The sequence below is a fragment of the Heptranchias perlo genome, chromosome 34 (genome assembly GCF_035084215.1).
Source record: "Heptranchias perlo isolate sHepPer1 chromosome 34, sHepPer1.hap1, whole genome shotgun sequence".
NCBI classification, from domain to species: domain Eukaryota; kingdom Metazoa; phylum Chordata; class Chondrichthyes; order Hexanchiformes; family Hexanchidae; genus Heptranchias; species Heptranchias perlo.
In genome coordinates this window covers 6,770,688-6,886,003 of record NC_090358.1, presented here as the reverse complement: position 1 = coordinate 6,886,003, position 115,316 = coordinate 6,770,688, and the positions used below count along the sequence as shown (strand labels likewise).

Below are 115,316 nucleotides of genomic sequence, written 5' to 3'. Positions count from 1 at the left end.
CTCCGCCAGCGAGGGGCAAAATCAGCTGCATTTCCTGCACTTGGTCATATCCAGCGACTCCTACTGGGAAGTGCACACATCTGGATGTCAGGTGAGAACAGCGTTCGTCTCAGTTGTAACTCACCCCCTCCCATGGTGGAATAACCTCCCAGCGCTTACTTTCTAGGCTCACTCAAGAAGAAAACACCGTTTGCAGCAGCACTTTAAGGAGAGGAGAAGGGACATTTTTAAAAAAAAAATGGCCGTAGGGTATTATGGAGGAGGCACTTCATAATGAGGAGTTTTCATGAGTGTGAAAAACCCCATACCACAAATGCTATAGGTGTGAGATTTACGACAGTCTTTCACACAAGTGTATCAGCTCCTGTGATGTACCAACAGACATGTCTTGTTTATTAGATGGGTTTGTTTTTAAGTAGATTCTGATAATCATTAAGTCATGACTAAGCTGGTTTCGTTTCTTTAAAATATTTGTTTTTGTATGAATTTTTATGTGCTCATTTGGTGAGGGACATTAGACCTGGGCAAGTGGAACTTTTTGCATTGTGGACACCCAGTATCGAGCATTCCTGGGCCAGGTGCAGAGTGAAGCTCCCTCTCAGCCCTGGCTGCACCAGTCTGATTTTCCTTCCATTTCCTCCACCAGCCGTCTTGCGGCTTTTTGGTCAAATGAGCAATTTTTTTTTTTAAAAAAGCTAATTTTCATGCCTCCTTTGTCGTAAAGATCTTGACTCCCTCACTGAGATATCGGGGGTGATTTTAACCTAACTCGCCGGGCGGGAAACCCATGGGATCGGTTGGAACGCAGATTTTACACGCCGCCCAATATTATTCTCCACTGACTTCAATGGAGAGTAAAATCAGGCGAGGTGTGAAACCAGCTTTGCACCCGATCCTGCCAGTTTCCCAATGGGTTACGGTTAAAATTGCCCCCATGGTTCCATGGGTAGTGGTTGTCCATCAATACCTTGCCCACGTGTTCATCATTCATGAGCCTTGTCAATGAGTTTCAGTAGGCTATCCAGCCATGGAGACCATCGCCTGCAAACCCAATCCTGTCCTTGCCTGGCACCCACACACGAGCATTCCCAGCAGGAAAGGCCGTACGGTTATTATAAGCTAGACCTTACCCACGTTGAAACATATGAGATTATAAGGGGGCTTGACAGGGTAGATGCCGAGATATTGTTTCCCCTGGCTAGAGAGTCTGGAACTAAGGGGCATAATCGCAGGATACAGGGGTCGGCCATTCAAGACTGAGATGAGGAGGAATTTCCTCATGCAGAGGGTTGTGAATCTTTGGAATTTCTCCACCCCAGAGGGCTGTGGATGCTGAGTCATTGAATATATTCAAGGCTGAGATGGATAGATTTTTGGACTCTAGGGAAATCAAGGGATCGGGCGGGAAAGTGGAGTTGAGGTCGAAGGTCAGCCATGATCTGCTTGAATGGCGGAGCAGGCTCGAGGGGCCGTATGGCCGACTCCTGCTCCTATTTCTTTTCTTATGTTCTTCCGTTACAGGGAAGACACCTCCATCTCATCACTGTGGCCCGATTTAAACCCAGGCCTTAACCATATTAAAGTGTTGTTATCATATGAGAGCTTAATTTTACATAGTATGCACAGCACAGAAACAGGCCATTCTGTCCAACTGGTCTATGCCAGTGTTTATGCTCCACACGAGCCTCCTCCCACCCTCTTCATCAAACCCTACCAGTGTAATCTTCTGTTCCTTTCTCCCTCATGTACTTATCTAGCTTCCCCTTAAATGCATCTATGCTATTCACCTCAACTACTCCTTGTGATAGCGAGTTCCACATTCTAACCACTCTCTGGGTAAAGAAGTTTCTCCTGAATTCCCTATTGGATTTATTAGTGACTATCTTATATTTATGGCCCCTTGTTTTGGACTCCCCCACAAGTGGAAAGACCTTCGCTAAGTCTACCCTATCAAACCCTTTCATAATCTTAAAGACCTCTATCAGGTCACTCCTCAGCCTTCTCCCCAGCTTGCTTAATCTTTCCTGATAGGTATAACCTCTCAGTTATGGTACCATCCCTGTAAATTTACTGGCTACAACTGTTTGCAACAACCGTGTGCTCTCGAAGGGCTCACGATGTTGGCAGTAGGATTGACTCACAACTTGTTCTGACATGTTTGCTGCAGACGGATGATATTACAGACAGCGTATTATTATGTGCTCTACACTCAGCATATCCTGGGCTGATGCGGAGAATACTATCAGATCTCGCCCTGTGTGTGTGTGTGTGTGTGTGTGTGTGTGTTGGGGTTATTTTTTGATGTACATTTCCCCAGAACAATGAACAGCATGAAAGGAAAGTAGAAAATGAGTGCAGTTGGAAAGCTGGAAGGGATATTGCATTGGGTAATGTCTTACTTATCTGTAGCATGTGAGTAGCTTTCAGTCCAGCTGTTTGGAGAGACCGCCACATTAATTTTAAAAATAGCACTGTGGTTTGGTAGCCAGAGGACAAGGAATCCTTTTCCTTACATCTGTTCTGCTTTCAGAGTAACTGAGGCAGCCTGCTCGCTTGTCTGAGAACGTTTCTGCCAGAAGCTCTGTTTTTATATCACTCCACATCTCCTAAGCATGTTATCTGAGACATCTTCGCAGTAAAAAAAAACAGGGCTGTTTCACCTGCCCCTAAAACATTCTCTTATCTACAGGATTTCCTGTATTTTACAAGGGAAAACAGGGAGTTGGGCATGTGGGGGGAGAAACAACTACAAATCATGAAATGGTCCAGCACAGAAACAGGCCATTTGGCCCATCGAGTCTGTGCTGGTATTTTTGTCCACATGAGCCAACCAGTCTAATCCCACTTTCCTGCTCGCTCTCCATACTCTTTAATATTCCACTTTTTATTAAGCCACTATCCCAATTCCCTCTTAAAAGAATTTATTGACTCTGCTTCAGTGATGGTTTGTGGGAGAGAATTCTGCTTTCTGACCACCATTTGTTCAAAGAGATTTTCTTCTAATCTCCCCTATAATTTTTTTTTGCGATTATCTTAAATTAGTGCCCACTCATTATTATCTCCCAGCCCGTGGACACAATCTACCTCCACTCAACTAATCACAACACTTCATAATCTTGGAGGTCTATTAGACCCCCCCCACCATTAACCTTCTCAGCTCGAGTGAAAAAAGCTCGATCTTCTCAAGTCTCTCTTTGTAACTGTAACCTCTCATTCCTGGTGACATCCTAGGGAATCAATGCTGCACCTTTTCCATTGCTTTTATATCCTTCCTGTAATGAGATATCCAAAACTGCACGCAATACTCCAACTACGCTCTAACTAAGGCTTTGTACAAGTTGAACGTTACCTGATTGTTCTTGTAATCCATGACCCTTAGATACCTTCTCACCACCTTCTCACGGGCAATTAGGGATGGGCAATAAATGCTGGTCTCACCAGCGACGCCCACATCCCATGAACAAATTTTTAAAAATAGAAAACCAAAGATTTCATTTGCCATTTACATAACCTCATTTACTTGTGCTGTGACCCTTAATAGCCTGTGTATCTGCACATCAAGACCCACCTGCTCCTGCATTCCATTTAAAATCTTAATATTTAATCAACCAGGTTTTGGGTTCCTGTTGTGTTCTGCTCTAATCTGAACTCACTGTCTCCCATTTCTTGAATCCAAAAGGGTGATGCAAGACGTGTTCACCACTAAAATGACATCATGGGTTGATTTTATGTCTGGAATGTAATAACAGCAACAAACTATTTCTTTGCCACGAATCAGCAAAATATCACAGTAATTTCATATTCTGTGCATTGTATTAAATGTACAGAGCAATAGGACCAGGGATATGATTGAAGGACTTGAATTATTATTATTTATTTGCGAATGCATAAGTGGTATAATAAAAATTGGGGGAAAAAAATCAAAACACAAACTATAAAAATAGGGAGTTAAATTCCAAGTAAAAAATGTCAAATATACCCAGGGCCCTAGGTAGGCATCGTATATACTTTAGCCATTCAGTGTTGTAATACAAGTCGTCCGTTCAAAACTCAAAAGGACATCCCCCCCATCGCCTGTAGGTTACCGTTGGTTTTAATAGCTTCTGCCCCTGCCTCAGCTCATCTGCTGCTGAAACCCTCATCCATGCTTTTGTTACTTCTAGACTTGATTATTCCAATACTCTCCTGGCCGGCCTCTCATCTTCCAACCTCCATAAACTTGAGCTCTTTCAAGACTCTGCCGCCCGTATCCTAACTCACACCAAGTCCCGTTCACCCATCACCCCCTGTGCTCGCTGACCTACATTGGCTCCCAGTCCAGGAACGCCTAGATTTTAAAATTCTCATTCTTGTTCTCAAACCCCTCCATCGCCTTGCCCTTCTCTATCTCTGTAACCTCCTCCAGCCCTACAACCCTCCAAAATCTTTGCGTTGCTCCAATTCTGGCCTCTTGCGCATCCCCGATTTTCATCGCTCCACTATTGGCGGCTGTGCCTTCAGCTGCTTAGGCCCTAAGCTCTGGAATTCCCTCTCTCTACCTCTCTCTCCTCCTTAAAGACGCTCCTTAAAACCTACCTCTTTGACCAAGCTTTTGGTCACCTGTCCTAATATGTCCTTATGTGGCTTGGTGTCAAATTTTGTTTGAAAATCGCTCCTGTGAAGTGCTTTGGGACGTTTTACTATGTTAAAGGCGCTATATAAATGCAAGTTGTTGTTGAGATCACACTCAATTTTGGTGGACAGAAATCCCACTTGGCCAATTCCTCAAGAGGCTACAATAGAAAAAAAGAAAGCTGTCACTACTTCAGGATGGCTCACTTTACATCCAATTAAATACTTCTGAAGTGTAGTCACTGTTGTAATCTAGGAAACACAGCAGCCAAATTGCGCACAGCAAGATCCCATTAGATCATCTGCTTTAGTCATGTTGGTTGAGGGATAAATATTAGCCAGGACACAGTGCAGAATTCCTCTGCTCTTGTTTGAAATAATGCCATGGGATCTTTTGACCTCCACTTGAGAGGGCAGACAAGGCCTCGGCCTTTCATCTGAAAGACGGCACCTCCGACAGTGCAGCACTACCTCAGTACTGACCTTCTGACAGTGCAGCACTCCCTCACTACTGCAACGAAGTGTCAGCCTAGATTTTGTGCTCAAGTCTCTTGAGTGGGACCTGAACCCATGACCTTCTGACTCAGAGTTCTACCAACTGAACCATAGGTGACACCTAAATGAAGACTCAAGAACCACAGTAACATCCCAAGAAAAGCCTTCTTATGCTCTGGGTGCGTTGATTCACGCACTACAGGGGCTGCCAGTGCCTGTGGAACTGTACTCCAGCATGAGTTAGCACCTCCAGGAGAAGTGGGGAGAGAATGAGAAAGAAACAAGTCTGTGCATGAAGAACTATAAGAAGTTTAACACACAGCTGAAGTTCCGAAACTCAGAATTCAATTTTGATTAATTCCTCCCACACAAGACTTTCTCTTGATTGCTGTTAATGTGTGACATTTTGTTGGCTGATTTCCATTAACACATTTTGAACTTAGGACCAAGGCGCAGAGAGCACTAGGACTGGAAATATGTCACAACTTTTTAACCAGTCTTGCTCCCCTCATTACTTACGTAATGCGTTATTACCGGGGAGTTCTCCTCAGTGTCCTCGCCAATATTTATCCCTCAACCAACATCACTAAAAAAAGCTTATCTGGTCATTATCACATTGCTGTTTGTGGGACCTTGCTGTGCCCAAATTGGCTGACAAGTTTCCAACAATGTGTTACACTTCAAAAAGTACTTAAATGGCTGAAAAGCGCTTTGGGACATCCTGAGGTCGTGAAAGGCGCCATATAAATGCAGGCCTTTCTTTCTTGAACGTATACTGTTTTCAGTAATCTCCACACCAGAAGAAAATATGCTCCTCACCTGGTGCAGCCAGTGTGTAATCGAACTGTTCAGACCATAAGGAACCAAGTTAGATTTACGCATGGGGCCTGAATTTTGCTGGAAGCATGCGCCATAGTAATGACACATTGATGGCGTGTGCCATTATTGAAATGTAAACGTCCCAGGAAGTAACGGAGTAAGTGAGTTATGCCATTAGTTGTCCTGCGCCATGATTTGCTGGGACATTTGCGTTGCTGCGTCGATACCTTGGACTAAGCCAATAAAAGGTCGTTCTGGTCACTCAGCCCTCCATTGCAGCCAATGGCGATCATCAACTTCCTGGATTTCCACCCCTTTTTCGCCGTACCCCCTTGGACTGAAAAGTAATGGTGCAGGTGACTTGGCAGTGTCGTGATTTCTGGCCCTCACAGATCTTTCCACCTGGGAGGCCAACAAAGGGACAATTAGCTGTGCAGCCTCACCCCTGCAGTCTGGAAATTGTTGTCAGATTCTTTTTTTTTCTAATTCTCTGTTTTCACATAAAATTACATAGAATGTACAGCACAAAAAGTCGGTGTTTATGCTCCACACGAGCCTCCTCCTTCCTCACTTCATTTCACACTATCAGCATATCTTTCTATTCCTTTCTCCCTCATGTTCTGATCTAGCTTCCCCTTCAATGCATCTATGCTATTCGCCTCAACTTGTGGGAGCGAGTTCCACATTCTAACCACTCTCTGGGTAAAGAAGTTTCTGCTGAATTCCCTATTGGATTTATTAGTGACTATCTTATATTTATGGCCCCCAGTTCTTGTCTCCCCTGCAAATGGAAACACCTTCTCTACGTCTATCTTATCAAACCCTTTCGTAATCTTAAAGCCCTCTATCAGGTCACCCCTCAGTCTTTTTTCTGGAGAAAAGAGCCCCAGCCTGCTCAATCTTTCCTGATAAGTGTAACCTCTCAGTTCAGGTATCATCCCAATAAATCTTTTTTGCACTTTCTCCAGTGTCTCTATATCATTTATAATATGGAGACCAGAACTATTTACAGTTCTCCAAGTGTGGTCTAACCCAGGTTCTATACAACGTTCAATTCTATCCCTCTAGAAATGACCCCTAGTGCTTGGTTTGCTTTTTTATGGCTGTATTTAGTGATTTTTGTATCTGTATCCCCAGATCCCTCTGCTCCTCTATCCCATTTAGACTCATTATCCAAGCAGTATGTGGCTCCCTTTATTCTTCCTACCAAAATGTAATACCCCACACTTATCTATATTGAAATTCATTTGCCAATTACACAAGTTCATTAATGTCTTCCTGTATTTTATCGCAGTCCTCTTCGGTATTAACGATCCCCTCCAACTTGGTGTTGTCCGTAAATTGTACTTCCGTCCTCTTTTCTTACCCGTTTTGCGATCCGGTGTCCTGCTACTGCCCGAAGGCAACTAGTTTTAGGACCCTCATCTCTTTCACAACTCTTATCTTTCGCCACTCTGCCGTCCATGACTTATTCAGCAGTTTTTTTTCTAATCAGTGTTTTTACAAGAGGAGGAGAGAAAACTGGAAATATAAAGTAATAAACCTTTTAACTAACTCAGGTGTAAGGGCAATAATGCATGTTGGCATTGCCCTGTAATACACTCTGACCAATGTGCTATTTTATATGTATTAAGAGGATGCATGACAGGGTATGATGCTTATCTGATGGCTCGACCTGACTGAATAGCATGTAAGAGACAAGAAATGCTACAGAATTCCTCAAAGGTCTCACCAAAGGTTAGTTATTGCAATCAATATGTTTATATCATCAAAAAAACTGAGTGTGCATTTGAGTGTCCCTTTGTACTGAATTGATTGGTCCATGATCTAAGTGTTCATTTGTAGCAAGCCAGTTGGTCCATTGGAACCATGTGGCATTGGTCGTAGCTACTCTTTACTGATTAGTTGCTGTTAAAGCATGGACTTACCAGGGAGCAATCAGATCTCTGAATTATTCCACTCATTATACTTTCACACCAGAACCAAACGTTTATGTCACTAATTTGAAATAATAAAACCATTTCAAGTTATAACGAAAGTTTAGCCTCTAAGTTGAAATAACTTGTTACCATTTAAAATTTAAATCGTAGCAAATTTTTTAACCAAGTTGAAAGCCCAAGCTGGTCAAATCCCTAGGCCCCTGGATAATCCTGGGAGTGAATTTGTGAGCAGTTCGAGACAGAAGTGTCAGCTCCTGAGGCTACTCGGTTCCATTTAAGAAAATATTTTGTGTAAGAAGAATGACAAGTATTATTTATATGGAAACGATGTGATAAGATTTTAATGTAGAGAGCTAGCCCTCATGTTCATTGTTTTGCCTCCCACCATCTGTCGAACACTGATAATTCTGTTTTATTTTCAGATTATATTAAACACATTAGCACTGAAGAGTGTGAAGAAAATGTGCCCTTGGCTGCCAATTAATTGTATGAAAATATGTTGCCATTTCTTTTTAATGTCCACATCACTTGAGATGCCTTTTCTTAGTAAAGTTATCAGGAGACACTGGGTTGCCCCAGTGTCATCAAACAAAAGTACCCCCCCCACACCTTTTAGAGGGGCACAACTAATAAAGAACTTAAGCAAAAACAAAGGAAACTTATGAACTTAATTAATATTATTTGCCCGTGTCCACCACAACCTCCAGTCCCTGCGGTGCCGACCGGAGGGAGTCAAGCATTCGGGCAGACACCACGTGTTCCCTCTCCAGGGCCAACCGGGCACGGACAAAGTCGGGTAAGAGAGACAAGCGGCCAGAGCGACCAACCCCACGGGCCGCATCCGGCCTGGACCCGTGGATGGCCACCTTGGCCAGGCCCAGGAACAGACCCACGTGGAGGTCCTCCAACTTACCTCCCTAACCCCTCAACCCCCCCCCACACACTCCCTAACCCCTCAACCCCCCCACTCTGCACCAGGTGGCCAAAGATCAGGACCATGGGACTCAAGTGGAGCCAGGAGTTGAGGAGCAGACCCTGCAACCTCAATACAATATGTGTGTGTTTTTTTAGCCATGGTAACCTGTTGCTATGGTAGTCACAGCAACCTGTTACAATGTTAGTCACTGTAGCAACAAAACCATGTCATGAACATATGAATGGCTAGTCACATATTCTGGACTACCATTCTCTACAGATACCAGACCCATGTAATCCAGACGGGGTCTGGGATATCAAGGAGCTCGGTGATGTGGCACAGTTGGAGCAGAACAGCTGAAAATACCAGTAACGCTTTCACCCGTGATGCATAATTAAGTTGATTGCAGCCGATAAAGCAGATATCAAATATCAGGCAGTGAGGCATCCCTTCCTTTTCCACCACAAAAGACGTTATCTTTTCATATTTAAATAACTTTATTTACTTTCCCACAAACACTGTACATTTGGTGTTAGTTGTGAACCATGTAACAAAAATAGAAAATCTTACACAAACAAGTTACTGTCTCAAATTTAGAATTCTCATCGTTTAAAGGACATTTGAGCAGCCAAGGGAATCACAACAAGGTTGCAATTTTAGTGCAGTTATCTGATTACAGTAACTTGATTACAGCTCTATGCAAGAACAGAAACAGTTCTAACAACACAATGCACATTCCCATGTAAATCCTAAACTAGGTATTTCAGACGTGTCAAAAATACACTATAGCTAGACTGAAGTAGCTTTAAATCAAGTAGTGGCCGATTAAAAGGTAAGGCTGAAATACAGAGGTTACTTTCCCTACTTCTCTCCGTTATTTGCAAGCCAAAGACTGCACTTACCACAAAACAGTTTTGCACCCACACTAAATTTGTAATCTGAATCCAAAGACAAGGTCTGATCTGACTTTGAACTAAAGTGACACAAGACTCCCCAGTGGAGGGAATCTCAATCTGCTCCACCATGATTCTGGAATTACACGACAAATTCTTGGTGTTGGCGCAAAGCAAAAAACTGCTTCACACCAATGGTACAGCTGCTGCTCACTGCATCCTCTGTGACCCATGGTATTATATCAGAGTATGCGAGAGCTCACAGTACTATTTAAACTGATTTATTTATTTTCCAATTCACTTTGTGCTCATCGAGGTCTGGGCTGTTGGCGTTGCGCGATGGAAGACTTTCCATTTTGGATACATGGCGCCATTGCGTCAAGCAATCCCAAGTCATGTAACGCCCCGGGGAAAGATGTAAAGTAAAGCCCCTTTTCACTCTTCCCCAATCTCAGCAGGACACACCAAGCTGCACCGATGCGACATGTTTTCCATTCACAACATCAGTGGTCCCACGGCCTCTGAGTGAGATTGCCAAGGCCTCTCTGAGTGAGATTGCCAAGGCCTGTCGATTTAGGGGGCGGTTTTTTGTGATTTTGCCCCCATGCTCTCCAGGAACTGCAACAAATGGAGATATTTGTCGTATCTCACAGCTGACCATGATACATTCTCTTTGCTCCACACCATAAAGGTGTGATTTTTCGAAATAAAAGCACGGAGATATCAAAGTTATCTGCAACGCGGGGTAAATAATTTTTGTGCGTACGTTTTCAGATTATGTTGATTTAGAATTTATTACAAGTCAACAACTGCGAAAACATAAAAGTAAGTATGAACATTAAAATTTTTACAAATTCAGATTGAAAAAAAAGACATGATTCTTATTCTGAACTAAGGCATGGCTTTAAATTTGGACTGTGCATTTGGGGCTAAATTCTCAGAGACTGGAGTCACCTGTGGGGCCTGTGACGGTTTATCAGAAAATCACAGGTGCACTGCCATGGATTCTCGCAATTTTTAGCCCATAGTGTTTTTTTTTTGCCCAAATTGATTACATTGTCAGCCAATATACAATCTATTAATATATTAAAAATCTTACATCTCCACACACTTGTGTGTGCAACTATCAGCTTGGCTCAGTGGGTAACACTCTTGCCTGAGTGGGTAAGTCGTTGGTTCCAGAGACCTGAGCACCGCTACTTCAGTGCAGTACTGCCGGAGGTGCCGTCTTTCCGATGAGACGTTAAACCAAAGAGCAGGGGAGTTCTCCCCAGTGTCCTGGTAAATGTTTATCCCCTCATCCAACACCACCAAAACAGATTAACTAATATTGCTGTAAAGTGCTTTGGAGCATCCTGAAATATATAAATGCAAGGTTGTTTTTCCTTTTGTTTCCTGACAACTTGTTCCATTACAAATTCCTACACCTACATTTATAATGGAAACTGCCTATGTAAACTTGTCACACTTTAAGTACCACCCTCCTCCCACCGGGAGCACTGTAGCACCACCAGTAGCAGAAGGGTGTAATTACAGAGTGAAAAGTTTACATGCACACGGGATTTGCCTTCCCACTACATTACATGCGTTTGTAATGCATACTTATAGAAGAACATGGTTTGATTAATGTTATCAGAAAAAGGCAAATTAATTGAATTGGGCATGTGCTGAGAGGGGATGGGATGTTGAAAGTGGTGTTGGAAGGGCAGATGGAAGGAAAAAGACCAAGAGGAAAGAAAAGAAGGAAACTACTGGACGACCTGAAGAATGGGAGAATCATGTGGAGAGACGCAAAAGACAGAGTTGTCTGGAGAAGGGAGAATTCGGCCAGAATCTGCCTTAGGCCAACTGATGATGATGATGACTTACTAAACAACCCCCTTAAAAGGGAAAAGTGAATTTGTCTGAATGCCCATATAATCTGAAATATAATACAGGAGGGTATCTGTACACTTACTGCCGTCCTTCATTTGCCCATCTTCATTATATTTTAAAACTGCCCAAGGTCAGCATGGGACCAAAAATGTTGTGCAGAATCCCCTCTTCAGTGACACGAGAGCATAAGAAAAATTAATCGATGAGAAAGTGCCACTTGGTCCATCGAAACTTGCTCCACCCAGCTCTCCCAGCTCAACATTTAATAGATGCTCTGATCACCCCTAAAGCCTGTGTTTCTCTTGCCTCAACTGGTGGATGATTCCAGTCAGTTATCACCCGTTGTGTGAAGAAGCTCCTTCTGGTATCTGGGCCGTGGTTTGGGACTGGTGGAGCAGGAACTTCACATTGTCGCTCAAAAGGGATTCAACATAAACCATTTCCCCTGACTGTCTCTGGTCAGTAGTTCATAAAGCATAAAACACAAGAACAAGCAGCAACTGAGACTATTAGCCAGTGGCTGTATAGTTGGCACTCTTTTATAACATTAAATATTAGGGAGCATTTTACCTGTATATGTTTTCCCCTTTTAAAGGGTCAGTCACAAGCAAAGCAGGTTTGAGTTATAACCAAAAGTGCTACAGTTAACAGCGGCTTATAGTCATTGCATAGCCTAGAAATTGTGCTGCGTTGTCAGGCAATGTATTTGTACGATATTACTTTGTCCACCATTTTAATTATATAGAATTTACAGCACAGAAACAGGCCATTCAGCCCAACTGGTCTATGCTGGTGTTTATGCTCCACACGAGCCTCCTCCCTCCCCACTTCATCTAACCCTGTCAACATATCCTTCTATTCCTTTCTCCCTCATGTGTTTATCTAGCTTCCCCTTAAATGCATCTATGCTATTCACCTCAACTACTCCACATGGTAGCGAGTTCCACATCCTAAAAGGGTAAAGAAGTTTCCCCTGAATTCCCTATTGGATTTATTGGTGACTATCTTATATTTATGGCCCCTAGTTTTGGAGGCATAAAATAAATGCATTGAGCACCATAAGGTAATATCACGCTGCATATTTTCTAAGCTTATTTTATGTAACAACTGAAAATGTAGTAAAAAATTCATCTGCTTATTTTAAATTGTTGAACAGACATGTTCCAAGTAAATTACAAGGGAGTGTGTCCCTTCACAGTGCTAGTGCTTATAACCTGGATTTAAAAAAACCTTGAAAACAGCAGGAGAATACCAGCAACCTGTTTTACAACAAGCAGAAAAACTATTTCTGGACTTAGGCTTGTGTTCTGTATAAGTTTGGAGCACGTACAAAGAACTGTTCTTCAGTGTTACTGCGACTAAAAGTGCTACAATACCCAGATGGGTAGTCTCAGAGTGTGATGTGCAGCCAGTAGCTCTGGGTTATGTTGCTAGCTCTGTATCAAAGCCTCCACAGCGTGAGCAGAGCTTTGCGTCAGTGTGGCAGCTTGTCTCAGTTAGTAGTAGGGTTGCCAACCCTCCAGGATTGTCCTGGGGCCTCCAGGAATTAAAGATTAATCTCCTGGACACTGCTATGAGCAACTCAGGAGAAAAATCATAGGGGCATTAAAAAAGTGTGTTTTCTTTTTCATTCTCTTTGAACATTTTCTACATTATCGTTGGGGTAACAGTTCTGTTTCTGTTTGTTCAGCAGGGTAAAGGTTAATTGACTAAAAGCAAAGTTTCTAGACTCATGTAAATCTGGGATGTCTGCAGGCACTTCTCCGAATATTACTGAACTGAGGAAGCACTCAGGATATTTTTAATCCATATTCTGTATTTCTAATGGAAAAAAAATAATGGTTAATTTAGAAACCATCAATACCCGTTGGTAAATCAGTCACAGTGCTCATGATTAGTCAATAGTGCTTAAGCCACAATTACATTTAAACACCTCTTGTAGTTGTATCCTATCATTTCCACAAGACAGCAGCATGCGCTTTATAAAAGACAACATTGTGCAGCTCTAAGATATATTAAGCACTGCAACGTACTTTTTAGTTTTGTTTTAAAAGCAATTGTGTTTTTCTTTTACTACTTTTGTGTAGATTTTGTGCTCACACGAGGTGGGTGATGTCAGTGCTGGGGAATGGAACACTTTCCATTTAAGGCACCCAAGGGGTGGAAAATTGTTTCAGGCGCTAGCACAAAACGTTAGCGCTATCGTATCTGCCGCCCGTTGTACGTCCCACTCACTACAGAGTTCCATTTCAGGCGGGGCATATAAAGGGCGGTCAACGCGACACCGCATGTTTTGCGCTGCTGCCCAAAGACGAATTTCTACCCCTTAGTGTCAGTATCAGGCAGTCCCAGGTCAGGTATAGTGTTGGTGTAAAGGCTACACTGCCTCAGTCCCAAAATCAGAAAAGCACCAGTGTGACGTTTCTTCCCCCCCTTCCTCACAGTCACCTGATGGTTGACGAGCAGCGACCAGACGCCTCTCCGAGTCAGGTTGCCAATTTAGTGCTAAATTAGGAGCAACTTGCTCCATAGTATCTGGATTGAGACTGCCCAAACTCAGTTCATGTAGGATCCTTACAGTCAGATTTACCTTGTATCAGTCTGAACTGGATTTGAACCCAGGTCTAAGAAATTAAAGTCCAGCACCTAAGCACCTCTTAATAACCACACATTCTTTTCTTAGTTTAGAAGCAATTAGATATGATTTTACAATCACTATTCACGCATAAATATAATCGTTCAATGATCTGTTGAACCCTCATAAAGACTTAATTCTTAAAACAGAACTTTGGGAGGAGCTTGTATCTAATTTTCAATATAATTAATCATTGCATCAAAATATATATTTTTTTTATTCGTTCATGGGATGCGGCCGTCGCTGGCAAGGCCAGCATTTATTGCCCATCCCTAATTGCCCTTGAGAAGGTGGTGGTGAGCCGCCTTCTTGAACCGCTGCAGTCCATGTGGTGAAGGTTCTCCCATAGTGCTGTTAGGAAGGGAGTTCTAGGATTTTGACCCAGTGACGATGAAGGAACGGCAATATATTTCCAAGTCGGGATGGTGTGTGACTTGGAGGGCAATGTGCAGGTGGTGTTGTCCCCATGTGCCTGCTGCCCTTGTCCTAATAGGTGGTAGAGGTCGCGGGTTTGGGAGGTGCTGTTGAAGAAGCCTTGGCGAGTTGCTGCAGTACAGATGGTACACACTGCAGCCACAGTGCACCGGTGGTGAAGGGAGTGAATGTTTAGGGTGGTGGATGGGGTGCCAATCAAGCGGGCTGCTTTGTCCTGTCTGGTGTCAAGTTTCTTGAGTGTTGTTGGAGCTGCACTCATCCAGGGAAGTGGAGAGTATTCCATCACCCTCCTGACTTGTGCCTTGTAGGTGGTGGAAAGGCTTTGGGGAGTCAGGAGGTCAGTTACTCACCGCAGAATACCCAGCCTCTGACTTGTTTTGGAAGGCAGTATTTATATGGCTGGTCCAGTTAAGTTTCTGGTCAATGATGACCCCCAGGATGTTGATGGTGGGGGATTCGGTGATGGTAATGCCGTTGAATATAAAGGGGAGGTGGTTAGATTCTCTCTTGTTGGAGATGGTCATTGCCTGGCACTTGTCTGGCGCGAATGTTACTTACCACTTATCAGCCCAAGCCTGGATGTTGTCCAGGTCTTGCTGCATGTGGGCATGGACTGCTTCGTTATCTGATGATGTATGGTAACATAGTGGTTATATTACTGGACTAGTAATCCAGAGGCCTAGACTAATAATCCGGAGTTTATGAGTTCAAATCCTACTACGGCAGCTGGGGAATTAAATAAAAATCTGGAATTAAAAAAACTAGCACTAGTAATAGTGGCCATGAAACTACCGGATTGTTGTAAAACTCATCTGGTTCACAAATGCCCATTTAGAGAAGAAAACCTGCTGTCCTTACCCAGTCTGGCCTATATGTGACTCCAGACCCACAGCAATGTGGTTGATTCTTAATTGCCCTCTGAAATTACTTAGCAAGCCACTCAGTTGTACAATCTCGCTTTAAAAAAGTCATAAGAAGAATAAAACTGGACGGACCCTAGGCACCAGACACGACAAAGGCAAACCAAGCCCAGTCGACCCTGCAAAGTCCTCCTCACTAACCTCTGGGGCCTTGTGCCAAAATTGGGAGACCTGTCCCACAGACTAGTCAAGCAACTGCCTGACATAGCCATCCTCACAGAATCATACCTTTCAGCCAACATCCCAGACTCTTCCATTACCATCCCTGGGTATGTCCTGTCCCACCGGCAGGACAGACCGACCAGAGGTGGCGGTACAGTGACATACAGTCAGGAGGGAGCGGCCCTGGGAGTCCTCAACATTGACTCCGGACCCCATGAAATCTCATGGCATCAGGTCAAACATGGGCAAGGAAACCTCCTACTGATCACCACCTACCGCCCTCCCTCAGCTGAGCACCACTTGGAGGAAACAATGAGGGTAGCAAGGGCATAGAATGTACTCTGGGTGGGGGACTTCAATGTTCATCACCAAGAGTGTCTCGGTAGCACCACTACTGACCGAGCTGGCCGAGTCCTGAAGGACAGAGCTGCCAGACTGGGCCTGTGAGCAGGTGGTGAGCGAACCAACACGAGGTAAAAACCTACTTGACCTCATCCTCACCAATCTACCTGTCGCAGATGCATCTGTCCATGACAGTATTGGTAGGAGTGACCACTACATAGTCCTCGTGGAGATGAAGTGCTGTCTCGGCACTGAGGACACCATCCAATGTGTTGTGTGGCACTATCACTGTGCTAAATGGGATAGATTCAGAACAGATCTAGCAGCTCAAAACTGGGCATCCATGAGGCACTGTGGGCCATCAGCAGCAGCAGAATTGTAATCCAGCACAATCTGTAACCTCATGGCCCGGCATATTCCTCACTCTACCATTACCAACAAGCAAGAGGATCAACCCTGGTTCAATGAGAAGTGTAGAAGAGCATGCCAGGAGCAGCACCAGGCTTACCTCAAAATGAGGTGCCAACCTGGTGAAGGTACAACTCAGGACTACATGCATGCTAAACAGCGGAAACAGCATGCTATAGACAGAGCTAAGTGATTCCACAACCAACGGATCAGATCAAAGCTCTGCAGTCCTGCCACATCCAGTCATGAATGGTGGTGGACAATTAAACAACTAACAGGAGGAGGAGGAGGATCTGTAAACATCCCCATCCTCAATGATGGCGGAGTCCAGAACGTGAGTGCAAAAGACAAGGCTGAAGCATTTGCAACCATCTTCAGCCAGATATTGTCACTTAAATAATTGGCTGCTCCAAATTTAATATGTAATCAAACATAACATTCTATAAAGTTAAGGTACTATCCCTAGTTATTTTGAGGCTCTTCTCCCACCTGTAATTAAATCTGCATTAATATTTCCATTAGAGTAGTTGGGTTAGAGTAGTTAAGCTAGTTAAATGCTGGTCTATTTAATGAATAATTGGTTCACCATTCATAACCAAGGCACTGGAATATCCTCTGTACAATTACAGATTCTGCTTAAAAGCAACAACAAATTATTGGAACGAAATTCTAAGACTGTGTTTTCACAAATAACGTTTCAAACTCTTCTGAGATTTTTTAGCAGAAACTGTGGTTTTGTCAGGAATTGTAATCAGTTGGGGTTCCCATTTCCTCCACACGCGAACACGATTATAATGACTGTGCGGGACACACCGATTCGGTATTTGCATTCAGAGTTAAGGGCCAATTTGCTGAATGCACGCATCCTCCTGGCACAGAGAGAGTCCCAAGCACTGGGGGTGCACATCAGGAAATTACGGGCTGTTCCTCACAGCTCTCTGTCCATTCAAATTATTTAAAAAATAAATCTTGTTATTTACATCCTAAAATACCATTTGCATCCCAGACTTGAAGTAGCACCTTGGTAGGGAGACTTTGGGTTTGGTACATCTGCATCAAGATTCCCAGATGGCTTTCAGATACAATTTGAAAATTGGATTGAAATTTGCTATCACGGGTCCCCTTATCACCATCCCATAATATTACAATAACATGAACAGATGTGACTATCAGCAGTAATTATTCACATCATAAATATATTCACAATGTGCTTTCTTACATACGAGTTTTATGACTGAGAGATACATTTGTGCAGCAGTAAAGTCTGCCCAAAGCATATCTTATGTCCAGTTTTAGCTTTTGCCCCATGTACTGGTCATTAAAAGCTGGACATTGCCGAAAAGATCAGACAAAAATGTGCAGAAGATTGCTAAAAGAATACATTGGTGATACTTTTCAAATAATCTTAACTCCTTATCCTAATCATCAACAAATTGTTGAAATCAAGATTCATCACACCGTTTCCTAATCCGACTTTATTCTTTCCCGTGGCCTCATCCGTCGAACTCCTTACCTCCCTCAATCTACCCTTCCTCCGACAATTTACAGGCTTTTGAAATCCTATGTTTGGCGTTGCCTATTCAATACTTCCTGATTTATCCCATCTTCTTTCCTACTCTTTTCGACCTTGGTGATGTCCTGCGCTGTGGGGGCTTGGCCCGTCTCTCTGGGTCTCTGCCCATCTCAATTTCCAAGCTTCGCTCCCAGATGCCAGGATGAGCGAGAGAAATGCTCTGGGCAATTTCATCTCAATGTCTCGGAGGGACCACACCTGGTTTCCACTCATTGGCATGTTACATTTGATGGTCTGCCATCAATACATAGTTCAGTCAGCACGTCCGCCGGACAATGTGCAACATGAAACAACAGTCTCCATAAGAATATTTATTTGAGTAAATGATTAACGGGACCTGAAGAAATACTCCCCGAGAAGTCTTATTCTGCCAACTCATCAACCTCAGCACCTATCGTTCTGCCTCCCACCATGTTGCGATTAAGTTTCATTACATTCCTATTCTGATTCATCCCCTACTCATTCTTTCCCAGGGTCTCAAAACCGTGAAACTCCTTAACGTTCTCAAGTCTCCTCTTCCTTCTATAATCTACACAAATCCAATCTTACTGTCAACTGCCCTTTTGATTTTGATTTACCTTCTCTTTACAACCGTGGTGATGTCCTGCACTGTGGGCCTTCACCCAGGTTTCTCAATTAAAACAAATCCAGAACCTGTGTTACAGCAATAAGAATATTGTACCAAGCCACAGGACATAGTAAGCAAATACCATAGGTTAATGGCAGTGTTTAACAAGATCCATATGCAGATGAATGTGTCAGAGTTGCCCAGTTTGAAGGATGAAGAATCTCACTGAGTCATTTCCCTGCTTATGGGTTTCGGAAGGTAAAGACAATGTGCCCATTTCACTATTGTCTCGACAGCAGCCGAGAGGGATTCAGAACATCTCTCGTTTGTCACCTTTTTGTTTACGTGGATTAAGAGAACAGGAAGGCATGGTGATGTCGACAGGGTTGGTGTCTACAGTCAAGTCCCAGGGACAAGGGGAGGGAAAAGTTAGGGTTGAGGGAAGAGAGAGGCGGATCGGTTGCTGGGTGCAAAAAACACTCCTGGCTTAAGGTACATCCGTACCCTCCATCTTCACATAAATTGGGGTAGTGGGAACCCCTACCCCAAAGAGCCCACAGTCATGACAGAAAACATGGTTTAAACTTCAGAAACAGGCCAAACACATCAAGGTTACTTACAATTACATAGAAATTACAACATAGAAACAATACATTCTGTCCAAACCAGCTCATGTTGGGTGTTTATCCACCACACAAGCAGTAATCCTAACCCCATGTGCCTGTTCTGTTCCCATATCCCTTTATTCCCATTGCCTTCAACTTCCTATTCTTAAGTGTTGGCACCATCTCTGCTTCAATCAGTAGTGCATTTCACAACTCTGTGTAAAGAAGTTCCTCCTGCTCTCTGTCCTAAATCTCTTACATTGAATCTTATATCTATGTCACCTCAATCATTGGAAACAGTCTGTTTCCATCTACTCTGCCACCATCCCATCAAATGATCAATGTCTGCAAAATCGCGACGTGACTTTAAGTAACACGTAGCTACTGATGCCAAAACCATCCAGGAATCCCTTTCAAAACTGTACTAGGACTGACATTCCCTGTAACTATATTAACTAGAAAATCAATCATTGATGGATGGAAGCTTTGATCTTTAGCGACTGGACTTAACATTAAGGAATAGAAAATACAAACTTCAGAGCTTTTTTAAAAAAAAAGATATGTGGCCCGTCTCACATCCACACAAGACTGGCACCGATGTTGAGCCAATTTAACTTACACTAACATCCTCCAAATCGAGGGGCTTTGAAAAAGTTGGCATCCTTTGCACACCATTCGTCTCACTTTGAAATCTCTGACCTTTATCTTTAATAATATATTTAATTTCCCACTAGGACTGCTCACTGATTTGAGTTTGGAGCCGGGGACAGTCTAGTTTTCTGGTTAGTTCTAAAGTTCTAAAATATAAAGTGGACACCAGTGGGGTAGAGTTTTGCTGTGTGATATTAGCATCTGAAAGCTTAACATGTTTATGTCAGGTTCCTTTGTTTGTTATTTTAACAGAAGCACTAACCCATTCAAAATAAATGGATTAGGTTCTCTGTTAAAATAGTGGGCAGCAGGTGAGATGTCTGTATACTCTCACAATTCGAAGTCCAATTTTCCACTTTGCCCTCGTGTTGATTAAGGTTACTAAATTACTGTTTCCTACATTACAACAGTGACTACACTTCAAAAGTACTTAATTGGCTGTAAAGCACTTTGGGACGTCCTGTGGTCATGAAAGGCGCTATATAAATGCAAGTTCTTTCTTTCCTAACTAATTCTTTCCCATCAAAACATTTGGGAAGATTTTGGCTATTTCTGTTGGATTTTTTTCTCCTTATGTTGTTTGATGCTGTTTCTACAATTGCTCAAAGAGTTTCACACCATTACAGTCACTGGACTGAAAAAAGACTTAATTCATTGAGTTTTCTAATTCCAATTTCTCCCCACTGCCATTCCAGAAGGCACCATCTCTGCTTGCCGGGGTACGGTTCCGCAGATGTTGCTCTCCAGTACCTCACCCACGTGGCCATTCTTCATGAACCAGCCTAGACAAACCTGTGACAGGGAGTTTCAAGTAGTCACACATTGGGGTAGATCTTGACTTTGTGCAATAGTGTAAAATGGGTGAGAGTGAATCGGCAGCCGGTTTCACATCTCTCCCAATTATTATTTCAATTGACTTCAATGGGGAGAGATGTTAAACGGATAGCTGATTCGCTATCGCCCGTTTTACACGATCGCACAAAAGTCAAAATCTACCCCAGGAGTTCTCTATCTTAGCGAGAGAAGGAAAATGGCATCAAATGGAGGCCAGGATGAAATCACTGAATTTCTTTCGCTAATTTTATACTTTTGACACTTTGAAGTGTGTCAAAATGTGACTATGCACACTAGATACTAGGCTTACTGCAGAATCAGGGAACCTAAATCCCTATTTTCACTCATTTTAGTGAAAAACTGCATGTGAATAAAAAGATGCAACAACCAGCTCTACTTCTTCACTGAAATTAGCAGAGACAGGAAACTAGGCTCCTGGCTAACAGCGCCCAAACTAATTTCATACCTAGAAATTACGGTAAGGAAACAGGCCATTCGGCCCAACCTGTCCGCGTTGGTTGTTTCTCCTCCACATGAGCAGTAGCCCTAATCCCATACGTCCGCCTTGTTCCCATATCACTTTTCCTTCAGTTATCGATCTAACCTATACTTAAATGTTGACACGATCCCTGTTCCAATCACCAACTCTGGCAGAGCATTCTGCAGCGATGAGAGCACAATCCCTCTGGCACCACACAAGTGTGAGTCCCACCTCCTCACTGCTAAGTTCCACCCTCTTCCTTTTCTGGGACGCGCACCTGGACAAGACTGTCAACCACAGGTGCCAATGGTGACCTGTGCATCAGCAGTTCCCCATTGAAGTTTGTTTTGTGACAACCTGCAGTGATAATAGAGCCCTTACAGCCAGCAGAGAAATAAGACTTTAATCCCGTCAGTCTGGTCTAGATTTGAACCCAGGATCTCAGAGGTATATGGGCACTGCACTAACCCATTGTGCCCGTCCCCTCCAAATTAACCCCTCAGGTTCTTCATACGAAAGTACAGTCAGATACGAGGCTCAAATCTTAGCAAAGTGCTCCAGATTTTTGTTATTTTAGTATCACACACAGGGGAACCTCATACACACATGGTACCCATTTCATAGACTCTTACAGCACAGAACGAGGCCATTCAGCCCATTGTGCCTGTGCCGGCTCTTTGAAAGAGCTCTCCAATTAGTCCCACTTCCCTGCTCTTTCCCCAAAGCCCTGCAGATTTTTCCTTTTCAAGTATTTATCCAATTCCCCTTTGAAAGTTATTATTGAATCTGCTTCCATCACCCTCTCAGGTAGTGCATTCCAGATCATAACACCTCGCTGTGTACAAATAAATTCTCCTCATCTCCTCCCTGGTTCTCTTGCTAATTATCTTAAATCTGTGTCCCTCCTGCACTCCTGTTATCGACCCTTTTGTCAATGGAAACATTTCTCCCCATCTATCAAAACCCTTCATAATTTTGAGCACCTCTATTAATTCCCCTCCGCAAACTTCTCTGCTCTAAGGAGAGCAATCCCAGCTTCTTCAGTCTCTCCACATAACTGAAGTTCCTCATCCCTGCTACCATTCTAGTAAATCTCCTCTGCACCCTCTCTAAGATCTTGACATCCTTCCTAAAATGTGATGCCCATTTGGCGATGCACATCATATCTGAAGCTTGAACTTCGACCTGTGACGTTCAGGAAAGAGATGCTAATTTGCTGAAGTCAATGTATTTCAATCTAAGATCATGATATATAAATATAAAAAAGGTATTCTTAGAAAAAAAAACTGGGTACATTTTGACAGGTGGGAGGGGAGCTGTCCTCCGGTGACTGTTCTTAGAAAAATCATAATGCTCTTCTTTTAGAACCCCCTTTTTTTTCATTTCCCCTGATGTGACAAATATAGGAAATACTTACAATGTAACTAACACAGTGCAGCTAGCAATCAGAGGAAATCTCCTCCCATGGTTTTCAAAGAAGTTACGAACCAAACAAGCAGCTTTTCTGTGACTTTAAAATTTAAAAATCTGCTTGCAGGCAAGATCGGGTCATTCCAAGGAGGGCGACAAGGACTTCAACCAACTTCGAGAAGCCACATTTAGACATTAATGTACAGGGTTAGATGCAGAGTAGAATTTTTGAATTTGATTTTAAAATTCTCATCCTTGTTTTCAAATCCCTCCATGGCCTCACCCCTCCCTATCCCTGTAACCTCCTCCAGCCCTACAGCCCTCCGAGATCTCTGCGCTCCTCCAATACTGGCCTCTTGCGCATCCCCGATTTCCTTCGCTCCACCATTGGCGGCCTAAACTCTGGAATTCCCTCTCTAAACCTCTCTGCCTCTCTCTCCTTTAAGACGCTCCTTAAAACCTCTCTCTTTGACCAAGCTTTTGGTCACGTGTCCTAATATCTCCTTATGTGGCACGGTGTCAAATTATGTCTGAATACGCTCCTGTGAAGCGCCTTGGAACGTTTTTACTACATTAAGGATGCTATATAAAAGCAAGTTGTTGTTGTTGTAAAGCTCCCATTGCTCTGCCTTAATAGTGCATTTACTGTGGGTTACAGACCCGCGTCTGGTTACACTGACAATATAGATGACAACATATCTTCACAATTAGATTTAATTTTACAATTTAGTGATTGAGTGAAAACAGAAGATGCTACATCAGAGATATTCTGTGTATTTAAGAGCGTGATTTTACAATAAATCTCTGACTGTCAGCACCCTTCCTACAGATAAATATCTAAGACACTGTCACCTGAAATTTCCATGGGGGTTCTTCCTATCTCCTGCTGCAAGTTCAGGGGAAGATCGGTGGAAATCCCAGAGAAACGGCATCTCCGGGTTTCTGCCGAAGTTACGGTGGGAAAGTGGGAACCCCAGCGGAAATTTTACCTCAGTGATTGGTTGCAGTGCCTGACCTACAGCCTCAGGCAGGGACAATACTGAGACTACTGCAGCTTCCCTGAAGGATGGACCATTTTCTCAGGATTACAGCCCTAGATTGGTATGACATAGGTCAACAGAGATGACAGCTTCTTCTTACATCTAAGTTAATAATTAGCCCTTAACCACCCCAATGACAAGAACACTCACTGCTTCATGTACTTTAAAACATCTCTATTCCTCCTCCCCAAACTCTCAAACCCAGGCCACTCAGAACATAGCACAATCAAATCTGCTCCAAGGGAAAGGCACAGTGCTATTTTCCACTCAAAAGCTGGGTGGGAGTGAGAGAGCTTTTACCTCCTTTAATTGGAGGAAGTGCATACCTGAGTACCAGAGGTGAAACACAAGCAACTACAGCTGAAATGGCCTTCAACTTGCCCCAAGGGCAGTTTTATAATCACGTTAAATAAAAACCCGCACGGTGTAATCTAAATATTTACAGCACCAGGCACAAGCATATTAAAAGATTACCATACACCCATTAAAGGCACAGCCTATCATTTGGAAGACGCATTTGTTTTCAAAAAGGAATGTACTTCATTTTTCCGCATGTCACGGTATCTGATTGAAGTGGTACTCCAAGTGCTTAAACCCCTTCAGTAATCTCGGCCTCTTCAGCCGGCTCAAGGTGAGGTGCGTCCTAATCGATCTTGAACTTCTCATTCAAGGGTTCATATTTCAGTTCAGGTAACTTTGGTGTCCAGTACAGAGCCAGAGAGAACAGTGCTATGATGAGGAGGTTCAACATAAGGGCAAAGCCAACTGCACCAATGGTGTCCATGAAAGAGGGTAATGGTGCGTGAAGTGTGAGCCAAGTGTGGCGCAATGACATGTCCATGATTATGGCTTCCATCTGGAAATGTGTGCCTATGATTGCACAGATGTGAAACAGCTGGTGGCTATGACCTGAAACATAAGAACATATAAGAACATAAGAAATAGGAGCAGGAGTAGGCCATATGGCCCCTCGAGCCTGCTCCGCCAATCAATAAGATCATGGCTGATCTTTGACCTCAACTCTACTTTCCCGCCTGGTTCCCATATCCCTTGATTTCCCCTAGAGTCCAAAAATCTATCGATCTCAGCCTTGAACATATTCAACAACATATTCAAGGAATACATTTGGAAAGGACGTTGTCACAAAGCATGCAAACATTATAGAAAAGACCCGAAGACACATTAAAACAATCTTATCCATGAAAGGAAGATGCAAGTATTGGGTTTGTGCTCTTAATTTCTCACACGCCGAGTTCTCTACCTCAGGGGGAAGAGGGAAAATGACATCAAATGGAGACCAGCCAATTCCCACTTGTGAAGGAACATAGGAACGGGAGTAGGCCATTCAGCCCCTCGAGCCCGCTCCGCCATTTGATAAGATCTAACTCCATATATCTGCCTTTGGCCCATATCCCTTAATACCTTTGGTTGGCTAAAAGCTATCAATCTCAGATTTAAAATTAGCAATTGAGCTAGTATCAATTGCCGTTTGCGGAAGAGAGTTCCAAACTTCTACCACCCTTTGTGTGTAGAAATGTTTTCCAATCTCACTCCTGAAAGGTCTGGCTCTAATTTTTAGACTGTGCCCCCTACTCCTAGAATCCCCAACCAGCGGAAATAGTTTCTCTCTATCCACCCTATCGGTTCCCCTTAATATCTTATAAACTTCGATCAGATCACCCCTTAACCTTCTAAACTCTAGAGAAAGAAAATGACCTCTCAGTGACCAATTACAGACAGGTGGAGGGATTGCTATGGTCAATGTGGTCCAAACACAGGGAGGGAAGGAGAAATCCAAAATGAGGCATGCAACAGCTGCCCTCGTGCATTATCCAATGGGAGGGCCTCACACAGCCATGGTAGATCCCACCAGCCTTCCTTGGCAGTCAGGAGTACGATTGGCTCACATCTGTTTTTTTTTGAATGAGCTGTCTGGAAATTTCTAAATTGTAAACTGGGCTCCAAAGGTCAAGTTTTTAGAGCAAATTTTAACCCTGTTTACTTCTGTGTCGCATGATGCGGAGTCATTAATTACTGAGGTTATTAAGGTGTTCATCGTCAACACGCAGACTCCACGCTCGAGCCTTGATCCCACCCTGTGCCCCGCTCCCACCCTGCCCCCCCTGTCCTGCTTTAGACAGAGCACGGGAAGGAATCTGGTTCTTGTGATTTGGGGATGTAGCACAGGATGAGTGGGGTAACTTAAAGGGTCACAAAGCTAAGAATGACATTGAGCTTATAGTAGAGGGGTTCCAGTGCCTCTCAAGTCCTTACCGATGTAGTCAAACGTCCCTGGAGCAAGGCGCTCAGGTAAGTGTGTCGCAAACAGGAAACAGGTCAAGAAGGCAAGTGCCACATGCCTGTAGTGGATAGGAATCGTTTCATTGTGTGTGCAGCCTTCTGCTGAACAAAGGAACAACTGCAGAGAGAGAGAAAAAAAATCAGAAACTCATTCAGTTTCACCACAATTCATTTACCAAAAACAACAGAACATATTTCTAACATCACAAAAACAATCAAATATTTCAAAAGATGGCATTTTGATTGTAAAGCAGAGTCTGCAGCTTGTAAACCTTGTGGCTATCACTTTACATATATCTATTTTTGAAGTATTGTGCACAGTTCTGGTCTCCATATTATAAAAAGGATGTAGAGGCATTGGAGAGGGTGCAAAAAAGATTCACAAGGATGATACCAGAACTGAGAAGATATCCTTATCAGGAAAGGCTGAACGGACTGGGGCTCTTCTCTAGAGAGGGGTGACCTGATAGAGGTCTTTAAGATTTTGATAGGGTAGACGTGGAGAAAATGTTTCCACTTGCGGGGAAGTCCAAAACTAGAGGTCATAAATATAAAATAGTCGCTAATAAATCCAATAGCGAATACAGGAGAAACTTCTTTACCCAAAGAGTGGTGAGAACATGGAACTTGCTCCCACAAGGAGTAGTTAAGGCAAATAGCATAGATAGATTTAAGGGGAAACTAGATAAGCAAATGAGGGAGAAAGGAATAGAAGGCTATCCTGATAGGGTTAGATGAAGTAGGGAGGGAGGAGGCTCACATGGAGCATAAATGCTGGCATAGACCAGTTGGGCCGAATGGCCTGTTTCTGTGCTGTAGTTTCGATGTTATTTTTTAAAATACTGAAATATCTAAATCTTTGTAACACTTGGTCTTTCAGGCCAGTGTTTTGAGTTCCAGGCTAGGAGTTTTCCTCGTCTCTGGTTGTCATCCTGTGATTTCCACCCATTCACTTTAACAGACAGAAGATCATGGGCTGACCCCAAGATTTAAACATTTGTCCTTTCTCCAGTTTTCCTCTGCCTCTCCCAATGGCGTTGACTCCAACTTGGGGTTTGTTCCCACTTGCTGCCTCTCTGTACCTTATCTATGTACTTCATGTGTGAACCTAGAGAACAAGGGGGAGAAATTGGTGTCCACTTTTTGGGTGAAAAATTGGGGAGGGGAAGCGGATGGGGGGAGACCAATTTCAGGGAGCAATCTCTCGCTCCAGATCTCCCCCAGAAGCGTGTCGGCTGCCAAACTGAAATACAGCAACTTCCAAGCGTGCGGGGTGCCTGCCTGGAATATGTGAATCGGGGTCCGAATGCCTGTTTGAGGCCCCCACTCGAAATTAGTCATAAACTAGGCCAAGCTTGCACCAGGCACACGCTCAGCTTCTCCGAGTTTACACCGGTTCTCCTTAAAGGGACCGCTGGAGGCCACTGATGGATCATTGAATTCGCCTTTTTTATACTCACGCTTACGTGGAGTCAGGAGCAGCAGGAGTCTGCCGGTTTCTGAATTTCTCGGCCCTGACGTCAGCCGGTTATTCCCCCATGGAGGCCTTCACAGCCAAATCTAATCCTGTCCTCATGCAAGTCCACTAAGGCACAATTTCCAGCAGGAGACGCTAGATAGTTATCAGAGGCAGGAACGCTGGCTGATTTTGCCTTAACTCAGGGACAGTGAGAGCAGTTTTCGTGCCCCTAATACCTGAGATCAGTCGAGTCAATACAGACCAGGTATTGAACCTTGGCCTTTCCTGGTCTTATTGCTCAGATACTAACTGGCTAAGCCACCAGGAAGCCAATAATACTACTATTTAAACTTATTATCGTCAATAATTACCACCAGAGGCTACAGGAAGATTACTGGTCTTAAGAGATGAGAGATATAGAGACTTCCCAGGGCAGCCCAGCAGAGAAAGTTCCTTATGTCATTGATATCACTTGTTTGCAAACGTACCCTGTAAAACAGTGGGATATTATCGAAGAGGTACGGGTAAGCAAAGGCCACGATCCGTAACACTTTACTCAGATTTGGGCGTTCCTGTTCTGGAGATCTGAAACGAGAGCAGTCGTTAAGAAAAGTTGCACAACACAGATTGTTCCGTCTTTAACCTGAATAATGTTGGGCTAATAGGGGAGATGACGTGGGAAGTGTAATCAAACGTGAAATGGCTGCAGTACATCCTCTCTTTCTCTCCCCTGATTTTCTTCCTCCCCCCACCCCCCCGGTAGGTGCTGCCATGGTTCCATGACACCTGATGACTTCCTGTACATCCCAAGGACTCATCAGGGGGTGAAACTGGACATGGGGCGGGGAGGCAAAGCGGGCACCTGTTATCGGCCCGGCGAGATATTCGGGACCATTGTCTTCAGACTTGTCCTATATCGGGCGCCAAAAGCAATTCTGCCTGTTTTACCTTCCCTCCAAATCCAATTTCACCTCCCATCATGTCGAAGGCTGGACAGTGAGCGTCAGCAAGCTAATACATTGGGGGGATTGGGGGGATGGGGGGGGGGGGCGGGGCGGAGGGAAGCGGGTGGGGAACAGGGAAGGACCAGCAAGCAGAGCAGAGCTCGATCCTACCCTCATCCATTTTCCAGCAGAGCTCACTGGATAGCGGTCAGGAGTGGGAACTCCAGGAATATAGGAACTGGAGGAGGCCACTTAGCCCCTCAAGCCTCTTCCATCATTCAGTTAGATCATGGCTGATGTGTTAACTCCGGTTGATCTAGGTTTCTCCCCCTGCCGAGCTTGACGTCTATTTGGCCAGCTGTGGAGCCCCAATCACCACTCAAGTTGAGATCTGGTAACCCAGCACAATCCAGGCAGCTTCCTGGTCTGTACCACACTGTGTGATGAGCCAGGGAGGCGGCTCCAGTTTCAGTCACCTTTTTGCATCCTCTCTTTCTTAATTTATCGCAATTACTATCTTATTCTACCACAGTGTACAACACGAGAAAGTACAGATGTCAATACAAGCAGCTACACAGAGAAAATATATGGCCTGCTGCCTATGATTTCTTCAGTTTGAGCTGGCTGTGGTGTGGTACCTTGCAAAGTGTACCCTCCAGTACCATCATTTCAGCGCAAAGCCCTCTTTTGGCTCAAGTTCGATCCCAATCCGTGCTGAATTTATTCATCTCAGCTACAGTGGCAGAGATGGCTCTGGTTGTGGGGCCCATTCCACAGACACCTCATCCAAATGGCCACTCTTCGCATGCAAGTTTGGGCGGTGAATGCCAACCCTGGTTATTCAGCCCTGGGAGGCACTACGGCTAAGCCCGATGCTAATTTCTCCTCCCCATTCCCCCACCCCCCCCCCCAACATCCAGCAGGGTCGCAAGCTAGCGATTGGGAGTGGGAATCCTGGCTGTTGTTTTGACTATTCCCTCCCTTCCCTCGCTCAGGGATACTGAGGCCAATTGCACGGTCCTATTACCTGGGATCAGCTAACTCAGCACAGACTGGGGTCGAGACTGGGACCTACTGGTCTGTGTGGTTCAGTACCACACCACATGTACCTACTAAAGCAACAAAATATTTCAATTAAAAAAACACTAGGGTAAGGGTGGGCGGGGGGGGGGGGAGGTTAAATGGCAGTCAACGTAAACCAACACAGCAATGCAAGAGTATCGTCCCTCGAGCTTCACACATACTTGGTAGCCTCCCAAAGATCAAGCAGCTAACTCCATGCAAAGCAAACGTGATAAAGCAACTTCATCAAAACAGCAGACTCGTGCAGTCGGACACACACAAGATGTCCATGACCATCGTGACAGCACAGTGCAGTTCTCATCAAAGTAGGTAAAGATATCTTGACATGGGTCTCAGGAGCAGTCCACAGGATAGTAGACGGGTACAGTGAAGCAGATGGTATGTAACCTTTATCCTCCCATTCTGTTTTACACCAGTCATCTCCCCTCCCTCTTCTCTCCCAAAGGTGTTGACACCTTACTGGCGTATAGGCCCACGGGTCCGTGTACCCTTTAATACTTCCACTCATGGGCCAAAGCTTTATTTATTGGTCTCGAGGGTTAAGGGGAAAAAGCTGGGGAGTGAGACTAAATTGGACAGCTCTTTCAAAGAGCCAGCATAGGCATGACGGGCCAAATGGCCTCCTTCTGTGCTGTAAGATTCTATAATTCTAGACAATGGGTGTCAGAAGGCTATTCAACAATGGAGGACAAGCCTGATCCTGTCTTTGCTTGGTGTCCAGCAAAGGGTGGCCGAATGGCAGGTATCACGGCTGATTTTCCTTCCCTTACACAGAGGCAGTGAGGCAGACATTATCACCCCTATCATTGTTCTGGCTGAGGTCAGTTACTCAGTGCAGATGTAGAATCAAACATGGAACCTTCCTAGTCAGTAAGGTTCAATTATGGGCCGAATGGCCTCCTTCTGCACCTTGTCATTCTATGTTTCGAACTACTCAGATGGGCGTGCTCACAATGCAGTGATTGTAACTTGTGCGAGGGGGAGTCAAATTTACACACAACCAAGGTATTTTATTGCAAACCGTCACTATCATTGTGCTGTGACTCTGGATAAACAGGAAGAGAAGAAAAATCACCTCAGAATGAAAAGAATTGATGTAAAACTAAGCAAAAGAGTGAAACAAGGTGAAGATGCTGTAACCAAACGGAATAGTGTACAAAATAATGATCACTGCTGTTCTCATACAAAGACATAGTGTATTCGTTCTAAATTCCTCTTGGTGCTATTTTAATGCAGGGGTTAACATTAAAATAGTGCGAGGAGAATTTGGAACAGGCGCGTTGCACATCCACACGAGAATAGCGCCTATCATAATTCCGACTCTACTGTCATTTAGGTGTTATTTTATTTACCTGTCCATGATGTTGCAGTTATAATGGATGAAAGGCATGCCAAGCCTATGCAGGTGTTACCAGAGCAGGACAGTGAAAGGAAGGAAATGGGTTAGTAACCAGGAAAGTGGAAATAGCAGCATTTTATACAAATGTCACACAGTATCACAGCGGGGGAGAAAAACACTTAGAAGATCCAGCATCGTCATCAGGAACCGGGTTTACACAAGGAGATATTTGGCAAACCTTTCTTCATTTGCGCACAACACATGATGTCAATAAAGTGTCAACCGTGCCTCTTGCCTCTGAGTCAGAAGGTTGTAGGTTCAAGCCCCAATCCAGAGATTTAAGCATAAAATCTAGCCTGACACTCCAGCGCAGTAGAGAGGGAGTACTGCACTGTCGGAGGTACTGTCTTTTGGATGAGATGTTAAACTGAGGTTAAAAACAGAAAAATGCAGGAGAAGCTCAGCAAGTCAGGCAACATCTGTAGAGAAAGAAACAGAGTTAACGTTTCAGGTCGAGTGATTAAATGGCAAAAGGGATGATGGTGCAAGGCAAGGAAGGTGGTAATGGGACAGGTTAAGAAACAAAAGATTGATCAGGAGTAGCTGTAAATGGCAGCAGCAGAACCATTACCAGCACTAGCGGACCGAAAAAATGGGAGCAGTGGTTATGATCCGAAATTGTTGAAATCATTGTTGAGTCCGGAAGGTTGTAAAGTGCCTAAACGAAAGATGAGATGCTGTTCCTTGAGCTTAGGTTGAGCTTCATTGGAACAGCATAAGAGGCCGAGGACAGAGAGGTCAGAGTGGGAGTGGGAAGGGGGATTAAAATGGCAAGCGACCGGCAGGTCAGGGTCACACTTGCAGTCAGATCGGAGGTGATCTGCAAAGCGATCACCCAGTCTACGTTTGATCTCCTCAATGTAGAGGAGACCGCATTGTGAGCAGCGAACACAGTATATTAAACTGAAAGAAGTACAAGTAAACAGCTATTGCACCTGGAAGGAGGTGTTTGGGGCCCTGGACGGTGGGAAGGGAGGTGGTGAAGGGGCGTCGCCTGCGCTCGCACAGGAAGGTGCTGTGGGGAGGACAGCGGGTGTTGGGGGTGATGGAAGAGTGGACCAGGGTGTCGCAGACGGAGTGGTCCCTTCGGAATGCTGAAAGGGGAAGGGAGGAGTAGACGTGTTTGGTGATGGGATCACGCTGGAGGTGGCAGATATGGAAGGGGTGAGGGCTGAAGAGCGGGAAATAGGACGGACACGGTCGAGGGCCGTGTTAACTACAGTGGAGAGAAATCCTCGGTTGAGGAAAAAGGAAGACATATCGGAAGCACTGGTGTGGAAGGTGGTATCGTCAGAATGGATGCGACGGAGATGGAGAAACTGGGAGAAGGGAATAGAGTCCTCACAGGAAGCAGGGTGGGAGGAAGTGTAATCAAGGTAGCTGTGGGAGTCAGTGGGCTTTTAATAGATATTGGTTGGCAGCCTATCCCCAGAAATGGAGATAGAGAAGTCGAGGAAGGGAAGGGAAGAGACGGTGATGGACCATGTGAAGGCGAGGGAAGGGTGGAAATTGGAAGTATAGATGATGAAAGTTTCCAGTACGGGGCGAGAGCAGGAATCGGCACTGATACAGTCATCAATGTACAGGAAAAAGAGGTGAGGGAGGGGATCCGAGTAGAACTGGAACAAGGAATGTTCCACGTATCCCACAAAAAGGCAGGCATAGCTGGGACAGGTCTTCGACCCGAAAAGTCTTCGACCTGAAACGTTAACTCTGCCTCTTTCTCCACAGATGCTGCCTCACTTGCTGAGCTTCTCCAGCATTTTCTGGTTTTATTTCAGATTTCCAGCATCCGCAGTATTTTGCTTTTGATTTAGTGTTTAATTCTACGCGTGTTCAGATATCCAGTGAGGGCAGGATCGAGTTCAGTTCTGATGCCATCCAAAGGTGTAAATAACCTGCTGGTGCTCACTGCCCGGGCTCACCCATCGAACAACGGCCACCTGGACGATATTACAGGGTGGCTGGCTCCAGTGGAGCCATTAATCAGTGAAAAGTCAGCAAGTTCAGGAGAGGAGAAAGTCAGAGGAAAAAAGAAAATCTCTTGATATAACACTTTTCAGTTAATTACAAAAACAAATGACAGTAATATTCCTGAAAGTACAGTAGCTGCAGTGGTGGAGTTAGGGGAGGGACACATTAGGATGTGAATATTATTGTGGTGGTGCCTCTCACTCACTTCAGAAATACTTAAACAACAAAAGCCGAGCGCTGTGGCCACTGGAGTGCAGTAATCGGGATCACAAACCCGTCAGCAAATTTTAAACGATTCTGTTTTTTTCCAGTGTCATAACCATTAAGAATTTAATGGGTAAATAAGAGTTTGTATGTCTAATAGTTGTAGAGAACAGACTTCTTCCCAAAGAGTGCTGCATCTCGAGCACGATGCTTAAACAAGTACAAAGCATGGCACTGACTCTCTACTAAAGTTGCTGATTCATACCATAGGTGTGGTCCATGTTTGGGTGAGTTTGTGTTTGGGCTCACGTTTCGGGCAGGGCTCACGTTTCGGGCAGGGCTCACGTTTCGGGCAGGGCTCACGTTTCGGGCAGGGCTCACGTTTCGGGCAGGGCTCACGTTTCGGGCAGGGCTCACGTTTCGGGCAGGGCTCACGTTTCGGGCAGGGCTCACGTTTCGGGCAGGGCTCACGTTTCGGGCAGGGCTCACGTTTCGGGCAGGGCTCACGTTTCGGGCAGGGCTCACGTTTCGGGCAGGGCTCACGTTTCGGGCAGGGCTCACGTTTCGGGCAGGGCTCACGTTTCGGGCAGGGCTCACGTTTCGGGCAGGGCTCACGTTTCGGGCAGGGCTCATTTTTGGGTGTGGTTCATGTTTGAGTTCTTTTTGACCTAGACCACATCCTGGACACCCAGGAGGAACAGCTCGGGAATCATGAGCATTATTTACGCTGCATTAACCTCATAGCGCTACCCTAAGGTGACCTCAGCTTTCAATGTATTCTAAACGAGGTAACAGTTCACTGGTGTGGAGAAGTTCCTGAAGAGTTAGCTTTGCTCAGAAGAAGCACAGCTGGAGCAATGATGTAAATGGCTGCTATCTACAGCTATAAAAGGCCCACCACCATCCTCTCAGGGCAATCAGGTTTGAGCAATAAATGCGGCCTGGACAGTTTTGCCCACATAATGATAATTTAAAAAACAATTGTGTCTGGCAGGGGGGTCTCAGTCTGGCAGTAGAGGGTAGAATTGTGGTTCACTTGCCGACTGGTCTGTGCCGTCTTTCCCAAGCCGCCGGAGAGGTCCACGGTTGGACCTCTTTGCTCGAGCACACGACTGAGCCTGTGCGATTATTTTTCTGTTGCCGCCAGTCGCTGCCCATGGAATCTTGCCACGCCGTGCCAATGGGGCAGGTTCCAGCTCAGCCGGGAGCGCCAGCTGATTACAGTGGCGATTTACATAAAATTTGGCTTCACAAGTAGAAGAGAGAGAAAGACATTCGCGGTGTAATGGGTTGGGTGTGAGCGAATAATGAGGAATTGAATCTCGGCCTAATTTCATCATTGACCACAAAAAAACAGTTTGTAGAAATCAACTGAACTCAGGGATTGAATTACTGCCTGGTAATCAGCCGCAGGCCGGCCATCTGTTTTCTCTTTATTGCTTTCACAATATAGTCTAACAGAATTTAAAATTTTAAAAAAGTCACAGTAATGGCAGGGCTGCAGAGGCTGAGCTGCATATGTTCAGCGCCTAAGGAGATTAGAATAATGTAACTACGAGAGAGAAATCATCTCATCTGATGCATTTGAGGGGAAGCTAGATAAGTACATGAGGGAGAAAGGAACGGAAGGTTATGCTGACGGAGTGAGATGAAGTAGGGAGGGAGGAGGCTCGTGTGGAGCATAAACACCTGCCGAATGGCCTGATTCTGTGCTGTACATTCTGTGTAATGTCAAAGTGAGTCACTGGACGGTATAATCGGAGAGTGTCATGAAGTTGCAGTACAAAAATATAACAGGAGAATTAGGTTACATCCTGGTCCCTTCAACCATTTTTAGTACTGAGAAGCTGGGTGAAGGCTCACAGTGCAGGACAACAGCAACTTTCGAAAAGAGAAGACGAGATAAATCAAGAAGTCGTGGCCTGGTGACGTCGAGTTTGGGTTTTGAAAAGCTCGGAGTCTGCAGGAGTAAGGGAAGACTGAGCGAGGCAAGGAGCTCCACAGTGGGGTTGCCAACTCTAACAGGATGTAATCCTGGAGGTTTCATCACATGGCCTCCTCCCTCCAACTGCCCCGCCCCCATGCTCTCCCCATTGGTTGCCCTACATGTCCATTCTCACAGTGCCCCGCCTTCCCATACTTCATTACCTGATTGGATGATTCTTGACTGTCAAACAGCCTTCTCCCCAACTCCAATATTTTTATAACTAGTAAACAATAGTGTTCAAAGAAAATGTGTTTTTTTTTTAAAAACGCCCCTATGATTTTTCTCCAGGGTTTTTGCTCACAGCAGTGTCCTGGATTAATCTTGAATTCTTGGAGGACTCAAGGGCAACCCTAGTCTAGTAGCTCGCCATCACCCTGGGCTCACACGAGAAGAAGGGGTGAAATATCAGAGGGCTGTCAGGACCCCAGCCAGAGTCAGCACCATCAGCAAAGAAGTGGAAGAGAAGAAAAGGGAGGAAGACGACACTGAGACTCGAGTGTCAACTACAATTTTAGTCACCAATACATTTGGTAACAAGGGTCCGCTAATGCTGAGAGGTGCCTGACACATGAACTTTCTACCGTTGAGTGTACACTTGGAGCAGGGGAGGAGCAGTGAGCCATTCCACGGAACACAAGGTGACCAAATGTTACTATCTCAAGGACATTCGTGATGGCTATTGTCGTTTCCCATGACTGCTCAGAAAAAGGACACAACCGCAATGTCAATGTGTGGCAACTGACCCCGCGACTTTGTTACCTTAAAATCGGAACCAAGGCAGCTGAAAGCGAATTCAGGAAAAGAAAAATCTCTTCGCGCAGTGAGTTGCAAGAATGCGAAACACACTGGCCTCAGGGAGAGCCATCAACACAAAAACAGAAGTGTTTACAAGGGTGGTGGGTATTTAGTTAGGAAGTGAGGGTATTAGTGGTGATTAGGAGAAAGGATGAGGAATTAGGATTGAAAAGATGAAAACGCTGCCATAGTTGAAAAAATACTGGAGTAGATGAACAGAAAGGCTGACGCCTAGTCCTACAGACGCAGGAGGGTGGAATGTCTTTGGTTGTCCTCCAGATTTAGTGGATGATTGGCATAAAACTCGGAGAAATGGCCGATCTTCCGCTGAAGTTGAGTCAGGAAATCGGGAGACTGCCCCGTGGATATCCTACCATGGATAGACTGGGCTGACACCTCGCACAGTTAGGACGGAATAGACATCAAATCAGCAAAACGTATCAACGAGAGACCACCGGCCACGGTGTTATTAGGGTCACCTAAAGGAATTTCCGCAGGGATTCTCCCTATCTCCTGCTGTTGACACCATTTCTCCAGGATGTCGGTTGCCGTCATGGCAGGAGATTGGGAGAACCCCTAACGGAAATCTAACCCCTGTAATTAGGGCCACAGTGTAACTAGGGTGAAAGTGCAACTAAGGTCAAAGTGTAACTAGGGGCCACAGTGTATTTAGGACCACAGTGTAATGGTGCGAGGTGTGGGGGGGTCAGTGTAATTAGGGTCACAGGGTAATTAGGGTCACAGGGTAATTAGGGTCACAGGGTAATTAGGGTCACAGGGTAATTAGGGTCACAGGGTAATTAGGGTCACAGGGTAATTAGGGTCACAGGGTAATTAGGGTCACAGGGAGGCATTTTACCAGCAGCAATCATAAAATTCTGATATTTCTGAACAATTTTGATTCAGGTAATCAATACACATCTAATTCTGTTACCACCGTATCATTAGCACGAGGCTAATCTATCAAACCAAACATTGAAACGGCTTCCTGATATTGCACCATAACAACTGCAAACAAAGCGTGACGTGTGGTAACTGGCCTTACCTGGAGTAGCAGGATAGACCAGTGCAAACAACAGTGTTGAAGACGGCGGCAGGCACAAACCACTTGTGGAATGTGCTATTGACCCATTTGTCAGGCATGATGTAGGCTGCATAGGCAGTAGCGGAGCCTGAGGAGAAAACAATGCAAAACCCAAAGTCACACGCATTTCAGCCGCACAATTAATTGGGGGCGAATTTCCTCGGAGCGTCTCCCGCTGCACTGCTGTAACTTCAGCAGGAGTTCGGTGGTGGCCCTGTTTATGCGCGGAAGTGGGTTTTCTGCTGAAGTTCCTCCAAAGTTAGGACAAGGCAGCGGGAGAAGCCCCGAGGAGACTCACTACCACCACCTCCACCACCCCGCCCACTGACATGTTAGTTATACATTCAGTTGGTATCAATGCAGTAATTTGTACCTAGACTGTACAGACTGAGAGCACCATAGTCGAAAAAGAAGCAGATATGTCTGGCACGGGTGGACATTGAGCTAAACGTATGGGCGCAACTTGAGGTAAATGGGTAGATGCAGCTTGACAGTATGTAAACAAGGAGAGGCCATGTGTAAGCTTCATTCCAAAAGTCCAGGGTGTAGGAGAGGGCCAGAAGGTTCCAGAGGAAGTACCTGCAAGGCAGAAGACGACAATAGTTTAATACAGATGCAAAAGCAGATTTCACTCAACTTAGCTTTGGGCTCTCTCAACCCACTCGTGAAAGAGTTTTCAAATTGCCACTTTACGTTTGACCTCAGTTCATCTCAATCCATTAATTCAGATTATTTGTGTGATGTTGTTAGACGTCAGAAGGGTACATGCCAAGAACTTGAGTGTGAGTTTTTGTCCATTTAATGGATGCAAAGTTGGTGGAATGAGGAGGGCGGGGGCAGCGGGTGTGTGCACGCTGGAATTCCTGTTAGGTGCTCCCAGAAGGCAAGGCTGTGTACTGGGAGCCCCAACCCGTAAAATGACTCCTCGGTATAATTCCTGGATTATCAGTGTTTTCTTCCTGTGTGTGTGTATATATCGGAGTGTTTATTGACTATTGAAATGCTTACACTTTCTAGAATCCAATTGTTGCATTCCAACTGATGTCCCGGCTCGGTTTAGCTAACTTGGCAAGGATCGAACCTGGAACCTTCCTGATCCGTGAGTCTCAACTACTCACTCCATAAACTCACTGAGCCACTTAAAGGAACCCATGATGTAAATTCCTTAAAAAGATAAGAATACATAAACATGCCCTCTTGGCTCTGCTATTTGTGCCATGTTCCATCTATCAGTGCGCAATGTGGCATTAAGGAATTTTTTGCCCTGCACTGTTCCAGTTCCTTATTGGCACACCAAGATAACATCGTCTGGGTTTTCTGCAGTGAGTTCTCTGGCGGGAAAGCAGTGGAACCCCTGGGGAAGCACTGTAAACAGCTCAATGCCAATTTCCACTCTTTCTCCTGGGTTTCACTGATCTTCTACCTAAATACGGAGGGAGATTGAGACCTGTGTAAATTCAAGACCTGTGTAAACCCGCAACCCCAAACTAATGACTTTAGTGCATTATACTCAGAAATGGAAATTCTACCAGATGAAATGCAAAGTCCAATTTTCAGCAAAGATGTTTAAGACACTCCGAAGGTGTCGGAATGGCATTCATCCAAACCAATGGGTTCTAGTAGTGATCTCTTGTCAAACCTACAATGATGGATGGGTATTGGTGGCATTATCGTGGCCGTTCCACTCTTCCAGATGTTTGACACATTTTTTCCAGGGACATTTGATTCAACAAAGTAAATAGTTTGTGACCATCAGGAGGTAAAAGAGCTTTTGGAGTGTCCGACTCCCTTGAATTACACGGCTGCTGTGTACATACTGGTGCCAATTTGAGTCAGAGGAACCAGAACCATCGTTCCATCAGTAGTATCCTAAATCATTTCTGAACTTGCTAGGAGAACGCTTCACTTTATCGTTTTCACGACAGCAGCATCGCAACAACAACAACTTGCATTTATACAGTGCCTTTAACCTAGTAAAATGTCCCAAGGTGCTTCACAGGAGCGTAATCAGACCAAAAATTGACACTGAGCCAAAGGCAGGTGGCCAAAAGCTTGGTCAAAGAGGTGGGTTTTAAAGAGCGTCTTAAAGGAGGAGAGCTCGAGAGGTGGAGTGGTTTAGGGAGGGAATTCCACATTTTAGGGCCTGGGCAGCTGAAGGCACGGCCGCCAATAGTGGGGTGAAGGAAGTCAGGGATGCAAAAGTGGCCAGAGTCACAGAACCAAAGGGGCATCTTTCCCCAGCAACCCACATTCTACTAACTGTAAACTTAGTTTCCAGTAAAATTGTTTCTCTTGCCATCAGGAGCCATAGCATTTTATGTGTGTGAGCAGATTCCAGTTACATTGTACCAAGGTACCTACAGCCTTGAGTTTGTCTTTGAGGGAGTGCATGGCATTTAAATATGGGTATACTGGTAGATGCTCAGGTAATGACCCGGGCATGGTTTATAGCAGATGTGCTATAGTCTTGATTCAAAGTCACATCTTTCAAATTATCTGAGAATTCAAATTTTTAGCACTAAATTTCTACTTTCCTATGTTATTTATGCAGCTTAATTCAAATAAAAGAACTTGCATTTATATTGCATCCTCCACAACCCCAGGAGCATCCCAAAGCACTTTACCGCCAATGTAACATTCGTGCCAGACAAGTGCCAGGCAATGACGATCTTCAATAAGAGAGAGTCTAACCACCTCCCCTTGACATTCAACGGCATTACCATCGCCGAATCCCCCACCATCAACATCCTGGGGATCACCATTGACCAGAAACTTAACTGGACCAGCCATATAAATACTGTGGCGACAAGAGCAGGTCAGAGGCTGGGTATTCTGTGGCAAGTGACTCACCTCCCGACTCCCCAAAGCCTTTCCACCATCTACAAGGCACAAGTCAGGAGTGTGATGGAATACTCTCCACTTGCCTGGATGAGTGCAGCTCCAACAACACTCAAGAAGCTCGACACCATCCAGGACAAAACAGCCCGCTTGATTGGCACCCCATCCACCACCCTAAACATTCACTCCCTTCACCAACGGCGCACTGTGGCTGCAGTGTGCACCATCCACAGGATGCACTGCAGCAACTCGCCAAGGCTTCTTCGACAGCACCTCCCAAACCCGCGACCTCTACCACCTAGGACAAGAGCAGCAGGCACATGGGAACAACACCACCTGCGCGATCCCCTCCAAATCACACACCACCCCGACTTGAAAATATATCGCCGTTCCTCCATTGTCGCTGGGTCAAAATCCTGGAACTCCCTTCCTAACAGCACTGTGGGAGAACCTTCACCACATGGTCTGCAGCGGTTCAAGAAGGCGGCTCACCACCACCTTCTCAAGGGCAATTAGGGATGGGCAATAAATGCCGGCCTCGCCAGTGGCGCCCACATCCCATGAACGAATAAAAAAAAAAGTACTACAATGAAGTGTAGTCACTGTTGTAATCTAGGGAAAAGCAGCAGCAAATTCACATACCGCAAAGAGATAAATGACCAGATCATCTTTTTTAGGTGTTGGTTGAGAGATAAATCTTAGTCAGGACACAGGGGGGAGGGGGGAACGCCCCTTCTCTTCTTCAAATAGTGCCGTGGGATTTTTTACGTTTACCGAGAGGACAGACAGGGCCTCGGTTTAACATCTCATCCAAAAGACGGCACCTCTGACAGTGCAGCGTTCCCTCAGTACTGCACTGGAGTATCAGTTTAGATTTTGTGATCAAGCCTCTAGAGTAGGGGTTGAAGCCATAACCTTCCAATTTCATAGGCAAGAGTGCTACCACTGAGCCAAGGCTGACACCTGAGATTACTGGATAATTCAATGTTTTAAGCGCAAAAAAAAATGTTGGCCTATCAAGAATAGATTGTATCAATTGTAATTCATTCAAAATGTAATTATGTGTTTTAATACAGCAAATTGTTGCAGGCAGAAATATTCACACTATTAAGAGGCACTGGAGAAGGTGCAAAAAATATTTACAAGGATGATACCAGAACTGAGAGATTATAACTATCAGGAAAGACTGAACAGGCTGGGGCTCTTTTCTCTAAAAAACAGAAGGCTGAGGAGTGACCTGATAGAGGTCTTTAAAATTATGAAGGGGTTTGATAGGGTAGACGTAGAGATGTTTCCACTTGTGGGGGAGTCCAAAACTAAGGGCCATAAATATAAGATAGTCACTAATAAATCCAATAAGGAATTCAGGAGAAACTTCTTTACCCAGAGAATGGTGAGAATGTGGAACTTGCTACCACATGGAGTAGTTGAGGTGAATAGCATAGATACATTTAAGGGGCAGTTAGATAAGCATGAGGGAGAAAGGAAGAGGAGGATATGCTGATAGGGTTAGATGAAGTAAGGTCATTCGGCCCGTAGACCAGTTGGGCCGAACGGCCTGTTTCTGTGCTGTAAATTCTATGTTATTCTATGTATACAGACAAAGCTCAGTTTATAAAAACTCACTCTACAAAGGCAGGTGGTTCCTTTAAACGTGATCACTGTTGGCTTCCAATAAATCACTTGTACATTCTGCTTGTATGGATTTTTCCTGAATTATTTACAGTGAATAACATGCCACGCTGCCTGTTGCCAGAGTGCTTTCTAACGAGCTCTGATTAGAACTAGCTTTAATGACACAAAGGGCAGCACTTATCATCTACAGCCTTTAGCCAACTCGCACAAAATCTCATGGATCGCAACTTTGCTAACGCGACACTCTTTCTGAAAAGGGCAGACATCGCTTCGGAACGGGGAGCTACAATTGTGAAAAGGTTATTTGGTTCGTCACCTTCCGAAAACATTTTTTGGAAAAAAATACATTTAATAATCGCATCTCTCCGATCGCTGGAACCACTGCCCTCTCGTTCTTGCGAATTCCCAATGCAATCATGTGAGAGCTGCATGGCATTTATTGAAGGTGATTACAGCTATATGCTGAAGCCTTTAGTGCTTTTTGTTAATTTACGAAGATATAACACACCAAAAACAATTTCCACCATCTTACAACAGCTCAGTTGTGGTCAGAGCCCGGACTGAGATGTCCCGCACTTGATGTAAACAGGCTGGTGTAGGACATTTACTAGTTGACTGAGTGACCATAAACCTTAGCACGCAGTACATGTGATTGTCATGGGGATAATTAGCAAGACATTTATCACCTCCATTTGCTTATATAGCAACAGCCAGCAAGCAATCAGGAAACTCTCAGACTCCCTTTTATATTGCTCCAAGGAGTTTTCTTGATAATATCATGAAAATGATTCAAAGCAAATTGCTGTCAGGGGAAGTGCTGCAAAGAGATACTCCAGGGTCAACTGTGCTACTTGCTATAAGAAGAAAGGCCTGATTTATTTTTGTATATTAGCTGGTTTAATAACAAGGTGTGGATGGGGGCAATTCTACAAGGCTGCCTTCCACTACACACCCAAGTGGCCATTCCAGACAATGAGGAGCAGCAGGCTATTCCACCACAGAGGGCATCACAGCCAAGCTTATCCTGACCTCGCCCACTAGAAAGAAAGAAATAACTTGCATTTTATATGACCTCAGGAAGTCCCAAAGCGCTTTACAGCCAATGAAGTACATTTCAAGTGCAGTCACTGTTGTAATGTAGGAAACGCGGCAGCCAATTTGCGCACAGCAAGATCCCACAAACAGCAATGAGATATATAACCAGAAAACCTGCTTTATTAATGTTGGTTGAGGGGTAAATATTGGCCAGGACATCAGGGAGAACTTCCCCGCTCTTCTTCGAAATAGTGCTGTAGGATCTTTTACAACCACCTGTCCGTGCAAATGCACTTTCCAGCAGGTGTCTCTGGATAGTGATCAGGGCCAGGAACCATGGCAGATATTTTCGCTTCCCTAATCCAGGAGAGCCGAGGCCAATCACCCGGTCTGCTCTCCCTCTCTTCCCCCACCCACCTCCTCACCGACTGAGACCAAACAACTCAGCACACTGTGTGAGCGCAAGCAGGAGATTTACTCTTTATTGGATTTTTAACGACCTTGAGGTATCCATTGCTTCCATGAATGCAAACAAAGCTTCATCTCCTCAATTAAAACCAATCAAACTGAAACGAGTTGGAATCCAGCCTCAGCTCGATCCCCAGCAGACAGAACTAAAACCACAGCCCAAGAATACTGCTGGCCCAGCATCGACATGGCACTCAGCATCTGTTCTAATTGACACTGTTCAAGATAAGTAGGTTGTCACCTGCTTTAAAATAACACAGGAAGGAGTTTAATCCAAATGCGTTAAGTGTTCATACTAGGCTAACATCAGCTGAAGAATCCACCATTAGCAATGTTACTCAGAAAGCCAGAAGGATGGTTTGGAAAATAAAAAGACATTCACACTGGTTCAGAGTTACTATGGTGACAGCCGTGGCTCAGTGGGTAGCACTCCTGCCTCGGAGTCAGAAGGTTGTGGTTCAAGTCCTGCTCCAGCGACTTCAGCACATAATCCAGGATGACGCTCCCAGTGAGGGAGTGCTGCACTGTCGGAGGTGCCGTCTTTCAGATGAGATGTTAAACTGAGTCTGCCCGCTCAGGTGGATGTAAAAGATCCCATTGCACTATTTCGAAGAGGAGCAGGACAGTTCTCCCCAGTGTCCTGGCCAATATTTATCCCTCAACCAACATCGCTAAAACAGATTATCTGATCATCAGATTGCTGTTTGTGGGAACTTGCTGTGCTCCAATTGGCTGCCACGTTTCCTACATTACAACAGTGACTACACTTGAAAAGTACTTCATTGTCTGTAAAGCGCTTTGGGACATCCTGAGGTCGTAAAAGGTGCTATATAAATGCAAGTCTTTCCTTTTCTTTTCAATAGGCAGGAAACCCTCTTGTGAATTAGAGATAAAGGTACACTGTGTGGAGGGGGGGAGGGGGTCAGAGTAAAAATCTCTCTGGTCGCTGCGTGCAGTGATGTCACGAATGTGCAAAAATTTCCTCTGCTTGGTATTCCCAGCAAATTCATAAGCAGGTGAAAGAAGAAAACACAATGTCCTTCCATTGCTGGGACAATGTAAACAGAATGTTGTCACATAAGAAATAGGAGCAGGAGTCGGCCATACGGCCCCTCGAGCCTGCTCCGTCTAAATGACCCGATACTGGGTGCCAAAAAGTGGCACCCTCTCTGGGGCGGTACACCTGTCACACTAACGCAGGTGTCCTAAAGCGAGCTGAGGGAGGACTGAAACCTCCCGTGGAGCTGAAGGGCAAAAGCTTGCTTGATCTTGATTTTCAGTTACAGACCATATTTTACAACACTGACACCTGTTCCCCACTCCCGCCCTCATAAAAATTGACAAAAACTACGAAGTAAAGCTAAGGTAAAAGGAACAAACATTCCAGCAGCATTTCAAATGAGAACAAGGCATTGCCAGCTATCGTTTAATAAACTACCTGGACCCTTTCATTGAGAAACAGTCTTATAATCTCTCCTGAGTATACATTACTCTCAATATAAACTATTGTAACCCCCCGACTAGATTAAAACCTTGTGATCACGCCCGGGTATCATTCTATTTACAAAATAAATGGACTGATCATTTTACGAGCCTTCACCTTGTGCCACAATGGACCATCCTTCAGTGTGGGGTGTCATCGAGGGTGGGAGATATCGGAGAGGCATGGAGAGGGTGGGAGATATCTGAGAGACATGGTGAGAGTGTGGGAGATATCGGAGAGGGGGGCAGAGAACTGGTAGTGTGATTGCCGATCAGAGCTTAATTGGCCTTGGAGGGGGTTATAAGCTTTCCCTGTCAGCTGGGGAATGATGCCAGCTAACAACTTTCTGATGACATCAGTCAAGTCCAAAGTCATCTTTGGTTGACTGCGTGTGGAACTCTTTGAAAAGAGGTCCTAACCTTTTGTGGAATTTCACTGTGACTTACTGTAAGACGGAGCTTCTTATTGTATTACTGTCAGTATCTATTTAGTGCAATTGCAGCACTCTTGCCGACGACTTAGAAGGTTGCGGATTGGAGCCTGAATTGAGCGCAATAATCTAGGCTGCCCCTTCAGTATAGCACTGAGAGAGTGCTGTATTGATGCCTTTCAGATGAAATGCTAAATCGAGGTGTTATCTATTCAAAGATGAGCAGGGAGTTCTCCTCGTATCCTGGCCAACATTCAACCCTTAACCAACACCAGTAAAACAGATTAACAAGTCACTCAACTCATTGCCATTTGTGGGACCTTGCTGTGTGCCAACTGGCTGCTGCGTTTGCCTACAAGACAACACCGACCACACCGAGGATGTGAAAGGTGCTATATAAATACAAGTTCTTTCTTCGTTACTGTAGTTTCATGTCCAGTCACTACTTACCAGGTTGGCAGGAAGTGAGTCCAGATGTTCACTGTCTCATTTGTCAATTGAAAAAGGCTGAATAAGCAATCGGTAGCTGTACTTCTTGGGTGGCGATATCCAAAGATGATGCTGTGTTCATGGAATACCTGTTGCACATAATTAGAGCACAAGATTAAATGGCCTACTCTTAATGTCCTCTAGGGTTGCCAACCCTCCAGGATTGTCCTGGAGTCTCCAGGAATTAAAGATTAATCTTCAGGACACTGCTGCAAGCAACTCGGGAGAAAAAATCATAAGAGCATTAAATAAGAGTGTTTCATTTTCGTTTATTAGTTATAAAAATATTGAAGGAGGATAAAAAAAGGTTGTTTAACTGAAAGGGGCTGTGGGGCGTGGGGGCGGTTAGAGGCTGGAGATCATGTGATGAAACCTCCAGGAATACGTCCAACTAGAATTGGCAACCCTACTCTGAAGTGATCCAAAAAGCCATTCGGCTGTACAACTATCATTATGGGAAAGCCTCACTACCGTCTCCGGGTAACTAGATTTAGGATGGGCAATAAATGCAGGCTGATAATTTTTTTTTTAAAGTTGACTTTTCCTCCCACCTAATCGGGAATACCAGGCTCTTCCCTGCACCAAGACCAGGACTGGAGAGGGAACCAAACAGTACACCTGCTTCTCCACTCTGCAGTGAAGTTTAAAACAATATATGGAGCTTAAACTGAATGCGTCATTTTTAGCACCATTAAATAAGTTTCACTTTTACAAAGATAAAACACTACCAAACATTTGATCCATTCGCCAATATGGAATTGAGAGTAATGAATAAAATATCCCCAGGCAATGAAACTGGTGCTATTTTTAGAATTGGTAACCTTGGATACAACAGAAATAATAGCACACAAATTCATAGAGGTAGATTCAGAGAGGGGAACCATAGAATCTAACAGCACAGAAGGAGGCCATTCAGCCCATCATGCCTGTGGCATCTTTGAAAGAGCTATCCAATTAGTCCCACACCCCCTGCTCTGTCCCCATAGCCCTGCAAATCTTTCCTTTTCAAGTATTTATCCAATTCCCTTTGAAAGTTACAATTGAATCTGCTTCCACCACCCCTTCAGGCAGTGCATTCCAGATCATAACAATTCACTGCTTCAAAAAAAATGTCTCCTCCCTTCTCCTCTGGTTCTTTTGCCAATTATCTTATATCTGTGTCCTCAAGTTATCAACCCTCCTGCTAGTGAAACCTGGATTTCATATGTTCTGCTCTTCTCTCCTTCCCTAAAGGCATTGATTTGCTCCCTGGGATGTGTTTCTATGGGTGGCAGTCACCCCCATTCCCCTCCCCCCCTCCCCGGTCTTGGTCCATTTATCGCACGGGAGCCTGAACAATCAGTCCAGCAAGCTGACCTACTGTAAATCCTGTCCTCGCCGAGTGACCGGCGTAGACGAACGTCCAACACAGATCACTTGATAGTGACTAGGAGCAGGAGCCCTGGACGACTTTCCCTTCCCTAAGCCAGAGGTGCTGGAGCCAGTTGTAGCAACCCTACTGCCGCCTTGACTGAGACCAGATAAGTGCACGGACCAGGGACGGAACTTGGGGCCTTTCTGCTCGAAATGGCGGAGGCTTTACCCCAGCGATCGGGATAAGAGTTGCCAACTCTCTGGGATTGGCTTGGAGCCTCCAGGAATTGAAGATTAATCTCCAGGACACTGCTGCGACCAAAAAACCCGGGGGAAAAAATCATAGGGGCGTTAAAAAAAGTGTTATTTTTCATTTTCTTTGAACACTTCCTCTTTATTAGTTATAAAAATATTGGAGATGGGGGGGGGGGGGGTGGGGAGAAAGGCTGTTTGACAGTTGTGAATCATCCAATCGGGTAACGAAGAGTATTTTGCTTTCCGATTGGCCAATGGGAAGGCGGTAAACCATGAAGATGGACATGTTGGGCAACCAATGGCGGGAGTATTGGGGGGGGCGGGATGGTTGGAGGCAAGAGGTCTTGTGATGAAACCTCCAGGAATACAGTCAACCAGAGCTGGCAACCCTAGATCGGGACAGCTCCTGCAACGATTCTAAGGATGGATTCTATAATATGGGCTGCAAGATGTTATGCTTTCCTTAAGATGGCATTTGCTCAGGTGCAGTATATTTTTTTGCCCTATCTTCTGGAGTCACCGGTCTCAGAGGAATAAAGTGTGCATCATTTATTCCAGGAACACGAGGGAATAAACAACAGCACTCCATTCCAGATTTTTCTTCCTGATTCTACAATGATTTTCCATTTGGTTTTTGAGAGGTTGTCCAAACACACGTCTACCCAGAAGCTGCCAAGTGACGCAATCCCATGGGTGCTCGCTGCTATTAATTCAGGTGGGGCCCAGGAGACAGGACTCAAGGCTGAGAGGGAGGGGAGCCTCAAGGCTCGGGGCGTTAACAAGAATTAAATTCTCCGCAACCTGCAATGTCTGGAGGCCTCCTTGTTTATATTCTTGTCACACCCTGGCAATTATGGTCACAGAAAATAGAAGCCTTCCAACGATGAAAAAAAAACGTTACTGGTTGGCGTTTTGAGAGCTGGCTAGAAAATTCATGAAGCACATTCAAGTAAAACTTTAATCTGAATTTATAACTGTAACACAAATGGCGCAACGAGAACAGGTTAAAGGCAAGACAGAAACAGTAGGTTAAAAATGCACCTACTTTAGGCACTTGATTGATACTGAGGAGACGAGGTAACTTTAAGCTCAGCATCCCTGAAGTTACTTTGCTGTCTTCGCCCAATGTATCAGCTTCCTCTCAGACAGGCCGAGCTTGTGTTGGTGGTGACAGCCCCTCTGCGATCTCCCTCCCTACCTCAGCAGCCCGGCCTCCACGTCCTTCTCATCAGTTTCCTCTTGCACACTCGGCTGTGGCTGCAGCACATCTGTACTGAGGAAGCAACAGAAAGCACACACATGTGTCATCGCCATAACAACCCAGATATAAGCAAGTACCAGAGACATTTTAACTTTTGATGAAAAGCCACTCCTATATCAATTCATCTTGGGTTTTTTTCTTCTTTCTTTTTCCCAGTATTCATCTCAAGTTTTTTCCACAGAACTTGCTTTGTAATGTCAAGATAACAGGATCAATGGCTGAGCAGAGAATGTAAATTAATAGTTCAGCTGATTCCCAGATAATAACTGGAAGCCACACAAAGAGTACACTTTACAGCCTGCCCGCAATTTATAGCTGTCATGTGTTAAGTTACCAGTGCATTTTCTAACAGCAGCTCAAATGGACAGTGTGGTGACTCAGTTCTTGGCCACGAAGCTGGTCCCAGCAATGTCTTTAATCCTTTGCTTTCAGTTCACACAATGGCCTAGTGGGCGAGGGTAGATCTGATGAAGTACTGAGCCATACAAATTGGACAGTCCCAAATTTGACTCCTAGTCTGTGCTGAGTTAACTGATTTTTGTGATACGAGCTCAGCTGGGGCTACAGTTAGGAACATGGGAAAATTAGGAACATGAATAGGCCATTCACCCCCACGAGCCTGCTCTGTCGGGAAAGATTGAGCAGGCTGGGGCTCTTTTCCCTAGAAAAGAGAAGACTGAGGGGTGACCCGATAGTGGTCTTTCAGATTATGAAAGGGTTTGATAGGGTAGACGTAGAAAAATGTTTCCATTTGCAGGGGAGACCAGAACTAGGGGCCATAAATATAAGATAGTCACTAATAAATCCAATAGGGAATTCAGGAGGAATTTCTTTACCCAGAGAGTAGTTAGAATGTGGAACTCACTTCCACAAGAAGTAGTTGAGGCGAATAGCAAAGATACAAGAAGCTAGAAAAACACATGAGGGGAAAAGGAACAGAAGGATATGCTGATAGGATTAGATGGAGGGAGGAGACTCATGTGGAGCATAAACACCGGCATGGAGCATGGACCTGTTGGGTCGAATGGCCTGTTTCTGTGCTGTACATTCTATGTAATTCAATTAGATCGTTGCAGATCTGTACCTCAACTCCATTTACCCGCCATTGCTCCATATCCCTTGATACCTTTACCCAACAAAAATCTATCGATCTCAGTTTTGAAAGCTCCCATTAACCCAGCATCCACAGTCTTTTGGGTGTGAGAGTTCCAGATCTCTACTTCCCTCTGTGTGAAAAAGTGCTTCCTAATTTCACACCTGAATGGCCTAGCTCTAGCTTTAAGATTATGTCCCTAATTTAGTTTGTTCGCTACCATTGGTCTCAACTCTCCTGGCAAAAAAAAAACCTCTCCTAGACTGGGGGAGGGGGAAGCATCAGACAGGGTTCCCGCTCCTGATCACTATTACTGATCCCTTCTTGAAAGTGCATGTGTGCGGACAATCGGGCGAGGACAAGATGAGGCTCAGCTGGGAAGCTGTCTTCGGTTGAATACCCTGCCGACATTCGCAGTCCAGGCTCACATATGAAGAACGGGTAAGCACAAGAGGGCTCTCCGCGTCTGTGGAACCATACTCCACCAAGAGCAAGTGCCTTCAGGAGAGCATTCGAGATACATTGGGGAGAAGGGACAGAGCAAATCTCCGATGGGCGAGGAATTCTTTCAGTCCAAAGTTACCAATACTCCAACACTATAATTATATACTTCTTGCAATTCCCACATTTTTATTCATATTGGCTTCTATTTTCTGACTAGACATTCTTTATATTTTTATTTGCAATAAATGCGAACACACCCAGAAGAGGTCTGGAAGCAATAAACTGGTTTTTAAAACAAAATATATGTTTCCAGTCTTTTATGTTTTTTTGGCTTGGTCTAACAGGTCTTCTGGATCCCAGCCCAACTTTTCCCTGTGGATGAGCATTTATCCCGTACATTATTGATGTCCTCTCTTTGCCTTGCAGTCTCTCATCTCCCTGCAGGTTATACTAACAGCTTTCTTTCCTGTTTCCATGTAGAGGTGATATTTCCTGTGGAATTCAGGAAACCCTGAAGATACAAGAGAACCAAATTGTCACCCACCCAAATCATAAATTAAGATTTTTTTTTTAAGAAAAAATACTTTCTTCTATTTTTGAGGAGGAGTTAAAATATTATTACAGCAGGTGTCCCAGGGCTAAAGGGGTTAAATTACGAGTACAAGTGGCATAAACTTGGCTTGTATTCCCTTAAGTATAGAAGATTGGAGCCTGATCTAATCAACAACAACTTGCATTTATATAGCACCTTTAACGTAGTCAAACATCCCAAGGTGCTTCACAGGTGCGTTATCAAACAAAATAAGGAGGAATTAGGACAGATGACCAAAAGCTTGGTCAAAGAGCTAGGTTTTAAGGAGTGTCATAAAGGAGGAGAGAGGTAGAGATGTGGGGAGGTTTAAGGAGGGAATTCCAGAGCTTAGGGCCTAGGCGGCTGAAGGCACGGCCGCCAACAGTGGAGCGAAGAAAATCTGTGTTTAATCGAGGTGTTTAAAATGATTAAAGGATTCGATGGGGTAAATAAACGATTTCATCTGGTGGGGGAATCCAGAACAAGGGGGCATAATCTTAAAATTGGATTCTGGAGTGAAATCAGGAAACGGTTTTTCACACAAACGGCGGTGGAAATCTGGAGCTCTCTCCCACAAAAGGCTGGGGGTTAATTGAAATTTTGAATGATTTTTTGTTAGGTAAGGGTATCAAGGGATATGAAGCGAAGACGGGTAAATGGGATTGAAGTTCAGATCAGCCGTGATCGAACTGAATGGCGGAACAGGCTCAAGGCGCTGAATGGCCTAGAAGAGGCATTTCATTTATGCGTGTGGCATAGTGGAAGGCAGCCTTTATGTTGAATGGGAATCGTTGCTCTATTCAATCCTGTATCCCGATCTCAGCTCGAGTCCTGACTTGTACTGAATGTGCTGAGGTATGGTCTCACGTTTAAGGCAGCCCTATTCCATCTCATAGGGTATTCGTCACGACCAAGCCAACTTCTGCCTTCAAATACAGCGGTTATTGAATAATGATGAGGCAATAAAGAATTCTGGCCGATTTCCCCCATCCCTAGCTCAAGAGCATGGATACCAACTGGAGCTGTCCCAACTGGTATCAGCTAACCCAGCTCAGGCTGAGGAATCAAACATGGGGCCTTCTTGGTCAATATGGGTTGGCCATATTACCACACGGGTGTATTTATCCATTAGGCCATTGGAGGAGCCCAAGCGGTTGATAGGAGTTAGCAATTCTCTCGTGGAGTCTCACCCGATGGGGGAGCGGGTCAGAAAATCAGCACATACAATTCGCAGTGCTCCCAATTCTCCTTAACGTTAATAAAAGGAAACTTGGTCTGGGCCCTGAATCAGGTATGCTGACCCTCATGTCCGATTGTCCAATCTGCCGTCCATCAAACAGGACCCACTAACCTTTACAGTTTACCTCATGGAATAATAAAAGTCTAGGCTTCAGGGGCTGGTTAAAAGCCATGTGAGTTATGCTTCTCTTGTTTGTGATGCAACCTGAACCCCTCAATCAGATTATTGTGTTGTAACCACTGCCAAGTATTTTAGGGACAAAACAGTCAATGACAAGAGGCTGACGGTGATATTTTCACATCATCGCTGTGACTGGGAATCTTTTTGTCTCAAAGTTATTGGAGAGGCATTTCATTGAGATAAAATGGAATCACCGTGACCTTGGTTATTCTCCAAAACAGAGGCAATTATGAGTTTTTAAAAAACAAAATCATGAAACAGAACACCTACAAATATTACTGCCTTTAGAATAGATCACTGATAACTGACTAAACAAGTCATCTGTAACGCTTAGGGTTCAGGTTTATAGGATACCGTGTTTATCTTCATCACCTCTAGATTCGACTTCTCCAACATTTTCCTTGCTGGTCTCACCAAACTCCAACTCATCTAAAACTCTGCCGCATGTATCCTGTGCTGCGCAAAGTCTCGCTCCCCCATCACCCCTGTCCACATCGTCTCCCAACGCTTCAATTTAAAATCTTCATCATCGTTTACAAATCCTTCCAAGGCTTCGCTCCTCCCTACTTTTTGCTACAACCTCTGGCCTTATGTGCCATCCTGTGCCCTCTGCTCTTTCAAGTCTGGCCTCCTTTGCATCCGCCCCACTCTCTTCCACTTTGCCTTCTCTGATGGGGCTTTCAGCTATAGCGCCTTTACATTCTGTAACTCGCTCCCAAACCTTTCCAACCTCTGATAGTTTGGGGTCAAATGTGAAGGACTCTCTCACCCCCTCATCCCCTCATCCCCAACCACAATGAGATCACCTGCTGAGAGTCACGGTCCTCTTAGGTAGGGTACCAGAGGGTGACAGGCACCTATGGATTTATATCCAATAAGATTGGGTTAGGTGAAGAAGGGTTGAACGAGGCTGGTGTGGAGTATAAACGCTGGCATACACCAGTCGTGCTGAATGGCCTGTTTCTGTGCTGTAGGCTCCATGTAACTCTCCCCACCTTCAAAAGCCTCCTCAAAGCCTACCTCTTCAACCTTAGGTAATTTGGTCAATTATCTAACTCTTCTACTACTGCTTGCCATCTGTCCTCACCTCTGTGAAGCTCTTTGGGATGTTTGATTACATCAAAGGTGCTACATAAATGCAACTTTTCATTGTTGATCAGCCTTGTGCGTGTGCAACCTGGAAGACCTTTAACAATACATGTAACATCACATTATCTTGCAAAACATTTAACAGGAACAATAGATCTGTAGAAAATAAATCACAAGATCACAAGCGGTTCGAATGAAGAACCTCATTTATCAGTTTGATATCATCCAGAATGCCAATCTACCATCTTCCCATTACAATATTAGAAGATAAGTTCGGATGAAGACCTGTGGGGTGGCACAAAGCACTGGAGCTCTGCCCACATAGTTCAGATGTGGAGATGCCGGTGATGGACTGGGGTTGACAATTGTAAACAATTTTACAACACCAAGTTATAGTCCAGCAATTTTATTTTAAATTCACAAGCTTTCGGAGGCTACCTCCTTCCTCAGGTGAACGATGTGGGGTGATAGTGAGTCGGCATTTTACATCTCTCCCCATTTTTATTTCCGTTGAAGTCATCGGGAGAGGTGTAAAACAGGCTGCCAACTCACTATCACCCGCTTTACACAATCGCACAAAGTCAAGATTTCTTGTTTTTTGAGCAGACGGAATTGCTGAGTGAATGCTTTAATTGGGTATGAAACAAACATTTACAAATTGCCTATTTTTATCTGCAGTTTGTAGTAAATTCCGGATCCCAGCATAATTCTGAGGAAAGTGTAACTTTTCTTGGCAATTTCATTATCGGGTTTCTCTGCCTTTCGAAATGTTTTTGCAGTTACATCACTTTAAATGTCACATTTTCCAGTTGGCTCCTCTCTGTTAACCCTACTTGCCTAAAATGAACTTTTCTAACATAAGGGCAGAACTTAAAATCAGTGCTGTTCTCAAACAAATGTTTAACACGCTCGTACCAAATTCCTCTCTGTGCTGTTTTAACCCAGATGTTAAAACGGTTTTAAAGTACTTTGCACTAAGATGCAAGAGATGCTATGCAGCAGCTCCCTGATAACTAAACCACTGCTCATTTCAGCCCGGCAGTGGCCCTGTTGTGAGTCAGCTTTGGATCAGAATTGCTCTAGCCCTGAGTCGTCAACAACAACTTGCATTTATATAGTGCCTTTAATGTAGTAAAATGTCCCGAGGCGCTTCATAGGAGCGTTTATCAAACAAAATTTGACACTGAGCCACGTAAGGAGATATTAGGAAAGGTGACCAAAAGCTTGGTCAAAGAGGTAGTTAAGGAGTGTCTTAAAGGAGGAGAGGGATGTAGAGAGGTGGAGAGGTTTAGGGAGGGAATTCCAGAACTTAGGGCCTAGGCAGCTGAAGGCACGGCTGCCAATGGTGGAGCGAAGAAAATAGGGGATGGGCAAAAGGCCAGAATTGGAAGAGTGCAGAGATCTCAGAGGGTTGTGGGGCTGGAGGAGGTTACAGAGATGGGAGGGGTGAGACAAGCTCAGTTCAGCTTCACCTTGACCCTTTCCCATGCCAGGCTAGGTTTATGTTGGCTCCATCATTCCCCCATGTGGTAAGCTTGGTTCAGCCTGGTTCACCCTGACACACCCAAGGGATGACTCTCAAATTTTGCTGGATGGCAACACCTGGATGGAGTTTAGCCCCGATTTTAGTACAGCGATCAATTCTGATTGGCTGCAGCCGTACGGTAACAGCTGGTAACCAATCACAATTAAGCATATCTGCACTGGGATAACCCAATCCTAAGGCAGCCTGGCCAAGTCAAGTGAATTTGTACATTCACTGCAAAAAATAAATTATTTTATATCTCAGAGGAACAGGAGTGGGCCATCCAGCCCCTCGAACCTGTTCCGCCATTCAATTAGCTCATGGCTGATCTGTACCTCAACTCAATTTATCCGCCCTTGCACGGTATTAGAAAACGTCATTTGTAAAACAGTCAATTCTGTGTTGAAATTTCTCTTAATATGTTGATTGGGGAAATGCGTTGGAGATTGGGGCTGCACTGAACCCTCAAAATTACTACGGTGGGAGGGGCAGTTGCTCTCCAATTCCCCCTAAATCACTGAATATCCAATCCTGTCCTCAGTCAACATCCAACACATTAATATTTTCCAGCAGTCACTAGGAGGGTTACAGTTGTGAAGAGAGACTTGAGAAGTGAGGGCTTTTTTCACTGGCGGTGAGAAGGTTAAGAAATGAACTGAGAGGATGGATTATGATAGGGTCAATGTTATGATGGATTATGATAGGGTCAATGGTGATTCATTGGCTCTGCTGGTCAGCGCAACAGTAATGAGAGGGCACAAGTTTAAGATAATCACAAGAAGAATTAAAGGGGAGGTTGGAAAAATTTCTTTGCTCAAGAGGGTAGTTAGAATGCGGAATTCTCTCACAAACTGCTTTTAAGAACATAGGAAGAGTATTAATTGTATCCATGTGATTTATATCAATTAGTGTTGATTGTATTTAGGTGGTGGCTCTCAATTGGGAACCCTCTTGTATCCATTTATAAGAGAGCTGATCTAGGGTGTGGTGTGGGTGTAATGTGGAGCTCTGTGAATAAAGGCTTGGAAGCAACTGAAGACCAGGCTCTAGTAATTTATCCTTCACCACCTGGCTATACAATTTATAACAAACAGGAGAAGGCCATTCAGCCCCTCGAGCCTGTTGGATTTTGAAGCAAAATCCACAGATATTTTGAAAAGGGAATCAGAAAGTTGCTTGAGGAGGAAGAATATTAACGGACATGGGGTGCGAGCAAGAGTGGAATTAGACCAGGTGACACATGTGGAGGAAAACAGCAGTGCAGACTTAGCAGGTCGAATAACCTATTTCTGTGCTGTGAGGTTCTATGTTTCTATAACAGTGAGGAGTGGGATGGTGGCTATTTTTACCTCTACCTGTCCCAAGGAAACTTATCAACTGTAGCACCCCCAGCACCGTCCCAGCTAGCTAAACACAGGCTGAGAATCAAAGCAGGGACTTCCTGGTCCAGATGACTCAATAGCTCACCAGGCAATACCTTTACCTGTTAGTTCATTAGGCGAGTTCACCAGTGATGGTTACACGTCAGTTATAGTTGTGGATACAACAAGTCACTTTTTCCCCCTTTTATTGGTTTTTGTCCTTTCTCAAAAGATATTTGGCTAGAAATAATGCTGCCAAAATTAGCCAATGAATACCTCATGCCCCTATATGATGCTTCTTTCTACATTGTTTTAGCAAAGGTGTTAACCTATTAGAAATAAACAGATTGAAATAGCAGAGAACTATCACGTGAATGCTTACACCGGCTAACAGCAGCAGCTGGCATTTGTATTGTGCCTTCAACATTATATAAACACTTTACATATGGAGCGTGAGATGATTTAGCAGAGGGAAGGAGACAGAGGGGGAAGAGGGAGAGAGGGGGACAGAGAGAAATAAAGAGACCGAGGAGTTATGAGTGAGATGGATCGAGTGGGAGAGTGAGGGACTCAACAGGGGAGAATTTAGAAAAGAGATGGAGTGAGCGGGAGAAGATATAGGAGATAGATAGACCGAGTGGGATATTATTTAGGAGAGAGAGAAAGGGACCGATTGGGAAAGGATTTGAGAGAGAGACAGGCTGAGCAGGAGAGGATTTAGGGGAGAAATGGACTGAGTGAGAGAGGATTTAGGAAAGAGATAGACCAAGCAGGAGAGGATTTAGGAGAGAGTTGGCCAAGGGTTTAAGGAGGGGGTGGGAGCTAATTTCACCAACAATAGTTGCTAGGACTTAGAACCTTTTGCGTGAGCCTCATCATCAATCCTTTCTGATCCAGGAGTACAGTAGCAGAACCTCGAAATGGTTTCCAAAATGTACACCTGAAACAGTCCATAAACTACCACACATGGAGGTGGAGGCGTTGGCGTTGGAATTGTAGCTAACTGAGAAACTGCTCTTCTCCAATTCCACCATACAATTTTCACAACTAATTTCTATTATCCATCAGTTATCTTAAGAACTTTACAATAATGAATGACAGACTTGCGCCAACATCTGTAACAGAGTTATATATATTGCTTGGCTCTCCCCTTTGTTTGAATTTCTGTAATGATATTATCGCAGTCATTGTTTAAAGTTGTTTCAACTTTATTGTGTTAATGCACTTACTGGAACCAGTTAGGTGAGTTTCAGGTATTTAATGACACTGACCTAAATTTAAGGAATAATCAGTAGGAAACAGATTTGGCACTTAAAGGGGCAGTCCGTGCCTGCTTTGTCGTCAGCTGCAGAGATTACTCAATCAGAGAATCTATCCATAAAATACCTTATTTTTAAAGGGTATTTATTGCTTTCTCATGCTGCATTTGCAGGTGTTCAGTTCTTTAGCAGCTGTTTCCCTGAACAATGCATTGTAGATCTGCCTCAGGTAAACATTTACATTGCAACAAACATTACATTTGCCACAAGCAGATAATAAAGTGCTTTCTTTATACATCTATTCAACACTTCACTCATTTGGCCCTTCTTCATGTGTGAGCCGAGCCAGTGAGTGTCAGCAGGCTGTTCTACCATGGGGAGCGTCACGGGCCAGTCCACTCCAGTCCTCACCTGACACTTTCCAGCAAAGATCACTGGATAGCGGTCAGAAACAGGGAGGTACCTGGAGGGATTTGTCCCCTCCTTAGCCCTGGAGTGTGCAAGTCCAACTGTAACACATTCACCCCTTGCTTCATCTAATGCTGCACGTTGTTTTAATTATAGAACAGGGTGATAAGGAATATTATTTCTAGTCTTGTCCAAATGGTAACGTTTACAGTCATGGTCAAAGATACTTATGACAGCAGGCGTCCTGGAGAACTGACTGACACAGTTTAAAATCAACCAGCATTACCAAAAGAGATTACCTGGTCATTATTTATTGCTGTTTGTGGGATCTTGCCGTGTGCAAATTGGCTGCCGTGTTTCCTACATTACAACAGTGACTACACTTCAAAAGTACGTCTTGGCTATAAATCGCTTTGTGACATCCTGAGGTTGTGAAAGGCGCTATATAAATGTAAGTTCTTTCATTCTTAAAGCTGCCTTTATACTGGCAGGGTTGGGGTCATTCCTTGTCAGGAGGTTCGGACTACAGGGGGCAAGCAAGGGGAAGTGCTAGGTCTCGTTAGGCAGTGGGTTGGGATGGTATTGGTACCTGTGGGGTCAGGGGGGGGGGGGGTAAAGGGGTTGGTGGGTGATGGGGGGTCTGTTTAGAGAATGGCCACAGGATGCTTGGGGAGGTGGGACAGGGGGCCTCTGCAGGGAAGGAGATGATGAATGTGTTTCCTAGGTCCAGGTTCAGTCTGAGCATCACCTACTCTGATTGGCAGATGTTGTGCAGGTTTTGCATCCTCCTAGTTGTTATGGGGGGTGCTGGGTTTCACCAGAGCTGAGAATCTTCTCACAACTCTCAGAAATCTCTCAAAGTCTTCACATACACTGGCACTTGGCTGGCTGGGATCGCAGGAGAAGGTATCCGTGCTCTGGCTGCAACTTTTACACTGCCAAGCTGGCTTGCGGAAAAGAGGGGCGGCTTTAGCAATGGAAACTCCGCATTGGCAAACAGACACCTTCTCCTGAAATCCTAAATAAACAAGTGCCTGTATAAACACACCTTTAACTCATTCATCCAAAACCTCCCAACACCAGTTATCTACCCCCAGTTGGAACCTGGGCCAGTTTGTCCTGTCACACTTTACTTGAAACAATATTCCGGATGTATTTTTTCAGTACTATTTATCATCTTATTTCTTTTATTCCTTTTTGCCAGCAGCTTGGTTACCGCTGCTCCTACTTAATTCTATAAAGTCTCCGAGATTTCCAGTATGGCGTATCCATGATCTCGGCTACGCTACAACGTAGTGAGAGGTGAGAGAGTGCATTAACCAGGCGAGCCAATGGGGAGAATGGATCTGGAAGATTTGATGAAGCGTCAGGGACTGATAGACTATCTGTGTAGAGGGAGAAAAGTATGAAGTGCACTGGTCACAGCCTCCGGATTGGAGGAAGCATTTGAGGGTAAATTCACTGCTCATTGTTGTGCCATGGTTGAATGAAACCTAACAAGACTCCTCACCCACCCTCATACCAGGACACCGGGGAAAATTCCCCATCTCCTCTTCGAATAGTGCCATGGGATCTTTTACTTCCACCTGAGGGGGAAAACGGGGCCTCCAGTTTAAGGACTCATCTGAAAGACGGCACCTTCGACAGTGCAGCACTCCCTCAGTACTGCACTGAAGTGTCAGACTAGATTATGTGCTCAAGTCTCTGCAGTGGGACTTGAATCCATGACCTTCTGACTCAGAGGTGACAGTGCTACCCACTGAGCCATGGCTGACACTAACGAGACGCATTTATTTTCTTGTGCCACTTTCGGTGACCTCTCATTAGCGGGTCATCATCAAACACTCAGAAATCCGATACATCTGCATCCAACGCAAGGTCACATACTCATATCAGCCCACCACGAGCAGAGAATGGGCAGGTACGTAACCAAACCCGTGCTTACATCATTCCCCTACCATCACCACTTGATAGCTGCAAGTCCACCATGAAACAACACCTTAAAACGTGAATGATTGCCTCATAACAGAATCGTAAACAGCACACAGCCCCTTTAAGAGGTACTGGCTGGTAAACAGGGAGAGTCCGAGAAATGCTAATCCAGCACAGATTTTTTTTTGTCTTATTTTTTCTTTGCTGCTCAGCCTTTCCCCCTTCTCTTACCACAGTGCAAGTTAAGCTGCTAATGGCTCACAGATTCCACGGCTCTTCATTCTGCCAACGTGTGGCGTGATGGCTCGATTCAGCCGACTTGTGTCAGGAGCTTAAATTTGTGCCTGGCTGCATGTCAGTAGTGCACTGGAGCGTGTCATCTAGTCCGAGACTCCTAGCTCCCGGCAGACAACAACTCTTTCCCTTTGTCTCCCGTGTGGCAATTAAAAGCAATTGGCGAAGAGGGTCACTTTGCATACGGCCAAAACAAAGCACACACGCAACCTGGTAATCACCGTCCCATCTCCCCACCCCCTCATGCCTGGTGCTATGGCCAAGTGCTAGCAATGACAGACACTGTATTAGAACAGCAGGAAGCATTTCATTTCTCAGTCGTACTGCTTGTGAGAGGGTTGAAGCCAAGCAGCAGTGAATAACTTCCAAGCACAGAAATTGCATGAGATAATTAATATCACTGTGCCACAATTAAAGGGGAAGTGTTTAATTTCTGATTTCAGAAAAGCCAACAACTGTTTTGCCGATTATCTCCCCTTCTCTCCTGAAGGTGTTGACTCATGCTTGGAGAGGGGTTCAAAGGGAGTCAATATCCTCCACAGTTAGTGTTGGTAAGTTGTTATGACTGCAGACTGTAGGGATCACTGGACAGTGATCTGGAATTACCCGAGCCACCAATTAGTTGAGAGCAGCTGTCACATCACAGACCAGAGACTAAGCATTGGACCTTTCGTGTCTGTTATGCCTCCACTATTTGCAGTCTCATTTTTTTTTAAACAAATACATCCAACTAGAAAGCTGAGCGGTGACCTGATAGAGGTCTTTAAAATTATGAAGGTGGTTTGATAGGTTAGATGTAGAAAAGATGCTTCCACTTGTGTTTTGGGTGGGGGGGCGGAGTCCAGAATTAGGGGTCATAAATATAAGATAGTCACTAATAAATCCAATAAGGAATTCAGGAGAAACTTCTTTACCCAGAGAGTGGTTAGAATGTGGAACTCGCTACCACAAGGAGTAGTTGAGGCAAATCGCATAGCTGCATTTAAGGGGTCGCTAAATAAGAATATGCAGGAGAAAGGAATAGAAGGATATGTTGATAGGGTTAGATGAAGCAGGGTGAGAGGAGGCTCGCTTGGAGCATAAACACCAGTTTAGACCAGTTGGGCCGAATGGCCTGATTCTGTGCTGTAAATTCTATGTAATTCCGTGTAACCAGTTCTTCACACTTAGGTAGGATTATTGGTTAGCAGGTTCGGGTCAATCCTTGTCAGGAGGTTTAGACTACAGAGGGCAAGCAAGGGGGAGTGCTAGGTCTTGTTAGGCAGTGGGTTGGGATGATATTGGTACCTGTGGGGTCGGGGGGGTAAAAGGGTGATGGGATCTGTTTAAGAGGATGGCCGAGGGATGCTTGGGGTGGTGGGACAGGGGCTTCTGCAGGGAAGGAGATGATGAACGTGTTTCCTAGGTCCAGGTTCAGTCTGAGCATCACCTACTCTGATTGGCAGATGTTGTGCAGGTTTTGCATCCTCCTAGTTGTTATGGGGGGTGCTGGGTTTCACCAGAGCTGAGAATCTTCTTTCAACTCTCAGAAACCTCTCAAAGTCTTCACATACAATAAATTATTTACAAAGTGAAGCCACTGATGTTGTGTAGGCAAATGTGGCAGACATTGTGCACGCAAGAAGATTCCACAGACACAATGATATCATAATGACATAAATCCCAGGTCGCTTGTGAATGATGTCGTCATTAAACGATGCCCAACTCTTTTAGCTCTTCACCTACCCTAAATAGGTTTAACAAATGTTTTTTTTCATGACGGTAGTGTCTCTTTAAGAGGTCAGAAGGAACAAAAGAGTTGGAAAAAAAGAGTCACAGATGTTTGTGACATCAGAACATTTCCTGACAGGCCGAGCTTTATTGCTAAAGAAATGGATGTTAAATTAGCCCTCTCCCGTGTGACTATAGCTGCCTGTCTCCATTCATGGCCCATATCCTGTTGTCAAGTTGACTTCATTAGTACAAACCCAGTACAGTTAAATTCTTTCTCCCTCCTCTTGAGGGATGACATTAGCGAAGTCCGATTCTTTCTGAAACATTTTTTCTTCTCTTCTGGCCAGCGTCAAATTTTTCAATCCAAATATTCAATGACTCCAAGAGCCAAGAAAGATGAATTGATCATAAAGTAACTGGAGGTTTCTTAAAGGGACACTGTTGTATTCAAATGGCTTCCATGTCAATTTTCAACACAAGTGTGTTTGGATGTCATGTTGTCACTGACTATGTCTAGCACCAAAAAAGTCTCTATCTTATTTAGAATTTTTTTTTTTTTTTTTTTTATAAAAAGACTTGCATTTATATAATGCATTATCACAACTTCCAGAAATGTCTCAAACCACTTCATTTACAATGAACTCCTTTAAAAAAATAAAATAATCTCCCCCAGTGAATCAGTGGGTAAATGCATCATTGGAGTGGGTAGAAAAAGGAAAACTTGCATTTATATAGTGCCTTTCATGATCTCAGGACGTCCCAAAGCACTTCACAGCCAATGAAGTACTTTTTGAAGTGCAGTCACTGTTGTAATGGCTAGAAAAGGTTAGGTTCGATTCCTGGTCTGGGCTGATCTTAGCTGGGGTAATGGTAGGGGCACTGCTGGGGAGAGGTGGGATCGGGCTGGGTGGGGGAATCAGCCACATTTCCATATCGAGATCATTATTCTTTGACCTCCAGTGGAAAGTTCAAGTGCAGAGACATTGGATGATGGCGGGATCTTGCTTGGCTGCGAAGCATTCCAATAGTCATTCTCACTGAAGGACACCCACACGGGAGAGGCTATGGACAGCTCTGTCCCAACAGTAGTCAACGTACTTCACGGGAATAGAGGGGAAACTTGGAATGAAAATTAAATAAAAGGCAGCACCGCTTAAATGAATGATAACACAATGCATCAAATCAGGCATACATGCCATTTTCTTTTTACATTTTCGGGCTTCAACGTTTGACAACACAGATGTTAAAAAGAAAGCGATAAAGCCCATTCTTAAACATCTGGACAGAACTCCCGCACATCTAGACTTCAGACAAAAATCTTTAAGTCCAGATGTTCCAGAATAAACCTGAAAGGCCGGCAAGCAAACAGAAACAAAAATCCCCCCACATTGCCCCCCAAGAAACATTCTGTGTAAAGACCTGGTGTGTTTAATGCGGTTTTTTAAAAGCCCATTTATAGTGACGTTGGGATAACAAGGAGCGGTGATGTCATTGATTCACTGTGACGTCATGAATATGTAAAATGTAATTTGCATTTTTAATATTCTGTAATGGTGATCACAGGAATACGAGATAGCTTCAGATAAAGTAGTCCCTTCAGCCGGTTTGATCTCCTACTTCCCAAGTGCCAACCTTGTCATGTATTGGACAGTATTGCACTGTTTCTTAAATGAGTCCTAGCCTGATAAGCCATGTTATTTGTGTGGAGCATAAAATGTCACTGAGTTATCTTTACAAACAGAAAAGTGGGCTACTTGGGCTGGGTTGTTGTTGTTGAACTATCTTCTTGGTGCAGTTCTAAGAATGCAAAATACAATTCCTTTCACAGCCTCAGGATGTCCCAAGGTACTTTATAGCCAGCGAGCACAGGGGTGATGGGTGAACGGGGCTTGGTACAAGTTAGGATACCAGTTAATCATAGTATAAGTTGGCCCTAAACCTACCAGTAAATACTTGTTGGAAAACGTCAGATGCTCATTTTCACTGGAGCTAACTCTCACTGTGAAACAGTAAGGCATATTTGCCTTCAGGGATGCCACTTTGCAAATACAGTTAAATCCAACATCAACACAAAGCCAGTGTAAGTCTCAGGAAAAGACCTCATACGCAACTCACTTCTTCCCCAACACTGTGTTTCTGTTGCTGCATCAATTTCAGAAAGTGAGAGCTAAACCATCCTTCCAGCACAGTTCCTGTTTACAACTCGATTAAACGAGGCTGGTATGTTTCCTTGATTTTGGGATGTAATTTTCCACACTTTACTGCCGGAGCTAAAAAGCTGACTGATTTGCGAAGGTCAAATGTGTCATTTCTAGTTATATGGAATTTCTGTTAATGGCTTAACTTACTGTTAGTTACAAATTACCCTCAGTCAGTGCAAAAATAACATTCTCAGCAATCAGCCTTAAACCCGCGGGGTTAACTTTTAAAGTGCCTTAATATGTCTCGCCAATGCATAGTTGGTAAAGGCACAGCCCAATTGCATTGATTCCCACAAGATAGGTCAATGTCTCAGGAGCCCATGGCACTGGCACTGCATAAAAGCGGCTTCAGCCTGTGGAGAACAGAAAGGCCTTTGTACATCACTCAGTTCTTCATTCCTTTACAGTTTCTAAAAAGAAACCGGTTTTCATTCTATTATGCTCACCTGCCTACCTTTGTGACAGGAACCATGATCAACTCGACTTTTACTTGTTGTTCTCTTTCTCTTGCCCCTCACCCCCTCCGAGTTTTGTCTTATAAACAACAACAACAACTTGCATTTATATAGCACCTTTAACGTAGTAAAATGTCCCAAGGCACTTCACTGGAGCGTTATCAAACAAAATTTGACACCGAGCCAAAGAAGGAGACATGAGGATAAGTGACCAAACACTTGGTCAAAGAGGTGGGTTTTAGGCAGCGTTTTAAAGGAGGAGCGAGAGGTGGAGAGACAGAGAGGTTTGGGGAGGGAATTCCAGAGCTTCGGGCCTAGACGGCTGAAAGCACGGCCGCCAAATGGTGCGGCGAAGGACGTGAGGGATGCACAAGAGGCCAGAGTTGGAGAAACGCAGAATTTTCGGAGGGTTGTAGGGCTGGTGGAGGTTACAGAGATAGGGAAGGGGCGAGGCCATGGAGGGATTTGAACACGAGGATGAGAATTTTAAAATCGAGGCATTGGTGGACCAGGAGCCAATGTAGGTCAGCGAGCACAAGGGTGATGGGTGAACGGGCTCATGTATCTCCCAGCGACTGGTGAAGGGTCCACACCTGAAAAGTTAATCCCTCTTTTCTCTTATATTTGTCCCTTTTATCCCCAGTCTTAATGAAACAGAAAAACAAAAGCTCTTCACCAGCACCAACAAGGTTAACATGTCAGTTCTGCCGCTAGTCTGTGTATTTACTGCGAGTATAAATGTAAGTGCCCTGACTGTTTGCCGTGATTGAATTTTCTGAGCTGTACCTTCCATTAGCTGATCATTAGCCATTTTCTCAGGCTGATATCAGGTCTGGTGTTTTCCTAATGTTATTTTTTTTTTAATAACAAGATCATGTTAACCTGTTAAATTCAAGGACTTTCCAACCTTGCTCTTCAGCCAATGAATTGGGCGGCACGAGATTTGCCTGAATCTCTGTGTTGATCTGCCTTTCATTAAATGTACACAATGGGGTCATTTTCTGAGTGCAGGTTGGCAGCAAGTGAACTCGCCCACCTCTAGCGCACGTCAGGAGACTGTTGGTATCCAAAGAGCATTGACAACAAGCGAGAATGCGGCCCGCACGACCCAGGACAATTTGGGCTAATATGTTGCATGGTTCCTTCACCAATCTGCTAATCTTTAACAGGCATGGAACAACTCTAGTCAGTCAGGTGGCTCAGTGGTAGCACTCTCACTTCTGAGTTAGTAAAGCTGTGAGTTCAAGTCCCACTCCAGGGACCGGAGCGGGTAATCCAGGCTGTCTCTCCAGTGCAGTACTGAGGGGGTGCTGCACTGTCAGAGGTGCAGTCTCTTAGAGGAGATGTTTAACTGAGGCCCTGTCTGCCCTCTCAAGTGGATGTAAAAGATCCCATTGCACTATATCAAAGAAGAGCAGGGGAATGCTACTATATTAATCACCTGCTCCAACAACTAAAACAGATTATCTGGTCATTATCTCATTGCTGTTTGTGGGACCTTGCTGTGTGCAAATTGGCTGCCGCATTTCCTACATTACAACAGTGACTACACTTCAGAAAGTACTTCAAAAAATTGGCTGTAAAACGCTTTGGGATATCCTGAGGCCGTGAAAGGCGCTAAATAAATGCAAATCCTTTCTTCACAGGTGAGGTCTCTTCCCATAGGTTTCATTTGCATCGACTCTGTCCTTCGCTTGCACACTTTTTGGTTTTCAGCTTTATTCCCGTGCTGTCCTGCCAAAGCTGACTCCCTGATATGGAATTGGTTTCCTGTTTCCTGGAACATTGGATGTTCCTGAGTGTGTGCATTCAGTATGGAGGGGACTCCTGTCTGATTTTTCTTTCTGTCGCCCTAAGGGTGCTGAGGCCATTGGTAGTGCCTTAGTTCCATCGTAGCGAATTCAACATAGTTCAGGAATCAAAACCGGGGCCTTTCAGGGCCTGTATGGCTCAGTAGCACACCAGGCAACACCTTTGGCCACTAGGCCATAATCTCGACGGATCACTCCAGTGCATAACTGAGGAAGCGCTGCATTGTCAGAGGTGCCGCCCTTTGAACGGGATGTTAAGCCGAGGCCCCGTTTGTCCATTTCTGAGGTTCAAGACAACGTTCACAATCCCATGGCGCTATTTGAAGAAGACCGTTGAGTTTTCCCAGTGTCCGGGCCAACATTCCTCCCTGAGCCAACACCGCCTTTCATCCAATTGCTGTTTGTGGGATTTTGCTGTGTGGATATTGGCTCCCGAGTTTGCCCTACATAACAACAGTGTCTGCACTTCCAAGTGATTTACTCAACATGATGGACTTAGAGAGTTTTCTGAGAGGTGTGATAAGGTATAGGTCATCGGGGGAACACTACAGCTGGTTGCTCTTATTCTTGGGCACTTACAACCGGTGGAAAAGATTAGCGTTCATAAGATGGGGGCCTGGAATGTCCGTCACAATGATCGCCCGCTACAAATGTTTGGTCAGTTGACTATTTCAAGTGTACATCAGTCAAACATCATTCAACACCAGACTGATTGTTTCTGACATTCGCTATATTGATCACTTAGGATTTGCACAGGAATGAACATAGTCTGAAGAGCAGAAAGAAAATCAAGTGAGCTCTGAGGGCAAACAGCAAATGGGAAATTAAACATCAGCTGGGGTGATACTACACGGGACAGGACTATGAGCAGCAGTTAACGGAAGAATAAAGAGTTAAGGGTTGAAATTGCTTCAGGTCTGGTCCATGGGGGATCAGCTGCTCTTTGTTAGTTTTAAATAGCTTTGAAGGGGTAAGAAACAGTGGAACAAATACAGTCTGCATTAAGCTGCAGTGAGGCGAGATCCTAAGGCAATTCTGTTTGCCACGCAGATTATCCAACACTGCTGCAGATACGCTGATACAGGAGCAGTTTAATTAGGAGTCTCCTTGTACTCCATTTCTCTATCAGCTCTTCAGAAACAGCGTTATAAGCGAGGCAGTGTCTCCGTAGTTAGGAAACATGATCCCACATAAGGTGGTTTCACTCCCCTCCCAACGGGACCAACTCACTGCTCGTGGCAACGCATAATGGCGGCATTCCTTGCCGAGGATGGACTGAGCTCCCAATCGGAGGGCAGCGATATAAACTTTCACGTTTCTGACCCGTACAGATCTTCCTCTGTCGGCACTGGCACGATGGGCCGAATGGCCTTCTTCTGTGCTGTATCATTCTATGATTCGAAGATCAGCAGCCAGAGTCAACCAACTCTGCTCACACGAGGTGTTAAATGGGGGGACAGAGCTCACATTCATCGTGTGGGATTTTTTTTTTAAAAAGCAGTCGTGATCAGTAACCCAATGACATCATTACCTTCCCAATTGTGCCCTCTCTGTTTATAAACATACAGAAAAGATACAACGTGGAAACAGGCCATTCGACTCAGCCAGTCTGTGTTGGTGTTTACCCTCCAATCACATTTACCCACCCTGTTTCCATACCCCTGTATCCCCTTTTCCTTCAATCACCTATCCAATCGTGGACATTGATGTAGTTTCTGCCTCAAATAACTAACCCTGGAAGTAAATTCCACAACCTCACAACTCTCTCTGTAAAGAAGTTTCTCCTGCTCGCTGTTCTAAATCTCTTTATTTAATCTTGTGTCAATGGCCCCTCGTTCTAGACCCCTCAACTACTGGAAGCAGTCTGCTTCTATCCACCCTTTCATGATTTTAAACACTTTTATCATATCGCTCTGGGCTCTGCATCGTTCTATGTAACAGGGTAGATGTTCCTCTCTGTGCTTTTTAAAATATGTTTGCATGAAACTCCTATGTTGGCAATTTAACCTGTTTATTTCAAACCAGTTCACAGGAGCACAAGATAAGTAAGTTTCAGGATGTCCGTTCAATTCATCCCAGTTCGCATATCCATAAAAGACCTACAAGTCCCTTGTAACAGCATCCAACTGGCCCTTATATAACTCCAAGGTTTTTGCTTCCATTAACAACAGCTTGCATTTACATAGCACCTTTAACATAGTAACAGGAGTGTAATTGGACTAAAATGGACGCCGAGCCAAAGAAGGAGATATTAGGATGGGTGACTAAAAGCTTGGTCAAAGAGGCAGGTTTAAAGGAGCGCCTTAAAAAAGGAGGAGAGAGAGGTGGAGAGGTTTAGGGAAGGAATTCCAGAGCTTAGGGCCTAGGCAGCTGAAGGCACGGCCGCCAATGGTGGGGCGAAGGAGGTAGGGGATGGGTAGTCTATTCCTGATGCAAAAGACGGATTCTGGAGCAGGTTCCTTGATGGTGGATATTGTGTAGCGCAGGTTCCCCAGAAAGGGAAATGAGACATAAAAAGAAGTCGACACAGACCATAGTTTCTTAGCGTTGATTGCTCATCTATGCTGAGTTAGCAGATCTCGGAAGGGCGGCAGTAAGAAGTATTACTATTGACCCCCTTGCCCCTGATCTAGGGAAGTGGAAAACATTAGCTAGGGTTCTTGTACCAGATTGCTATACAGTGCCCCTGCTGGAATGTGCACATGTGGATATCAGGTTTGAGCTCAGTTGTGATGCCTTCCACAGTTGAACAGCCTGCTGACACTCATCATTGAAGCTCACACACCAAGAATGGGGACGTGGGTGAGGCATGGGAGGGTGAACTGTAGACCTAGTGCCTTCAGAAGAGGGGAGAACATTGGAAAAGGAAAGAAAAATTAATATAAATACTTGTTTAAAAAAAAGTCATTAAGGAATAGTGTCCTTTCAATTCTCCCCCTCCAACGAGGCGAGTGAATCTTTGGTGGGCCGAGGGGAATTAGTGCAGAAATCTGTACAAAACAGACAAAGAATCGAGCAGCAATCATTAATCAGAACCCTCGTATTATCTAACACTCAAAAGGAGCCAGAAAAATAAACAAAGTGCTTTTGTGCCAAACTTACACTATCAAAAGGTCCCAACAGGACCAACCAATAATCTCAAATACTACACACCCCCAAATTATATTTGTTTTAAAAATTAACGTAACTAAATAGTTCCTCACAGTTTAATCACCTTGAGATAATATAAAACAAAGAAATGGATTTGCTAAAAGGGTGTTAAGGAAGACTATGATCATTTTAAGTCCATAATCCAGAGATAAAACATCGGTTATAAATGTTATCTCAAGGTGAAGCCTTTATTTGGCAGCTTAGATGGCAAAATCTTAACAAAACTTGTGCCAAACATAAGCAGTTCAAATTACATAAAACCTTTCTTCCCTTTTATTCACTAGGATGCTGCCTGATACAAGGAAATGTAAACAAGACTTGCAAAATTGGGGCTGTTCTCATTTGAACGGAGGAGATTAAGGGGAGATTTGATAGAGATGTTTTAAAATTATGAACCAATGGGACAGGGTAGATAGAAACAGATTGTTTCCGGTGGTTGAGGCAATATAGATAGAAGATTAAATGTAAGAGATTTAGGACAGAGCAGGAGGAGCATTTGTACACAGAGGGCTGTGAGGCTGTGGAACGCACTATTGGAGTTAGTGATCGGAGCAGAGACAATGCCAATATTTAAGGGTAGGGAGTTGAAGGAAAAGGGGAATAAAGGAATATGGGAACAGGGCAGGCACACGAGATTCGGATACTGCTCCTGTGGAGGATAAACACCAACATGAGCTGGTTGGACCGAGCAGCCTGTTTCCGTGTTTTGATTTCTATGTAATTCTTTCTATGTAAATACTGTACCAGTTAGTCTCTGCACTGCTTTGTTCACAATACAAACATTCTTTGTGGGGACAACACTTTCCTGATACTGTAACCAAAACAATCCACTTTCTCCAATATGACCGTAGACTTAAAAGGGGCATGGTCATCCTTAACATCTTTTTAGTCAACTCTTTTCTTTGTTTGTAAACCCATAAAGTGGCTCAGTTGGTAGCACTCTCACCCCTGAGTCAGAAGGTTCGTGGGTTGAAATCCCACTCCAGAGATTTGAGCACAAAAATCTATGCTGACACTCCCAGTGCAGTACTGAGGGAGTGCTGCACTGTTGGAGGTGCATGTCTTTCAGATGGGATGTTAAACTGAAGCCCTGTCTGCCCACTCAGGTGGATGTAAAAGATCCCATGGCACTATTCTGAAGAACAGGGGAGATCTCCCTGGTGTCCTGGTCAATATTTATCCCTCAACCAACATCACTAAAAAAAACAGATTATCTAGTCATTATCAGATTGCTGTTTGTGGGATCTTGCTGTGCACAAATGGGCTGCCGCGTTTCCTACATTACAACAGTGACTACACTTCAAAAAGTATTTCGTTAGCTGTAAAGCGCTTTGGGACGTCCTGAGGTTGTGAAAGGCGATATATAAATGCAAATCTTCTTTCATTACATCAGGCAGTGCCATTAGCCACAAAGGTTTGAGGAGAGGGAGCGAAAGTGACTTGCTGAGGTCCGTGTTTTCTTCCGATTGGACCTTCCACAAGTGTGCAGGGCCCATTATCGTTGAGCCTGTGCGGAGTGGCTCTGAAATGCAGGGTGTAAATGAACCCGATAATAAAGGGTAAGCAAGTCAATAGAACAGAAATATTAAGATTCTAAGAAACTTAAATACTTCAAAACTGCAAGGCTGACGAAATGTTCAAATATATTCTCTGCGAAGGGGACAAGCAATAGATAAACTTGGTAACCAAGGCGGGGGGGATAGGTGGGGGGATAGTGTTATCTTGAGTCCGAAAGTGGGATGGGTCCAAAGTCTGTCATGGACTAGAAAGAGAATCCCTCTTATGAACGACTGCAAAGCAAAGCGGAGTTCAGAGGAAGATGACTTGTTTTCCTATTGATAGTGCGACGTCGGTGACAGGCACAGGACACACCTAACATTGTTCCAGCACTATCAATAGAAAATTAATTCCGTATTTCCAAAGGCACCTTGCCTCCTATGCAAGCAAAGCCTGGAGATCCTGCCTACTGGCCCTCCAAATAGTAGGTACGCAGATGGTACACTAATAAAAAACAGGGAGAATTAAGGCAAATTTAAGACGGATATCAGGAATCTTTTCTTCACACAGAGTGATTAACAGATGGAATGGACTCCTGGTTACAGCAGCAGAGCCGAGTATCCTGGAATCATTTAAGAACAATAACAACTTGCATTTATATAGCGCCTTTAACGTAGTAAAACGTCCCAAGGCACTTCACAGGCGCGATTATCAAACAAAATTTGAAACCGAGCCACATAAGGAGATATTAGGACAGGTGACCAAAAGCTTGGTCAAAGAGGTAGATTTTACGAAGCGTCTTAAAGGAGGAGAGAGAGGTAGAGAGGCGGAGAGGGTTAGAGAGGGAATTCCAGAGCTTAGGGCTTAGGCAGCTGAAGGCATGGCCGCCAATGGTGGAGCAATGAAAATCGGGGATGCGCAAGAGGCAAGAATTGGAGGAGCACAGAGGTCTTGGAGGGTTGTAGGACTGGAGGAGGTTACAGAGATAGGGAGGGGCGAGGCTATGGAGGGTTTTGAAAACAAGGATGTGAATTTTAAAATCGAGGCATTGCCGGACCGGGAGCCAATGTAGGTCAGCGAACACAGGGGTGAGGGGCGAACGGGACTTGGTCTGAGTTAGTATACGGGCAGCAGAGTTTTGGATGAGCTTAAGTTTATGGAAATTGGAAGATGGGAGGTCGTCCAGGAGAGCTTTGTAATAGTCGAGTCTAGAGGTAACAAAGGCATGGATGAGGGATTCAGCAGCAGATGAGCTGAGGCAGGGGCGCAGATTGGCAATGTTACAGAGGTGGAAGTAGGCGGTCTTGGTGATGGCACGGATATGTGGTCGGAAGCTTATCTCAGGGTCAAGTAGGACGCCAAGGCTGCAAACGGTCTGGTTCAGCCTCAGACAGTGGCCAAGGAGAGGGAGAGAGTCAGTGACTAGGGAACGGAATTTGTGGCAGGGACCAAAGACAATGGCTTTGGTCTTCCCAATATTTAGTTGGAGGAAATTTTTGCTCATTGGACAAGCAGTGTGACAAATAAGAGACAGTGGAGGGGTCGAGAAAGAATCAGTTGGATATTGCAATGGGGAGACTTTGGGGTCATTCTGGACAGATGAGCTAAGATGGACCAAATGGCCTTCCTCACCGTTAATTATTTTGTGATCTCTGTGCTTTAAGAGCAACAAAGGCAAGATGTTCCCCTTACCGTTGACAGGAAGACTAAGCAGGGACTCAATGCAGATCTTTACAGTGCTAAAAAGCTATGGCAATATAGGTACAACTTTTGATTGCAAACCGGCCTAACAGCTGAATTAGCAAACCTCGAGTAAAAGATTAGAAGTAGTTTTTCCCAAAGCATCGTACATCTATGGAAAGGGCTCCAACAGAAACTGGCTAATGCCATGCCAATTCGCTTACGTAGGAGTTGAAGAGATATCAAATAATGAGTGGGTTGAAGATTGGAGAGACAAATACAGACCGAGATGATCAAATGTTTATAGAACATTGTTGCTTCGCACGTGGGAATGGCATCTATAGAATGTAACTAATCAGGTTTGAGCCAATATTACGCCAGATAGCCTGGAGTTTCAAATCCTTCAAGACTCAAGAAAAAACCCACAGAGATTTCTCCTCTTTGTAATTTTCCTTGTGGTTCTCCACATCCCCCCAGCAGATTAGTTTGGAGAGCCCCCATTTCAGTGCAAGTTATACCTGGATAATCAGAAGGAGATGCTCCATGGGCCAGACCACCTTTTCTCATTCCGTGCTTCCATTTCTTTGATTTTCCTCCAACTATTTCCACCTCCGCCAAAAGGTAACATAGGACATTCCTTTCCAATTTCTGTTCTAATTACTTTGGAGTCCACATAATAGGTTTGGTCTCTGGTTCTGGCAACATTGTAACCTCATTTATAATGCACGGCTATAATGGGACATTTTTCTACCTTAAGGGCGCTAAATAAATACAAGTTGCTGTTGTTGTAAGATATGAAAGTATTATCTGGGATGGGACAAGATTGAGGTTGAGGATGGGAACATGGTCAGGGCTTGATGCAACTTGCTGTATAATCCCATAGATATTCATTTCTGCAATTATGGAAACTGAATTGAGTTTTATTCAGTGTACCCAGCACTGTGTACTCAGATAATCTGACTGACAAGAATTAATTGCATTTAGAGAGATGGTTGTTATGTTGGTTCTGTGTCACAGTGTTTAATTACATTGAGTTACATCGAAACCACAGCACAGAAACAGGCCATTCAGCCCAACTGGTCTATGCCGGTATTTATGCTCTACACGAGCATCCTCCCTCCTTACTTCATCTAACTCTATCAGGATACCCTTCTATTCCTTTCTCCGTCATGCACTTATCTAGCGTTCCCTTAAATGTATCTATGCTATTTGCTTCAACTACTGCTTGTGGTAGCAAGTTCCACATTCTTACCACTCTTTGGGTAAAGAAGTTTCTCCTAATTTCTCTATTGGAATTATTAGCGACTATTTTATATTTATGACCTCTAGTTTTGGACTCCCCCACATTAGGTTTGTACTTTGTAACGGTATTTTGTTTATGCAACAACTTTTGACTCCAGTTCAACCAGTTCCCATCTTGTTCTTTTTTAGTCATGTTCTCCTCTCCTGGCCTTAATACCTCCACTTACCCATTGCTGTCTCTTCGCAATTGCCTCCGCTACTCTGTTCAAGCCGGAGACTCGTGTTCGGATGCGGTTCCACAGGCACTGGCCACATTTCGGTGCCTTGTTCAAATGGCCATTCTACACGTGAGCCTGCCGCAGTGCGTGTCGACAGACTATTCGACTGTGGGCGGCCATTACAGTCTGTCCTTGCCCAATGTCCACTCACATGAGCTTTATAGCAGGAACTAGTGGATGTCAATTGGCAGCAGAAGCCCTGACTAATTTTTCTGCCCCCTAACAGAAGGCCACTGAAGGTTATGGTACTGCCCTCACTGCTAACTCAACACGGACCATGGATCAAACCTTCACTTTGTTGAGAATTATCCATTAGATCTCTTCCATCATATTGTCAATTTCCCCACTTACTATTGCTTGCCTCCATCCATTCACCCAACCCTTGTTGATGGGACACATCTTTTTCCATGCTTACAAGCCCCTACTTTAAAATCCTTTGATCCCCAACAAAAATCGCAAAGATTATGTTTGTGCTGGAGAATTGTATAGATTACTATCACTATAAACTCCTACTTGCTGGATTGTATTGGTGCATATCGATTGGTCTGTGGAGCCGAGCTCTGGTTGTGTTTTAGAGAGGCTTGAGTCAAATATGAACCTTGAGCTAAAGGGAGGTGGGACTGGGAGGGGTGACCAAAAACTTGGTCAAAGAGGTGGATTTGAAGGAGAGGGAAATAGGGAGGTTGGAGGTGTCTAACGCAACAACAACTTGCATTTATATAGCGCCTACAACGTCCCAAGGCGCTTCACAGGAGTGTAAGCAGACTAAAATGGACAACGAGCCAAAGGAGTAGACATTAGGAGGGATGATGAAATGCTTAGTCAAAGAGGTAGGTTTTAAGGAGTATCTTGAAGGAGCAGTGAGAGGTGGAGAGGTTTAGGGAGGGAATTCCAGAGCTTAGGGCCTAGATGGCAGAAGGCACAGGCGCCAATGGTGAGGCTAAGGAAGTGGGGGATGCACAAGAGGCCAGAGTTGGAGGAATGTAGATTTCTTGGGGAGGGGGGGTTGTAGGGCTGAAGGAGGTTACAGAGATAGGGAGGGACGAGGCCACGGAGGGATTTGAACATGAAGATGAGAATTTTAAAATCAAAGCATTGGTGGACTGGGAGCCAATGTAGGTCAGCGAGCACAGGGGTGATGGGTAAACGGGACTTGGTGTGACTTTGGATACAGGCAGAAGAGTTTTGGATGAACTCAAGTTTACGGAGGGTGGAAACCTGACCGATTTCCCCACTATTTTAACCACATATGTTGAGGTCAATTGAAGCACCCCAAGCCCTGCTCAGGATGAAGTCAGGTAACCCAGCTCAGACCAGGAATTAATCCTGGGACCTTCTAGGCTGTGTGGTTTGGTCCCACTCTGTCCATTAAGCCATCAGGGAAGATCAACAATATATTTTTGCTCCTGTCATTAATTGAACTGACAAAATACGTAACATGAAGCTTCAAATAATGATGATGTGGAGATGCCGGTGATGGACTGGGGTGGACAAATGTAAGGAATCTTACAACACCAGGTTATAGTCCAACAGTTTTATTTTAAAATCACAAGCTTTCGGAGATTATCTCCTTCGTCAGGTGAGCAGTGAGTCACCTGACGAAGGAGATAATCTCCGAAAGCTTGTGATTTTAAAATAAAATTGTTGGACTATAACCTGGTGTTGTAAGATTCCTCAAATAATGATATCATTGCATTGACTTGCCTTCCATATAATTGGCCCCTTGCTTCACGTACAGAATTGATGCTGCTAAATTTCTAAATTAGGCACTAATTGAACACTAAACATTTGTTGACAAATTTATTAGCAACTAAAAAAATGTCGGTCAATACTCATAACTGGATGTCCAGTCTCAAGCTAATTAAACATTGAATAGAATACCTAATTATATTGTAGGTCGGCTGAATATAAGCCACAAAAGTCATGCTAAAAACGCGTGATGCCTGAATCAGACCACACCTCAAGCATTGGGTTCAGTTTTAATTACCAAGGCATGAAGGAAACATTCAAGCCACGAAGGTGGTGCAGAGAAGAGAAACAAGGCTGATCCCTGGCATCAAAGGATTGAGTTGCAAGGAAAGAATGGAGAAACCTGGAGGGGTGGGTAGAAATGGGTCTGCATTGCGCTAATTTTTTTTTGGCTTAAAACGGGCACAAAGCATACCAATTTAGCAATGGGTGTGGGGACCATCTTTTAGGCATCCCAGGCGGCGTCTAAAACAAGCGTGAGGTCCCTCAAATATGTTAACGAGGGGCCTAACGCCTGTTGCAGAACCCCTGTACAAAACTTGTTCCCGATGAGTAGTCGGGCCTGCTTTGCTCAGGATTCTTCAGCAGCCCCCGGGCCACCAACTATAAGCAAGTTTCTTTTTTAAACTTATGACTGTAATGATTCTTAAGGTTGTTTCTAGAGCGTGTTCAGTGTTGCTTTCTCCAGAAGTTATAGCTAACTGGTGTCAGCCTTGGCTCAGTTGGTCAGCCTCGCCTCTGACTCTGAAGGTTGTGGATTCAAGTTCCTCTCCGGAGACTTAAGCACATAATCTAGGCTGATACCAGCACATACTGAGGGAGTGCTGCACTGTCAGAGGTGCCGTCTTTCGAATGAGGTGTTAAACCGGGGCCCCGTCTGCCCTCGTAGTTGGATGTAAAAGATCCCATGGCAATATTCGAAGCAGAGCAAGGAAATTGTCCATGTCCTGGCCAATATTTATCCCTCAACCAATATTTATCCCTAAAATAGATGATCTGGTCATTATCACATTGCTATTTGTGGGACCTTGTGTGCAAATTGGCTGTGCTTTGGGACGTCCTGAGGTCAAGAAAAGCACTATATAAATGAAAGTCACACTACTCTGGGTTTTTAATGAGATTGGTTAAAATACAGAAACAAGCATGTCCTCCACAAACTGATTTCATGAAGCACTGGAACTTAGCTTTACTGCTACTGTTGAGGCAATGTATCCGCAGAACGTACACTACTGTGGTCCCAATTCTATCTTTCTACCACTTACTCCTCCAGTGCTTGTCTGGTGGCTCCGTTGGTAAATACACTCATCGGAATGGTGCTGGACCACACAGATCAGAAAGTTCGCAGGTTTGATCTCCGATCTGTGCCGAGTTAGCCAATCGGAGTTGGGGTGTTGAGATAAGTACATCAGTTGGCCGTACCACTGTTAGGCAGGGGAGTAAGTTTCTGCCCCTCGTCCCTTTCCAGTGACTCCTGCCGGAAAGTGAGGGCAGGATTCAGGTTGACTGTACCTTCCTCCTTCAGGCTGTCTCGACTTACACATGAAGAATAGCCCAACCGGTGTGATGTAATGTGAGGAGAGCCAATTCCCATGAAACCACATCTATCAAGTATCACTGTCTTCAGTACAGAAAGAGCCTTCTCCATTCTCTCAATAACCCATAATAGGTGTCAGAGAGAGAGAGTTAAGTCATTTTTATAATGGTGTTTGTTTAGATTGAATTCTAGGAGAGCAGGCTTTATAGAACTATAGACCTGGAAATTCGACCACACAGTGTCCATTTTCCAGGCGCTAATTGTCCTGCTAAACCTCCAAAATGGCGCGCAGGAAGCACATGATTATTAGACGGAAGTGCGTTGATCACCATATTGGTGTAGGCTAAAAAAACAGGCATCCGGGGCCCACGCCTGAAATAAGCATTAGGCCCTTTGCTTTTTCAAATGGGCCTAATGCTTGTTTGAGGCCCCCTCTGCGATACTGGGTTCCCCTGAGGTGCTGGGCTGGCTGCGTTCAGGAAAACCAGCTTTACATGCGGCCTAACAGGTGGTGCAACAAGGTAAGTGTTTAAAATATACACCTGAATGTGGAGCCCGGAGGAGTGGGAGTGCTCCTCCCAACCCCACCGCTCCCGGCCGCCGCTCCCCCGACCCCTGATCGCAACCTCGACACCTCCTCCGTCGCTACCTCAACCCCTCCCGAAAACCACCGTCGCCCCCTCCCTTCCAATCCCAGCTGCTACCTTCCCAATCGCTGTGGATCGCTACGGATCGCTACCCACCATCCCCGATCGCGTCCCCTCTTTTGGTCCCCTTTAAGGACTTAGCTGAGGGTCGCTGCCAGCGACGCAGTGGCCTGATCTTTGAGTCCTCTTCTCCGCCGAGCTACCTGGGAATGCCCATTAGGTGTCTGAAGCTCACCAGCTCGATGAAAATGAGGTTCAAGGCCCAATATTACGTGGGCCTCGGGCATATCGATTCAGGCACGGGGATTGATCCCTGCGCACCCATTTTTGGCCGTGCTCAAATTTTTACGCCATTGAGTGTTGACTAGGCCATTTGGCCCATCGAGTCTGCGCTGGTGTTTTTCTCCACATGAGCCACTAAGTCCAATCCCTCTCTGCTGCTTGCTCCCTGTACTTTTTTATATTCCTCTTTTTCAAGCAACTGTCTAATTCCCTTCCAAAATAATTTACAGACTTTGTGGATTTAGTGATGTGAACACCACATGCTGAGTCAACCATGGTTCAGTTTTTAGTGTTCTCACAACTAAGTCCAAGCCATGGATACCAGTTTCCCAAAATTAAATAGAATTGATGCATTTAAGGGGAGGCTTGATGCATACATGAGGGAGAAGGGAAATGGAGGCAGAGTGAGAAGAGGTAATTAGAGTGGGAGGAAGCTCACCTGGAGTATAAAAACCAGCATAGACCAGTGGGGCTGAATGGCCTGTTTCTGTGCTGTATGCAATGCAATGTGGCTCTTATGTAGAACAACAACAACTTGCATTTATATAGCGCCCTTAAAGTAGCAAAACATCCCAAGGTGATTCACTACAGCATAATGGGAAAGAAATTGACACCGAGCCAAAGAAGGAGACATTAGGACAGGTGACGAATTGCTTGGTCAAAGAGGTAGGTTTTAAGCAGCTTAAAGGAGGAGAGAGAGGGGGAGAGGAGGTGAAGAGTAAGACTAAGATCTCAGCTAGTCCAGCAAAAAGTAATCGGAGAAGGGAACGGGAGGTTGGGTCACGTTGCACAACAGGTGCTATTCCTTTGTCATTCCAGGAGAAAGACTTTATCGGAATGAATATTTTTACACAGGTATGAATGTGTCCCCAACAGTAGATCCAGTTCCACAATTAGTTTGTTCAATGGACTCATAACACCAGTTACCATGGGAGGCAAGGATGTTGGTTATTGAGACAAGACTAGCCTCACATTGAATCAAAACATGATCCAGTGAGAATGGCAACAAGACACTTGACGACAACAACAACTTGCATTTATATAGCGCCTTTAACATAGTAAAACGTCCCAAGGCGCTTCACAGGAGCAATTATCAAACAAAATTTGACACTGAGCCACATAAGGAGATATTAAGACAGGTAACCAAAAGCTTGATCAAAGAGGTAGGTTTTAAGGAGCGTCTTAAAGGAGGAGAGGCAGAGGGGTTTAGGGAGGGAATTCCAGAGCTTAGGGCCTAAGCAGCTGATGGCACAGCAGCCAATGGTGGAGGGATGAAAATCAGGGATGCGCAAGAGGCCAGAATTGGAGGAGCGCAGAGATCTTGAAGGGTTGTAGGGCTGGAGGAGGTGACAGAGATAGGGAGGAGTGAGGCCATGGAGGGATTTGAACATGAGGATGAGAATTTTAAAATCGAGGGACTGCGGGACCGGGAGCACATTGGGGTATTTCAGCACCTCTTAGAGAGGGGAAAAATCAGCTCAGGTTCCAAGTCCTCATCACGATTGAACGGCCCTTGCAGGAAAGTGCTCGTGTGTGCTCTCCGAGTGAGTGTAGGTCAACGAGCACAGGGGTGATAGGGGAACAGTACTTGGTGCGAGTTAGGATACGGACAACAGAGTTTTGGATGAGCTCAAGTTTATGGAGGGTGGAAGATGGGAGGCCGGCCAGGAGAGTATTGGAATACATCGTATTGGATTTCCTTGAGAGGGTTATGAACCTCAAGGATAGAAGTGAGGCAGTGAGGTATTAAACACCTGGATTTCAAAAGGGCGTTTGACATTGTCCCACAAAACAGTGTACTGCATAAGGTTCAGGTCCATGGGATACATGGCAACGCATGAGAGTGGATTAGAAACTGACTAGCTGATAGACCTCAGTGAATTGTGGTGCATGGGGAGATGGATGAGTGGCGGCCAGTTGTTAGTGATGTGCTACAGGGGTCAATGTTGTGACCACCGTAGTTTATAACATTTATAAATGATTTGGAGGATGGCCAAGATGTCTCTAAATTTTCAGATGACACCAAACTGAGAGCAGTGGTAAATGAGGATCACCAATGTGTACATTAACCCTAACCCTAACCATCACCAAAGTGTACAAATCCAAAAGGACCTAGGGCAGTTAGGATCTGTAGCAGAGATGTAGCAGATACAACTGAACATGGAGAAGTGTAACGTTATGAGATTTGGCCAAGGGAAGGATTATTAAGTGCTTTTGGACGTCCTGAGGTTCTGAAAGGCGCTATATAAATGCAAGTTTTCTTTCTTTCTTACCTTGAGACAGAGAGAGAGCGCAAAAGAGCGAGAGAGGAGGAGCGAAAGAAAATGTAAATGAGTTTTAAAAATATGCCCTCTGGAGAGGGGGAGAAACCGGCAGAAAAAAGGAGGGGAAAAAAAAGATTATTACATTTAGATATTTTACAACCTTCTCATTAACATATCTCATTAGTTTGTCATAGAACATTGTGGTGATATAGGATTTAAGTGTGAATAAGAACACAGAACAGATTTAATTATTCACCAAGGAATTAGTTGCACAGAAATTCACAACAAATCCCGTGCACAAACTGTCTGACATTCTTCAAATCATTCAGGTTTTTAGGCTCAGAAGAAACTCGAATGCCTCAATAAAGGTCAAGCAGCTTGGAAAACCAGATGGGTTAGAACACACGTGCTTTTCAAATTAACACAGGGTGCTAACTCAATATTAATTGCGTTCATTCACCCCTCCAGAGAGAGGGGCCCTCCCCCACCCCCACCCCCACCCCCACCCCCATCATCTCCAAAACACAAACCGATCTCCCAAGATAAACACAGCATGCTACTTGAATAGATTCATGATAATCAAAAGCAATTTCCAGCGTATTTTTGCACGGCAGCTGGGATCGGGCTCCAGGAGTGCCAGCGCCACTCCGGTACACTCTCCGTGCATCAGCCTAGAGAGCACTGGCCGGCTATTTGACTGTGGGGGGGCATCGCAGCCTACCCCATTCCTGTTTCCCACTCGGCCACCACCCAGAAGCACTTTCCTGCAAGGGTCGTTTGATGGTGATGGGGACTCGGAACCCAAGCTGATTTTTCCCCTCTCTAAGTGGTGCTGAAGTGGCCCGATTGCCAGCTCGACTGAGATTAGTTAACCCACCTCAGGCCAGGGACTGTCCTAGTGCGAGTGATTCTTCAGCAATACACAAAACTGTATGTTTGTTACGCTGGAAAATTAGAGACCGTATCTTGTGACATTTGAGCTGCTAACTAGTAGTTACCTGGTTAGGTTCTAAAAAAAGTAACAACAACTGCTTAAGATGTATACAGTGAATGAGCTGTCTCAAAGTCCTTGGCTCAGTTGATAGCACACTCATCTCTGAATCAGGTGATTATGAGTTCAAGTCCTGCTACAGATTTAAGCACATAATTGAGACTGCCACTTCAATGCCGTATTGAGGGAGTGCCGCATTGTCAGAGGTGCATTTTTTGTTATCTATGATATTGCATATTGTTAACTGAACACCACCTGATAGGAGTAAACACCCTGTAGCAATTACACTCCAAGGTATCTCTTGTATTGTTTGTTATTCTTTGACGGAATGTGCTAGAGGGTCTGGAAATAAAAGCTGCTAGTTATTACCACACCAAATCTAATGTTTATTCAGACATAAAAGGCCCCTTCTGTCTGCTCAGGTGGACCTTAAAGATCCCATAGCACTACTCCAAGGACAGCAGGGAGTTATCCAAGTGTCCTGGTCGATATTCCTCTCTCTACCAACAAAAAGTTTTTAAAAATCTGGCTATGCATTTACTGTTTGTGGGCAAATTCACTCAAAGGTAATCAAAAGCTATCCATCAGTTGGGAAGTGTTTTCTAATCTCCTTTCCTCTTACACAGGAGGCAGTGGGCACTGAGCAGGGAGTTACGTGTGACTGAAAGTGTCGCCGAGAGAGACAGGTTTCAAACAGAATTTTAAAGTTGGGGAAAGAAGCAGCAAGGAAAGAATGGTTTAAGGGGCGCGAATTCCTGTGCAGAGAGGCAGCATTTCTCAACTGAAACAAAGTCCTAGACTCGCAGGAACCGGACAACCCCACCTCCCTGTACTTTTACTTGAATTACCACGGGGGATAATGCTGAAACTCGAGCGATATCTTTTGCGGGACGCTCCGTGACCTTTCATGTGGACTCACTTGTGAGGCGGGAAGACTCGTTCAAAGTAAAGTGAAACTCGCCCTTTCTTTGGTTTTAGAATCAGCGCAAGTCCCATTAAAACCGCCGGCTAGAGGCTGTCACGGCATCATCCAAGATTTATGCCCGGGAAACATGTGGCCGAGGAGAATACTTCCTTATAACCCTCAGGCACCCTCTCGGTGAACCCTCTGCCAAATGCAACAACAGACTTGAAAACAAAAAAAAAAGGTTTCGTTGGCAAACATCTAAGACAATCAATATTAAACGTTAGAGAACTGCCAATAATGACCAGCAATGAAATGCTGTCTCTCTCAGCCTCCAATAGCAGCACAGACGCAATGTGTAACAAGTTGGTTTCACAGAAAAAAAAATGTTACAAAAACACTCACACAGTCTGTTCAAACTCGACTAAAAAGGACAGTGATCTACCTGCTCTCCCTCTCTCCTGCCAGTCGGTTCTGAGATGTTCCTACCTGTGATGTTTTTGAAGTAGGGTGTGTGTGTGTGTTACACACAGTTGATAACTGTACTTACTTCCTGATCTGCTCCCAGAACTGTTGTTAACTGGTCTTGAAAGCGGAGGAGAAGGCGCGTTATAGAGCCTTTGAAAAAAAAAGAAACGAACAGGTGGAGTAGCTCGACTTGTAGGTGGGGCATTGCAGGAGCAGTCTGAGGGAATATATTTAACTGTCATTGGTTAAAATTCTCTATTTAGCCAAGGCCTGCCCATTACATTTGCAAGTGGAATTCAGCTGTAGCCTGTGAGGTGCATTTAATAAGATTAATTATTATCACTTTAGCTTTGCCATTTCACAAAAATAAATGCTCAATATGAAAGGTTAATAATTAAAATACTTTCCTGTTAGTCAGGTGGGAGAGCCTGCTGGGGTACAGTTCCACAGGTGGGAGAGCCTGCTGGGGTACAGTTCCACAGGTGGGAGAGCCTGCTAGGGTACAGTTCCATCGGTGGGTGCAACTGCTGGGGTACAGTTCCATCAGTGGGTGCAACTGCTGGGGTACAGTTCCACAGGTGGGTGCAACTGCTGGGGTACAATTCCACAAGTGGGAGTCCATGCTGGGGTACAGTTCCACAGGTGGGAGACCATGCAGGGGTACAGTTCCACAGGTGGGAGTCCCTGCAGGGGTACAGTTCCACAGGTGGGAGAGCCTGCTGGGATACAATTCCACAGGTGGGAGAGCCTGCTGGGGTACAGTTCCATCGGTGGGAGCGCCTGCTGGGATACAATTCCACAGGTGGGAGTCCATGCTAGGGTACAGTTCCACAGAATGGAGTCCATGCTGGGGTCCAGTTCCATCAGTGGGAGCCCCTGCTGGGTTACAGTTCCATAGGTGGGACCCCCCGCTAGGGTACAGTTCCACAAGTGGGAGCCCCTGCTGGGTTACAGTTCCACAGGTGGGAGCCCCCGCTGCCTACTTGGCCTATATACCTCAGTTCCATGGTGCATTTACCAGTTGAACTGTTGGGGCAGCATTGAAGCCATCCTAATTTATTTATTTGTTTGTAATGAATATGCGGTAAGCTGCTGAAGGTGCAAGAATGAGCTCCCCAGTGTTTAAAGCACCCGGGCAGTACTGACCCATTGAATCCAGAAGGTGCCAGGTTCAAGCCTCAGTCTGCACTTCATTAAACTGACCTCAGCCATGGGAGCTATTGAAGGGATAATCTGCCAAGTTGCCCACATCTAATTGTTAGTCAGTGCCCCTTGCTGCAAAGTCCATGTACGGTCAGGAATTGGTCTCAGTCATAGTCTCCCCCCTTCCCCCCCCACCCCAATATGGTTGAATAGCTTACTGCCACACATTGTCTAGGCTCACAGATGCGAATCACTAAGTTGGGTGATGTGGCGGAACGCGCACACACACACACACACAGCAATTGTGGAGTACGGTAGCATAGTGGTTATGTTACTGGACTAGTAATCCAGAGGCCACGGATTAATAATCCGGAGTCATGAGTTCAAATCCCGCCACGGCAGCTGGGGAATTTAAATTCAATTAATTAAATAAAAATCTGGAATAGAAAAACTAGCATCAGTAATGGTGGCCATGAAACTACTGGATTGTCGTAAAAACCCATCTGGTTCACTAATGTCCTTTAGAGAAGGAAACCTGCCATCCTTATCCACTCTGGCCTATATGTGACTCCAGACCCACAGCAATGTGGTTGATTCTTAATTGCCTCTGAAATGGCCTAGCTAGCCACTCAGTTGCACAATCTCACTAAAAAAAGTCACAATAAGAATAAAACCGGACGGACCACTAGGCACCGGACACGACAAAGACAAACCAAGCCCAGTTGACCCTGCAAAGTCCTCCTCACTAACCTCTGGGGACTTGTGCCAAAATTGTGTAGAGCTGTCCCACAGACCAGTCAAGCAACAGCCTGACATAGCCATACTCACAGTATCATATCTTTCAGCCAATGTCCCAGACTCTTCCATCACCATCCCTGGGTGTGTCCTGTCCCACCGGCAGGACAGACCGACCAGAGGTGGCGGTACAGTGATATACAGTCAGGAGGGAGTGGCCCTGGCAGTCCTCAACATTGACTCTGGACCCCATGAAATCTCGTGGCATCAGGTCAAACATGGGCAAGGAAACCTCCTGCTGATTACCACCTCCTGTCCTCCCTCAGCTGATGAATCAGTCCTCCTCCATGTTGAGGAAGCACTGAGGGTAGCAAGGGCACAGAATGTACTCTGGGTGAGGACTTCAATGTCCATCACCAAGAGTGGCTCGGTAGCACCACGACTGACCGAGCTGGCCGAGTCCTGAAGGACAGAGCTGCCAGGCTGGGCCTGCGGCAGGCGGTGAGCGAACCAACACAAGGAAAAAACTTACTTGACCTTGTCCTCACCAATCTACCTGTTGCAAATGCATCTGAGCATGACGGTATTGGCAGGAGTGACCACCGCACAGTCCTCGTGGAGACGAAGTCCCGTCTTCGCACTGAGGATACCATCCAATGTGTTGTGTGGCACTATCACCGTGCTAAATGGGATAGATTCAGAACAGATCTAGCAGCTCAAAACTGGGCATCCATGAGGCGCTGTGGGCCTTCAGCAGCAGCAGAATTGTATTCCAGCACAATCTGTAATCTCATGGCTCGGCATATTCCTCACTCTACCGTTACCAACAAGCCAGGGGATCAATCCTGGTTCAACGAGGAATGTAGAACAGCATGCCAGGAGCAGCACCAGGCGTACCTAAAAATGAGGTGCCAACCTGGTGAAGCTACAACTCAGGACTACATGCATGCTAAACAGCGGAAACGATGTGCTATAGACAGAGCTAAGCGATTCCACAAACAACGGATCATTTCAAAGCTCTGCAGTCCTTCCACAACCAGTCGTGAATGGTGGTGGACAATTAAACAACTAACGGGAGGAGGAGGCTCTGTAAACATTCCCATCCTCAATGATGGCGGACTCCAGCACATGAGTGCAAAAGACAAAGCTGAAGCGTTTGCAACCATCTTCAGCCAGAAGTGCCGAGTGGATGATCCATCTCGGCCTCCTCCTGATATCCCCACCATCACAGAAGCCAGTTTTCAGCCAATTCGATTCACTTCACGTGATATCAAGAAATGGCTGAGTGCACTGGAAACAGCAAAAGCTATGGGCCCCTACAACATCCCGGCTGTAGTGCTGAAAACTTGTGCTCCAGAACTAGCTGCCCCTCTAGACAAGCTGTTCGAGTACAGCTGCAACACTGGCATCCACCCGACAATGTGGAAAATTGCCCAGGTATGTCCTGTCCACAAAAAGCAGGACAAATCCAATCCGGCCATTATCCCCCCATCAGTCTACTCTCAATCATCAGCAAAGTGATGGAAGGTGTCGTCGACAGTGCTATCAAGCAGCACTTACTCACCGATGCTCAGTTTGGGCTTCGCCAGAACCACTCGGCTCCAGACCTCATTACAGTCTTGGTCCAAACATGGACAAAGAGCTGAATTCCAGAGGTGAGGTGAGAGTGACTGCCCTTGACATCAAGGCAGCATTTGACCAAGTGTGGCACCAAGGAGCCCGAGTAAAATTGAAGCCAATGGGAATCAGGGGAAAAACTCTCCAGTGGCTGGAGTCATACCTAGCACAAAGGAAGATGTGATGTGGAGATGCCGGTGATGGACTGGGGTTGACAATTGTAAACAATTTTACAACACCAAGTTATAGTCCAGCAATTTTATTTTAAATTCACAAGCTTTTGGAGGCTTCCTCCTTCCTCAGGTGAACGATGTTTTCCAACAACGTTCACCTGAGGAAGGAGGAAGCCTCCGAAAGCTTGTGAATTTAAAATAAAATTGCTGGACTATAACTTGGTGTTGTAAAATTGTTTACAAAGGAAGATGGTAGTGGTTATCGGAGGCCAATCATCTCAGCCCCAGGACATTGCTGCAGGAGTTCCTCAGGGCAGTGTCCTAGGCCCAACCATCTTCAGCTGCTTCATCAATGACCTTCCCTCCATCATAAGGTCAGAAATGGGGATGTTCGCTGATGATTGCACAGTGTTCAGTTCCATTCGCAACCCTTCAGATAATGAAGCAGTCCGTGCCCGCATGCAGCAAGACCTGGACAACATCCAGGCTTGGGCTCATAAGTGGCAATTAACATTCGCACCATACAAGTGCCAGGCAGTGACCATCTCCAACAAGAGCGAGTCTAAACACCTCCCCTTGACATTCAACAGCATTACCATCGTCGAATCCCCAACCATCAACAACCTGGGGGTCACCATTGACCAGAAACTTAACTGGACCAGCCATATAAATACTGTGGCTACAAGAGCAGGTCAGAGGCTGGGTATTCTGCGGCGAGTGACTCACCTCCTGACTCCCAAAGCCTTTCCACCATCTACAAGGCACAAGTCAGGAGTGTGATGGAATACTCTCCACTTGCCTGGATGAGTGCAGCTCCAACAACACTCAAGAAGCTCAACACCATCCAGGACAAAGCAGCCCGCTTGATTGGCACCCCATCCACCACCCTAAACATTCACTCCCTTCACCACTGGCGCACTGTGGCTGCAGTGTGTACCATCCACAGGATGCAATGCAGCAACTCGCCAAGGCTTTTTCAACAGCACCTCCCAAACCCGCAACCTCTACACCCAGAAGGACAAGAGCAGCAGGCACATGGGAACAACACCACCTGCATGTTCCCCTCCAAGTCAAACACCATCCTGACTTGGAAATATATCACCCTTCCTTCACTGTCGCTGGGTCAAAATCCTGAAACTCCCTTCCTAACAGCACTGTGGAAGAACCATCACCACATGGATTGCAGCGGTTCAAGAGGGTGGCTCACCACCACCTTCTCAAGGGCAATTAGGGATGGGCAATAAATGCTGGCCTTGCCAGCGATGCCCACATCCCATGAACGAATAATAAAAAATCTCCTGAGGAGCTACAGGAGTTGAGAATTGGTCAATTAAAGAAGGAGAATCTGACTTTGGTAAGGTATTTAAAGAGTTAAGTTTGTTTCTGTCTGCAAGAGGCTGTGAACTTCTGAAAATGCAAAGTCATGCAGGAATAATGCAACCCTGCCTCGCCCAAGTACTGATCGCAACACTTGTGATGATTCTCTGAATACCACAGCACACATTACAAACTGACTGCAACTTTTATATAAAACAAACATTTATAAATATACATATAGTAAACACTCCCCTTTCAATCGTTTATATCTCCCTCAAATCCCTCAAACTTTATTTGACACCTGTAATCACTAAGAAAGAAAGACATGCATTTATATAGCGCCTTTCACGACCTCAAGACGTCCCAAAGCACTTTACAGCCAATGAAGTACTTTTGAAATGTAGTCACTGTTGTAATGTAGGAAAGGTGCAGCCAATTTGTGCACAGCAAGCTCCCACAAACAGCAATGTGATAATGACCAGATAATCTGTTTAAGTGATGTTGGTTGAGGGGTAAATATTGGCCAGGACTAAGCCTTCAGCTACTGGCCTTCCCTTTAAACGTTCACTCCACACAGGACATTTTCAATCTCATGGCATCGACAAACTCATTTTTCCTCAAACAGATTTCTCCCCAGTTCCGACTTTCTAACATGGTAATAGTGATTAGTTACTGAATATTAACGTTGCCAGATCTAAAGTATGATGGAATCAAAATGTATATAGATATACAATATACATGTAGGTATTGCATATCTAAAAAGAAAATACTTCACAGGATGTTGAATGCCTCATAAGCAGGAATCGGCCTTACGGCCCCCCGAGCCTGCTCTGCCATTCAATAAGATCAAGGCTGATCTTCGACCTCAACTCCACTTTCCTGCCCGATCCCCATATCACTTGATTCCCTTAGAGTCCAAAAATCTATCGATCTCAGTCCTGAATATACTCAATGATTCTGCATCCACGGCCCACTAGGGTAGAGAATTGCAAATATTCATGGCCCTCTGAGTGAAGAAATTCCTCCTCATCTCAGTCCTAAATGTCTGACCCCTTATTGCATTCTTCCAGTCTGGAACACTGAGGTGCCTGATAATTCCATGGTTATAAGGTTCACAAAGTCCCTGGCTCGATCTCCAGTCTGTCTTGGGTTCACTGATTTCAGCCAAGGCAGCAGTAGGGGCAGGATGAATGAATGGCTACCCCAACCCTAAGCTATTTGGCCAAGTGTTGCTGCTCCTGATCGCTATACAGCAACCTCTAATGTAAGTGTCCAAGTGTGGATGTTGGGTGAGGCTGTGATGTCTTCCACAGCTCCAGGTCAAGGTTCATGCATGAATAATGGCCACATGGCCAAGCTACCAGAGGGCAGCTGTCATGAGTCATGAAAGTGCAAGGGTAGACCTTGGGTAAGGACTGAAGGGGCTCAGCTGTGATACCTCCGCACGCACCACCAAGTAGCTTGCTGATACTCACTGTCTAGACTCGCACGTGAAGAGGGATTGGAGAGCGTCTGGGACCTGTGGAACCCGACAAAGGTCAGCGTCTTCAGGTGGGGAGGTGATAAAACTGAAGGGGAAAATCACCTCAGCTTCCAATCAGGCTTAGCCAGCATGTATTCGCATTCGTGTACTCCCTCAAAGCAGGACAATACCTGTCTAGTTTATTCAAACAAAATATAGCCCCATATTATTATCTAATGTTTTGCATTATTGTGTTAAAGTGGAGTTAACACAAAAAGACTGCATGGATTAAGATTAATTACCATTAGTATTGGATTACTGCCAGTGTTAATATACCACTACAGTAACACAGGGTGATCTAAACAGATGTCTTTACAGTTTCACAAAAAGAAAATTAAACAGCACATTAAAAGCAGCGAGAGCACAGCGAGAGTGGCAGGAATATAAAGCGCAGAGGTCCGGGGCCCTGGGATATAAAGCGGGGAGAACTATGGTTTGGGGATATAAAGCGCCCGAGGCCTGGGGTCCGGGTATAAAGGAGCAGCAGAGAGAGCACAGCGAGAGTGGCAGGGATAGAAAGCATGGTGGCCCGGAGACCTGGATGTAAAGGAGCAGCGGAGAGGGAGAGAGCGGTGGGATATAAAGCGCAGAGACCCGGGGTCCGGGGTCAGGGTCCGGGTATAAAGGAGCAGCGGAGAGGGAGAGAAGAAATAATCAAGGACGAACGTCACAGGACAGCAGGTGGGTGATTGGTTGGTGAGTATTACCATTTCCTTTGCTCTCTAATCTAGGGCAGTGATTTAAACTAAGAGCTGGGAAACTATAACTATTACTTGATTAAATCAATAACTTAAACTAGATAAACTAATTAGTTAATAAAACTAAAAATATCAAGTGAATAAAAACATTAACTAATTAAATATATAAAACAAGTTTAGAGAGGGATGGCAGGGCAGGTGGTGTGTTGTAACTGCAGGATGTGGGAGTAGGCGGAGACCAATGAGATCCCGAGAAACCGCATCTGCAGTAAGTGTCTGCAGTTCGAGGATCTTTGGCTCAGAGTTTTGAGCTGGAGTCTGAGCTGCAGACATTGCGATGCATCAGGGAGGGGGAGAGTTACCTGGACACTTTGACCCAGGAGGCAGTCACACCCCCTAATTTAGGTAGTAGTTTAGATTTGGTCAGTGGTCAGGGACAGGAGGATGTGACTGCGAGTCAGGCAGGTATGGGGATCCAGGATTCAGTGATGGAGGAGCCTCAGCCTTTGACCTTGTCCAACAGGTACGAGGCACTTGCTACCTGTGTGGATGAGATCAAAGACTGCAGGGAGGATGGGCAAACTGACCACAGCACCATGGTACAGGAGACCATTCAAGTGAGAGGAGAGAAAAGGAATGTGGGAGTATAGTCAGGGGGATAGATATTGTTCTCTGCAACTGCAACCGGGAGTCCTGAAGGCTGTGTTGCCTGCCTGGAGCCAGGGTTAAGGACATCATCTCACGGCTGGAAAAGAACTTGGAGCATGGGGAGGATCCAGTTGTCGTGGTCCACATAGGAACCAACGACATAGGTAGAACTAAGAATGAGGTTCTGCTGAGGGAGTTTGAGGAACGAGGGTCTAAATTATAATAAGCAGAACCTCAAAGGTAATAATCTCTGGATTACTGCCTGAGCCACACCCAAATTGGCATAGGGACAAACAGATCAAAGAGTGGTGTGGGAGACAGGGGTTTCGATTCATGGGGCACTGGCACCAGTACTGGGGTAAGAGGGAGCTGTTCCATTGGGACGGGCTTCACTTAAACCGGGCTGGGACCAGTGTCCTGGCGAATCGAATAAATAGGGCTGTAGATAGGGGGTTCAGGTGGGGGGAAATTTATAAATCTAAAGAGAAAAGCCGAGGCCATAGAGCAGTGTAGCGATTTGGGTAAAGATAAGCAGAGTGTGACAGGAAGGGAGAGGGAGTTTAATGGTAATAGTGCATCAGTGAATAAGGTCAAATCAGGGAAAAATAGTAAAAAGTTAAATTAAAGGCACTTTATCTGAATGCACAAAGCATTCGTAACAAGATAGAGGAACTAATGGCACAGAGATAAATGGGTTTGATCTAATATCCATTACTGAGGCGTGGTTGCAAGGTGACCAAGGTTGGGAACTAAATATTCCAGGGTACTTGACTTTTCGAAAAGACGGGTTGGGGTTGGGGGTGGGGGTGCAGGGGCTGGTGGGGGGTGGTGGTGGCCCTGATAATAAAGGATGACATAAGGACAGTAGTGAGAAAGGATCTTGGCTCAGAAGATCAAGAAGTAGAATCAGTATGAGTAGAGATAAGAAATAACAGGGGGCAGAAAACACTGGTGGGAGCAGTTTATAGGCCTCCTAACAGTAGTTATACTGTTGGACAGAATATTAACCAAGAAATAAGAGGATCTTGTAATAAAGGTAATGCAATAATTGTGGGAGACTTTAATTTTCAAATAGAGTGGGCAAATCAAATTGGCAAAAGTAGTTTGAAGGACGAGTTCATGGAATGCATTTGAGACAGTTTCCTAGAACATCGTGGAACCAACCAGGGAACAGTTTATTTTAGATCTTGTCTTGTGTAGTGAGGCAGAGTTAATTAGTATTCTCATAGTAAGGGATCCTCTGGGGAAGAGTAATCATAATATGATAGAATTTCACATTGAGTTTGAGAGTGAAGTACTTAAGTCTGAAACTAAAGTCTTAAACTTAAACAAAACCAATTACATAGGTATAAGGGGTGAGTTGGCTATGGTAGATTGGGAAATTAGATTAAAAGATATGATGGTAGATTGCAATGGCGAACATTTAAAGAAATATTTCATAATTCTCAACGAATATAAATACAATTGAGAAATAAAAACTCCACAGGAAAAGTGATCCATCCGTGGCTAACTAAAGAAGTTAAGGATAGTATTAGATTAAAAGAAGAGGCTTATAATGTTGCCAAGAAGAGTAGTAAGCCTGAGGATTGGGAGAATTTTAGAAACCAGCAAAGGATGACCAAAAAATTGATAAAGAGGGAGAAAATAGAATATGAGAGTAAACTAGCAAGAAATATAAAAACAGATTGTAAGAGCTTCTACAAGTGTGTAAAAAGGAAGAGATTAGCGAAAGTAAACATGGGTCCCTTAGAGGCTGAGACAGGAGAAATTATAATGGGGAATCAGGAAATGGCAGAGACGTTAAACAAATATTTTGTATCTGTCTCCACAGTAGAAGACACAAAAAATATATACCAGAAATAGTGGGAAACCAAGGGTCTATTGAGAGTGAGGAACTTAAAGTAATTAATATTAGTAAAGAAAAAGTACTGGAGAAACTAATGGGACTAAAAGCCGACAAATCCCTTGAACCTGATAGCCTACATCCTAGGGTTCTAAAAGAGGTGGCTGCAGAGATAGTGGATGCATTAGTTATGATCTTCTAAAATTCCCTAGATTCTAGAACGGTCCCAGTGGATTGGAAGGCAGCAAATGTAACACTGCTATTCAGGAAAGGAGGGAGAGAGAAAACAGAGAACTACAGGCCAGTTAGCCTGACATCAGTCGTTGGGGAAATGCTGAAATCCATCATTAAGGACGTGGTAACAGGGCACTTAGAAAATCATAATATGATTAGGTAGAGTCAACATGGTTTTATGAAAGGGAAATCGTGTTTGACAAATCTATTAGAATTTTTTGAGGATGTAACTAGCAGGGTAGATAAAGGGGAACCATTGGATGTAGTATATTTGGATTTTCAAAAGGCATTCGATAAGGTGTCACACAAAAGGTTGTTATACAAGATAAGGGTTCATGGGGTTGGGGATAATACATTAGCATGGAGAGAGGATTGGTTAACAGACAGAAAACAGAGAGTAGGAATAAATGGGTCATTTACAGGTTGGCAGGCTGTAACTAGTGGGGTGCCGCAAGGATCAGTGCTTGGGCCTCGGCTGTTTACAATCTATATTAATGACTTAGATGAGGGGACCGAGTGTAATGTATCCAAGTTTGCTGATGATGCAAACTAGGTGGGAAAGTAAGCTGTGAGGAGGACACAAAGGGGGTGATTTTAGGAGGAAAATGCAGGTGCGTTAGGAGCAGGGGGGCTCCGAAAATCGCGCAAACCCCATTCGGGTTCGAAAGCCGGCTCCAATTCGCCGGCTTCTGAGTTTCCCAGGGATCCACCTGTGTGTGCGTGGACGACCCGAAAACGGAAGTCCCGCTGGCAATTAAAGCCGACGGGACGACAGTTAAAGAGCCAAATGTACCTCGTTGAGGTACTCAAGGCACTTTACCTGTGACAGATGAAGGGATTAGAAAGATTTTTAACTTACCTGGGCGGCTTGCCCACCGCTTCTGATTCATGCCTGGTGAAACCAAGCGTGAAGGGCCGGATCAGGAAAAAGAAACAAAATAAATTAAATGAAAAACTATGCAATGTAGTGAAAACATTAAATGCACCTAACTTTGAAACCTGCTCCGATGTCCGATGTCTCTCGTCCCTCCTGATCTTCCCCTCTCCCCCCTGATCTTCCCCTCTCCCCCCCGCCCCCCACCCCCGGTCTTCCAGTCCAGCGCCGGATGACGTCTGGCTCTCTCTCTTTCCTGTCCCCCCCCACCTCGCGTTGCAGCTCCTGACGGCAGCCAGCCTGTCAATCAGGCTAGCTGCCGGGCGCGAAACCCAGAGAGGACGTTAATCACTATCAATTAACGTGCGATCGCGTCGGAAACGGTAAGTTTGGTTCATACGGGTTTGCCACGTGCCCAATTGCCCCCCCCCCCCCACCCGCTGCCATCCCGCCTCCCCGCTAATATAGGGGCCAAAGAATCTGCAAAGGGATATAGAGGTTAAGTGAGTGGGCAAGAAGGTGGCAAGGTGCAGTATAATGTAGGGAAATGTGAGGTTATTCACTTTGGTTGGAAGAATAGATAAACAGAATATTTTTTAAATGGTAAAAAACTATTAAATGTTGGTGTTTAGAGGGATTTGGGTGTCCTTGTGTACAAAACACAGAAAGTTAACATGCAGGTACAGCAAGCAATTAGGAAGGCAAATGGTATGTTGGCCTTTATTGCAAAGGGGATGGAGTACAAGAGTAAGGAAGTCTTGCTGCAATTGTACAGGGCTTTGGTGAGACCTCACCTGGAGTACTGCGTACAGTTTTGGTCTCCTTACCTAAGGAAGGATATACTTGCCCTACAGGGGGTGCAACGAAGATTCACTAGATTGATTCCTGAGATGAGAGGGTTGTCCTATGAGGAGAGATTGAGTAGAATGAGCCCATACTCTCTGGAGTTTAGAAGAATGAGAGGGCTTGAAAGGGTAGATATTGATAGGCTGTTTCCCCTGGCTGGAGAGTCTAGAACTAGGATGCATAGTCTCAAGATAAGGGGCCGGCCATTTAGGACTGAGATGAGGAGAAATTTCTTCACTTATAGGGTTGTGAATCTTTGTAATTCTCTACTGCAGAGTGTTGTGGATGCTCAGTTGTTGAGTATATTCAAGGCTGAGATCAATAGATTTTTGGACTCTAAGGGAATCAAGGGATATGGGGATCGGGCAAGAAAGTGGAGTTGAGGTCAAAGTTCAGCTATGATCTTATTGAATGGTGGAGCAGGCTCGAGGGGCCGTATGGCCTACTCCTGCTCCTATTTCTTATGTTCTTACACTGTATTAAATTAATGTGATGGATTCTGGATTCAGTTCCAATATTAGAGTACTTTTGAATAATTCGATTGGAGAGCTCCAGTGTGGAGCTAGCACCAGTACAGGCTTGATAAGATACCTCCCAAGCTGAAATTTCCATGATTCTGCGAGTACTGACATTTTATAATCTTAATTTATGACTAGGATTAGCACTGCTCAGAGACGTATTGTCAGCAAAGTGTGTCAAGGAGAATGTTACAGGAAGTATGTGTCACATGTATAGGAAGCGCATGTTCGATGCAAGACTTATACTATAACATAAATAGTTCACAAAAGGATTGTTTGATCCACTATGTACAATCTCCCATCCAACTCTTGCAAATACATATGTATATTTATTCTGCACTAGTTGATTTCGCTTCATCAGTGTCGCTCACTGACAAATGGAAAGTATTTCTCTTGCTATAACTGCCTCTCTGCTTGTTTCCCGCTCTCTAATCAGCTTCAGTCTCCCTTTCTCTGTCTTTCTTATTGTCTTTCACTCTTCTGTCTCTGTATATGTGGCTCTGACATGCTTTCTCTTGTTGCTGTCTCTGTTGGAAACCAATGCAATGGGAAAGCAGCATAGTAAGTAGAGAGAGTTTGGCACTGAGACAGTGTGGGTATATGAATCTACAACAGCAGGCAGGTAGGTGAGAATTGGTTCTAATTAATTAATTACAGAGTAAAGCAGCATTTGAAGTATAGAACTGGCATGATCAAGTGCCAGGCTCCAGATGTGTGATGCATGCATAATGAAGGATAATCTGGATTTGCTTACAATACATGAGAACAAGCAAATAGTAATAGTGGGGATTCCACAATTAGGGAGAGAAGCAACCTGTTTTGTAGATCGGACATGAAAATTGGCAAAAAAAAAATGTATCAGGGCAGTAAGATGATTTTTGTAAGCACATTAGTGATGAGACAGAACTCTGCGTTCCTCCAATTCTGGCCTCCTTCGCAGCCCACACTCCCTTTGTCCCACCAGTGGCGGCTATGCCTTCAGCCGTCTAGGCCTGAAGCTCTGGAATTCTCTCCTTAAACCTTTCCGCCTCTCCACCTCTCTCTCCTACTTTAAAACCCTCCTTAAAACCTAGCTGTTTGATTTAGTGACCTCTCTCAATATCTCCTTCTTCAGCTCGATGTCAATTTTTGTCTGATTACACTTCTGTGAAGCGCCTTGGGACATTTTCCTACGTTAAATGTGAGTTGTTGTTTTGAGATGAAAGACAAGGTAGAGGTAGGGCCGCTAAGAGATGAAGAAGGAATGGCAGAGATATTAAATTGGTACTTTGCCTCAATTTTCTCAGAAAAGGTGGTTATTGGCATTTTAAAATGGGCGTAGAACTGTCAGAGGAGGTTACTATTGAAAGGAGAATGATACGGAAGAAATTACATACTTAAAGTAGACAAATTATAAGGGCCTAATAGCTTATATCCAAAAAGTCTGAGGGAAGCTAGAGACAAAATGGCAGAGGTTCTGACTATAATTTTCCAAATTGAGGGGATAGGAAGATTGTACTAGAGGACTGGAGGTGGTAATTGTGACTCCCCTCATCAAAAAAAAGGAATAACAGATTAAAACAGGAAATTATAGGCCAATAAGTCTTAATTCAATTGTCAGATATAGTGGAGTCTAGAATACGGGATGAAATTACTATGCACTTGGAGAAACGTGCATTAATCAGCATGGATTTCATGCTTGCCCAAACTCCTGTCACTGCGTTTTTGTTTCTGCAGGTTTTATTTTGGGATGAGCCATGAAGGGGAATTCCCATGTCTTGTCACAATGGGCATGATTTTAGCCTGGAAAAACGGGTGGGTTGGGGGCCGGGCGGGGGGGCAGTGACAATTGCAAAAATCTAAAACTTGCCCCCAACACGCCTCCAACCCGCCCATTTCTGGTTTTCCTGGCAACGGGCAACCAACCCGCTCTCAGGAGGCGGGTTGGTGATTAAAAGTTTTTAAGGAGGCTGCGGGACTCCATTTTCAAAGCTTTTTTGATTTTAGCCCCTGGGGGCCGGGATTCCCTGGCCTTCTCCTTCGCTCCATGTGAGAGGAGGCGAGAAGGCCTGAAACTGCAGGTAAGTGCCTTTATAGCACAGCTTGTGGGCCCAGAGGAGCAGCAGTGCTTCCCCCAGGCCCAACAAGCCTACCCCCCCATGATCTCCGACCATCCTCTATGATATCTGATCCCCCCCACGATCTCCAACCCCACGATGACCCCCGACCCCAACCTCCCCAATGACTGACCCCCCCCCCCGATGACGGACAGCCCCCTGATGACTGACCCCCCCGGTGACCCCCCTTCTGACCCCCCCCCCCCCCACATCTAACACTTACCTGATCACGTCCTCTTCCTTCCTCTTTTCCCGTCCGACTGAGAGCCAGCCTGTCAATCAGGCCGGCCTGTCAGGTGGGAAACTGGTAAAAAAAAGAAACAACGTCTTTACATCAAAATCGTAAGGTTGTCCGGGAAACCCATACTTCTGGGTTCCCCATCAGGAATTCCACCCCCACGCCCCATTCCTGGCTCCGGGCTAAAATCATGGCCTGTAACACTGTTTATCTGTATTTAGCAAACTTCCCTCCAAAAATAGAAACAAATTTCCTTACAGCAATAGAGAATGTTTCTCTCCCCATCTCTCCTGAAGGGACTGATTCTTGCTCAGGTTTCATTTAATAGACATTGGTTGCCATAGTGACCTAGCTTCCAGGACAGTGAGCGCCAGCAGGCTATAAGACGATGGAGGACATCAAAGCCAAGCTTGATCCTGCCTTTATCTGGTATCAACACCTCTACATTTTTCAGCAGGAGTCACTGGATAGCAACCAGGAGTGAGTACCCTGGCTAACCTTTCACTTCCTTAGCTCTGGCACCAAACCACTAACTCAGCACAGGGCCGCGGACCGAGCCTGGTTCTTTCCTGACTCAGTGAGCAGTAGGCTTGCCAACTAAGCCACCAGGGAAGATCCCAACGAAATATTTAACACGTCACAAATGCATTTAAGAAATTTTCACTGGTGTTAAAAATTCTCATAAAAATGTCTTTATTTTAATGGGCCACTGCTTCTGGCCCTGCTAGCACTAAATAACACGGGTGTCAGGATGATTGTCTGCAAGGAAGTAGTAGAAAGAAGCAATTTCTGTCAGCCTCGCATTACTTAACAGCCGAGCAACAATTGCTTAAGGACAGAGCAAGGGAATGGTGATGGACAATTATTGATGTAAACGATCAAGATCGTTGAAGCTTAATTAATATTGCAGCTTCTTCCAGTTTAGGTCCTACTTACAGGATTTCAATTAAACTTTCAATAAAAAGCAATTCATCAATTAAAAGCTATCAACTTGACAAGGCATTAGTGTTTATAATTATGGCTTTCAAATATTCCATGCGATGATTATATGGCAGTGTAACATTGGGCAGCAATGAAGGACGTTGGGTGAATGGGTTTAGTGTCTGCAGATTCCTGTTTCATGCATTATATGCGACTTATGGAAACTTTCTTTCATGGCCCTGTTTTGCACTTATCATCATTTCCTCTGGTCAATATTTCCAGTGAAGTCGTGAATCTGTTCTTTGCCAGAAATATTAACTTCACGAACATGTTGAATGTGGAGCCACACTTAACCCTTCCCCCTCCCCTTGCTCCATGACCGAACCCAAATGCATCGCCAACAAAGTCTCAAATTAGTTATGTTCACTGTGGCCATGAACTGTTTTGTGGGTCCATGAGTCTGGGAGATGGGACAAAGGAGCCAGAAATGATAGGCAGGAAAACAGCAGCTGGTCCACCAAGCCTGCCCCACACTCATGATGCCTGGAGTATCATGACTAGACATCTCCGATACCAGCAACCCCCACCCCCCGCTTCACAGCCCCCGCCCCACCTCCTCCCCACACTTCGCAGCCATGTAATCTCCTGGGAGAGACAAAAAAAAACCAGAGAGAAAAAAACCCCAGGGCCGATAAGGGCAAAAAGGAACTCTGGAAAATTCCTTTCCGACTCCCTCAAGAGATTGAAACCAGTCCAGGAGATCACATTGACCATGTGCGCATTGACTGTTAATCCACTCAGTATTGACGATAAAATGGAGAACCAAAGTAGGCTGGGCCTGACCGAGATATATCTGGCTGCTCCTGGATCCAGGGCAGCAAATGTTATCACTGATTCAGATCCAAACCTCATTGACCTTTTTTTAAAAAAATTGAAGCCTTGGTGAAAGCCTACAACCTAGGACAATCCAGGACATCGCCAAGATTAAAAAGAGTAAGAGAGAAGAGGAAGTAAATCAAGAGCTAGTGATTAGGTGGTGCCAAGTTTTAAATGCTTGATGGTTGTAGGTTACATGTTTATTCCGTTATGAAGCATTGCAGTAACTTTAGCAACACTGTAATGCTGTTTATAGATCTGCATTTATTCATGTCTTGGTGAGTGTGCTTATATTATTTGTTTTTATTGCATTGTACATGTCTTGCTGCTGTCATAAACCAGTTACTATATTGGCAGTTTTAACTGCAATGTAATTGAGCTGTTAGATCTGCACCCGTGTTTTATTGCACTATAAATTCCTTGTAGCAAAAACAATATCTGTAGATTTCTTTTGCGAACAACTTAAGCTCTCAAGTGCCGACAACAAGCTGACTTACCTTGGTACAGAGATGGGTCAGGTTCTGAACGTTTATGAACAGTAAAAACTTGAAAGTAATTACTTGTTTCTTGCAAAGTGGCAGCAACCTGCAAAGAGATTGACATGTTTGTCTCCCAGTGAATTTGGTTGCTCATCAAAGCGAGGGAAGGTAGCACTGAGAGAGGGAACATATTCCCTACCCGACACCCAGGCTTCGGCCTTCCTCTATGGCAGGGTTCCTGCTGAGCTGGAAGTACATCAGGTTGGGACGTCCATCAGCCAGTGTGCTGCACTCTGGCCCCCAGGGTCAGGCTAATTGGAATGTTGGTGGTGGGCTCCCGGCGATAGTCCAGAGCCACCGGGTCATCTGAATCGGAAGTAGGGTCGCCAAATCTGGTTGGACGTATTCTTGGAGGTTTCATCACACAACCCTCCCCCCCCCCACCCCCCCCACCCCCCGCACCCCCCCCACCCCCCGCACCCCCCGATCCCCCCGGGTCTCCAATCACCCCGCCCCCACACTCCCGCCATTGGTCGCCTGACATGTCCATCATTCACAGTGCATCACCTCCCCACGGCCAATTGGAAAGCGCACAAACTCTTCATTATCTGATTGACAGTCAAGAACCATCCAATCAAACAGCCATTTTTTTCCTACCTCCAATAATTTTATAACTAATAAACAAAAACGTTCAAAGGAAATGAAAAAATAAACATTTTTTTAATGCCCCTTTGATTTTTCTCCCTGGTTGCTCACAGCAGTATCCTGGAGATTAATCTTCAATTCGTGGAGACTCCAGGACAATCCGGGAGGGTTGGTAACCCCGCACGGAAGTAACAGCGGCCATTGAGGGCAGGAAACCTGCCTTGGCATAGTGCGGTTGAAGCATCACTTCCTCACTCTTGTATTCCAATCCCTTTGAGATAAAGGTCAACATTCCATTAGCCTTTTTGATTACTTTTTGTACCTGTGCAGTAGCTTTTAGTGATTTGTTTACACGGACACCCAAATCCCTTTGCTCCTCCGCAGCTCCTAGTCGCTCACCTGCTATATACCAGAGGTTTATTGCCTGTGAATCTAAATTGAGATGTCATATATAAATTCTGAATGTTTATCCGCGGGTGTGAGGAACAAGGTGTGCCACGATGGTAGAACTAGGGAAGCACACGTTTAAACTGATGAAATCCAAATTTAGGACTGATATCAGGCAGTTCTTCTTCACACAAAGAGTGATCACCACATGAAATGTAATCTGGGTAGGGTAGTGGAGGTGAAATACTTGGAGTCGTATAAGAGACAGTGGGATGGTGTGGTGGGTGAGGGAGGGGGGAGACTGGATGGATGAGTTAGAATAGATTTTCCTCATTTGAATATCTTGTGAAATGTCCACTTTACGCATTGAAGGACTTTTGGAACTGTGTGCGAGACAGCTGGTCCTGCATGGACCAGGAGCTCTGTGAAGGATGGATACTGATTCCACAGACCAGTACATGTGTCAGATAAGCATCCATCTTAAACAGCATGGTTTCACCTGCAAGATAAATGGCTGTCCTGCACATGCATCAATACTGCACATTGTAACGTGCTACTTACACACATCACTCATCTCTGCAGCATGGGTGATCTAGAATCAAATAGCATCGTGAATCATATCACAGCATAGAAGGAAGCCATTCGGCCCATCGTGCCCGTGCTGGCTCTTTGAAAGAGCTCTCCAATTAGTCCCACTCTCCGCTCTTTCCCCTGTAGCCCTGCAATTTCTTTTCCTTTCCAAGTATTTATCCACTTCCCTTTTGATAGTTATTATTGAATCTGCCTCCACCACCCTTCAGGTAGCGCATTCCAGATCATAACAACTCGCTGCACAAAAGAATTTCTCCTCATCTCCCCTCTGGTTCTTTTGCCAATTATCTTAAATCTGTGTTACCGACCCTTCCTGCCAGTGGAAACAGTTTTTCCTTATTAAATCTATCAAAACCCCTCATAATTTTGAAAACCCCTTGATTTTCTCTGCTCTAAGGAGAACAATCCCAGCTTCTCCCGTCTCTCCACATAACTGAAGTCCCTCATCTGGGTGTAATTCGAGTACATCTCCTCTGCACCCTCTCCAAGGCCTTGACATCCTTCCTAAGGTGTGGTGCCCAGAATTGAACACTTTAGCTGAGGTCTGATTTATAAAATGTTCTTATTGCATCTCCCTTATTTAATACGTGATTAAATATCTCAGATCGTGTGAGTAATTTGGCCGTAAAAGGTATACATTGTATTCAGGACAACTCTCTTAAACGCTTCAAAACTATACAATGCTGATCAAATCCAGGGTGGAGACAGAGGAGCTACAATTAGTTGCAGAACCTCTGGGTTAGGAGAAGGAAAATAATCAAACCAGGAAACAAACAAGCTCATAATGGGGGTCATTTTGACTTTGCGCAATGGTGTAAAACAGGTGATAGTGAATTGGCTGCTCGTTTTACATCTCCCCCGATTTTAATTTCTATTGAAGTCAATGGAAAACAGACTGCCAACTCACTATCACCCGTTTTAACACTATCGCACAAAGTCAAAATGACCCCATTGTCTCTGGGTTATACTATACTTTTTGTGTCAAATAAACACCCATAATGGCATAAGTTGGCACAGAAATAGTACAGTATTTCAGCAAGTTTTAATATGAATGGAGGTTAATGCATTAATTGTCATAAAATTAATCCATAAACTACCTACATTAGTAGTTGTGCCTTTTAAATTTGTAGCTGTGCACTTAGTGAAGATTATGGCTCCTTGCATTTTCAGAATTTTTAAATAATAAATTGTCATTAGCTTTGTATCGAGTTGACCTAGTAAGAGATCAATACAATAAAGATATCTGTCCTTGTTGAGCAAGGAAGGTGTTATGTAGAGGTTTATTAGCATTCAGATTAAAAATAGCCCAAAAAGTGACCTCAATTAATATTAAGGTTATGGAATATATGGTCACAAGCTCTTGAGATCATAAGATGGGGATAGAAGGAAATTAAGATCTTGATGTACATTAATTTTAAAGTAATTGATAGAAGGACTAAAGGAGAGTTGAGGAGAATTTTTTTTCACCCAGAGAGTGGTGGGGGTCTGGAACTCACTGCCTAAAAGGGTGGTAGAGGCAGAAACCCTCATCACATTTAAAACGTTCTTGGATATGCACTTGAAGTGCCGCAGCCTACACAGCTACAGACCAAGAGCTGGAAAGTGGGATTAGGCTGGATAGCTCTTTTTTGGCCGGCACAGACACGATGGGCCGAATGGCCTCCTTCTGTGCTGTAAATCTCTATGATTCTAATCTTTCTAACATGAAGCAGCTAGATATCACTGTAATTCAGCTTCACCACCACCAGGATTGAACCAAGTAAATGTCTAGTGTAGATTTTAGCTGTGCTGGCACCAAAATAATAGGTGAATCCATCACAATATGATGTGACATGTGTCACAATGTCACAACCCTCATTGATCAGCTCACTCCCTCCCCCGTGTCTACTTAATGGCACTAGTCCAAGTTCTTAAGCCAGTAAGCTCATGCCAGAGACTGGAGCAGGAAACAAGAGGAGAGAGGAGAAAGAGGGACGAGAGAGAGAGAGAGAGAGAAGGGGAGAGAAATAGGGACAGGGAAAGGGTCAGAAGATTAAAATAAAAACAGAAAATTATGGATATATACAGCAGGTGAGCCAGCATCTGTAAAGAAAAAGGCAACTTCTGACATTTCAGGTGTGTAGCTTTTAGTTAGAGGAAGAAAGTGAGAGATGAACAAAGGGAACAGGAGAGAGAATCAGGTACTGACAGGAAAAATGGGAGACAGAGGTAGGGAATGGAATAGAGAGACAGAGAATGAGAGAGCGAGAGAGAGAGAGAGAGAGAGAGAAAGAGCGAGAAAATGGGATAGAGAGACACGGAATTGGATAGAGCCAGGGAATAGGATAGAGAGGTATGGGATGGAGGCATTGAAGGAGAGAGAGGGAATGAGAAGGGGGTAGAGAATGGAATAACTTAGAGGTAGGGAATAGTATAGAGAGGCACGGAATGGAATAGAAGCAGGGAATGGAATGTAGAGGTAGGGAATGAGAGAAAAACTGGAATAGGGTGGAGAGGCAGTGAAGGTGAGAGAGGGAACGAGAGAAAAAGGTAGGAAAGAGGTTAGAGAGACAGGGAATGGGATAGACAGGCACAGAATGTACAGAGAGACAGTAAATGAGTGCGAGCGGGGAACGGGATAAAGAGGTAGGGAACAGAAGACTTTGTCAGGATAGGTGCAGGGAGACAGAATCATTTGAGTTCTGATTACATTTTTTTGTTGATAATTTTATGAGTGAATCCAGAACAAGGGGGCATAAATATACAGATCAGATAAGGAACTTAAGAGGAATTTCTTCACACAGAGTGGTGGGAATGTGGAACTCGCTGCCACATGGAGTGATTGAAGTAGAGAGCATTGATGCATTTAAGGGGAGGCTTGATGCACACATGAGGGAGAAGGGAATAGAGGGATACGGGGGCAGGGTGGGAAGAGGTAATTAGAGTGGGAGGAGGCGCGTGTGGAGTATAAACACCGGCATAGACCAGTTGGGCCGAACGGCCGGTTTCTGTGCTGCAGATTCTTTGCACGATGAAAGTCCTGTAACTCACGGCTGCACATCAGGTGGAAGAACAAGTTTCTGTTCTCCCGTCCGCTTTACAGTTTAGGAATTCATTGTGAACCCGCACAGAAACCGGATCATTCTGCAGCTGTAGGCAGCTGACAGCCACGAGGGGAAGAAACACGGAGATAACGAGCTGAGCTGAGGCTGCAGGTAAGCATGTTTTTGTTGGCTAGGTGATGGGTTGGCGACCAGTAGGTTTTACTGGATTCCTGGGTGTCTACAATTAGGGCAGAATTCTTCAAATACGCAAAGAACAAGTAAGTTCCTCTTCTACTATTAAGTGTATGGGGGTGAAATTGAACATGGGCGGGGACTGGAAACAGGCAGAATCACATTGGGCTTCCGATATACCCCTCCCCCCACCCCATCCAATATTCAGCTGCATTGACTTCGATAGAGTTGAATATCGGACATGTCCTATAACTGACAGCACAAACGATTCTGCCTGCTTTGTCTCCCCGCCCAGGTCCAATCTTCACCCCCTGTAAATGAGTACAGGACAACCGAATATTATATAATCCTTCTTTCCACAGGTCCCAGTTCCTAGGACAATTTTCCGATTGTGATCCATTTCTTCTCTATTGTTTCTCCCCCCTTCCCTCTCTCATTCTAACGTACGGTCCCCACTGGCAACAGCACCAGCACTTCTGATACCTCCAAGTTCATGAAGTTTGGCAGGGCTATTCAACTGGGGATGGCATCAAAACCAAGCCCAACCCTGTCCTCACCCAATATCCTCTCAGGAGAACAGAATACAGAATAGAGAATAGTGATCAAATCGAACGGTGACCCTGGCTGATTTTGATGATCCCTCGCTCAGTGATCGTGAAACCAATTGTAATCTCCTGGACATTGCTGCAAGCAACTGGGGAGAAAAATCATAGGGGCATTGAAGATAATTGTGTGTTTTTTCACTTTCTTTGAACATTTTCGTTTATTAGTTATAAAAATGTTGGAGATGGGGACAAAAAGGCTGTTTGGGTGGGACAGTTGGAAACAAGAGGCCCTCTGATGAAATCTCCAGGAATACGTCCCACCAGAGTTGGAGACTCTACTTTGTCTCCACTTCCTGAACAGATTCTGCTGCCTCTAATGATGAGTCTGTCATTAGAGACAACACTGTGATGTTAAATGTTCAGGGGAGAGGGGAAACGGGGCCTGTGTGTCCAGAGGCAACTGCCATGCTCATAGGTTTTATCAGAAGGTCTAAGTCCTAGGCCTCCCTTGCGTTTCCCTCCAATTTTTACATTTCATGTTTACAGATGGTCTGCCGCAAACCCAATTGGGTGCGTTGAATTCCTCGATCTGATGGTGGATTAGGAGACCCGTGGAAGAAAATGGAGCTTTCACTACCATCGAATTATGGTGGGCCACGTGATTTAGAAAGAAAGAAAGAACTTGCATTTGTATAGCGTCTTTCACAACCTCAGAAAGCCCTAGAGCGCTTTACAGACAATGAAGTTCTTTTGAAGTGTAGTCACTGTTGTAACATAATTTACACCCTAGATCGCTGCCAACTGTGTGAAGCCCACATGTTGGCAGTCAATGGTGCTCGAGTGATCTAAAAGACCCTTATAATATAGCGGTGCCCCCCAGAGTTAGCACGGTAAGTTAAGCTGCTCTTATATTGACCATCGGCTCCCAACACACACCAGCCAGGGGCAACCCCAAAGTAAAGATGCCAGGAATGTGCTAAGGCATGAATGAGGGAAGGCCATTTGTTTTTTTCAACCTGGGTCTTGCTGGCTATCAGCCTCAGCAAGATTACTTCTTTGTCGCTATAATTTTGTTCCCTCTTCTCCCTAAGGTGCTGCCCTCCAACTGTCAGCGTCTGCCCTCCGATTATCGTGCGCCCTGCACCATATATATTTATATGCATTAAAAAAAAAGAGGTTTCCAGCTTGGTATCGGAGCCGGACTTGAGAATACCATTCCCACTGCTCCCCACCAAGGCAGCTGTGGAAACATCATTGGCTTTCAACCTAAGGGAATGGGCCCGGGTTTAACATCAACAATCGCCTTGGAGATTGGCACAAGATCGGCTGTTTACAATTTCCGTGCCAGTTTTTAAATCATGTGGTAGGTTCACAGCATCTTTTAAAAAGAAAAGAAATACGTCACTTTCTCATCCGTCGGAACAGCTGGCGGAGAGAGCGAGGGACCGAGCGACAGACAAACAGATATGGGGTTTCAGCATTAATGTAGTCAGGACTGCTTTATAAACTGGTATTCGGTTGTTTAAACCTGATGCTCCTGACTCCCCTATTACTTAAAATCATCATAACAACATCAATCATAAGAGCCTGCGAGCACATCAGGAATGTGAAGCAGCTCATTTATTTCCCCTCCAGCGCATAGCTCAAATTCTGTTTTCCAGCATTCATCACTAAAGATTTACAACGAACCACATTAGAAGTTATTAAGGCAAAGGAGAGACACATCCTTTGAAAGGTCAGAGCAGTGTTTCTGTTCTCTACTGGTCCCTCTAATATTTCCCCCTCTTCTAAGGCTGAAGTGCCTCGTCCGAGCGGCCGTTCATCGTGCGTGAGGCTAGACAGGGACGGGCACATTGGGGGCGATTTTAACCTAACTCGCCCGGTGGAAAACCGACAGGATCGGGTGGAAATGCTGGATTTACACCCGCAGACATCAAGGGAGAGGAAAATTGGGCGATATGTAAATCCAGCGGTGCACCCTTTCCCGTTTGGGTTTCCCGACTGGCGGGTTAGGTTAAAATTGTCCCCTTTCTTGCGCTGGAGGTGTAAAAGATCACCGGGGGAACAATGCCTGGAGGAAAATCTACACCCACGCTCCTTCCAGCACGCCGATCTGTAGGAGGTACCCTGGCTGATTATTTCCCTCCCCTCCCTAGCTCAGGAGTGCTGAGACGAATTGTAACCAGCCTTACTCCCACCCTGACTGATGTATTTATTAATGAAATTATTTTATTCATCAGGTTGTTAGCTGTGGCTCAGTGGGTAACACTCTTGCCCCCCTGAGTCAGAAGGTTGTTGGTTCAAGTCCCACTCCAGAGACTTGAGCACAAAATCTAGGCTGACACTCCAGCGCAGTACTGAGGGAGTGCTACACTGTCAGAGGTGCCGTCTTTTGGAGGAGACGTTAAACCGAGGCCCCGTCTGCCCTCTCAGGTGGACATGAAAGATCCCATGGCACTATTTTGAAGAAGAGCAGAGGAGTTCTCCTCGATTGTCCTGGCCAATCCTCAACCAGCACCTAAAAGCATATTATTTGTTCATGGTCACATTGCTGTTTTGTGGGATCTTGCTGTGCGTAAATTGGCTGCTGCGTTTCCTACATTACAACAGTAACTACACTTTAAAAAAAAACACTTCATTGGCTGTGAAGTGCTTTGGGATGTCCTGAGATCATGAAAGGCGTTATATAAATGCAAGTTTGTTCTTCCTTTACCAGCAACAGCTGTAGAAATATATAATTTTTATGTTTATTACATAGTACTTAAGCAACATTGTGCCTTCCAGACTCTGTACAGCAACTATAATGGAAATTGATTCTACCTTGAGTCCTGTGGACTTTGAGATCACAAGACAAATGTTGTGCCAGCTATGCCTGAAATCTTGTCAATTCGAGAGCTCCAGGCACCACAGCCCAACGTTGTAAAGGACACTCTGTCAGTAGTGCTTCGTAGAACTGGTTCAGCAGGATTGCAAGGAGCATTAATCAAGTGTGGCCCTTATTGAGCGAATCTGCGGGTCACTTACCAGCCCGTGCCACGGGAACTGTGCAGGCAAATCCACACTCCAGCACAAAATGGGCCTCATTGTTCTCGATTCTTTTTGAGTGCTTGCAAGCAAATTATGTATTCTACGCTGACCAGAGGAGAAAATGTATGGGTGATGGATTGACTGTTGCCTCATGCTTCATGTGGTTTGACAAACACCAGCTTGAATTAAAAGTTTTTATACAAAATTAAATCGTTAACCCCCGTGACAAGAAATAATAGGGAAAAAATTTACAAAGACGGTTCAATTGATTTTCCCTTTTCCTCCAGTTTTCTCCCTTCCTCCCCGGATGCTGCTGATTCATGGTGAGGTACGGTGAGGTATGGTGAAGTATGGTGAGGTATGGTGAGGTATGGTGAAGTATGGTGAGGTATGGTGAAGTATGGTGAGGTATGGTGAGGTATGGTGAAGTATGGTGAGGTATGGTGAAGTATGGTGAGGTATGGTGAGGTATGGTGAGGTATGGTGAAGTATGGTGAGGTATGGTGAAGTATGGTGAGGTATGGTGAGGTATGGTGAGGTATGGTGAGGTATGGTGAAGTATGGTGAGGTATGGTGAAGTATGGTGAGGTATGGTGAGGTATGGTGAAGTATGGTGAGGTATGGTGAGGTATGGTGAAGTATGGTGAGGTATGGTGAGGTCTGGTGAGGTATGGTGAGGTATGGTGAAGTATGGTGAGGTATGGTGAGGTATGGTGAGGTATGGTGAAGTATGGTGAAGTATGGTGAGGTATGGTGAAGTATGGTGAGGTATGGTGAAGTATGGTGAAGTATGGTGAAGTATGGTGAGGTATGGTGAAGTATGGTGAAGTATGATGAGGTACGGTGAAGTATGGTGAAGTATGGTGAGGTATGGTGAGGTATGGTGAAGTATGGTGAGGTATGGTGAAGTATGGTGAAGTATGGTGAGGTATGGTGAAGTATGGTGAAGTATGGTGAGGTATGGTGAAGTATGGTGAAGTATGGTGAGGTACGGTGAGGTACGGTGAAGTATGGTGAAGTATGGTGAGGTATGGTGAGGTATGGTGAGTATGGTGAAGTATGGTGAGATATGGTGAAGTATGGTGAGGTATGGTGAGGTATGGTGAGGTATGGTGAGATATGGTGAGGTATGGTGAGGTATGGTGAGGTATGGTGATGTATGGTGAGATATGGTGAGGTATGGTGAGGTATGGTGAAGTATGGTGAGGTATGGTGAGGTATGGTGAGGTATGGTGAAGTATGGTGAGATATGGTGAGGTATGGTGAGGTATGGTGAGTATGGTGAAGTATGGTGAGATATGGTGAAATATGGTGAGGTATGGTGAGGTATGGTGAGGTATGGTGAAGTATGGTGAGGTATGGTGAGGTATGGTGAAGTATGGTGAGGTATGGTGAAGTATGGTGAGGTATGGTGAGGTATGGTGAGGTATGGTGAAGTATGGTGAGGTATGGTGAGGTATGGTGAGATATGCAGAGATGTGCAGAGGTACAGTCCCATGGTTGATGGATGCCCTCTGGTATCTTGCCCAAGTGCCATTCTTCATGTGTGAGCTTATACTCACTGGTCTCACAACCTCCATAAACTCCGACTTGTCCAAAACTCCGCCACCAACATCTTCCTCACTAAATTCCAATCACCCCTTTCGTCACTGACCTCCACTGCTTCCCTGCCAATCAACACGTTGGGGTAGATTTAGACCTACGGGCGGCCGACCGGCGACTGATATAAGCCATATCTCTTGCTCCTGCTCACTACCCAATGGCCCTCCTGGAAGAGAGTTTGTGTGGACATTGTGTTGAAGACAGAATCGAAGTCAGCTGTGATGCCTCTCATGGTTAAATATCCCACCAACCCTGACTGTCGAGGATCATACTTGAAGAATAGCCACTTGGGTAAAGTATAGAGGGTTGCTGGCATAGAATGGCTGCATGGAATCAGTGCTTTCAGGACAGGAGTGGAGAGGACGAGGGAGAAGTGAGGCGAGACAAGGCGAGGCGTGGGGAGAAGCAGTAAAGGAATGATCACTTTTACTATCACACAAAATATGCAGGTGCTGAGTTTCAAGAGTTTCCAGTTTTCCTGCATTCCCACGTTTGATGGTGAAACACCTTGAAATATTAACGGCTCGCACCTCACTACTCAAAACCTCTCAGCTCTACTATCAGTAAAACCATTTTATCTTTCAATTTTCTCCCCTCCTCGCAGAGGAGCTGACCCTTGAAGGGGTCCGGTTATAGAGGCACTTGCTGCTCTCGCTCAGGTAGCCATTCTTAACGAATGAACCTCGACAGCAAATATTAGTGGGCTATTTGATTGTGGGGGGCATCACAGCTGAGCCTGATCTTCCCCTTGCCCAAAGTCCATATCCACGCACTTTCTGGCAGTAGTCACTGGACGGTGAGCAAGAGCGGGAGACCCGTGGCTAATTTTTGCGCCCCTTCCTAACCCAGCGGCGTTGAGACAGATTGGAATCAGTGCTTTCAGTACAGGACGGGACAGGAGAGGGAGAGGGTGAGGAGAGAAAATGTGAAGCAGTAAAGGAATGTTCACTTTTACTATCACAGCAAAGTAGGAGGTGCTGAATTTCAAGAGTTTCCAGTTTTCCAGCACAGACTGGCAATCAAACCCCGGAACCTTTTTGATTTGTATGGGCCTGTAGCACATGAGCTGTTGCCTTGCCTATTGAACGAGAGTAGTGACCTTCTAGTGTTATGTTTTAATCGATACTTCATGCTGTAATTAATTACTCTGTAGTAGAAAATCTATTTGCCCTCATCAAAGACTAAAGAGGCTGAAACCACTGTAACTGGACTCTATAATCACTTGGATGTTGACGCAATGCAGACTCTTCCATTACTTTAAACATTGTGTGAGCTTAGGTTACCCAGGTTACAGTACAAACCACAAACAGGCCCATTATGGATGCATAATGGGAAGTAAAGATCTTAAATATTTGTTATATAGAATTACATAGAATTTACAGCACAGAAACGGGCCATTCGGCCCAACTGGTCTATGCCGGTGTTTATGCTCCACACGAGCTTCCTCCCACCCTACTTCATCTAACCCTATCCTACTATTCCTTTCTCCCTCATGTACTTATCTAGCTTCCCTTTAAATGCATCTCTGCTATTCACCTCAACTACTCCACGTGGTAGCAAATTCCACATTCTAACCACTCTCTGAGTAAAGAAGTTTTTCCTGAATTCCCTAAAGGATTTATTAGTGACTATCTTATATTTATTTCTCTAGTTTTGGATTCCCCCACAAGTGCAAACATCTTTTCTATGTCTCCCCTATCAAACCCCTTCATAATTTTATAGCCCTCTATTGGGTAACCCCTCAGCCTTCTCTTTTCTGGAGAAAAGAGCCCCAGCCTGTTCATTCTTTCCTGATAGTTATAATCTCTCAGTTCTGGTATCATCCTTGTAAATCTTTTTTGCACCTTCTCCAGTGCCTCTATATCTTTTTTAGTAACATGGAGACCAGACATTGTTCTACTTGCATCTTCAGTAGAGGACGTTACAAGGAACGCTGAGGGTCAAAGGTGAGGTAATGGAATAGTGGCTCTACCCTGTTTATGGTCCTCTTACAACACAAGTGTCCGGGGCCTCCCCACACCTGAGAGTCTAGGTGGCAGTGATCCGCTTCTGGCTCCCAGTTGCCGCCTCTCCATTGGCCCGAGTCAGCGTGGCCCAGGCCTGCCCCAACCTACCACCAGCTGGTCTGCACTTGCAAGGTGAGGAGGGGTAGCCCAGTCTGAGGGATTGCAGGTCCTGGGCTGGGTGTGGAGGGGCAGTGAGGGACAGTGAGACCCGTAGAGAGGATAACTCCAGGAGAAGGGGGTTCATAAAAGTAGTACTTGTATTCTAAATGGGGGAAAGCTGGGCACTGTGCAAGAACAGAGGGATTTAGGGGTTCAGGTTCACAGGACATTATAAACAGTGCCTCAAGTGGATAAGGCCATTAAAAAACAACTGATGGAATACTGGGCGTTATGGCAAGAGATATAGAATATAAAAATAGAGATGGAATGATGAATCTATATAAAACCTCAGTAAGGCCACAGTCAGAGGACTATGTACAGTTTTGGGCACTGTAGGAAGGATGTTGGGTAAATAGAGACGGGACAGTACAGATTCGCTCGGATGCTCTCTGGTATGAGGAAATACAAATAAACAGAAAGACTTGAAAAATTGTGGCTGTTTTTGTTAGAACAAAGAAGATTACAAGACGATTTGATAGAGGTGTTTAAAATTAAGAAGGGATGCCACAGAGGAGACAGAAACAAATTATTTCCAGTGGTTGAAGGGTCTCGAATGAAAGGATATAGATATAAGATTAAATGTAAGAGATTTAGGGCAGAATACAAAAATAATTTTGTACAGAGGATTGTGAGGCTGAGGAATGCATTATTGGAGTTTCTGATTGAAGCAGAAACCATGTCAACAGTTAAGAATAGGTGAGCTAGGTGATTGAAGGAAAGGGAATAAAGGGTTATGTGAGCAAGGTGGGCAGATGGGATTAGGAAACTGCTCGTGTGGAGGATAAACACCAACATGGACTGGTTGGACTGAGTGGTCTGTTTCTGGTTTGTAATTTCTATGTAATTGATACAAAGGGTCAAATCATTAACCGGCCTTTTCTCTGTACAGACAGACCCTCTGTTTATTTCCAGCACTGGTAAGCCATTTTATTGGATTTGGTTTGGTGCAGTTAGAATCATAGAATCATACAGCACAGAAGGAGGCCATTCAGCCCGATCATGTCTGTGCTGGCCCTTTGAAGAGCTATCCAATTAGTCCCACTCCCCTGCTCTTTCCCCATAGCCCTGCAAATTATTCCTTTTCAAGAATATATCCATATTGTTCCCCCCATTTGGCCCGAAAAACTGTTCTAGGCCTTTAAGACTTGCTGTAGCAAACAATTTGCTGCCTCCAATGGAGGAGCTGCCAAACACCCCAAAATATGTGCACAATAAACATACATGTAATACACTAAAAAATAACTGTGACAAATACCACCTGTGCATCATACATGCTGATATCACACAGGAGTTCTGTGGTATTGTATGATATACGTTGCTGAATCTGATTGAGTGAAGGATCTAAACCAGTAGAAATAGTTGAAAGCAAAGCACACCTGACCTCCTGCCAATAGTGAGCCTCAGGTTTACAGGTTGAAATATTCTGCCAGCAATATTCTTGCGAATCAACAACAGAAATAAAGGAACAGCACAGAGTCTTCATGTTAGCTTATTTGATTAGTTCGTTGGTCAATATGGAACTGAGCTATACAGACCATAAAGCTCGCAGCACAGCAACTGGGCTCCTTGGGGGAACATAGGAACAGGAGGGGGCCATTCAGCCCCTCGAGCCTGTTCCGGTATTCAACGAGATCGTGGCTGATCTGTATCCTAACTCTATTTACCCGCTTTGGCTCCATATCCCTTAATACCCTTGGCTAGCAAAAATCTATCAATCTCAGATTTAAAATTATTAATTGAGCTAGTGTCTACTGCTTTTTGTGGGAGAGAGTTCCACACGTCTACCACCCTTTGCGTGAAAAAGTGTTTCCAGACTTCTCTCCTGAATGGCCTGGCTCTGATTTTAAGGTTTTGTCCCCTTGTCCCAAACTCCCCCACCAGTGGAAAATATTTCTCTCTATCTACCCTATCAATTCCTTTCAAAATCCTAAAAACCTTAATCAAATCATCCCTTAACTTTTTATGTTCCTGGGAATACAAGCCTAGTTTATGTAACCTCTCCTCATAGCTTAACCCTTGGTAACATTCTGGTGAATCTGAGCTGCACTCCTTTCCAAGGTGCGGTGCCCAGAAGTGTACTCCAGATGTGGTCTAACCAGGAATAAAAACAAAAAATGCTGGAGAAGCTCAGCAAGTCAGGCAGCATCTGTGGAGAAAGAAACAGAGTTAACGTTTCAGGTCGATGACCTTCCGTCTAACCAGGGCTTTGGATAGCTGTAGCAAAACTTCCACCCCTTTAAATTCTAGCCCTCTAGATATAAAGGCGAACATTCCATTAGCCCTTTTGATTATTTTTTGTACCTGACTACCACATTTTAGTGATCTGTGCACATGGCCCCCTAAATCTCTTTGGACCTCCACTGTTCCTAGCATTTCACCATTTAAAAAATACTCGGATTGATCCTTTTTTGGTCCAAAAGGGGTGACTTCACACTTACCTGCGTTGAAATCCAACTGCCACAGTTTTGCCCACTCACTTAATCTATCGATGTCTCTTTGTAATTTTATGCTCCCGTCTACAATACTTACTATGCCACTAATCTTTGGGTCATCGGTGAGCTTGGAGTTGGGGAGAGGGAGTGGAAAAATAAACCAGGTTCAATAACCCGTACCAGTAAATGCACATCAGGTGAGGGCAGGATCAGGTTTGGTTGTGATGCCACCCATGGTTGACTAGTTGGCTGACACTCAATTGTCTAGAATCACAAGTAAACAATACTTTCATTTATGCAGCACCTTTTGCTGTTGAAACATCTCAGAGCACTACACACATTGAATACTTTTGGAGCATAGTGACTGTTATGTAGGCAACCATGGCAGCCAGTCTGCACTAGCAACATCCCATAAACAGCAATGAGATGCGTGACCAATGAATCTGTCTTTTGGTGGTGTTGGTTGAGGGAGGAATGTTGGCCAGGACACTGGGAGAACTCCCTGTTCTTCTTCAGATAGTGCCATGGGATCTTGAACATCAACTTGAACGGTACAGGAGACCCCAGTTCATCAACTCATGTGAAGGATGGCCACATGGGTGAGGTACTGGAGGACTACGGGCACCTGTGGAGTGGAACCCCAGTACCAGCTAGCGCTCCAGGGGAGGAGGAGAGAAGCTGAGGGACAAATTGGGATTTTGATCAAAAAAATTTTTAAAATCAGATACAGATGGAACCATATAAGTATACAACACAGAAGGAGGTCATTTGGTCCATTATGTCTGTACAGGCTCTTTGCTAAAACAATCCAAAACTAATTCTACCATCACACCCTCTCTCTCCACGGCCCTGTATCTTCCCCATGTTCAAATGTTTATCCACTTTTCCCTTAAAAGATGCAATAGTCTCTGCCTCAATTATTCTTTGTGGCAAAACACCCCATGGTCTAACAAGAAATTTCTCCTAACCTCTCTCCTCACTCTCTTAGTGACAATTTAAAATTGTCGGAACATCTCGAGGGGCTGAATGGCCTACTCCTGCTCCTATGCCCTCTTGTCACTAAGTCCCTAACCAGTGCAAATAGTTTTTCCCTATTCACCTTATCAAAACTCCATATAATGTTTTTTAAAACTCCTTTAAATCTCATCTCTGCTCCAGTGGAAATAACAACAATTTGCATTTATATAGCGCCCTTAACATAGTACACCGTCCCCAGACGCTTGACAGGAATGTTGTCAGACAAAATTTGACACCGAGCCACATAAGGAGATATTAGGACAGGTGACCTAAAGCTTGGTCAAAGAGGTAGGTTTTAAGGAGCGTCTTAAAGGAGGAGAGAGAGGTAGAGAGGCGGAGAGGTTTAGGGAGGGAATTCCAGAGCCCAGGGCCTAGGCAGCTGAAGGCACGGCCACTAATGGTGGAGCGCTGAAAATCAGGGATGCGCAAGAGGCCAGAATTGGTCAATGTTGGAATAAGAGGAGCTTCAAAGTCCAGTTAGTCTCCCAGCTTCACAGACAGGAGAGAAATAACAAGGACTGATACGAAAGAACCCACAGGAACTCAAGAGGTCTGTGCTA

At 44.8% G+C, this 115,316-nt stretch overlaps 1 protein-coding gene across 1 annotated transcript; it reads right to left on the bottom strand.

The window, feature by feature from the left end:
- Positions 1-9,693: 9,693 nt before the first annotated feature.
- LOC137301746 (membrane progestin receptor gamma-B-like) lies at positions 9,694-82,545 on the bottom strand. The gene is made up of 8 exons (XM_067971364.1): positions 82,435-82,545; positions 47,875-48,102; positions 45,183-45,310; positions 37,217-37,422; positions 36,805-36,931; positions 27,862-27,958; positions 25,888-26,032; positions 9,694-24,522 (listed from the first exon to the last, which is right to left on the bottom strand). Exons 2-8 carry the CDS (start codon positions 47,923-47,925, stop codon positions 24,257-24,259), a joined length of 1,020 nt encoding a protein of 339 aa, XP_067827465.1. The 5' UTR covers positions 47,926-48,102; positions 82,435-82,545; the 3' UTR covers positions 9,694-24,256.
- Between the last annotated feature and the right edge of the window lie 32,771 nt (positions 82,546-115,316).

What these genes read in the sequence shown, in the direction of transcription:
- LOC137301746 (XM_067971364.1), bottom strand. Translation starts at nt 47,925, where the DNA reads ATGCTGAGCTTAAAGTTACCTCGTCTCCTCAGTATCAATCAAGTGCCT. An exon ending in GGTCTATCCTGCTACTCCAG is followed by an intron (nt 27,959 to 36,804) that starts GTAAGGCCAGTT and finishes CTCTCGTTTCAG; the next exon opens with ATCTCCAGAACAGGAACGCC. An exon ending in AGGGACGTTTGACTACATCG is followed by an intron (nt 24,523 to 25,887) that starts GTAAGGACTTGA and finishes CTTATGTTTCAG; the next exon opens with GTCATAGCCACCAGCTGTTT.